This window comes from Microcaecilia unicolor, chromosome 3, assembly GCF_901765095.1.
Source record: "Microcaecilia unicolor chromosome 3, aMicUni1.1, whole genome shotgun sequence".
NCBI lineage: Eukaryota > Metazoa > Chordata > Amphibia > Gymnophiona > Siphonopidae > Microcaecilia > Microcaecilia unicolor.
The window spans coordinates 120,718,375-120,862,553 of record NC_044033.1 but is presented as its reverse complement, the minus strand read 5'-3'; the positions used below and the strand labels follow the sequence as shown (position 1 = coordinate 120,862,553).

Sequence of the window (144,179 nt, the reverse complement as noted above, 5' to 3'; positions counted from 1 at the left end):
TTAGTCTTTCTTCATAGGGAAGTCGTCCCATCCCCGCTATCATTTTTGTCGCCCTTCGCTGCACCTTTTCCAATTCTACTATATCTTTCTTGAGATGCGGGGACCAGAATTGAACACAATACTCAAGGTGCGGTCGCACCATGGAGCGATACAACGGCATTATAACATCCTCACACCTGTTTTCCATACCTTTCCTGATAATACCCAACATTCTATTCGCTTTCTTAGCCGCAGCAGCACACTGAGCAGAAGGTTTCAGTGTGTTATCGACGACGACACCCAGATCCCTTTCTTGGTTCGTAACTCCTAATGTGGAACCTTGCATGACGTAGCTATAATTCGGGTTCTTTTTTCCCACATGCATCACCTTGCACTTGCTCACATTAAACATCATCTGCCATTTAGCCGCCCAGTCTCCCAGTCTCGTAAGGTCCTCTTGTAATTTTTCACAATCCTGTCGCGATTTAACGACTTTGAATAACTTTGTGTCATCAGCAAATTTAATTACCTCGCTAGTTACTCCCATCTCTAAATCATTTATATAAGTACATAAGTAGTGCCATACTGGGAAAGACCAAAGGTCCATCTAGCCCAGCATCCTGTCACCGACAGTGGCCAATCCAGGTCAAGGGCACCTGGCACGCTCCCCAAACGTAAAAACATTCCAGACAAGTTATACCTAAAAATGCGGAATTTTTCCAAGTCCATTTAATAGCGGTCTATGGACTTGTCCTTTAGGAATCTATCTAACCCCTTTTTAAACTCCGTCAAGCTAACCGCCCGTACCACGTTCTCCGGCAACGAATTCCAGAGTCTAATTACACGTTGGGTGAAGAAAAATTTTCTCCGATTCGTTTTAAATTTACCACACTGTAGCTTCAACTCATGCCCTCTAGTCCTAGTATTTTTGGATAGCGTGAACAGTCGCTTCACATCCACCCGATCCATTCCACTCATTATTTTATACACTTCTATCATATCTCCCCTCAGCCGTCTCTTCTCCAAGCTGAAAAGCCCTAGCCTTCTCAGCCTCTCTTCATAGGAAAGTCGTCCCATCCCCACTATCATTTTCGTCGCCCTTCGCTGTACCTTTTCCAATTCTACTATATCTTTTTTGAGATACGGAGACCAGTACTGAACACAATACTCCAGGTGCGGTCGCACCATGGAGCGATACAACGGCATTATAACATCCGCACACCTGGACTCCATACCCTTCCTAATAACACCCAACATTCTATTCGCTTTCCTAGCCGCAGCAGCACACTGAGCAGAAGGTTTCAGCGTATCATCGACGACGACACCCAGATCCCTTTCTTGATCCGTAACTCCTAACGCGGAACCTTGCAAGACGTAGCTATAATTCGGGTTCCTCTTACCCACATGCATCACTTTGCACTTGTCAACATTGAACTTCATCTGCCACTTGCACGCCCATTCTCCCAGTCTCGCAAGGTCCTCCTGTAATCGTTCACATTCCTCCTGCGAATTGACGACCCTGAATAATTTTGTGTCATCGGCGAATTTAATTACCTCACTAGTTATTCCCATCTCTAGGTCATTTATAAATACATTAAAAAGCAACGGACCCAGCACAGACCTCTGCGGGACCCCACTAACTACCCTCCTCCACTGAGAATACTGGCCACGCAATCCTACTCTCTGCTTCCTATCTTTCAACCAGTTCTTAATCCATAATAATACCCTACCTCCGATTCCATGACTCTGCAATTTCTTCAGGAGTCTTTCGTGCGGCACTTTGTCAAACGCCTTCTGAAAATCCAGATATACAATATCAACCGGCTCCCCATTGTCCACATGTTTGCTTACCCCCTCAAAAAAATGCATTAGATTGGTGAGGCAAGACTTCCCTTCACTAAATCCGTGCTGACTTTGTCTCATCAGTCCATGTTTTTGTATATGCTCTGCAATTTTATTCTTAATAATAGCCTCCACCATCTTGCCCGGCACCGACGTCAGACTCACCGGTCTATAATTTCCCGGATCTCCTCTGGAACCCTTCTTAAAAAGCAGCGGTCCTAGCACGGACCCCTGAGGAACCCCACTAACTACCCTTCTCCATTGTGAATACAGCCCATTTAACCCCACTCTCTGTTTCCTATCCTTCAACCAGTTTTTAATCCACAATAGGACATTTCCTCCTATCCCATGACCCTCCAATTTCCTCTGTAGCCTTTCATGAGGTACCTTGTCAAACGCCTTTTGAAAATCCAGATACACAATATCAATCGACTCCCCTTTGTCCACATGTTTGTTCACTCCTTCAAAGAATTGAAGTAAATTGGTCAGGCAAGATTTCCCCACACAAAAGCCATGCTGACTCGGTCTCAGTAATCCATGTCCTCGGATGTGCTCTGTAATTTTGTTTTTGATAATAGCCTCTACCATTTTCCCCGGCACCGACGTCAGACTCACCGGTCTATAATTTCCCGGATCTCCCCTGGAGCCTTTTTTAAAAATGGGCGTTACATTGGCCACCCTCCAATCTTCCGGTACCACGCTCGATTTTAAGGATAAGTTGCATATCACTAGCAGTAGCTCCGCAAGCTCGTTTTTCAGTTCTATCAGTACTCTAGGATGAATACCATCCGGTCCAGGAGATTTGCTACTCTTCAGTTTGCCGAACTGCCCCATTACGTCCTCCAGGTTTACCGTGAAGTCAGTAAGTTTCTCCGACTCGTCCGCTTGAAATACCATTTTCGACACCGGTATCCCACCCAAATCTTCCTCGGTGAAGACCGAAGCAAAGAATTCATTCAGTCTCTCCGCTACGTCTTTGTCTTCCTTGATCGCCCCATTTACCCCTCGGTCATCCAGCGGCCCAACCGATTCTTTTGCCGGCTTCCTGCTTTTAATATACCGAAAAAAATTTTTACTATGTTTTTTTGCCTCTAATGCTATCTTTTTTTCATACTCCCTCTTGGCCTTCTTAATCTGCGCCTTGCATTTGCTTTGACACTCCTTATGCTGTTTCTTGTTATTTTCAGACGGTTCCTTCTTCCATTTTCTGAAGGCGTTTCTTTTAGCCCTAATAGCTTCCTTCACCTCACTTTTCAACCAGGCCGGGTGTCTTTTGGACTTCCGTCTTTCTTTTCTAATTCGCAGAATATGTATGGCCTGGGCCTCCAGGATGGTATTTTTGAACAGCGTCCACGCCTGTTGTACAGTTTTTACCCTCTCAGTTGCCCCCCTAAGTTTTTTTTTTACCGTTCTTCTCATTTTATCATAGTCTCCTTTTTTAAAGTTAAACGCTAACGTATTTGACTTTCTGTGTACAGTTACTTCAAGGTTGATGTCAAAACTGATCATATTATGGTCACTGTTATCAAGCGGCCCCAGTACCATAACGTCCCTCACCAGATCATGCGCTCCACTAAGGACCAAGTCTAGAATTTTTCCTTCTCTCGTCGGCTCCTGCACCAGTTGCTCCATAAAGCTGTCCTTGATTTCATCAAGGAATTGTATCTCTGTAGCGTGTCCCGATGTTACATTTACCCAGTCTATATTTGGATAATTGAAGTCACCCATTATTATCACATTGCCCATTTTGTTCGCGTCTCTGATTTCTTTTATCATTTCTGTGTCTACCTGCTCATCCTGGCGAGGTGGACGGTAGTACACTCCTATCACCATTTTTTTCCCTTTTATACATGGAATTTCAACCCACAGTGATTCAAAGGTATGATTTGTGTCCTGCTGAATTTGTAATCTATCTGAGTCAAGGCTCTCTTTAATATACAATGCTACCCCTCCACCAGTCCGGTCTACCCTATCATTACGATATACTTTGTACCCCGGTATGACAGTGTCCCACTGGTTATCCTCCTTCCACCAGGTCTCAGTAATGCCTATTATATCCAATTTTTCATTTAGTGCAATATATTCCAACTCTCCCATCTTATTTCTTAGACTCCTAGCATTTGCATATAGACATTTCAGAGTATGTTTGTTGTTCTTATTTGCATGATGCTTAGTACCTGACACTATTGATTTGGCATCTTTTGTCTGATCTTTAGTTGTGTTTAAGGGCACCTGGCCTACCACGGTCTATTGTGCAACCTCACTATCCAGAAACCCTATCTTCCCTGTTTGTGAGGTATCTTTGCAAGATACCTTTTCCCGAACCATGCGCTTTTGAGCGACTGTCGGCCTTCCCCCCATTTCTAGTTTAAATGCTGCTCTATCTCCTTTTTAAATGCCGACGCCAGCAGCCTGGTCCCACCCTGGTTAAGGTGGAGCCCATCCTTTCGGAATAGGCTCCCCCTTCCCCAGAATGTTGCCCAGTTCCTAACAAATCTAAAACCCTCCTCCCTGCACCATTGTCTCATCCACGCATTGAGACTCTGGAGCTCTGCCTGTCTCTTGGGCCCTGCACGAGGAACAGGTAGCATTTCAGAAAATGCTACCCTAGAGGATCTGGATTTGAGCTTTCTACCTAAGAGCCTAAATTTGGCTTCCAGAACCTCTCTCCCACATTTTCCTATGTCATTGGTACCCACATGTACCAAGACAGCGGACTCCTCCCCAGCACTATCTAAAATCCTACCTAGGTGACGCGTGAGGTCCGCCACCTTCGCACCAGGCAGGCAAGTCACCAGGCGATCCTCACGTCCACCAGCCACCCAGCTATCTATATGCCTAATGATCGAATCACCAACTACAACAGCTGTCCTAACCTTTCCCTCCCGGGCAGCACTTGGAGACATATCCTCAGTGCGAGAGGATAGTACATCCCCTGGTGGGCAGGTCCTGGCTAAAGGAGTACTTCCTACTTCACCAGGGTGATGCTCTCCTTCTAGGAGACCTCCCTCCCTCCTCCAAGGTAGCACAAGGGCTACTAGACTGGAGGTGGGACCTCTCTACAACATCCCTGTAGGTCTCCTCTATGTACCTCTCTGTCTCCCTCAGCTCCACCAAGTCTGCTACTCTAGCCTCAAGAGAACGGACATGTTCTCTAAGAGCTAGGAGCTCTTTGCATCGGGCGCAAACATATGACATCTCACCAACTGGGAGATAATCATACATGTGACACTCAATGCAAAAGACTGGATAGCACCCCTCTCGCTGCTGGACTTCTGACTCCATCTTAGTGTTTTGAGTTTTCCAATATTTTAAAACTTGCTACAGTATTAAGGATATTAGCCTAATATAAAAGTGTCTTTTACTTTATATAGTGTATTGTATGATTTTAGTATTTCCTTCTTAGATGGTAATGAAATGTATTTAAAACTCTATAAGAGCACTCCTTGCTTGTTACCCTAATTACAATAACTGACTATAAAAGAGGAGTTGTCCTAGGGGTGGGTGGGAATACTAAATTAGATCCTGCAGTGGCTGTTAAATTCTATCTGTTAATGCTGTGGTACAAGGCTTTTAAAACTAAGTGGAAAAGACTATGGAGATTAGCTGTTTTCTGTTAGCTGTTGAAATTTGCTTTTTAAGTTTGCCTAACACTAACCTACAATTCCTCCTTTAAACCCCAATCTTTAAGTTCCCAAAGCACAAGCAAAGTAGTGTTCACTTACCAGAGAAATGTCCTCTTCTCTCAAAACTTCTCAGAAAGAAAGTTCAGTGGGACTTCCCCTCTTTATATACTTTTGAATCTAAGGGGCCTCTTTTGAGCAACCTATGCAAGTATTCTACTTCCCCCACACCTTAATTATCACTTAATTGAGGTCACTGGATGAGATAACTCTCCAGCAGCCAAGGAAAAGAAAAAATAACTGCCGTTTAGAACAAAGGAGTTCCTACCTCTAGAAAAGGTTTCAGTTTAAAAACTAGGTCACTGGATGAGCTAACTCTATACATACAATATAGTGTTTTTTTTAATGACCCAACATCTGCCTGTTTCTCTCTGAACCCCTCCTCTGGTCCAACCTCAGAGCCATTGTCCATTGCAATTCCTATAGGCAACCTGCATCAGCCCTGCAGGCATCTCTCTATCACATTCCCGCCAAAAAAACAAGAAGTGACATTATTGAGGGCAGGACATGATAGAGAGAAGCCTGCAGGGCTGGCGCAGGATGCCTATAGGAACTGCTGCCGGCAGTAGCTCTGACTCGGTAGACTGGGGGGGGGGGGGGGTCCAGAGAGAGATGGGCCACAAGTGGAGAAGAGGGAAAGAGACTAGTGAGGCGCTGCCACTGAAGAGATTTGGGGGCTTCATGGGCTGCTGACTGGATGAGCCTAAGGCAAGACTTGGTGGGCCTATGCCAACCCAGGCCCACCCTTAGCTATGCCACTGATACCTGCCTCAATATTTATGTCAGTTTCTAGGGCTAATCACCATAGTCCTGCACATTTTTTTTAAAGATAAGACTATTGATGAAGTAGAACAGACGCAGTTTCATTATTATAACCACCTGAGAGTATGTGAGTTGTAATGCCTACCATGAGCAGAGCACATAATACAGTGGCATTAATATAGAATTCTGAACATCACAGGAATATTAATGTAATTAAAGTTCATATACATAATGGGTTAGAAATTCCATTTCTGAAATGCAGAATGCTTGTAGTCAGTACAGTTTACATAAATTTTAAATGCATCAGTTAATAAAAGCTTTTGCCACCAGATATAAAATAGGAGAGAAATTTTCCTAAGTGGCATTTTAACTGTCAAAAATGTTGTTGAAAGATGTTGTTTGTTAGTGGGCTTAACACAAGTGTTGGCACATATGGTGACTGGGGAGACAGTGTGAAAGAACTGCATGTTCCAGGAAGAATCTGTTATGAGAAATGTATAAACCACTTAGAATAGCTTATGAAAAAAAGACATATGCAATCTCCCCTACTAATATTTTATCAACATGAATGATTCCTGGAATTGGAGAGTAGAACACAACTTCAAAATATATTTTCATTAATACATTTTTAGGGAAGAGGGATGGGATTTGATATACCGCCTTTTTGTGGTTACAATCTAAGTGGTTTACATATTATATACAGGTACTTATTTTTTTACCTGGGGCAATGGAGGGTAAAGTAATCTATCCAGAGTCACAAGTAGCTGCAATGGGAATTGAACTTGGTCTCCTTGGTTCTTAGGCTGCAACTGCTCTAACCATTAGGCTATTCCTCTGCTTCATTTAGATATTTTTTTACTAGTGTGCACTAAAAAGCATTGGATTTTGGAGTCCTTTTACTAAGCTGTGCTACTACTACTACTACTTATCACTTCTATAGCGCTACAAGGCATACACAGCGCTGTACACCATACGTGAAAAGACAGTCCCTGCTCAAAGAGCTTACAATCTAAATAGGTCAGACAGACAACAACTAAGAGGTAAGGGAATTAAAGAGGTGGGGATAAAAGGGTACAGGGCAAGTGAGTAGTGGTTAGGAGTCAAAAGCAGCGTTAAAGAGGTGGGCTTTTAGCCTGGATTTGAAAACGGCCAAAGACGGGGCTAGACGTACAGGCTCGGGAAGTCTATTCCAGGCGTGAGGTGCAGCGAGATAAAAGGGACGGAGTCTGGAATTAGCTGTAGAGGAGAAGGGGACAGACAAGAGAGATTTATCCACACAATGGAGTACCTGAGGGGGGGGGCGTAGGGACAGGGCCGGTCTTAAGGCGAGGCGACCGAGGCAGCCGCATAGGGCCCCGCGCTCAGGGGGGCCCCGCGCGGCGTGCCTAAGGTCGCCCCGCCCCGACCGCCTGAGTTCCAGTCCTCCCTCCCTCGGATGGCGCGTGATGGCGGAGTGGTGGGGGCGGTCCGCCCCGGCTGTCAGCGGGTGGGGGTGCCCTGCACCCGCTGCTCCCACCCTGTCCTACCTTTTAAAAAAAAATTTGGAAGCGCCAGAGGGACAGGCAGCGCCTCGTGTCTGCCCTCCCTGCTACTAAAAATGTCTTCAATGTCGTCATTGGGCCTTCTCACATTGAGTCCCGCCCTTCTCTGAGGTAACTTCCAATTACCGCGAGGGTGGGCGGGACTCAATGTGAGAAGGCCCAATGACGACGTGGAAGACATTTTTAGTAGCAGGGAGGGCAGACACGAGGCGCTGCCTGTCCCTCTGGCGCTTCCAAATTCTTTTTTTAAAGCCAGTGAGGGTGGTGGGCAGCAGGAGAACAAAGCTAGTAGGTAGGTTGGGGGGGGGGGGACTCAGATGGGAGAAGGGTGTGTGGGGTGGGGGTTCTCAGGTGGGGGAAGGGTGGGGAGGGGGTTCTCAAATGGGAAGGAGACTACTACTTAACATTTCTAAAGCTGAGGTGGGGTGGGGGTTCACGGATGGGAGAAGGGGGTGGGGAGGGGGTTCTTGGATGGTTGAAGGGGACGGGTGGGGAGGGGACTGAAGTTCTTGGATGGGAGAAGGGGACTGAGGAGGGAGTTCTCGGATGTGAGAAGGGGACGGGTGGGGAGGGGACTGGGGTTCTTGGATGGGAGAAGGGGACCGAGGTGGGGAGGGGGTTCACGGATGGGAGAAGGGGGTGGGGAGGGGGTTCTTGGATGGTTAAAGGGGACGGGTGGGGAGGGGACTGGAGTTCTTGGATGGGAGAAGGGGACTGAGGAGGGAGTTCTCGGATGTGAGAAGGGGACGGGTTGGAGGGGACTGGGGTTCTCGGATGGGAGAAGGGGGCAGGCACTGGGGTCTGAGAAGGGGCCATATGGGAAAATAGGGGCCATGCCTGGGGCTGGTGGGAAAATGGGGCATGCGTGGGTCAGGTGGGAGAATGGTTCTGAAAAGGGGGCCCTAATACAAGGCATGTGGATGAAGGGGGCTGGAACTGGGGGCTGAAAAGGAGGGTAGGTGGGATAAGGGGGCTAGTACTGGGAATGGAGGCTGAAAACGGGATAGGGAGAAGTGGCTGGGGGGGCTGAAGCTCGGGACTGGTGGGAGAAAAGGGCTGGGACTGAAATGGGGGACTGGTGGGATAGTGGGGCTGGAACTGGGGACTGAAAAAGGGGCGGAGAGAGGGGCAGATCCTGGGTGGGGTAGCAAGAGGGAGGGCAAACCCTGGATGGATGGGAGAGGGAGGTCAAATTGTGGATTGAAGGGGCAGAGAGAAAGGGCAGACAGGGGCAGATGGTGGATGGATCATGGAAGGGGCAGAGATAGAGGGCAGATGTGGATGGAAGGAGCAGGGAGAGAGGGCAGACATTGGATGGAGGGGACAGCAGAGAGGGCAGACACTGGATGACAGATGCTGGATGGAAGGAAGACAGTGAAAAGAAGATGAGGAAAGCAGAAACCAGAGACAACAAACTGTAAATAAAATATATATTTTTATTTTTTTGCTTTAGGATATAGTATTGTAGCTGTGTTAATAAATGTTTATAAATAGAACATGTAAATAAGGTAATCTTTTTATTGGACTAATTTTAATACATTTCGACTTAACTTTCAGAGAAGAAAACCCCCTTCCTCAGGTCAGGATAGGATACTGTAACAGTACTATACTGTATTGACCTGAGGAAGGAGATTTTGGCCTCTGGAAGCCAAATGTATTAGTCCAATAAAATGGTATTATTTTATTTTCTGTATTTGTTTTATTTCTATTTGTTAATTTGTAAAGTGGTGATTGGTATTTGTTAGTTTTTTCAAATTTACATCTGCTGTCTTTATATTTTGCACAGTACTAGGGGTCATTTTCTGTTTCTGTGGTGTTGAATTGTCTGCAGAGTCTGGCATCTTGGGGGTTCAGTTTAATTTTTGTCTAAATAGAAAGTTTAAATATTACTACTTATTCTATAGTGGATTAGGGTGTATCTGTGTTTGTGAAAAAGACATGGCTTTCAGTTGGCATTGACTGTGCAGGATCGACGATCTGTACTATTCTGTCTGGTTTTATTTTACAATAGGTGAATTGATGTTCTAGTGCTCACTGTAGTGTTTAAGATGCTTTCCTTTTCCTTGTGTGACTAGTAGAAATGACTGCTTATGGTATGGTAGAATTGCTCAATAGGTCCTGAGTGTTTTGTATTCTCGGCATACCTAGTACTGGATTTTGGAGGGGGTGTTAAAAAATGACCGGGAGGGAGGGGGGCCTTGTAGCTGGGAGCCCTAGGGGGGGAAGCCCTGGAGCTGGGGGCCTTGGAGCTCAGAGGGAGCAGCCCGGGAGCTTGGAGGGAGGGGTAGCCGGCCCTGGAGCTAGGGTGGGGGTGGAGCTAGGTGGGGGCGGGGCTAGGGTGGGGCCCCATCAAATTGGTCTGCATAGGGCCCCATCAAATTGGTCTGCATAGTGCCCCGCACTTGCTAAGACCGGCCCTGCGTAGGGAGAGACAAGAGTGGAGAGGTACTGGGGAGTGGTAGAGTGAATGCACTTATAGGTCAGTAAGAGAAGTTTGAAATGAATGCGGAAACGGATAGGGAGCCAGTGAAGTGACTTGAGGAGAGGGCTAATGTGAGCATAGCGACTCTGGCAGAAAATGAGTCGCACAGCTAAAAATGGCCTTAGTATGTGGAGGAGTAGCCTAGTGGTTAGTGCAGTGGACCTTGATCCTGGGGAACTGAGTTCAATTTCCACTGCAGCTCCCTGTGACTCTGGGCAAGTCACTTAACCCTCCATTGCCCCTGGTATAAAATAAGTACCTGAATATATGTAAACCACTTTGAATGTAGTTGCAAAAAAAACCTCAGAAAGGCAGTATATGAAGTCCCCTTTCCCTTATGTGGGTCTGGTCACCCAGTCAAATAAATTAATCAGATTTGTCTGACAAGAATAGCCTTTAGTGTAACCATGTTGCCTCAGGTACTGTAATCCATTGGATTCCAAAAACTTTACTATTCTCTGTTTTAAAAGCATTTCCATTAATTTACTAACCACAGAGGCCAGACTTACTGGCCTGTGGTTCCCAACCTCTTCCTTACTTCCGCTTTTGTGGAGAGGAGCTACATCTGCTTTTCTCCAGTCCTCCGGGACCACTCCTGACTCTAGAGAAGCATTTAAAAGGTTAGCCAGAGAAGCCGCTAGAACCTAAGTTTTTCAGTACCCTTGGATGTATACCATCCGGTGCCATCACTTTGTCCGCCTTTAGTTTAGCCAACTCTTCACAAACACAGTCCTCTTAAACTCATTCTGGGACTACCATCCCTCCATTCCTATTTATGTTTGTCTTCTGCGGTCCTGCTTCCGGCCCTTCAGCTGTGAACACGAAACAGAAATAATTGTTAAGCAGTTATCAGCTTCTACAAATTCCTCCCCTTCACCTTTGAGTCTCATAATGTCACTTTTACACTTCTTCCTATGACTAACATATCTAAAAAAATGTCTTGTGTCCCTTTCCTGATTACTCTACCAGCTTCTCTTAGCTTTTCCACAGTGCTGTATAGTAACGAAGTAAAAGTAACACGTTACAATACTTAAATAAACATTTCATTACTTTTACTTGTTACTGAGTACATGACAAGCACAAAGTATTATCTGAACCAGTTTTAAGTACTTTTACCTCGTTAAATGATGCTTCGTTACAAGTAAAAAGCAGAAGTACTAAGTTTTCTTTCCCCTCCTACTTCCGGCATATTCCAACATATCCCCTCCCACTTCCCCTCATGGGGTCCTTAAAATTTGCCTTCAGTCTTTAGCAATGGTTAAGGCATTCTCTCTCTGGTCTGGCTTCTGTCTCTCCTTCATTCATCACTCTGTTTAGCATTGCTCTCCCTCCCCTTATCTAGTCCTTAAAACTTGCCTTCTAGAAGTTTCCGAGGTGCTGGGGTGGGGGGTGGGGGGTCCAGATTGTGTCAGGCAGCTCATTATTCACTCTTTGAACATTCACTCCATGTCCTTGATCTGCTTCCTAGAGTACTCCTTGAACTCCATGTATGGCTAGGCTGCTGTGGCATGTGGTCACTGATGCCCTCATACAGGTCACAGTGCCGCTGCAGCTTGGTGCTCAGCTCTGAGTCCACTGCCGTTGCTGCTCAGCCCACCCCAGGATCGCCATTCTGCACCCTCCATAAACTTAAGGGCTGCCTTCAACCACCACCCACTTCCTCTTTCCTCCCTCTTCCCTGCTGCTACCAGCTACCATGAGCTGCCTCTGCAGAGAGCATCCTCTGCTTTGGCAGCACATGTACCATGCCCTCTGATTGGTCAGCAGTGAAGACAGACAAACCTCTGGCAGACTATGGGACCTTCTCTCTGCCACATCCCACCCATGCGGAGGCAGAGCATGGTAGAGAAAAAGGCAGTATAACCCACTGGAGGTTGTCTGCTTGTTCACTGCTGGGACGTCGCAGCCTACCTAAGGCTGTTTTGCTGCATAAACCACTGCAGCTCCTTACTCTGCTAAAGACTGCGGCTTTGGTTTGGACCAAAAATAAAATAAAAAGAGCTTTGAGGTTAGTAAAATAAATTTATCTTTTTTTTCCCCCAGCAGCATTCAGCTTTTAAAACTTAGGGTGGACAGTCCACTTTCACATTACATTCACTGGTTAACCAATGTTTACAACAAACCCAGAAGAACAAAGGACCCTAGCACAGGTCAAAGCAAGCAGACAAACACAGCGAAGGTGACAACAAGGATGATGAAAAAACGTCCAATAGACTCAATGAGTTCACATCAGAAGTTTATTCACAAAATGCAATGGACTTGACACAAATCGTGTTTTGGCCACAGAGGCCTGCCTCAGGAGTCCCTTCGCAACTCCTTGAGTGCCTGACACAAACTTCCAAAAAACGAGACACTTCGGTCCTAACAGTATTCTCTAGTCAGTCCAGTTCCAGGAAGGAGACTTGTAGGTCAGTCCAAGTTTGCCCGTTTTATCCATCCCTGCTCTTCATTGCTAACCTCCTCCCTCCCCCCCCCCCCCTACCGAGCCATGTCATCTAACAGGTGCTGGGAACTAGAACTCTGATGCAAGTTACATTAGCACCAATGTGGAATCTTCAGACTCAACCAACACCAAGGGTGTTAATGTTGTAATGTATCCATAAAATAGCTGCTCATTTCAAATGCTTAGAATTCTTGTCTGATGGGAGTCTAGGAGTGAAAGATACAAGGTGTAAAACTGCAGTTTAAAAAATATTAGTAGGGATAGCCTAAAACCCCGACTGGCTGGTGGTCCCCCAGGACAGGTTTGAGAACCACTGTAAGAGCAAATGCTAAATGTGAGGGTGGGATAGGGACAGATTTTCAAAACAAGTTTCAGCTGCTGTCAAAACATGTTTCTGTATTTTTAGGCAATTTGGGGGGCTTCAACCTTTTCTTACTGAACCAGCACAACGTACATGATGTTCAATTGACTCTGAGCTTTGTCGTTGGCTGTCATTTGGCTATTTCCACTGGCAACTTGTGCCACAGGTGCTCAATTAGTGTTCCTTTCATTCTGTTAAGTGTTTGATTTTAATTTTAGTTGATGTTAATTTATTGTGTTCACTGCTGTGATACAACTGCCATTTGCAGTATATCATATTTAATAAACAAACACACATTTTGTAGTCACAGTACTTTTTATTTTTTTACTTAACTGTATTATATTGGGCACTTACTTTTTTACTTTTACCTGAGTACATTTTTTATGTGATTTTCATTGTACTTTTTACTGTTACTTAAGTATCAAAATATGCATTTATCTTTACTTTTACTTAAGTACTTTAACCTAGTACTTTAAACAACACTGCTTTTCCAGATATTGTCATCTGTCTTCCTCTTTCTGTGATCTCATGTAGTTTATAAAGGTTAACCTCTTTTTCTTTACCTTTTCAGCTACTACTTTTGAGAATCAGAGCGGCCTCCTTTTCCTTAGAAAAAGGCCTGTTGCCCTTACAATAGCTCCTTTCAGTTTTGCCCACTGCTTCTTAATCCCATCCAGACAGTAATTCCTTGAGGTAATCCCCCACTGTTGAATGAACCCTCTCCACACCATCTGGTGATCACTAGATGCCAGATGATCACCTACTATAACATCAGAAACACTATCCCTATTAGTAAGCACTAAGGGTCCTTTTACCAAGCTGTGGGGAAAGGGCACTGCTTTAGCAGCGGACAGTGGCGTAGCCAGAAGGCAATTTTTGGGTGGGCCAACAGGTTGGATGGGTGGGCACTAGCCAGTGGTGTGCTGGTAAAAATGTTTAACAACAGGCTCTCTCCCCGGTCCGCCTCTGCACCTCCCCTCAAAATTGCAGAGCTGGCTATAGCCATGGAGAGCGCCAGGAAAAAAAAAATTAAATGATCCCAGGTTCCAATCTAATTCATGTTTAATGTGGGATAAAATGCCATAAATAAGTAAATAAATATAAACAAATATAAACTTTTAACGTTGAGCACCAGATTCTCAAAGAGGACATATTCCAAACACTATAATGAAAATAAAATGATTTTTTTCTACCTTTGTTGTCTGGTGACTTTGTTTTTCTGATCATGCTGGCCCAGTATCCGATTCTGCTGTTATCTGTCCTCTTAACTCTATTTTCAGGGCTTCCTTTCCATTTATTTCTTTACTTTCCTCCTTTCTTCTTCATTTCTTGCCCTACATCCGTAAGTAAAAGCTGGGTCCTCCGCAGACTTGACTGTCCAGTGGATTCAGCTTCTGCCTATTTTCTACATCCATGTGTAGTTTTTCTCCTCTCTTCCTTTTCCCTCATCTCATCTCCTTCCTCTCTCTTCCCTCCCCTCCATCCATGTCCAGCATTTCTTCTCTCCATTCCTTCTTCTCCATCCATGTCCAGCATTTTTCCTCTCCCTCCTCCATCCATGTCAAGCATTTTTCCTCTCTCCCCTCCATTCATGTTCATCTCACTTCCTCTCTCTTCCCTCCCCTTCATCCATGTGCATCTCCTTCCTGTCATACCCTCCATCCACCCATGTCCAGCAACTCTCCTCTCCCCTGCCCTCCAACCACCCATGTCCAGCAACTCTCCTTCTGACACACCTCAAGAGCTTTATGTGCCTGGAAGAGCGACTCATCTGCTACCTGCACTCGGGCCTCCAGCTCCCCTGTAAGCTGCTGCTGCTGCTGCTGCTTTAAGAATTCACAAATCATGTCCTCTAACGGTCCCTGGACTTTTCTAAGTTGGTCTTCAAGATGCTGCAAATGCTTGTCCAGCAATACCTCCATCAGCGTCGCTGCTTCCGCAGCTACCTTAAAGAGACCCATGCGGAGCTGGGAGAAGGACCTGTCAGATTCGCAGGGCCGCCATCTTGTCACTGGGCGGTCGATTCCACTGCTAGTCTTACCAGCGTGTCTAGCTGCCATCTGCCCACCCACCCAACATCCCCTCGCCCGAGGTTTAAATCTCTTTTTTTACCTCCGTCGGAAGCGGCCGCATCACTGAAACGCAAGCCCTGCCCATCAAGCCTTCTCTTCGTGAGTGAGTTCCCTCCGACTCCCGCCCTTGCGGAAAGAGGAAATTACGTCTGAATGCAGGACTCGGAGGGAACTCACTCATGAAGAGAAGGCTTGATGGGCAGGGCTTGCCTTTCAGTGATGGGGCCGCTTCTGACGGAGGTAAAAAAAAAGATTTAAAACCTGGGCGAGGGGATGTTGCGTGGGTGGGAGGGCCAGGAAGGTAAGCAAGGGGGGGGCACTGCAGGGCCTGCTTCTAAAGAAAGGAGAAAAAAAGAGGCGCGTGAAATTGAGGAAGATTCCTTGTGCCGTCTCTGGCCTCAGGTAACCTCCGCGAGACTGTATTTAGCACGAGATTACATGAGGGCCAGCATCGCGCTGACTGAGGAGGAGCTGCCAGTGAGTGCTGACTGATGGGAAAAGGATGTGGGAGGTAGCTGAGTGAGCCGCAGCTCAGCCGCCGCCGTCAGGGAAGAAATTAAGGCTGTGGCAACTGTATGGCTGCTCAGCTGCTGGGTGGGCCTGAGCTGTGATTAGGTGGGCCTGGGCCCACCCAGGCCCACCCGTAGCTACGCCCCTGGCAGCGGAGGCCATTTTTCCCACACGCCAGGGCCCTTTTTACCGCAGGGGTAAAAAAATCCTCAAAACAAAATGGCAATGAGATAAGAAAACTCATCGCGTGGCCATGCGGCAGGGAGCCCTTACTGCCATCCACTGAGGTGGCGATAAGGGCTCCAGCAGTAACTGGGCAGTGCACAGCAATACCCAATTATTGCCAGGTTACTGCCATGCTAACCATTTCCAAGCTTGACCCAGAACTACATCCGGAGGCCACGTAGGGCCAGCGGTAGTCCCTGAATAGTGAGCGGTAAGCCTGCATTGGGCTTACCGCTGCTCTGTAAAAGGGCCTCTAAGTCTAGTATGGCTCCATCCTTCTTGGGTTCCATTACCAACTGCTGGAACAGTTCTCCCTGTAGAGAATCCATGATGTCCCTACTTCTAAAAGAACACTCCCCCCCATCAACATCTGGCATATTAAAATCACCTATTAGTAGTACTTCCCCTTTCACAGCTATATTTTGAATGTCTTCAATTAAATCTCTGTCCATTTCTTTTGTCTGTGAAGGAGACTTGTATATCACACCAATATAAATACATTTACCATTTCCAGATTAACCCACAGTGCCTCTTCTTTACCCTACAGGTCCTGTATTATCTTTAACATATAATGCCACTCCCTCTCCCTTTCTTCCTACCCTGTCTTTCCTGAACATATTACAGCCCCATATAACTATATCCCAGTCATGGTTCTCTGTGAACCATGTTTCTGTGATCGTCACTAAATCCAAATCAGCCTCTTCCATCACAGCCTCAAGATCTAAAACCTTGTTTCCCATACTTCCGGTATTAGTATATACTGCTTTCCAGATATTGCCCCTTTTTCCCATTTGTGTAGAGGTATTTAATGCTTCAGTTATGTGAGGGCTTTTATTTATCTGGGGGCTTTGATCACCCTGCCCCAATGATTATAACTTAAAGCCCTCTTCAGTAGGTTAGCTAGTCTGCTGCTGAAAACACTCCTTCCCTTCTTTGATAGACAGACACCATCTCTGCTCAGCAGCCCTTGGAAAAGCATCCCATGGTCTAGGAAGCCCAGATGCTCTTGAACATATATAACTTACAGTATTCTGTAAGCTACACCTGTAACTGAGTGTCCCACCAATGTTACGCTCATATTCTGTCCATATGTATATTCCATTGCAAATACATGCTACATTAATTGGCACTTAGGTGCCCTGTTGGCACTTTCACAGGAAAGTGTATACTTACAAGCATAAGAGCTATGAATGACTAGTTTATAAAATTGTCCTTCACAACAGAAATGTCAGGTGCAGTCCAGTCTAACTTTAAGGTGGGATGGTCCAGTTAAAATATTGAGAATAATAGTTGAGAAGGACGGAACATTCTCTGTAGCCTATGGAATGATCATGCTTGATAAGAATAATGGAAGACCAACATAAGAAACCTGATGAGTGATGATAAGTATCTTGAAAGGAATCTAGTAAGTAATAGGGAGTCAGTTCTAAGTTTGAAAAAGGGGAATGACTCAACTATATTTTTTCTTGCCAAAAAAGCAGTTTACTAGGTATGTTTTGAATCATTTGAAGTCTCTTAACTGAGTCAAAGTTAAGGCCTGAAATAAAAAACTGCAGTAATCCAATCAAGAAATTACCAGAGCAAGAATCAGAATCTGTAGCATGGATACATCAAGAACATATCAATCAGGACATATTTGTTTTAAAGCAAAGAAGCACTTTTTGACCACATTGGAAATTTGAGCATGGAAGTTAAGCCCTTTATCAAGAATCTTCACAGCGTCTTTTAGGGAAAGCTGCACACCACTTATGGAGAGTATAAGTGCAGCCAGTGATAAAGAGCATCAGAAAAAGAAATTGGCCTCTAAATTGTCTGTGTGTAGTTTAAGAGGGCGCGCTAACCGTTAGAGATGCCAATGCATTCCTATGGGTGTCTCTAACGTTTAGCACACCCCTAATTTTAGCGCGCGCTAAAAACATGAGCGTGCCTTAGTAAAAGATGCCCTAAGTTCATTCTTTGCTAGCCATTCTCAGATCTTATCTAGCTTAAAAGAAAGTGCTGCTATGGAACTGGGAGAGTGTGTACCCAAGGGCCAATGAAGCAGGATATCATAAGTAAAAATGAAAAAAAGGAAAGTCTAGTTAGTGACTGAATTAAGAAGGCAAAGGAAGAAAAAAAAATTATTTGAAAAATGTAATGTCCATAACAGAGCACTGGGGGACACAAAGGTAAGCACATGGGTAAGGAATTCATCTGGGACAAACATACTGAAATGTCCTATTTTCATGATTGGAAAGAAATCAAGAAAAAACCACTGCCGGAGATCTGAAGGTCAGAAAGTCACAGTAGAAGGATTTGTGGTTAACTAAATCAAAGACGGTGGAAAAATCTAAGGAGACAAGGAGAACATCTCTGCTGCTGTTTAAATTTAGCTTGATGTAGTCCCTGAGGGAAAGAGGGATTCAATGTAGTTACAGTCTTATAAAGAAGTTCACTCAAGGTGCTGTACAAAAGGTATTGCTTGATGTGGAGGGGCATAATCGAAAGAGACGTCCAAGTTTTCAGGAGGACATCCACGCAGAACGTCCCCAACCAGGGGCGGGGAAACCCGTATTTTTGAAACAAGATGGATGTCCATCTTTTGTTTCAATAATACAGTCAGGGATGTCCAAATCCTTAAATTTGGTCATCCCTAGATTTGGACAATTCTGATTTTCGGTGATAATGGAAACCAAGGACGTCCATCTCAAAAATGACCAAATGCAAGCCATTTGGTCATAGGAGGAGCCAGCATTTCTAGTGCACTGGTCCCCCTGACATGCCAAGACACCAACCGAGCACCCTAGGGGACACTACAGTAGACTTCATAAATTGCTCCCAGGTACATAGCTCCCTTATCATGTGTGCTGAGCCCCCCAACCCTCCCCCCAACCCACTATCCACAACTGTACACCTCAACCATAGCCCTTACGGGTGAAGGGGGCACCTAGATGTGGGTACAGTGGGTTTGTGGTGGGTTTTGGAGGGCTCGCTGTTTCCTCCACAAACGTAACAGGTAGGGGGGGTGGGGCTGGGTCCGCCTGCCTGAAGTGCACTGCAGTACCCACTAAAACTGCTCCAGGGACCTACATACTGCTGTGATAGACCCGAGTATGACATCTGAGACTGGCATAGAGGCTGGCACAAAATATCTTTAAAGATGTTTTTTGAGGGTGGGAGGGGGTTAGTGACCACTGGGGGAGTAATGGGAGGTCATCCCTGATTCCCTCTGGTGGTCATCTGGTCAGTTCGGGCACCTTTTTGTGGCTTGGTCATCAGAAAAACACGACCAGGTAGTTGTCCAAGTGTTTGTCAGGGTCATCCTTGTTTTTTTCATTATGGGTCGAGGACGTCCAAGTGTTAGGCACGCTCAAGTCCCGCCTTCGCCACGCCTCCGACATGCCCCATGAACTTTGGCCATCCCTGTGACGGAAAGCAGTTGGGGACATCCAAAATTAGCTTTCGATTATACCGATTTGGACGACCCTGGGAGAAGGATGCCCATCTTCCGATTTGTGTCGAAAGATGGGCGTCCTTCTCGTTAGAAAATGAGCCCAATAGGCAACTTACACTGAAGTAACAGTATAACTATAGTAAAATCCCTACGGTGAGAAGTTATCAACGTGGTCTACTGTTAAGTCGGGTTATTTTAGCGTAGGTCTCATTGTATAAAATGGGGCTCTGAGCTAAAATAACCTGACGCAGTAAAATAACTGATTTAACAGTAGCCTACATTGATAACTTCACCCTAAATGTCAGTGTAATACACAATTGGAATAGTGAGGTAAACTTTGGAAAAGTCACATTGGTAAACTTTGGAAAAGTCACATTATATTGTAGTAATAATATGATACAGTATCAGTATCATGATTTGGAGGTTATCATGTTGATTTTGAATTGTTATTTGCAAAGCAAATAGTAGCTGTACAAGGACTTCTTTCTATGCATTTATACAAGTACAATCAACTGGATCATGCTTAGATTCTAGGGATTTACAGACTGATTCATACCTATATAGATTATTGCAACTTTCTTCACAATGGCTTTAGGCTTTCTGCACTAAAAAGACCACAAATTTGATCATATTTCACCATTATTAGCAGTCAACACTGGTTACTGGTTTCCCGTAAAATATAAAAGTCAAATACTTAATCCAAGATTTTTTAAAGGAACCCCTGGGAATATGTCTGATTCTCTAATTCCATTTTTTTTTCAATCTGTACAATCACAACAAGGGAATGTTCTTGCTATGCCTTCACATTCACGCACACTGCCAGAAATCACTTATTTATTTATTTATTGTTCACTTATATCCTACATTTTCCCACTCATGCAGGCACAATGTGGCTTACTTGGATAACCTTGCTTTATTTGGCTTCTTCTCTTTGGAATTCAATGCTGCTCCATCTCAGGAAGGAATCATTTTGTGCTAAACTTAAGGCTAACTCAAAACCTTTTTTTTCATACAGGCCTTTGAGGTTGTGACTGGCTCCCAGTAGATGTGGCAGAGGTAGTGGCATGCAGTTGAGACTCCTTACAATGTTCCCTTTTACTTGTTTTATTTTTTTATTTACTTTTGTTTGACTTTCCATGATTTTTTAATTTTTTAAATATCTTTCATACTACTGCAAATCATTTTGTTGCAAATATACACATCTGTTTGTGACCCTCACTAGCCCAATATGCTCTTGGCAGCAAGACGATGCCATCTTAGTGTACTGAGAAGGTATAACCCATTTTGCTACAGCAAGCCCTGCTGAGATAGCTGCAAAAGATCTACCTAACCCCATATAAGCCAGAAATTCCTGTGGGGTTTTTTGTGTGAATTTTCTTATACCAGCTGCGCAAGAGGCAGTGCCTGTCTATGGGTTTGCAGTTTGTGTCCAATTAGTTTGTGTCAGGGTATAGCCTTCCTTGAGTTTTAAAGGTATTGTTCTGTCATGAAGTACACATGGAAGTCAGATGTTTTGCCCACTCCCCTCTCTGACTGCAAAAGAAAGGAGTGATCTCGGGGGCTTGAATTATAAGCCAAGGGAAGAGAGAGAGAGAGAGAGAGAAAGCCCAAATAAGTGTTTAACTACATGGAAGAGTAGCCTAATGGTTAGTGCAGTGGATTGAGATCCTGGGGAACTGCATTTAATTCCCACTGCAGCTCCTTCTGACCCTGGGCAAGTCACTTAACCTTCCATTGCCCCAGGTACAAAAACTTAGATTGTGAGCCCACTAGGGACAGAGAAAATACCTACATATTTTAAGCCCTGTATACTAAACCACACTACAGATGTACTAGCGTTTTTAGTGCACACCAAGCCTTAGCGCATTCTGTGTAGATGCCCATTATATACCTATAAGCATCTATATGGTTAGCATGTGCTAAAAACGCTAGCACACCTTAGTAAACAGATCTCAATGTGTACAGTGCTGCTTATATCTAGTAGAGCTATAGAAATGATTAGTAGTAGTAGGGATAGAGTTAACTGTAGTGAAAACCATAATGTTATCAGTATAAATTGATAATTTGCATTCTGTACTTTTAAAACTGAAGACCATGAATATTTGTTTCTTGTCTGAGAGCTAACGGGGGGGGGGGGGGGGGGGGGGGGATAAAGGTCAACCCTGAATAGTACCTCTAAAAAGTGAGAAGTATTTTGAAGATGCTTCTTTGATGAATAAACTTGCTTTTGGTGATGAGTAAAGAAGCTTAATCATTTGGATCAAAGAGGAACCAAAGCCAAACCATTTAAGAACATGAAATAAGCATGGCCATTTGACATGGTCTAATGCTGTTCAAGCAATTAAAGACAGTGCAATCAAAGAACAGTTTGATTTTGTTTGATTTCTTATCTATTAAGTTAATTCAATTTCACTTTGCATTTTATATTTTGCATTATTCTATAAGGTCCATGCAGACTACAATGAATCAAAATTACAAATCAGAAATTTGTAGGATAGATAATTCTCATATTAAAAATTGATATTAAACAATTTAAAAAATAACAAATTGGAGATATTTTTTAAAAAAATCAAAATAAAATAGTTTTGATGCCCACCCCTTGCTTACCATACACTGTCACACCAAAGAGAATTGACAATAAAACTTGTGGCACAAGAGGTCAAAGCTTTATTGAACTTTATAACATCCAAACAACTTTAATTAACATTTATACCATTCCCCAATTCCCGTACAACTGAAAACCCTCAACGAGTAATAATTTCAAGGTCAGTCAGTGACAAACTAACCCTCACACTTTAATAGAATGTCCACAATCCCACAGTCAGAATCAGTGGTAACAGCAAACCATCCTCTAGTACCCCAGTTCCATGGCAGTATCACACATGAACCCTTTCCAAAACTCCATCACCATGGTATTCTAGTCACTCGTAACCCAAAATATTATCTTATACCAAGGTATGGCCATTCATGACCCACTGTGACATCCTACTAACCACCCCCTTCCCCTACCATGAGTAGGATCCCAGCACCCCACTGAATTCACTCTTCCCCGTCAAAAATCCCAGAAGGGCAAGCAAAATTACCAAGGGGGGGGGGGGGGGAGGTGGGAAGGAGAAAAATGTACCTCACCATCCAGATTCCCACACGAAAAAAGACCCAGCCCACCAAAACTGTTTCTCTCAACTTCAGAACCCATTCCTGATTGGTTGGTGCTCAGATCTTAATTCCCCTGCCCAATCAAGAAGGGACCCAAATGCTATCTCCAACCTGTACCCAGATTCACAGGAGAGCTGTGGGCAGCTGAGCCAAGTTATGGCACCCCTGGCTTACTCAAGTTGCATCTTCTTATTTCCAGCAGAAGATTATTCCAGTCAAAAGCAGCCTGACACAAGAACAGTTTTACACACATTTTAGTAGAATGTACATTTGTAAATGAAGGAAACACTAAAGAAAATTGACCAGCAGCACATAAAGATTTATGATGTGTATGAAAGATCAATAAATGAAGCATGTAATTTAATGCCAAAATGTACATGATTTTAAAAACCAAACACAATCATTTAAAAACTAATTCTCACCAATTTAGCTGGAGCGCTCTGCAAACCTTGCAGAAAGGAACAATTTACATTGAGAGGTTTATAATTCAACCTGTAAGAGCAGTAATATTTTATTTATTTATTTATTTATAGTATCCTGTCTTTAGCCAAAGCAAGCAACAAAAAACATACATACAATTGATAAAAACACTCAAACATGACAAACGCTTATCAGATAAAGGTTATCTCTATAACGTTCCTTCGGAAGGCAGGATAGTCAAGTTTGTTTTTTTAGAATAATAAAAAATAATGATTAAATGTGGGTCAAATTTTTGAAAGGTATGCAAGTTATCCTTCAATGTGTAAGTCAGCTTTGCTATAGTGGAAAGTTAGCAGCTTTTTGCCAGCATCAAAAGACATGAGGATATTGGACATTTCCAATAATGGGTTATCACAGATTTTGCTGCCAAAAATAAACTAAACAGTAGTAGTTTAATATGATAGGCAGAAAGATCAGGGTGATCCAAGAAACATAGAAGGAGAAGACAACAATTGACCATAAAATCAATAACACAGCTACAAATACATTATGAATTATCATGTAAATGTTTCCAAACTGTTTGAATACTGGGGCAGTTTTACTAATATGAATAAATCTGCCCAGCTAACCACAATCTCTCCAATATTGATTTGATGGTGAATAGCCTTATTTATGTAGGAATATTGGAATATTTCTATTTATTTATTTATAAACATTTCATATACTGCAGCTCGCAATGTTGCATTGAAGCGGTTTACAAATATAAACCCGCAATGAATATTGAGGAGGAAAAAAAGTTAGAGGGGTAGACAGCAATTTCTGAAGTCCACTGCAGTGCCCCCTAGGGTGCCCAGTTGGTGTCCTGGCATATCAGGGGGACCAGTGCATTGAGAATGTTGGCTCCTCCCATGACCAAAGGGCTTGGATTTGGTTGTTTCTGAGATGGGCGTCCTCGGTTTCCATTATTGCTGAAAATCGGGGACGACCATCTCTAAGGTCGACCATCACTAAGGTCGACCTAAATGTTGAGATTTGGGTGTCCCCGACCGTATTATCGAAATGAAAGATGGCCGCCCATCTTGTTTCGATAACACGGGTTTCCCCGTCCCTTCGCCGGGACGTCCTACGAGGATGTCCTCAGGAAAACTTGGGCGCCCCGTTCAATTATGCCCCTCTTTGTCTCAATCCATGCTTTTGAATATGCTCTGTAATTTTGGTCTTTATAATAGTCCCTACCATTTTGTCTGGCATCGACGTCAGGCTCATCAGTCTATAATTTCCTTTATCGCCTCTGGAACCTTTTTAAAAAATTGGCGTTACATTGGCCACCCTCCAGTACCATGCTTGGTTTTAAAGATAAATTACCTGTTACTAAAAATAGTTCTGCAAGTTCATTTTTCAATTCTGTCAGTACTCTGGGATGAATACTATCTGGTCCAGGAGGTTTGCTACTCTTCAATTTGTCAAATTGCGCCATTACATCCTCCAGGTTTATAGAGATTTCATTCAGCTTCTCTGACTCGTCAGCTTTGAATACGAAGCAAAGAATTCATTTAATCTTTCCACTCTGGCTTTGTTCACCCTCGGTCATCTATCGGTCCAACTAATTGTTTTGCAAGCTTCTTGCTTTTTATATGTGTTTTTGCCTCCAACACTCTTTTTTTCAGAGTCCCTCTTTGCCTTCCTTATCAGCGCTTAGCATAAAGAATGGCAAGCCAAATGCAGTTTCTTATTATTTTCAGTCAGATCCTTCCATTTTCTGAAGCATTTTCTTTTAGCTTTAATAGCTTCCTTCACCTCACTTTTTAACCATGCTGGCTGTCATTTTGGTCTTCCTTCATCCTTTTTTAATACACGGAATATATTTGAACAGCATACGCCTGATATAAATTTTTAACCTTCGCAGGTGCTCCTCTCACCATTCTTCTCATTTTATTATAGTCTCCTTTTTGAAAGTAAACACGGGGAAGAGAGTTGGGGAGGGAAGGTGGGAGATGCTGTTCCCTGGAGAGTGCCGCCTCAGGCCCCTGCCTCAGTTGGCCTAATGGTAGGGCCACCACTGGTCTTTCCCACCTATAGATGTCTCAAAAAAAAAAACTTAGTTCATGAAAACTGGGCCTGATTTTATCAGCAATTGGTATATAGGGATATACTATCAGAAGATGTATGTGATGCACCTTCTTTCGATATTTTTTGTAATATTACTATGCTTAGCATGGTTTTTTATTAGCCTAGCCAGCAGCTTGGCAGTTTTATCACCACATCTGTGTAATCTATATTTAAACAACTGTATGTTGGTATCACCCCTCTGGGTCAATAAATTATTTAAATTGCTCCTGACTTTTCCCATTTCTTTTTCTCTTTCTCTGTCACAGATGCAATATGACAGTGTTTAGTCACTAGGAGAGTTTTAGCCTTTTTTTCTACTATAGTCACATAGAAAACAGTAAGTTTAATTTTCAAAATCATTTCTGCAAATAGAACAGCATTTTATCAGCAGAAATGAGGAGATGGAAAATTGCCTGCCCCCTCCCCCCCCCCCCCCCCCCCCCCCCCCCCACTGTGAGTATAAATTCCCATGCTGGTCATAGGTGTTGGATTATTCACAGGGAACACTGGAAGACCACATTGCTGTGCTGGGAGGGACCTCAAGCTGTGGGAGAGGAGAGAGAAGTGACACAAATCCTAAGACCCACAGATTCTTTGCCTAGCTTGCATAATGAAAGAGACCCATGGAAGCCACAGGTTAATTGTAGGACCCCTCCTTCCTGTCTTTAAAGTCTCACTGTGGCAATCTAAGGGGGTCTTTTACTAAGGTGTGCTCACGTTTTTAGCACATGTTAAACGTTAGAGATGCCAATGCATTCCTATGGGTGTCTCTAACGTTTAGCGTGCACCCAATTTTAGCGCACACTAAAAATGTGAGCACGCCTTAGTAAAAGACCTCCTGAATGTTTTACCATAGGAACAATTGAGGGGGGGGGGGGCAAAAAGAGATTAATGAGCAGATAGAAAATGTACAAATTAAAAATATTGACAAATTTTGTGCAATGGAAACATAGAGGGCGATATTCAGCCAACCTTTCTCAGTATTTTGATGACGGCAGCTGGCATTATTCACAGATATTCAGTGTTTGGTCCTGTCAGGGCTTTGTCATTGAATATCCAGTTTGCAGAGCCGGCTAATGCATAGCTGATTAAGCCTGATATTCAGCACTTAATTGGCTATGGGTTATTGCATAAAGATAGGATTGACTTTTATGTGGTCCCATTTATGCAATAAACTTACCGGTTAAGTTCTGAATATCAGCACTTAACCAGTCAAGTGCTGACTCTGCCCCTGGAATGCTCCCCAATAGCTGGTTTTCACTTAGGAACTAACTGCTAATTTTCAGTGGCGATAATCGATTAAATGCCACTGAAAATTAGCAGATAGCCCTAAACAGGTGATTTATCCAGCCAAGAACCATTTCTGTCCTGTTAAATCACTATTGACCCCATAATTGATTGAAGACAATAAGGTTCTGAGGAGCAAGACTGAAACTCTTGAAAATATATCTAGACAATGTGACTTCTGCTTTATTAATTTCCCTAACCCTTCAGTGATATCACCTAGAGAAATGTTTAAAAAGTACTTGATTGAGATTTTAAAAAATTCCTCCAGAAGCTTTGCCACCAGTTTCCAGGACATAGTACTTGCTTTCTTCTAAGAAATTAGACCCTGCAGTCTTGGCAGGTGGTTCTCCACCTATGAACTCCTTGGATGTCTTGGCCTTACTAAATAGTCAGATTTGGAAGTTATTTCTATGGCTTCTATGATTCATTGGCTTTGAGTTCTAATTGGGACCGGCTTTCTCAGATGTTCTTTACACATTTTGATATTCTATTTTTGAATTGGAAAGTGAGATATTTTCCTGAGCTCTCTAAGGAGACTCAGAAGAAAACAGTTTATTCTCCTTAGACCTGGGGTGCTATAGTTAGAGGCTCTCTTGTTTTTCTTGGATATCTGTGTAAATGTATCAATACATATCATTCAGCTAAGTATGTATTTTTAAAATCATGTCAGTTAACTTCATTTATTACCAATAAAACAGTCATGAGAGGTTCAATGTTAGAATCCTTTCTGGTTTAACCTGCATGTGTGCTATCCTCTTTGTGACAAAGAAACAGGTAGGGCTCCTAAAAAACCTTTAGGGGGCCCTTTAAATGTCCTACTTAGCAGTCCCTTTCTCCTCACTTTACTGAGCCCCAGAAGGGAGGGGGAGGGAAAACCAGGTCCTTAGCAGGTTCTACCAAAAAGCTGGGGTGGATCAGTAGGCCCTCAGGGGAAGGAAAGAGCCAGTTTCTCTCAGAACATGATCATTATACATTCCACCCCAGGGCTTCAGAGTGCTTCCAGCTAGCTCTTTTCTAGAAGCCTGTCTGAGACCAGGGAAGGAAAGAGAGGAGCCCATGGATTGGGACACAGCTGAGCAGAACCCTGAGTTCCCAGAAAATAGCCTCAGGGAGGACATGGACACCTCTTAACTAGGCAGCCTGATTGTGTTTCTACTGTGTGATTTTGAGTTCAAATCTTTTTTATTATTTCTTTTAAAGTAAAGTAACAAAAACATGTATACAAAATGATTTTCCATCAGCTAAGTACATTACATGCTCAAATGAATAGAACTATGAAAACAATTATGGAAAAAACAATACTAAAATACTTAAAAAAATTAGAAAAAAAAAAGAAGGGAGATGCTAGAGACAGAGAGGCCCTTTTACTAAGCCATGTAAGCATTTATGTGCACCCTACATGCACCAAAATGGAATTACCACACGGCTACCACAAGGCCCTTGCAGTAATTTCATTTTTGGTGTGCATTTGCTACATGCCTCCGAATAATATTTTTTATTTTCTGGCGTGCTTCAGCTACGCGTACCAAGTGGTATTTGGCGCACATAGGTCATTACCGCTCGGTTACTGTGTGAGACTTTACCGCTAGGTCAATGGCTCATGGTAAGGTCTCAGACCCAAAATGGATGTGCAGCAATTTTCATTTTGCCACACGTCCAATTTTGGGAACAATGTTTAAAAAGCGTTTTTTGCAGGTGCACTGAAAAATGATTCTGCACGTGCCCAAAACACGTGTCTACACTACCACAGGCCATTTTTCAGCACACCTTAGTAAAAGGACCCCATAATAAACTGATAGTTTTCTGTGAATATCAAAGGGTATGAGTAGATACAAGATGCTGGTTGCCTTGAGCCTTTATATATCCATACATAGAATGTCAATGTGATTACAAATCTTGTTTTAAATTTGTATCCTAAGGTTTCCATGTCCCAAGAATAGCCTGTAGGTTATTTGTTTTTTGTTTTTTCAGCAGATTTTAATTCAAATTTTGATATCATACATACTGTGTTCCACCAGAATGTAGTATCTAACTTGTTTACATTTTTCTACTTGTCTAGAATCATCTGCAGGGCAACAGAGATTCAAATATCAAAACGTTTTGAGATCTGATTCCTGTACATCTAATTGAGGATGTGCATTTGTTTTTGAACAAAAGCAGGAGAGAAGCACCCTGCTCTAGCTGGGACAGATGCACTGCAAAGTTGTACTCGTTTTTAGTTGTTCTGGAGACATTTGGACTTGTGGACAACCAGACTGCGACAATTTTGGGAGAATATAAAGGGTGGTTTTTTTTGCCTGGTCCAAGTTTTCTTTCTTATGCTATATTTGTTTGTATTTTTCCTCATGGTTCTTTCTACCAATTTGTGGACTTATTTTATGGGCGGGGAGTGGGACTCATTTTTTCTTGTTTAAATACATCATTGTTTCTTGATGAGGTATTCATTCCTTTTTTTGTCGCATTATGCTGCTTGTTTTAGAAGCTCTATTCATGTTTTGGACTTCTGAAAACCAACATTTAGACATCCATATTGCATGGGCATCCAAACACCAATTTTATAAAGCCAAAATATGGACCTCTAACACAGCAGTATGTCCATATGGAAAGGGGGTCTGAGCATGTTTTTGGTGGGACTAGGGAGGGGCCAAAAGATGGACATCCAGGTTTGATTGTAGAAGGGGAAGGAATGTCCATATTAAGACCTGGTACTTGGCACATCCAGGTTACAGAACAGTGTTCTGAGTAATTCTCCACTGACCCTAGAGTGCTCACAATAAAAATAAATAAATAAATAAATAAATAAATAAACGAAACAATAATTACAAAAAGCTGCACTCTGAATCTCTTCTCTGGCTCTCAGCTGACAGCTTATATCTGTGTAGCCATTGTATAATATGGTGCTTCTCTGCTGCCACAAAGACATCCACATCCCTGTTTTTGCCCCGTTCATAATTTGGATGTTTCCGTTTGTGGAAGTCCATTTCATATGTATTTTTAAAACAGGCTGTATCCTGTTCTATAATATGTTGAGATGGACATCCACATTCTGAGTTGGACCTCCTTTCTAAAATGCCCCTCTATGTTTCTTTACAGCTCTATTGCTTGTTTCTTTAAATATTTGTACTTAAAAATATAAAGTGCAATATGGAGACAGTGGTGATAAGCATTTCGTTAAATGCTGGCTGTCATCATTTAATTAGATCCAGATATTCAGGGTCAGTCTCCATCTGGGTTTCAGCATTGAATATTCGAGTCTGGGATAGGCATTGGAAGTTATCCAATCACTGGAGATTCTCAGCAGCAGTACCCAAAAAGCTATCCAGTCAATTTAGGACAGCCTTTGTCCTGTCCTGTCCTGTCCTAAGTTAACTAGGTAGTTTTCCGAGTACCGCCAGTGAATATCACTAGTGCCTGGACAACTGCCTGCTTCACCCCAGCACTAACTGAATAGAGCTGCAGTGTTCTACCCAGATATCCAGCGGCATTATCCAAGAATGTTAATAATGGCCCCATTATTTTATAAAAGGATCTGCCGAGTATGGAGCATTTTGTAAAATATGTATACACATACTAGGAAATACATGTGAATTTCCCTATACTTGCAGCAAGAACAACCATTCTATAAAACTATGGATTCAGGAAAAGAGCTATCACTACATAAGTGCCAATTTTTGCTGTTTCCACATATGTAAATTCAAGTAATTATGTAGATGAGCCATATCCCACAAAGTTATACATAGAAATGCAGCCAATTATGGAGCAAAGCCCTCAAGTCAAATTTTAGATTTTAAAAGTGATATAAAGTACCAGGGGGTCTAAGCAAAATTATTCCCTTAATCTCTCATTTCAAACCCTGGCCAAAATGAGAACTTTGCTAAAATTTATGCAAAAAAAGAAGAAGGTGCAAAAAGAGACAGACATTTTTTTAAAATATATTTAAAATACATTTGTAAAATGGGAAATACACATACTCATCAAGATTTAGCCTGTTGTAAACAGCATTTTTTTTAAAAACACTGACTGCTCTAGGCAGAATTAATCCTGGATATCCTTGTGACTCTAGGCAAGTCACTTAACCCTCCATTACTACTTTGATTGTAACCACAGAAAGGTGGTATATCAAATCCGATCCACTTTCCCTTTACCAATGCCGGTTCATGTCCAGGCACCAGCATTGAAATCCAGAGCCATGCAGTACGTGCTGGCTGCCAGACCTTATGCAGGTCCCATCCAATATTTAGCAGGGACTCACATGGAAGTTAACTGGACACCGTTTTGCTGCTTAACCAATCAGCAGTCTGAATATGACCACTAACTGGTTCAGTACTGACTCCACCCAGGCTCAGCCCAAGCTCCAATCATGGACCACTCTGGCAGTAACTGGACAGTGCAAGGATGTTTAATGCTGATATTCAGTGTCACTGTCTGGTTAAGTGCTGCTAAATATTTGTGGTGTGACAGGTGCTTTGATTTAACTGAGCAGGGAAATTCCACTATTTACACATGTAGATGCTGTACAAAGCTTCTAAAAAGTTCTCAGTGTTACAAATTTCGAAAAGTGGTCAGCTGCATGCAGTAGTTTCTTGTATAACTTTATTTATTTATTGGATTTTGCTCAAAGTGAGTTACATGCAAGTTCTGTTACATGCAAGTTCTGTAGGTATTTCTCTGTCCTTAGTGGGCTTGCAATCTAAGGGACCCTTTTACTAAAGGGTTGCTGCATGACGGGCTTGCTGTGTGGCAACCTGGAACTACTGCTGGCCTAACACGGGTGCGGGTGGTAGTTCCACCCCCAGCATGTGTCATTTCCGGCGCTAGCGGAAATACTGAAAAAATATTTCCACAGGGTGTTACCGCTGGGTTAGTACAGGAGTCCTTACAGCCACCTCAATGGGTGGTGGTAACTGTTCCCCCCCCCCCCCTCAAAAATAATGGCCACATGGCGGGTACCAACTTACCACACGGTCATTTCATTTTTGGCTATTTTCACCCAGTGTAGTAAAAGGGGCCCTGGTGCTCAGCAAAAATGGCTGCCACCGCTAGCGCAGGGCCCCTTTTACTGCAAATTACTAAAAGGGCCCCTAAGTTTGTACTTGAAGCAATGAAGGTTAAGTGACTTGCTGAAGATGACAAGGAGCAACTGTGGAATTTGAACTGGGCTTACCCTGGTTATTAATGTGGTACTCTAACCATAAAGCTACTTCTCCACTCTAATTAGATGCCAACCAGAAAACCCTTAAAACACAACATTTCATGAATAAGTAAAGGTTCCAGTTGCGGTACAGAAACTCTTCAGTCCTATAACTCTTCAGCTAGTTACATCATGGCTTCATGATACATCTCCTTTCATTCATGTCCAGTGGTCATTCAAGCAAAAGGGGCAAATGGCAAACTGCTATATCCAGGGTATTCCAACCAACATAATATCAAAAAGTCAGAGTCCCTCGTAATTCATACCAATTTCCTTTCTATTTTCTCCTCTTGAAGCACTTGTTCCAGCTATACCTCAACAATGTTAGATCATTGATATCTTCATGTCGAAACAAATTCAGTACTTTATCTTGGTAGGCACCTACTTTCTCCTATGTATCAGTGAGTGCTTAAATTAATATTCCTTGATATGATACATAATTACAAGCTGTTGTATGCAGAAAGAGTTCAGTAGGGACTCATAAAAAGGAAAAAAAATACCCACCACTGAAAGAAACATATGGCAACATACTAGCAATAAAACAACTTGCAAAATTTCAATCACAGCATGAAAAGCAATAATGCACTCAAGTACCCGCTGTAAGAAGCGTAATAGGGATTTAGACCATAAATAAACTCAATTTCACTACCAGAGGATGTGTCATCTCTCAATTGTTATAAGACAGAATGCAAACTTTTATTGTATTTGTGGCATGCATTCCATGGCAGAGTAAAAGTTAAACAGGTGGAGAATATCATGTGTGTATAGATTAAAATATTAGCAGCTAGCATTAAAAATAAAGTCTCTGCTTCCTTTTCTTCAAATGACAAAAAAAAAATCTTTCATGTGTAACCCAACAAAGAAGCAGCAAGACAACGAACCAGCATGAGAAAAGCAAATGTGAAAGACATGTTCTCATGTAATACGACATGGATTCCCCAGCACATAGCTTTCTTAAACCATTTTGGGATATCAAGCTACATCATTCACTATAGAACATGCATCTTTTATTCATGGGCAAAGCCACCGGTAGGTTGGGCTGTCCTGGGTCCTGAAGAAGGCTGAGAGAGGATCTGCTCAGGAAAGGAAAACTTCACTGGTGTATCTTATCTGCTGGAAATTGCATTCAAACTTGGGAAAAGGTAAATGTGTAATTTTTTTTTGTTACAAAACTGTGGGCCCATTTTACCAAGCTGCGGCAAAAGGGGGCTTGTGCTGGCATTGGCGCATGTTTTTCATGTCTGCCGAGGCCCCCTTTTACTGCAGCGGGTAAAAGGGAAATCTCTCTTTCCTGCAGGAAATGGCTGAACGGCAAGTAAAGCACTTGCCGCACAGCCATTTCTGGAGGTAACCCTTACCGCCACCCATTGAGATGGAGATAAGGGCTTCCGAGCTAACCTAGTGGTAACTGGGCAAAACACAGCACTGCCTGATTACTGCTGGGTACACTCCAGTGCTACAAAAATAAACATATTTTTGTAGTGCCAGATATGACGGCGTGCTAGGGGTGGGAAGTACCACAGGGCTGCTGTGGTAGCCCGGTGGTACTTCCCGTTTAATGAGCGGTAACTAAAAGGAGCTATTGTAAAGGCAACAAACCAGTATTAACCAATATGGTAAACTGAGGGGGACAAGACATTTTTTAAATATGTTAGTGATAGGAGGAAGTTCAAAAGTGGCATTGTGATACTCAAAGGTATAGGGGAGGAATGTGTTGAATCTGGTAAAGATGAGGCAGAATTGCTTAACAAATATTTCTGTTCCGTGTTCACAGCTGAAGGGCCAGGAGCAGAACCACAGAATACAAACACAAATAGGAATGGAGGGGTGGTAGTCCTTAAATAATTATCAGAGAACTGTGTTTGTGAGGAGCTGGCTAAAACTAAAGGTGGACAAAGCAATGGGGCCAGATGGCATACATCCGAGTGTACGGAAGGAACTTAGGGAAGTTCTAGTGGCTCTGCTGGCTGACCTTTTTAATGCTTCTCTAGAGTTGAGAGTGGCTCCAGAGGACTGCAGAAGAGCAGAAAAAAAGCAGAAGTAAGGAAGAGGTTGTGAACTACAGGCCAGTAAGTCTGACTTCTCCGGTAAGTGAATTAATGGAAATGCTTTTAAAACAGAGAATGATAGAGATTTTGGAATCCAATGAATTACAGGACCCAAGGCAATATGGTTTCACTAGAGGCAGGTCTTGTCAGACAAATCTGATTAATTTCTTTGACTGGGTGACCAGAGTGTTGGATCGAGGGAGAGCGCTATATGTAATGTTTTTAGATTTTAGCAAAGCCTTTGACAAATTCCGCATAGAAGACTAACAGATAAGCTGAGAGCCTTTGGTATGGGCCCTAAAGTGACTGACTGGGTTAGGAACTGGTTGAGTGGAAGGTGACAGAGAGTAATGGTAAACTGAGCTCATTCTGAGGAAAAAGATGTTACCAGTTGTATGCCACAAGGTTCAATTCTTGGACCATTTCTTTTAAATATTTTTGTAAGCGATATTGCTGAAGATCTGTCTGATAAGGTTTGCTTCTTTGCAGATTTTGGTATCATCCACGATAGTGTAGACATCCCTTATGGTGTGGATAACATGAAGAAGGATTTAGCAAAGCTACAGCAATGATCTAGAATTTGGCAGTTTAGATTTAACCAGTGCTTTTTTTGTAGGAAAAAAGGTACCAGTGCTCATTATGGGTGGCCCTGCCCCCTATGGTAGCCACACCCACCATAGCCACACCCCTTATATCAGCCGTGGCGCATATAAGCAGTATCATTAAAAATACTATACCAGTATAGGAGCAAAAAATAATGTGATTTTTTTTCATTATAAATAATCTCTATAAGCTGTTACAGCTCTAGTATACCCAGTGCAAAATAAGACAGCAGATGTAAATTCTCAAATTGGACATCTTCCAAACATTAAAATGAAAATAAGATGATTTTTTTCTACCTTTGTTGTCTGGTGACTTTGTTTTTCTGATCATGTCGGTCCCAGTCTCTGATTCTGCTGCTCTCTATCTGTTCCCTTAGCTCCGTTTCCAGGGATTCCTTTCCATTTATTTCTTTACTTTCCTCCTTTCTTCATTTCTTGCTCTACATCCATGGGTAAAAGCTGGGTCCTCCGCAGACTTGACTGGAGGACGTATAGAGTGGATCCAGTTTTTGCCTATTTTCTCCATCCATGTGCAGTTTTTCTCCTCTTTTTCCTTTCCCTCATCTCCGTCAGTATGCAGCTCCTTCCTATTCTTCCCTCCCCTCCATCCATATGCATCTCCTGTCCTTCTTTTCTCTTCCCTCTCATCCATCCATGTCCAGCATTTCTTCTTTCTCCTCCCCTCCATCCATGTTCATCTCACTTCTTCTCTCTTTCCTCCCCTCCATCCATGTCCAGCATTTCAACTCTCTCTCCTTCCCTCCATCCATGTCCAAAATTTCTCCTGTCCCCTAAATCCATGTGCATCTCCTCCTCTGTCTTCTCTCCCCTCCATCCATGTCCAGCATTTCTCCTCTCCCCCTCCACTCCATCCATGTCCAGCATTTCTCCTCTCTCCCCTCCATCCATGTGCATCTCTTTCCTGTCTTCCCTCCACTCCATCCATGTTCAGCATTTCTCCTGCCCTTCCCTCCATCCATCCATGTCCAGAAACTCTACTCTCTACCCTGCCCTCTCTTCCCATCCATGTCCAGATTCTTCTCTGCCCTCCCATCTGTGTCCAGCGATTCTCCTCTCTCCCCTGCCCTCCATGTCCAGCAAGTCTCCACTGCCCTCCCCTCCCTGTCCCGCGATTCTCCTCTGCCCTCCCCTCCCATCTATGTCCAGCGATTTTGCCTCTCTCCCCTGCCCTCCCCTCCATGTCCAGCAATTCTCCTTTGCCCCCTGTCCTCCCCTCCATGTCCAGTAACTCACCCCAGGCCTCCACCTGCCCCCCCCCTTTTAAGCCCCCGTCGAGTTCCAGCACCCCAGCCCCACCTGCCCGCCCTTAGCTTCCCGACAGCCCTACCCCCCACGACACGTTTAAATCGCAGTGCCGGCATTAGTGAGAGGACCAGGCTCGCCTCCTTCTGCCTTCCCTTCATTCCCTCTCAGTGTCCCGCCTTCCTGTGATGTAGTTTCCTGTTTCTGCGAGGGCGGGACGCTGAGAGGGAACAAAGGGAAGGCAGGAGGAGGCGAGCCTGGTCCTCTCACTAACGCCGGCGCTGCGACTTCATGTAAAAAAAATAAATAAAAGATTTAAACGAATCGCGGGGGGGGGGGGGAGCTGTTGGGAAGCTAAGGGCTGGCAGGTGGGGCTGTGGTGCTGGAACTCGATGGGGGCTTAAAAGGGGCGTCGCGGGTGGCAGGAACAGAAAGGGCTGGGGAGCTAAGGGCGGGTAGGTGAGCTTAGGAAAGAAAGGTGCCGGTACGCTGTACCGGTGCGTACCGGCACAAAAAAAGCACTGGATTTATCCCATGCAAGGTTATGCATTTGGGCTGCAAAAACCAGAGGTAATGGTACAGTTTGGTGGTGGTGGTTGGGGGGTGAATAACTTTTGTGCATGAAAGAGAATGTGTGATCATCTGTGATGATCTTAAGGTGGCCAGGCCAAGCAGGTAAAAAAAGGCGACAGTGAAAGCTAGAAGGATGCATTGTTGCATAGGGAGAGGAACGGCTAGTAGAAAAAAAGAGGTGATGATGCCCCTGTATAAGACTCTGGTGAGACCTGATTTTACAATACTGTGTACAAATCTAGAGACTGCACCTTCAAAAAGATATAAACAGGATGGAGCAGGCGCACAGGGTGGCTACTAAAATGGCAGTGGTCTTTGTCAGCAAGCAAATGGGGACAGACTTAAAGATCTCAATATGTATAGTCTGGAAGAAAGGCAGGAGAGGGGAGATATCATAGAGACTTTTAAATTCCTACATGGCATAAATGCACAAGAGGCGAGTCTCTTTCAATTGAAAGGAAGCTCTGGAACAAGGAGGATAGGATGGTGAAAGCGGATAGACTCAAAAATAACCTGAGGAAATACTTCTTCATAGAAAAGCTGGTAAATTTGTGGATCTTCCTCCTGGTGGAAGTGGTGGAGACAAAAACGATATCAGAATTCAAGAGAGCTTGGGACAAATACATAGGATCTCTAGAGGAGTGATAGGGAGAAGAGATGGCATGGATGGACAAACTGGATAGGCCATATGGTCTTTTATCTGTCTACATTTTTATGTGTTTCTCCACTTTTGTCACAGGCCCACTCAGTAGCCAGGTGCACCAATTGTGTGTCTAGAGGGGATTCCAAGCTTTGCCAGCTGCAGAAGTCTAGATCCCGCCATGATTCATCTAGAGTGTGACAGCTAGCTGTGGCACATTGAGTCACTGATACTGGCACAATGGTTCGATGTGCAGCTGCTACCTGCCATGCTTTAGCTGATTCTGGGCAGGCTCCAAATTTCTAAAGGATCCCTGCTAGCTAAGGTATTTGTAATTTTAATTTTTGTGGGTGGAAGGGGATGGGAGGAGAGGAAAGGCAGAGGCAGGGGGAAGCAGAGAAGTTGGATTTGCAGGTACTTTCTCAGTCACTTGTGGGCTCACAATCTAAATTTTTGTACTTGGAGCAATTGAGGGTTAAATGATTTGCCCAGGATCACAAGGAACCATAGTTGTAATTGAACCTGGTTCTCAGCCCAGGTTCTCAGGTTCTCCAGGTTCTCAGCCCACTGCACTAACCAGTAGGCTGCTCCTCCATTCCAATAAGTCTTGATCAACAGTGTGAATACAATTGCATTGTGTTGGAAAGCCAACACAATGCAATAACAATAGGGAGCTGATTTATCAGTTGTAGCCAATTTTCAACCAATGGTTAGTATTCCATGGATGGCAAAAATAATGGAATCATTAGTTGTGCTGCAAATTACATCATATTTTGAGTCTTTTCATTGTCTGCATAATTTTCAATTTAGATTTAAGACTATGCACAGTATAGAATCATTATTGGTATCCTTGCTTCCAAAGTTTGAGAATTTCTCAGTCAGGGAATTCAATGTGTCTTGCTCCAGTTTGACATTTCAGGAGCATTCAACACGGTGGATCATAATATCCTGATGTATAAATTAAGTTAATATGAGTTATCTGGAGCTGTTTGTAAATGGATAGAAGTTTTTCTACGAAATAGATCATACTGTGTTAAGAAGAATAACACCTTTTCATTTATTTGGAAGCCAGATTGTGCTGTTCCACAGGGCTCACCATTGTCTCTGATTCTTTTCAATGTGTTTGAGTTCTTTGGGTTTGGTTTTGGATGCATCTGGTCATTGTGGTTGTTCATATGCAGATGATATATTCGTATTGATCCCAGTAATGGCATATTTTTCAATGTTACAAAATTCTATTTCCGAGTGTATTGCTTTGATTCACTCCTGGGCTAATTCTCATCTTTTGAAACAATGCAGCTAAGACTATATTTCTGTAATGATGTTTCCTTAGTTCCTAGTCATGTAACTATAGCTTCTGGAGAGCAGCTGAAGTTTAAAAAATCTTCCAAGGTTTTCAAAATTATTCTGGACACTCAGTTGATAATGGATCTACAGTTGATAATGGATCTACAGGTGAATTATCTGAGCAAGAAGTTAGTTTTAAATTACATCAATTAAGAGCAATAAGATCTGCTTTCTTTACAGAACATTTTCATATACTGGTTCAGGCTAATATTGCCACAGATTATTGTAGTGCTTTATATGGTGGAATTCACGACTAATCAATAAATTACAATTATTGCAACATACCACAGCTAAATTGATATATGGTTCTTTACGTTATAACTATGTGACACCGCCGCTTAGAGGATTACATTGGTTACCAGTTTCTGCTTGGATAATTTTTAAGATTACCTGTATTGTGTTTAACATACTGCAGGGGGACTGTTCCTCTCTTCTTCCGCAGTTGATAGCTTATCCAGCATTGTGAAGGAGCTCTCGCTTCTGTTCTACTTTGTTGTTGGGGTTCCCAATTGTTAGGAAAATTTGTTATAAAAGAATCCATGATGATTCTTTTTCTTTTCAGGATAGTAAGTTGTGAAATTCCGTACCTGTACAAGTTTGTGTGATTTCTAGTTATTTACAATTCTGCAAAGGACTGAAAACTTATCTTTTAGATAAATAATTGAATGACTAATTTTTGTAATTTCTCCTAACTTTCCAATTTATGTTTTATACTTATGTAACCCTCTTAGACTCTTTATTGATTTTGATATAAATACCCTGAATAGAATAGAATAACATGATCTCTCTGAGCGCCAACAAGAATTATAGCTACTGTATTTTGAAGTAATTGAAAACATTTTAAAGAGTTGAATGGTCGCCATCGTACAGAATACTACAACAATCTAATCTGCTTGTGACAAAAGCATGAACCACCAATTTTAATTCATTTTTATCCAAAATGTTCTGATGGATCTAACTTTCCAAAGACCGATAAAACAAGCTTTAACTGCAGCTGCAGTCTGGTGCTTGATTCTGTGATTTCAAAGAAATTCCTAAGAAAAGTAACAGATTCCTTAAAGGTGGTAATAACACCTCTAATAATGAGATAATCTTTAGGGGAAGGGCCCTTCTTCCAAGCCACATAGTTTCACATTTAATAGGATTCAATTTAAGCCTATTATGATAAAGCTAATCAGCAACTGATTCATTGAATTCTTTCAGAGGGGCACATCAGGAACCAAAGATACATCAATGCAACAAGCTGAATATCATCAGCATAAAAAATATGGACTTACCCAATGACTAAACAAGTAGAGACAATGGAGCCAGAAAAATATTACACATGTAGGTGCTAATATAGAATCTCAAGGTATTCCACATTCAGGGAGGAAACTTGTAGAAAAAGCTGAACTTAAATCCATGATTAGAAGAGAAATAGGAAAAACAACTCAAAACTGCCGTAGAAATGCCCAGTTATACCAACTGGGCAAGCTTAATAGTATGGTCGATTAAATCAAATGCTTTGCTTAAATCTAATAAAACTGTTATGGCAATCTGGCCAGCATCCAAGCCAAGATAAATCTCATTCAAGAAGCCTATTAAAGCTGACTCCATACTAGAAAATCCTGGTACTTTGAAGTGAGGAATTCCACTGTTGTGTCTGAAGAGAACCAACACGGAAATAAAGTCACTGTGTGGTACAAGGGTTTGAACAGACTTTTGTTTTGAGTGGTTTTTTAGATGTCAAGACTCAAAAGGTTGCAGGATCTCCAACTGACACCCCTTAAAGCAGATAGAAATTTGGTGCAAGCCAGAAAGAATAATGGGCGCCTGTGGAATGCATTTTTACAGTGTAAGAAACATATATTGAAAGGAAAGGAAAAAAATACTGAATGTTCTCCTATTATTGTGAATGATTATTTTTTGTGGAACTTTGAGGGGCTGATGTTAGTAAACCACATCTAAGGGTATATTTTTCTTCTCCAGAGCAGAGATTAGAATCAGACCCTGGAAGAGGGACCAAAATGTTTAAACTACCAATAGAAAAAGTGCGTATGAAAATGGATGAAATAAACTTCCATTATTTTTATGAATATTGGATCATCTCTCTATGTTAATAAAATGCTTAAAACATCTGTTTACTTTCATCTAAGGATTGAATTTTTGGTTATTTACTGCCCTTAAATTTTAATCTGGTTATCTGTGAGACACTGTGATAGATAATCTGCTTTTTTTTTTTAGATTGTATTGTATTAGGCTGTCTGATTTGATTTATTAACTTGCACTAAAAGCATTAACATGGTTTACAATCATAAAAATAAAATTATATTATTACATAACATTGAATTATCTGGGAAACGTATTTGTATTTTTCTTTTAAATGTAATTTATATAAATTGCCCCAAGTGTTTTATGGAAATATGGAATAAAAACCAAATGGATGACTTGAAATGAAAATGGAATGATAAATAAGTCTGCTGAAAATCCAAGATGGAAGCAAGCATACCTACAGATTGGTTATACCAGGTGTTCTCAACTCAGTCCTCAAGGACACAACAAGACAGTCTGGTTTTCAAGATATCTACAATGAACATGTATGAGATAAATTTGCATGCACTACCTTTATATTCAAATCTATCTCATCCATATTCATTGTGGATATCTAAAACGCTGGCTGGCTGGGCGCACCCTGAGGACTGGGTTGAGAACCTCTGGACTAGACACATAGAAGAAAAGTCTGTGCATTTCCCTGTAAGTTGTTATTGCTGTTTTTTTTCTACACTTTAGTATGGTAGCTAGGGTGTAGCCATGGCAGTATGAGATTTGGAGAATAGTCTATGCTTGAATTGTGTTAAATCCTCTCTTTTAAAGTGATGAGTTGAAAAGAAGAAATTGTAGGGCTGGGATCACAGGCTAGAATGAGTGAGTGCCAGTGATGGACTAGCTGCCAGAAACCTAGAGATCTTTTGAGCAAGTGAAGCCTATCCAGAGGTGCAAGAGAAGGAAGAGTCCTGAGAGAGGGGAACTTGCATTAAGAATGGCATGAATAGTTGTGAGAACAAAGTGGTTATGACCAGTTCTAGAGACAGCTGGGGCTGAGAAACCTCCTTGCGGTATCAGTTTTGAAATAAGAGAGAAATGGAAGCAAAGAGAGATATCAGGTACTTGCCGTACAAATGGCACTTCAGTAAAAGGCAAACAATGAAAAGAAGGAAATGGGTTTCAGAGCAAATGACAGAGAAAGTATGGAGCAACCATAAAGCCTGGGTTCTAGTGCAGGGATGCAGGAGTTCAGGACTTCAGTGCTGCAAATAGGTCAGGTTTTCAGGATACCCCTAGATAAATCTGCATACAGAGGAGGTAGTATCCATGCAGATCTGTCTCATGCATATTCATTACGTACATCCACACTGGAGAAACCTTAATTCCAATATAGTTGTAGCATACGAACATGTACAATATATTCACAACTATGCATAATCTTAAAACGTTTATTCTACATTAGAAAATATATTAAAATATCTTACTAGCTGGAAAATGTTATAGTGCTGATTTTTCAAAACAACACTGGTTGGGTCTGATTTAAATAAAGGACTCCTGTTGTCTCAGTCTTGAAGGCCCAGTTGTGCTTTTTCTTTATTGCTACTTGTGTATACTGTTTTACCCTCTATGGTTACTTTTTTCAAAATAACATTATACCCATAATCCCATATCAGAACTCATTCATCCCATACATTTCAGAAATCCACCATACACCTCAGAACTAAATCCACTTTTATATATCTCAGAACTAAACCCACTTCTACCACATTGTGATCTTCATGAAACACATCCTTGAATACAGATATAGTTGATCCAATGTTCCGACATTGTTCATAAGCTCTTGACTCTTGGGTGTTCATCCAGGCTCGCTCCAGTTGCCTACAGGATTTTTTCATTGTTTTTAATACTTGAGTGTACCAAGGGTTTGTAACTAGTCTTGGGATCTTTCTTTCTTTCCACAGTGCTATATCATCTAGTGTTGATTAGATGGTCAGGTTCCAGCTTGCTACTTGTTCCTCTGTTGTGGGGGTCTGGTCTTTGTTTCTGTAGTTTTTCAGTTACGTCTGCCCATAGTTACAAAGCATCAATCTTACCCCTGGAAGTTATTATTCCTCTCTGATTCTTTCTTTGTTTGCTATATTTGAGGCAGAGATTGAATTCTTGTAGTTTGTGAACTGACCAGATGACTGTGGATGATTGCCATGATTTATGCATTAGTTTGTGTATAGGGGAGGGGACAAAGACTGCATCAATCAAGTAGCCATCTTTGTGTGTGGGCCCGTCACTAATTGGTTTTAAGTCAAAGTCGTTATTGAATTGAATAGTTCTAATCATATAGTTTTGCGGTAAATAACCGGCAGCCCCCCTCCTCTTCAATATGGTCTAAGAATTGAGAGGATCTGGTCCTGGGGGCAAATCATTTTTTGGATAACTGTATCCTCCATTGTCAGCCATGTTTGTACAATGCAGGTTAGGCCAAAGTTCTTGTCCTGTATAAAATCTCTGGTAACATTATATTTATTTCTGATGGATCTGTCATTGAAGTATCCTATGGATATAAGAGTTCTTAACCATTGGGTGGGACTTTGTTTGTTTGTGATATGTGGAATGTGATTGTGATTGAAGCATAATGATGCTGGTCTCTATAGCTTACTACTGTAATTATGGCCTATTTCAAGAAAGCTTGCTCTGTGGTGCCCACAGATGAGTGGCTGATAAAGGTAGGGGAAGAAATTGTGTTTGACGCACGGGATGCCTACTCTTTTCATTGACAGGTTACTTTTACAAAGAGAGGCATGGTGGATATATCGCCTCAATACATTAGAACCACAAGGCCTCAATACCTCTTTACATTGGACCTGTTTCTTTTAAGAACTGTGACGTGCAGTTGCTCTACACGTCACAATTGGGAGGCGGAGTTACTTGCATTTAAAAGTTGAACGCCAGCGCCATTTTTTTATCAGATACTGCCTATACTGAATACTGCTAAAGTAAGACCTTACGTCATAAATTTACACGGTACGTAAAATATCTAATATCTATCAACAGTCTTGTAGATTAAGCATATATTTTTTATATTTTATACAGATACATGCCTATTGCCCTTGACAAAGCAAACAATAGCGAAACAGGCTCCTGTCGGGTGGGCATTGTTCTGGGAGATCTGATCAAGTTTCTACAAGCGAAGCGCGAGGTGTACAACAATTGTTGGAATGAAAGCAACACAGTAACCCGCAGCTTCTATGAGACAATTGAGATAAGTCAAATATATACTTGTCCTTCCCATATTGCTTTGTTTGATTACAACAGGACAATAAGTTTTTTTAAGGAAAAGACACAAAACCCCGTGAGTGCACTTGAGAGAAAAAATCATACTAAAAAAGAGTGATAATCACAATAAGATATTAAAGCACATACACTTAGAGTCAAGTACAAGGAATTTCACAGAAAGCAATTCTCGTGCACCACAGGTGGTAGGGGGCAGTCCATGATTACACTTTGTCACAAATATATAGGCTCAACAAAAGCCAGACACTTACAAGTGTCTATGTGACCGTATGAGACGCTTCCTGTATGCATATATATTTATATATTTTCGATACATCCCTGTTGTGTCAATAAGCTCTCCTTTTCTAATTTGTGTATGCTACAACCATATTGAGGTAGAGCTCAGCCATTTCCTTTTCTTTTTTTGTATACTCTTTTCCCCAGCAGTAACATTAGCCACTATTTTCCAAATTCTATAAATGGCGCTAAAAATTGTACATGCAAGTTTGGGCATGTGCCCAATTTGTGCACACAATTTAATTGAATAACAAGCCAATTAATACTGATAATTAGGTCCTATCAGTTATCAGTGCTAATTGTCATTAATTAAAATTTACGTGTGGATCCAAAAAGGGAGCATTCCCACAATTTATGCACGCACTAATAGAACAAAGGGGATCTGCACCTAATTTAGACATGGGGATTTGCACCATGGTTTCATTGGTGTAAATGGTCATACCTAAAAGTAGTTACGGTACCTGGCGTTAAGCGCTATTCTATAAACGGTACCTTACTTTGAGTTCTATTTTATACAATAGAGGCAAGCACTATTTTTTTTGCATCAATTTCTTTTTAGGTGCCATTTATTGAATTTGGTTCTATATGGATAATTTAAACAATTAATTGTGGCCAGCTCAGTAGAAAGGCCTAAATGAAACAATTGTGGAGTCGCTATCTGTAGATGTAGTGGTACTGAATTAAACGCTACTGCTACAACTGAAAATTTGGCCCACAGTAAATAATATGTCTAAAAATTCCTTAATCAAATTTTACTTGGCATCAGTCAGATACAAACAAACATCATTTGTCATTCATGACCTCTGCTTTGCTCGACGGAATCTTTGTTTCTCCTTGATGGAATTACAAAAAAAAATTACAGGAAACTTCAGGTAACACAAATCCCTTTACTATTGGACTCATTTTCAAAACAGATGGACATCCAAAAAGTGACATAAATCAGCATTAGGACGTCCATCTCACAGAGACATCCAAATCGGTATAATCGAAACTGCATTTTGGACGTTTTTCTTCGAAGTTCGTCGGAAGGATGTCCAAATCTCAAGGGGGCGTACTGGAGGCATGTTTAAGGTGGGATTTGGGCGTTCCTAAGACTTGGACATCTTTGAGCCATAACGGAACAAAGCAAAGATGTCCAGGACTAAAATTTCAATGTAATTTCATTGAGTGACCCTAGTCTTTGTACTTTTTGAAAACGTGAAAAATCGATTCACTTTTACCCATTCTACACCCCTCCGGATTTTATAGACCTCAATCATATCCCTCCCCCCCCCCCCCCCCCCCCCCAGCTGTCTCTTTTCCAAGCTGAAGAGCCATAACCTCTTTATCCTTTCCTCATTTAAGAGGAGTTCCATCCCCTTTATCACTTTGCATTGCCAAGAGATGTAGTGGTGGGAGAGGGAAATTTTCATTTCAGGTCATTCCCCATGTTGTTTACTGTATTTTTCAATTAATTCAGATTTTTCTGGCCATGTTGTGTTTTTTTTCAGTTTACGATAAAAGAGCACTCTGTGTGGCGAGAGGGTCACATTTTCAGAAACAGGGCACATTCCATCCAATAGGGTGTGCATGGGCAATGACCCACATTCTCACCATCAGAAGTGAGCATTCTTTCTGAATAGTGCACCCCTCTTTCCACATAGTGCACACTGTTATTTGTAAACAAAACATGAAATGTGTGGGGGGTTTTTCTTCTTGTTTTGTGGACATATTCTATGTGATTGCAAATGACAGCGCATCACTAGTAGACAGGGAAGATTTGGACACTAGAATTTACATCTGCTCCCAGGCAAGCATAAGTGCCTGCTGTAAGGGGTCCCTCACAGATCATCACCCCAAGGGATGATTCCCTCCCCCCTGCCCTAATCATGGCTGCAAGTCACTAATGCCCCCATATCTTTCCAACAGATTATATCTTATCTCCCTTGATACCTCCCCCCTGAATAGACCCTCAACAGCAAAACTGAACCCACACCCTAGCAGACCCCACCCCCCAATCCCATCACTGGATTTACCAAGGTGCCTAGTAGAAGCAGGAGCAATGCCCACTTGATCCTGTTCTGACAGTCCTGGGTTCCATAATGGCCACCATGACACCTAGGAGTCAGCCTTCCAAATAAAGGAGGCAATGGTTGCTGGCAGCCATGATCAGGGAGAGGAGGAAATCGGAGCAACACTGAGCACCACAGCAATTATTTTAAAAGGTTGCTCCCACGCACATGGGTGTTGGTGGTGGTGGTGGTAGGGGAGGGGGTTGCACATGTGTTTCCCTTTTTCAAACTGCTGCTTCCACTGGATGTGGAGGGACATACAAATATACACATGTACTACTACTACTACTACTATTTAGCATTTCTATAGCGCTACAAGGCATACGCAGCGCTGCACAAACATAGAAGAAAGACAGTCTCTGCTCAAAGAGCTTACAATCTAATAGACAAAAAATAAATAAAGTAATCAAATCAATTAATGTGAACGGGAAGGAAGAGAGGAGGGTAGGTGGAGGCGAGTGGTTACAAGTGGTTACAAGTCAAAAGCAATGTTAAAGAGGTGGGTTTTCAGTCTAGATTTAAAGGTGGCCAAGGATGGGGCAAGACGTAGAGGCTCAGGAAGTTTATTCCAGGCGTAGGGTGCAGCGAGACAGAAGGCGCGAAGTCTGGAGTTGGCAGTAGTGGAGAAGGGAACAGATAAGAAGGATTTATCAATGGAGCGGAGTGCACGGGAAGGGGTGTAGGGAAGGACGAGTGTGGAGAGATACTGGGGAGCAGCAGAGTGAATACATTTATAGGTTAGTAGAAGAAGTTTGAACAGGATGCGAAAACGGATAGGGAGCCAGTGAAGGGTCTTGAGGAGAGGGGTAGTATGAGTGAAGCGACCCTGGCGGAAGATGAGACGGGCAGCAGAGTTTTGAACCAACTGGAGAGGGGAGAGGTGACTAAGTGGGAGGCCAGCAAGAAGCAGATTGCAGTAGTCTAAACGAGAGGTGACAAGGGTGTGGATGAGGGTTTTGGTAGCCTTGCCTCTGTTTTACAGCAGGCTTTATATTTGGTTAAAACTCTTGTAAAATACTGTCTGAATTCTCCAAATTCTTGCCTGGACATCTGAATTCCCCCCTCCGTTTCCTTTCTATAATAGGGCTCCATAAGTAAGAAAAACCTGAAGTCTGAAACTTTATGGGTAGGTAAATCACATATGCTGAAGCAGAATGCAAGAACTGAGCTTGACAGAAATAAGCTGCCTTTCTTAGATGTTTCTATTTTTGATGTATTTCTTGACAATGAAAAAGCAAATTGCTGAGGTAGCTAAGAGTGCAGCACTCACAGCACTTACTCACTCCCTGTTCCTTCTTTTCATGTCATCTGTCTTTATTCTGCCCAAAACTACCTCTTCCCTTTGAAATACCCTTCCTCTTTCTATCAGAATGGAAGCTTCTTTCCATAAATTTAAAGGCATTCTTAAGGCACATTTTTTTCACACAAGCCTTCCCACATACCTGACTCAGGGGCCCATTTACTAAAGGGTTGGCATGAGGCAACAGGCTTGCTATGCACCGATTCAGAATTACTGCTGGAGCCCAGCGGTAGTTCCCACCCCTAGAGCGTGCCATGTCTGGCGCGCAAAAGTATTTTCTTTTTTTGTAGTCCCGGTGCTTACCCAACGGTAATCTGCGCTTCCCGGTTACTTCCAGGTTAGCGCGGGAGCCCTTACCGCCACCTCAGTGGTTGGCGATAAGTGCTTCCCCCACCCAAATGGCTGCATGGCAAGTGGTTCACTTACTGCACACCCATTTCTTTTTGAGAAATAAAAGACAGCCTTTTACCTGCTGTGGTAAAAGGGAGCCTCAGTGGGCATCAAAAACTCAAGTTGACGCTAGTGCAGGCCCCTTTTTACTGCAGCTTAGTAAAAGGACCCCTCAATTTTAGCCTATCTTGCACCTCATTCATGCAGTGTTCTCCCTTATGTTTTGATAACAAACTATAGGTCTCAACTGGAGGTAATCACCCTCTTCTAAAGTATATAGTGAGATAAAAAAGAAAAACAAATCTTGAGAAAATAAATCCTAAAAAAAGAGTGAATGTATGAGAGGTTTTTGGGCCAATGATGATGAAGTCCAGCCCCTAACAGCATTATTATAGCTGGGGGCTTCTCGAGGCCTTTTCCTACTAATGAATGATAAGTTTTCATGCTTTCTAGTGTAACTCCCTTATGTTTTGCCTGTCCTTTGTTTTCCTAACTATCCCTCATGAAATTGTAAATCTCTTTTTTACCTTGTACCTTCCTCTTTTTTTGCCCATCCTTTTCCTGGTTCTTACCGCAGCTTAAAAGAGTTTACTGTAGATTAAAAGGAGTTACCATGGGGTCCACCGAGGCATTCCACAGTAAGAATCAAATGTGCAGGGGAAGGAGCCTGCACACCGAGGTGAATGGCCCACCTGTAGCTATGCCACTGCTTCATGACCATGTTCAAGGGAATCCTCGAAAGAATACGATCTTCCTGGCTTAATGACGCTCTTGGAACTAGGCAGGCTTTAGGGCAGGGGTTCTCAACTCCACCCTCAGGACACACCCAGTCAGTCAGATTTTCAGGATACCCATAATGAATATGCATGAAATAAATCTGTATGCAAATTCGCCATGCTTCTTTACTGTGGATATCTTGAAAACCTGATGGGTTTGATGTGTCTTGAGGGCTTGGTTGAGAACCCCTGCTCTAGGGGGATCTAGGTGTGCAAATAAATTGAGCTTTTACTTGAGGTAATATCAATAGTCACAGGCAGTCATTCTATGGAGAGGTTTGAAGACCTTGGAGGAAAATCAGCTATGTTCTAATAATAATCAAACACACACACACACACAAAATCAGATTAGTTTTGTTCAACACTTACCTAATTATGGCTAGAATTTTCTTAATGCAGCCTTTGAATTAAAACTTTGACAGGATCCAGCCTGGCTCAGTATGCGGTTTGTAAGCCAATAATCTGAGCCAACATCATATTCCCACTCCACACCAGCTGTTTTTTTTGTGGTCTGTGCCATCCGCTTAGTTAAGCAAGTCTCAGCTACACACTGTTCTCATGCTGCTGCAGTGCTAAGGGAACACTAGTCAGTACTGCAACAGCATGGAGCTCCCTGTACTACATAGCTCAGACTTACTTAACTTAAATCACATGGCAGGTCCACAAATTGAGATAGATTGGAGAAGACAAGATTAAAGATGGCGGGAACAAAGAGAGAAGCTGTGTTCGGAAAAAGCCAGACTGCATTAGGGAAGAAGAAACAGACAGGTGGTGGATGACAATTTGAAAGGGAGCAAAAGTTACACCAGGCAAAAGGGAAGAAAAACAATTGTTATTTTAAGGATTTCTGGCATAGTAACAACAGGCTATAAGGTAGACAAGGTCAGTAGTCATGTACAAAATGCACTTTTATGGCTATTACAAGATATTTCAGAGATGAAAGAGACAGAGAATGTCAGGTACAGACTCACAGTGGTTCTCAGGCTATCCAAAATGAACACATGAGAGAGATTTCATATAATGGAGGCAGTACTCATGCAAATCTCTGGCTGGGTCTGTCCTGAGAACTGGGTTAAGAATGCCTGCTATAGGCAGAACTGAGAAATAAAAAGACTGAGGAGGCCCATAGGAATATATGGGCATCTAGTGTTTAACACGTGCTAATCATTAGCGCACGCCAAAAACGTTACTGCAGCTTAGTAAAAGGCCCTTTGAATAAAAGAGAAAAAACAAGTGGGGAAAGCATGCAGAGCACTGCTCATGCAGTATCACATCTCTGTGTGTTTCTGATCTGGAGGGGAGAGGGGTAGGCCAGTTTGAATGGAAAAATACCCAAACATTCTGTTGTTTTGCAGCAAATACATATTATATCTAATGATTAAATATCACTGTCTACAGATTTCAAAGGATGGCTTTTACAGAGGGAGCCACTGTCCAGAGGAAACAATTATTGTCATGCTTCTCTACCACTAATTGGCAATGCATATAGCAACCAGCAGCAAATTGCATAGTCTCAACACTAGGTGTTATTTATTTATTTGTTTGTTTGTTTGTTTATTGGGATTTATTAACTGCCTTTATGAAGAGATTCACCCAAAGACAGTATACAGCAGGTACAGTTTAACATAAAACTTACAATTTTGTTTACAGCATAACAATAGTAAAATAACCAAGAATAAACATCCTATATAATAAAACGCACCTCCAACATTCTGAAGCTGACTGCAGGGCTGAGGCATTCCTGCTCTCTGTATCCATCTCCTGAATTGACATCACGTACTTCCGGGTTCGTCACAAGCAGAAGTGACCAACCACACGAGGTTTCTCGGCTTCAGAATGTTGGAGGTGCATTCTATTAAATAGGATTGGTCAGTTCCTTGAAGCACAGCCAGAGCTCAGCGTCCTGCACAGTAATGCTCAGACACCAGAGAGAGGGAGGGAGGGGGGCCTGACACCAGAGAGGGGGGAGGTATCTCTGTCACACACACACTCTCTCTCTCTCTCTCACAGTCAATGTCTTTCTCTCTCTCACTCTCACACACTGTCTCTCACACAATCTATGTGTCACACTGTATCACATTCACTCTCTATGTGTCACACAGTCACTCACACACTCTCTTGGTCTCATACACTCAGTCTCACAGAGAGTCTGTGTCTCACACGCAGTCTCTCTCTTGCACACACTGTATCTATGTGAAACACACTCTCTCTCTCTCACACTGTCTCACATATGCACTTGCACACACTCATTCTCACACACACACTCGCACCCAGACTCACTCTCTCTCTCACACACACACTCACACATTCACTCTCTCACACACACAGTCACTCTCACATACACTCTCTCAAACATACACACTCCGAGGAAAACCTTGCTAGCGCCCGTTTCATTTGTGTCAGAAACGGACCTTTTTTACTAGTAAATACAATAAATGAGGTAAACTTGAAAACAGTAAATAAAAACCTAATAATAGAACTACTGTGAAACAGTATCAAAAACATACACATTTAACAGCACTGGAATTCAAATACCAGAGATATCTATATATATAAAAGGCAAGACCAACGTTCTGAAGCCTCTAGCCGGAAGTGTGAAGCGCCAGAGATATCCGGTTTCCCCATGAGTGAAGGAAAACAGCACAGCACGAAATCCCTCTCTCTGTAACAGTGAAGGACTCAGAGGGGGAGAGGAGAGAGATGCCCTCACTCTCTCTCTGTAACACAGAACAGCAGGAAACTTAACACTGAAGGACTGGACTCCAAGGGGGGAGGGGGAAGGAGAGAGGGCAGAGGGCAGGGACACACACTCCCACATGCACACTCTGAAGAAAACCTTGCTAGCCCCCGTTTCATTTGCATCAGAAACGGGGCTTTTTTACTAGTAATACAATATTAGCGTAATACTAATGATATATCTAATAAGCATGTGCTAGAACATTCAACTAACATAGATATGATGCTAAAGATTTTCTACAATACGGCTTACCATATAGCTGAGTGTACATAACACCATTAAGAAATCTATATGTTCCAGTCACTAGTTTTCACAGAATTTACAACATAGAAAATGAAATAGACAACTTAATACTAAGAATTAGTCCAGCAGTGATGATATGAAGGTATGCATGGGGGGAAAACCATGTAGAGCATGTTTCTCAGAATATTTCCAAGCCATGCACATCTCTCTTTGTTTATGGATATACCTGTGTAACTCTGTAGCACATGCACATCTGTGGCCCAAAGTGTAAAAAAGAGGAATGAGATGCAATTCCGTAATTGTTATGTTTGTGTACAAATGTTTCTGTGCTACAGAAGTTGAATTGCTTCTTTCTTGGAAATTCATTGAGGCATTATTTTTGGGATGGGGGAGGTGATTACTTCTAGGCATATTGTTTTTGGAGAGTATATTTTGTGGGCTGATTTTCAAATACAATGGGGGTAATTCTACAACAGGACACCTATGAGCTCAGCTGTTTGTACAGAATGCAGGTTTATACAGTTTGATATAGGTGCCACTAAAATTGAGAGGTCCTTTTGTTCCAGCAGTTTGAACCCACTAGGGACAGAGAAAGTACCTGTATATAATGGGATGGGTCGGGAATGGGACTTAATATACCACCTTTCTGTGGTTTTTCCAACTACATTCAAAGTGGTTTACATTATATACAGGTACTCATTTGTACCTGGGACAATGGAGGGTTAAGTGACTTGCCCAGAGTCACAAGGAGCTGCAGTGGGAATTGAACCCAGTTCCCCAGGATCAAAGTCTACTGCACTAACCACTAGGCTACTCCTTCACTATATAATATGTAATCTGCTTGGGTTGCACCATAGAAAGATGGTATATTAAATGCCTACTTTATAGAATAGTAGCGTAACTGGTATATAGCCACATATGCTGTTAAATGCGGGCACTTTCACCAGCCATATAGCAGGCATAAGTACTCAAACCTAAATGCTGGAGATAAAAGCATAACTTATAGGGTTCCTTTTACTAAACTGTGGTAAGCACTGGAGTGCACTTATTGCAGCTTAAAAAGGTTTACCACAGGACACGCTGAGACATCCTGTGGTAAAAACCCAATATGCACCACAGATTTTTCTTAATTTTTCTCTGAGCGTTGTGTATGGGAGCAGAGAGTAAGCGTGACAGTGCAAATCAGTAAGCACAATTACATTTTTATTTATTTGTTGCATTTGCATCCCACATTTCCCCACCTTTTTGCAGGCTCAATGTGGCTTACATATTACCGTTATCGACTTTAGCCAATTTTGGTCTGAACAAATACATGGTTTGAATGAATACAAAGTGAAATGTGGTAGAATGAGGTACAAGTGAGATATGTACAAATGGGGAACTTAGAGAGGGAGAGGGGAGGAAGAGTCAGGTAATGTCCAATTACGGTCCTTGGTTACATTGTGTCGCAAGTGTCCGGTATTTTATGTTGGGTCGGTGGGGTAAGCCCTTCTGAACAGTTATGTCTTTAGTACTTTCCGGAAATTAAGGTGGTTGGGCGTAGTTTTTACCACTTGCTGATTAGCATGGGATTAGTGCATGAGCCCTTTCCACCTACAAAATAGAAGGCGGACCCTGAAGTAAGAACTTTTAAATTCTGGGCGGCACGCAGAAAGGAGAGGAGCAAGTGGAGGATTGGGAGAAGAGGGCAGGCAGCGCAGGTCGGGCTGCCACTCGGAGAAGAGGGAGGGAGGCAGGGGGCCTGGAACTCAGAGGAGAGGGGGGCCTGGAACTCAGAGGGAAGGAGAGGGGGGCCTGGAACTCGGAGGGAAAGAGAGGGAGGGAGGGGGCATGGAACTCGGAACCCGTACGCTGTACGCATTAATGAGCGCTGTGTCAAATTCAGAATGGCCATGAGGCAGGCACTCGCGCCACAACTGGCCATTTACGTCGACTCCTGCGCCACTCAAACTCCATCGTAACCAGCAGGGTGGCGGGAAGCGGGCAAGTGCAGAACTCGCCTCCTAACAGTTCCCTTAAAAACATAATCGCCATTGCATGATAACCTTGCTAGCGCCCGTTCAATTTGTGTGAGAAACGGGCCTTTTTTTACTAGTTTATTTATATATTCTGTAATTTTGTTCTAAGTCTCTAACATTTTGCCTGGCCCTGACATCAGGTTCACCGGTCTATAATTTCCCAGATCACCTCTGGAACCCTTTGAAAAAACTGGCATTACATTGACCATTCTCCAATATTCCGGTACCATGCTTGATTTTAAAATTAAGTTTCATATTACTAACAATAGCTCTGCAAGTTCATTTTTCAATTCTTTCAGTACTCTGGGATTTATACCATCCGGTTAAGGCAATTTGCTATGCAGTTTGTCAAATTGTCCCATTACATCTTTCAGGTTTACAGAGATTTTTTTCAATTTCTCTTTGCCAGGTACTGGTGACCTGGATTGGCCACTGTTGGAAACAGGATACCGTGTTTGACATACCTTCGGTATGTCCAAGTATGGCAACACTTATGTTCTTATGTACATATGGGAATAATTTTTCTTGTTGTAAGCATACTGAGCTTTACTAGTGAATATCACTTTTAAAAGAATGTTTTCTTTCCCTACTGGATGACAAACAACTTTAGAAGGGCAAGTCTACATACACAACATGTTTTAAAACTTTCACAAAACCACATAATTCTGTTCACCGAGATTCAATGTTGGTTGTCAAATCTTTGCACATGGAACACAGACAACGCTGAATAATACAAGAAACACCGTATTTCGCAACCAGTTTTATTTATATACTTAGGCATTCATGTGTCCAACAGTATCTGCACTTTTACAGGAAGGATACAGTACAACAGTCAACATGAGGTACTTCATATTAACGCTTTCATAAATACTGCAGACCTGCTAAACTCAAGTACGTTTCAAGCCGACTGATGGCCGCTGTGACATTCGAGCTGCCTGCTCACAACACTAAAAACCAATTCAGTGCAATACGTACTGCATATAAAAATTAGAACATTTACTTAAATACTATTTCTGATATGCTTTAGGTATAGTACATTAAAAAAATAAGCAGTGGTTGTGATCAACACAGAGAAAACGTCTGGCACACTGTAAAACCATGTACAACAATGTATTCTAGTTACTGAAGCTCTGTTTATAGTCCAGTCTCGTGTCCAATGCCTTCGAAATATAAAAAAATTATATTTAATTGTAAAGTATGATGACATGTTTACTTTTATTACTGCAGCGATGCACTGTCTGGACATGCCATCTAGAAACCGCCGTTTAGATTAAAACAGCCCTTGATTTTAAAAAATCAGTTTTTACTGCAGGAATGCAATGAAGAACTTACTCCATAAAACAAAGATGATTTTGTAACACCTACCAAAGTATACATGTGAGAGGTTCATTTTGTCCAAAAATGTAATATACTTAATGGTTAAAACATAAGTTTTCTGTCTCCTAAATGAGTAAAATATACTATCTAGTTAATTAGAAGCATTTCATTTTACGCTGTGTAGAAATCTAGTACTTTAGTAATAAACTCATTAATCGGGCCTGCTTTAGGCTATCTGCATACACCCTTTAATGGCAAATTTACATAAGTTATGAAATGGTAATGCAGCTCCAAACTTGAGAAAAGTGTAGTTTCTTTTCTATTAAAAAGGATTCAAATATTTCACATGAGAAGGGGGGGGGGGGGGGGGTCACAAACATTTTTTCTGATATTTCATGAAGAAGATGGGGAAGCTTTAACTTTTGTCTTACACCAAACCAACACTAAAGGGTCCTTTTACTAAAGGGCATAAAAATTTGCAATTATCGTACCTTAAAACAAAAAAATTAACATGAAGTGCACATTTAACATGACACCTATTAAAGGGCATGCCCAGGATTTCTTCTGGAGTTCACACATTAAAATGTTCATTATCTTGCAATATACTTTTCATGCTCTCTCTCTCTGCCCATGCCCCCACTTAGTTACATTCCGTAATACAAAATGCCCTTGAGCACAAATTGCAAAAACACAAAAAGGCAGTTCCCGTGTTCGAGCAGTAGCAGTTAATGCACACCAATTTGTGCATTAAGGGGGGAATTCTATTAACGGTGCCAAAATTTAGGCATTGATAAAAATTGGCACTCAATATATATTAGTCTATAAAGGGCACTCCAGGATGAGCACTCTTTATAGAATAGAGTTGCATACCAAATTCCATACAACCTTGGGCATGAGGACTGATGCCAGCTGAAACCTGGTATAAATACTGGCAAGAAGTTCCCAGCCAGTCCGACCTGGTTGGGAGCAGATCTCTACTATTCTGTAACTGCATGCATCATTTGTGAATGCCCCTGACCCGGCCATGTCCACTTTTGAGTTACACGCAATCCGATTTACAAGCCGTTCGTTACAGAATAGCCTGCAGGCAGATCTGCGTACAATTCATAATTCATGCCAATTAAGTACTTGTTAACTCCAATAATTATATCATTGGGGCTCATTAACTAATTATTTTGCGTGTGGATCTGGGATCCTTGCCCAATTTTGAGCACCTTTCATAGAATCCGGGGGAAGTGCCTAATGTACTTTAATGAAAGGGCTCCTAAGTCATAGCTAGCTGGCTTGCTCCAAAATAGGAAACCTTTCATATTTTAAGATGGCCAAATGCCAAACTCCAATTGTGTAGTTTCCTGTATGCAGCATATCATTACTGCATTAAAAAAACACACATATGCACACAAAAAAGGTTAGGTAGGTGAGTCTGTAAGTCACAGGTGGGAAACAAAAGTGTAGAGGACAGTATAGTCACAAAGAAAAGAGGCAAATTCCCTGCACAATATATAATCCAGAGAGAATAGCAGCGTAGAACGCACAACATGGAAGAACTGTCTTTATTCACATCACATGTTTTTGGCATTCATCCTGCATATGGGATCACTGGTACATAAATTTAAAATTTGAAGTATCTGGTCTTCTGGTCACTCACACAGAGCAAACATCTCAAATACAGACATCACCACTCACTTTTCCAAAAGATACAAAGCAGTTTTCACTCCTAAACATAGTTTCACACCAAACTCTAGCACACCCATCTGTTAAACACTGAAATACTCTGGGCTGTAAACCACTTGTATCACAAAGGGCCACTGGACGGTGGCCTTTTCAACTTGTTTTTTAATATTGATTTTTTGATGTGAATGAAGATGGTGCTTTTGTGCTGCTGTTCCTTCTGGATGTAGAGGACAGTATGCCAAGCTATTACATGTATACATGTATTCCTGGAAAATCTCAAATTTGTATACAATGCTGACTCACTTAAATCAGAGATTTTCATCCCAGTGCTTGGAGCACATCCACCTGGTCAGGTTTTCAGGATATCCACAAAGAATATACAAGAGGTAGATCTGCAAGCATTACCTCATACATATTCATTGAGGATATCCTGAAAACCTGGAAGATAAAACAAGGAGGCAGACTTTGTGAGAAAGAACACAATCCTAAAAGCTCCCAGGAATTCAAACATCTGTGCCCGACATGGCCATGTTCCGCCTGAGATGATGGCTATGTCACGGGCAAGATTACTAGAAGGACAAACATAAAAACATCCAGATTTTATTGTAAAAAACAAAATAAAACAAAACATGTAAATAATCTTAAAATAGAACCTCCTTCATATAAGAGTTACATATAACAATACATACACTTTAAAATTAAATAACACTACATCTATATCAAAATTAAAACTCATACATACTTGAGGACAACTAAAAAGTAAAGTATAAAAACCACTAAAACCTTGGCTGGTCCAACTGATAAAATGAAGCAAGCACTTGCATTATAGAAATAAAAAAGTCCACCATGGTGTTAAAAACAATCGGTAACTAAAAAGGTATTAAAAAAAGAAAACCCAGCAACAACAAAACAAATCTACTCACATGCTCCTGTTCCTGGATGCGTTTGTACAAATAGTGAAACAACAAAATCTAAATGTTTTATCTTCCATATTGGATTTGGTGTACTGCTTGCCTTGATGTTTTCTGGATAGATATGCCTCTAGAACTGAGTTGAGAACCATTAAATTTAAATACATGTATGCACTATTTTTTTGGGGGGGCGGGGGGGGGGGGGGCAATTTTTAAGAGCTCGGTTTGTAAACTGCCCAACCTATGTGTGAGCAAAGGTTTATGCATTACCCCACAGTGCTCACACTTTTACAAGCACCAAGTGGAGATGTTCATAGTAGTGGAATTAGTGTGGCGACTGCTGAAAAATTTTTTTTTTTTAAATTCACACAATTATTTGTGCTTTAGTTTGAAAAGATACCTGGAGAACAAGTAGGTGCAATCCTCTATGAATACGTAAATTTCTAAGTTTAATATGCATGAATTTTCACTTTCAAAAATGAGGCAAATGCGACAATTTAAAAAGTGCTCTTTTACTTCATAGCATGCTATTCAGACTAGTTCGTAGTTACATGAAAAACTCAGATATATAGGTCATCTATGCTGGAAAGCAAAGGTTGAAGTATGTGCCTTCCAAAAACAAAAAACCCACACCGCCACCCTCACATTTTGGGAAGACTCAGTGAACATGGAACTTTTTCTACGGTACGAATAGTGCCACCAGAAATGCACTATCCACAACAGAATGTGTGTGTGTGGGGGGGGGGGGGGGGGGGGGGGGGAAGCACCATCACTAGGGAGTTTCCAGGTGTAAGCAGTACTACTCACACATGTAAGTAGCAGATTCTGGAAATCTGCATGTCCGCGGAGTTCTGATTAAGGACCTGTCTTCCAAAACTCACATTTCTGGCAATTTAAGGTGGTTTTGAAGACCAAAGAGGTAAGTACAATTCCACTCCCCCCCCCCAATTCTCCACCAAACCCCAAGTTTAAATTAAAATATGAGACTTGAAGCAGGTGTAAAAATTTTCTAAGACTTATACTGTGTACAGCAATTCTAAAATACACAAAACACATATAGGGCTAGATTCTATATATCATGCCTAAAAAAAAATTGGTGCCGAAAAAATACACCTAGGCGTATTCTATAATGTATGCTTAAATTTAGGCATAATTTTTAGAACACACCTAAATTTCCACGCGGTTTATAAACCACGACGAGTACCCATCCACACGACTAAATTTAGTCGGGGGCAGTTGTGACAAGTTAAAAAAAACTTGGTGTAAATGCTGACGCCTAAATTAGGCACGAACCGGGTGTATTCTATAATGCGCATAGATTTTAGATATGCTCACGACATGGCCATGCCCCCTTTTCAACTATGCAACTCAGAATTTACATGCATCAGAATACACTTAGACAGCTGTGCAAGTAAATTCTAATGAAAGCCAATTAGTGTCAATAACTGCTTGTTAATTGACAATTATCAGTGCAAATTGGCTTAACTAATTAAGTTGTGAGTGCAAATCCAGAATACACCTTGTACACGCAGCATAAGTCGTGCTATATAGAATCTGGGGGATACTGGCTGTTCAAACTTTACCCTACTAAAACCTCTACATGCTACATGCCTAATTAGAACTTTTTCCAAAAATCACTAATTATATATGCATGTCAGTTTCTACATGTATGTATACTTTATACATGTGCAAACAATACATAACTTGTAAAACTGCTTCCTTGGTTTATAATATATATTTTTTTTAATTCTTACAAATATCAATATTTACCTTATAAAATTATTTTTGGCCAATATGCTTTGCATGCAGATAAATAAAAACAATCAATTGGTTGGATGATGGTCACTTTGCCAGCAATTATAAACCACATCTGACATCCCATTTCTAACTGAAGAAATATTTAGGGGCCCTTTTAGTCCAGTGTGTTAAGCACAACGCCCTGGTTCTATAACAGTTGCCAAAAATTGCACCCGTAAATTTAGACATGGTCCCAATTTGTGAATGCAATTTAATGAGCCAATTAATGCTAATTGGCTTTTTAACAAGCAATTATTGGCACTAATTAGATTTAATTGGGACTAATGTGCACAAAGTTAGGCATGGGATCCTTACTTAAAATTTTTCACATGATCTAAGAAAAGGGGGTGTGAAAATGGGCAAGTCATGGGCTTTTTGGGGTAGATCGGGCGCACAGTTTTGAGTCATGTAATTACAGAATAATCGTGCTCAGTATGTAAATTTAGGCACAGGCATTTGCACATTTTTATTAGTGGAAATGGTGATGTCTAAATTTATACGCGACCTGTCCATTTAAGCGTTAATTCTATAAACCACACCAAGATTTAGAAGAATATCAGTCAAGCGGGGATTTTTTGTCGCCAATTTTTGCGGCGCCATATATAGAATCTAGCTCTTAGCGTGTGGATTAGTATGCAGTAACTGTTATAGGATAAGGGTGGCAAAAGCTACAAGAGTGGAGTGACAGCACACACTTATTTGCTTGTTAACTGCTTGCTGAATTAGGGGGTCAGGACCTAGGCAGGTCATGGGTGGAAAATGGCTATGGACTGCATACTGCTGTTAGCACATGGCCCTTACCTCACATGATCACTTAACTGACTCCTTAACAGAAGGCACTAATAGCACTTGGTGTTAAAATGAGTACTACTGCACATTGCCGAGTGGTAACTGCAGAGGCCATGCTGGCTATGCTCCCACTAATAACCAAGTACTCGCTGCCCTTACTGAGCGATCATTTGTGCTGTTCAGGCACAGTAATTTAATGTGCTTTAGTAAAGATGCCCCCATAGGAGGAGATTCTATATTTGGTGCCTAAAAAAAAAAAAATCAGTGCTAAGGATATTCAATAATCCGCACCTAGATTTAGGCGCCAATTATAGAATATGCTTAGTTGATATTTCAGTGCCAATATCTGCGTGCATCCATTTACGCCAAGGAAAACCTGGTGTAAATTTCGGTGCAGATTTAGGTGCACTGGGCCATATTCTTTAACTAGGTGTCTAAATTTTGGAACACCCACGAGATACTCATTTCCACGCCCATAACCACACCCCTTTTTACCTCCATGCATTAGAAGTTTGGCGCACATCAATACAGAATACGCTTAGCGAGTTGTGTGCCTAAATTTTAATCAGTGCCAATTAATGCTCATTATGGTCTATTAAGTGGTTATCGGTGTTCATTACCTTGTTAAGTCACTTAAATTACATACGGTGTTATAGAATCCACACTGATTTCAATGCCTATATTTAAGCACACTCTACAGAATCATTAGTGATTTAATGCTATTTGAATCATGGACTTAGCCTGGATTTTGGTTAAATCTAAATCGTGTCGAGTAATGATTATAAAACCTTTTCAGTAAGACCAATATAAAAAAAATAAATTAGTGTTCTTTTCAAAGGTACTCTGAAAAAAAAGTCTGCTTATTACAAACTGTGTTGCTATTTCAACAATTTTAGTAACCAGAAAGTGCCAGCACGTACCCTTGATATGTTTGACCATATATGGCATATCGTTTTGGCCCTGGTACTTATCTTCCCAATATAATTGAAAGCATAAACTCAATTGGTCAGTGCATCCCTTGCTTAGCAAGGTCAAAATAGCTTTCTGGCAGTGAGAGACCATTCAAGAATGTACATTTGCCAAAAACTTATGAAAAGAGGTTATGAGGCTCACTTTCTAAGGAGAAAAATGTCTCAAAACCGGCATAAAATAGCATTTGGACATTTTTCTCTGAAACATCCAAATAGTGGTTCACGAAACTCAGATTTGATACGTTTTTCTCTGCAGTGCATCCAAATCACAAGGGGGCATGTTGGGGCGAGATATAGGCATTTCCAAAGTTTGGACTTTTTTTCTGCATAACGGAACAAAGCAAAAATGTCCAGGGCTAAAAGTTAGACATTTCAATCACACCTAAGTCGCAAAAAAGGTGTTCTAATGACGACCACTGAGGCATGACCCCCCTCCCTTACTCCCCCAGTGGTTACTGATCCCCTCCCACCCCCAAAGATGTGGGAAAAAACAGTACATACCAGCCTCTATGACAGCTTCAGATGTTATGGCCAGTCCTATTAGAGTAGCAAGAATGTCCCTGGAGTAGTCTAGTGGTTGGTGAAGTGGATTGTAGAGAAAGGGACCCAGACCATATCCCAATGTAACTGGTATAGTTGTGGTAGAAGATGTGAGCCCTTCAAAAACCCTGTACCTATATTATATATATATATATATATATATATATATATATATATATATATATATATATATATATATGACACCTGCAGCCATAAGGGCTATTGTTGTGAACAGTTGGGTACAGGAGGTTTTTGGAGGGCTCACCATACATTATAAGGGGATAACGGTGAGATGTGTACCTGAGACCTTTTATGTGAAGTCCACTGCCGTGCCCCCTAGGGTGCCCCACTGCTACTTAGAATCCTGCCCCCCCCCCTCCCCCCCCCATCATCCCAATTGCTTACTTTTGTGCGTTTTCCCCTTGGACTTTTTTTTCCTTGAAAATGATCTTAAAAGTCCAACTTTTTGTTTTGAAAATGGCTGGGGTTTTTGGACTAGGACTGAATTTTATGGGACTTATATAGATAACAGTAGTGGGGAGTGGTAAAGTAGAAGAAATGGGGGGAGGAGGGGGAGCACTCTGAAATAAAGGTTAACAAGCAATTTAATTTGGGGATTTTTAGCCCGCTTTTCCAAATAATGCTCAAAGGGAGTTTACAGTATTTTTCTTAATTTATTTTAAAATCCAGTGGGTGACTATAGAAAGGATCTTATAAACCAGGTGGGTAACTGAGGATATAAAAACAAATTATGCTAAGGTTTTCAGTCCATTGCTCTACTCACCAGGTAAACTACCTTATTGACCTGATGAAGGCAAGATTAATTTTCAAAAGCTACTCAAGACATATTAAACTACCACTATAAAATATCATCTACAACTTGCTCATCAATCTTAATTTCCACAAATGTAAGAGCACCCCTCAAACTCACAAGGGAAACAAAGTCCAACGAACATGAGGCGGTGGTAGGGTTTTTGGTACATTCTTAGACCTAGAAACAGTGAACTTGCAAATAATCTAAAATGGAGGATAAGGTGACTTGGCTGCTGTTCCCAGCTAAGGACAAAATGAGAAGACACAGTTGCTTGATAGAGATCATGCTTAGACAGATACTGTAGTGCAGGGGATGGCAATTAGAGCAAGAAACGATAATGACAAGAAATAGAGGAGTAGTGGGAACAAGTCTATACACCTCAAGGCAACCTTAGCTATCTACTGTATGGCTTTAAATGAAAATATAACCGGCTGATTTTCCTCTGCCTACCTCCACATCACTCAAACATATGGCCAACATGAGAATTACACTCGCCATTATCAAGCTATATTTTCTCAGCCTGATATGAGTAGTAATAATGAGAGTTGTGCAAGAAACACGTTATGTCTAAGCTGCACACTCTGGTAGAACAATTACACCTAAACTCTTTAAGGAAAAGGTCTTGTAGCTTACTTGTAACCACAGGTGCCAACATTTCAAAATGAATGAGAGTGCCAAACCATACAAAATTGCCACTCCCAGGACACAATGAAGGAGCTTGTTCAATATCGGGGGTGCTCAGCATCCACGGAGCTGGCTCCTATGCTTGTAACAAACTGGAGGATTAGCCTAATCATTAGTGCAGTGGGTTCAATTCCCAATGAGCCTAGTGGTTAGGGTGGTGGACTTTGGTCCTGGGGAACTGAGGAACTGAGTTCGATTCCCGGCACAGGCAGATCCTTGTGACTCTGGGCAAGTCACTTAACCCTCCATTGCCCCATGTAAGCCGCATTGAGCCTGCCATGAGTGGGAAAGCGCGGGGTACAAATGTAACAAAAATGAAGCTCATTTTGACTGGGGACAGGTCACTTAACCCTCCATTGTCCCAGATACTAATAAGCACTTGTATATAATATGTAAACTGCAGAAAGACAGTACAGTAAAGTCTTGATTATCCAACGTAAACGGGACTGACCCATTGTCGGATGAGTGAAAACAATGGTAACCCCACAAACAATGCATAAACAAAGGCATAGAGTTCCCAATTTTCAAAAATTGTTTATTAACAATTAAAGTAGAGCCCCAGGTTCTAAAGTAATTGTCTCAGGTGCAAAACTTCCCTCTGTGCTATGATGGAAAATGTAAACAGAAGCTGTGTGCTTCTCAAAAGCAATGTCACTGGCATTCTCTCAGATAGGCTAGTTCAGCAAAGTCTGATAATTGATACTGTACTGTATATCATATCCTATCCCCTTTCCCTTAACAGGTCAGCCAATGTAAAGGCAAGTCACTCACCTCCCTCATTCTATAATCTTGCATGAACATTTTCATGCTTAGTACACAAAATTGCATGTGGTTATAGAAGCATGCCAGTTACAGGTGTAAGTTAATTGCCTAATTAGATGTGAATTGACACTAACAACCAATAAATCAGCAATTACTGCAGCAGTTAAGAGGTCCTAATTTGCAGTTACGCACCTAACTGCTCATCTACAACGTTAGTGCTTAAAGTCTATAGTATGTAACTGTGAGAGAGGAGTGGATGTAGACATTTGGGAGGTGGGGGGGGGGGGCTGACAGTGCTATGGACAATTATATTTATACTCATTACGGGGATGATTTGATAAGAACTCCTCTGTACAAATACCAAAAAAGGTGCCTTTTTTTAAAACAGGCTATGCAACTTTCTAAAATAGGCTTCCAGAAGCAATCCTAATAGCACGTAAATGCGGATGTGCATATTTATATTTGCTGCAAAGTTGGTGTAAATGTGTATGCGTACCCATATATTTTATAACATATGCACATCTGTGGCAACTTCAAAGTTACCCACTGGCAGAAGGAAGATTTTTTGGCCAGTCCCGGTTTTGACCTTATACACTAACGCAGTGCGATATTTATAATCCTTGATTATATCCACTCAGATCAGTGTGGTACGTCCATAATGCAGAGTAGAGCCATCATAAATCCAGGACTAGCCTAACCCCTCCCCCCCCCCCCCGAACTGAGTAACTTGGCAACTCTGTAATGCCACCTCAATTCTGCCCAAATTAGGCCCCCCCGGGGAATGCCTACCCTTGATCTTGTAGGCATGCATAGAAACATGCAAGTAAATGGTCACACAATGTTATAAAAAAGGTTTTTTCGACACGTAAAATTGGCTTTTTTAGTCACTGTAATCTGCTTTGATGTATACATTTGAAAGGTGGCCAAGAAAAGCTCTATAAATTTTATGCACTAAAAAACTGTCATAAAATGATCTTCTATATGTCCATCATGCAAATTTCTCAGAAAGGGGAAAATGACTCATGTTTAATTTAACCTTTTAAAATTACTTTCTAATTTAACAAAATGCTAACTATGCAGAGGGACCTTACCAAAGATCAAAAACTTTAGAATTATAAAGAATGATGGGGCAAACCAGGTTTGCTTATTGCCTGCACTTAGCATGGGTGACTTTTGCTCACAGGGGGAAAAAGGGACACGGTGAGGACACATGGATTCTGCATTTTCAAGTCATTGTGAGGCTGCGAAGTAGGTAGACAGAAAAAAGTATTCTTGTGCGGTGACATTTACATTTTCTAAAGAGACTGAACGGAAGTTTCTGTTTGAAAACCTGCTTGCAGGTCCACAGGTCCTTTACTACCTCCCTAGGATGTGTGATCGTTACTTTCAAAATGTTACTTGGTTTTCAGTGAGGACAGAACTACAATTTTATTCCTTAAAATACTACTGACATATTTTTTTGCACAGTCTCAGATGTTGCATGTGATAGCTTCAGCTATAAGAAGCAATTAAGAAAAAATTTTTCCACTTAAGTTTGATATTGTAGGTTCAAATCCTTAAGAAGAAAACGGCATTAAAATGGCTCTCAAATATGATATCCTGTAACTTTTGTTGTTAGCTCTGAAGACACCTTCATCTTTTTATTTTCTGTACAAGTTACAAATTTGGTATAGCAGAAAAATCTCTCTCTCTCAAACAGCCAAAGTTTTGGGAAGAAGTATATGCAACTGTTCAGTATGTTGCCTGAGGTTTACTATGTTTTTTGCTCAAGCCTTGTGGCTCTTGGTGTTCTACGTGAGAGCTTCTCACCCAGGCCTCAGGGCACATTCAGCCAGTCAGGTCTTCAGGATAACTGGAATGAACATAAGTTTGGCTGCACTGCCTCCACGGTATGTAAATCTCCCTTAAGCATATTCATTATGGATATTCTGAAAACCCTACTAGCTGGGGGGTGGTTTGAGGACTGGGTTGAGATGCAGTGCCTTGAATGGAAACATTCTGTAAACCTGCTTTAAAGACATTCATTTAGAGCTGAACTGTAATTTTCTTCCCATGGTTTAAAAGTCTTGTAGTAAGAAAAAAACAACTACCACAACATCATTAGTTATGCATTTGCAGAGAAGCTCATTTCCTAAGAGAAATGTGACTGTGGTCCAGATATGAACTTCACTACTGGGGGTAGTCTGGTCAGGCATAGAATATAAGTTCAGGAATCTGTCCCCCCTGAACTCCCGTACCATTAGTACTGTCTGAAGAGCACTGGAACTGGACAGTCACCTTGCCACACTGAACTTCCGTCATACCCTCCTGACCAAAATAGCTCAGTTCATTGCCATCCAGAATCACGCTGGCCGTGTAAAAGGTATCGGGCTCGATCTGAACTGGATACTCAAACCACACGGGGAAAGTGTTGCTAGAGCCATCTGAGAAATACTTGCTTAAGTTCTGTCCCAGGATAACACCCTGGCGTTTCAGTTCTATTTTTGCACTGTACTCTGTTGATCCGCAGCTGGAGCCATAAAGCCCAAAACCAGCTATGAACACTCGCTTATCGACAGCAAACTGAATGCTGTCACAACGGCCCCTGTAACGCCATTGGTTGCTGCGATAAGCGCAGGACTGGAAGCGGTGACATCGCTGGGGCACGAGACCTTTCCTGGCCTTGCTCACAAACTGCAACTCAGGCTTTTTAGCTGCCGTATACCAAAGAAAGATGTCGTTTGTTTCGCTGAGAGTCAGAACTCCAGACTGAGCAGCACCATTTGCAAAATCATCCAGTGCCATGGTAGGGATACGGATCAGATAAAGCGCTTTCCCTAACACTTTGCGCTTATTTTCTATATTCACAGGCAAATCTTGTCGCTGGCACTCAACTTCTGCCCAGCTGAGAGCAGCCTCAAACACAACAATTTCTTTGGCATTCAGCGTCTCCCTTCTGAGAATGCTCTCTAACGTCTGGAAATCAATGTCGCAGAATCCCTCCGATTTTAGAGCCAGCTCTGCCTGCGCATCAATGACTTCCCAGCACCGCTGGGTCAGATCAGGTTCCTCAAACAAGCAGCTCTGGGAAAGCAGGACACAGGCGTTCTTTGCGCTGAGGCTGGTCTCTAGGAAGTTGACGCACGCTCTAGCAAGATGAGGCACGATGTACTTCTTTGCAGCATAGAGCGTGGCCAGTACGGTATCAGCAGCCAGGTCAATTTCATCACAATATATGTATCTGCAAGAGAACATATATACTTACAAACTGGGCTGATATTAAAAGAAGTGACCCCCCAAACACAACAAACAAGAAAACAAGAAAAACAAAAGCAAGAAAGGGGGAAGACCAATCAGATTCCAACACAAGAGCAATGTTTAATCAAATTAAGACAATGTTTTAATGAGTCCATTGGTTTAATTGCATTAAATGTTGCCCTTGTGTTGGAATCCGATTCGTCTTCCCCCTTATTTGCTTTCGGTTTTTCCTGCTTGTTAAAAGAAGACACATTGCACTTTTCACACCGCCAGTAAAAGTCCATCTCATGATGTGGCATTAACACTAAAAACAGTACAACTAAAAAAAAGAGAAGAGGTATGTCTGTAAAGAAGGTGCACAGCAGCAAAGTAATTAAAACTATATACATTTTAGCACTGAAATCTAAACGATCCCCATTCTAACTCTTTCACCCAGCTAATGTAATACACAAACTGACAACATAAATACAGCAGCAAAAGGCACAAATCTTATCTCCTGTTTAAACACCTGATCATCTTGGCGATATCACAGGGGGAAAAAAACAAACAAACACAAAAACCAAAGGCAGCATCGGCTACTGCAAGAATTGCATAAGAAGTCATGCTATGCCAAGTTTGTCTTTTGGGAGAATATCATCACTTGTCTGTGGTAGGCCCAACACAGGGGACAGACTTGTGACTAAGCAAGCACACACTGTACGGAGAAGCATGGTGAATTATTCTCATGTGTACTGGAGAAGCTCAAACTATGGGGCAGGGTGGGGGGGGGGGGGGGGGGGGGGCTGTTAAACTTATTTAAGTTTCAGCTTTCAGTGCTACAATCGAAGTAAAACGATGACTAATCACAACATGGAGATGAACACACACACAAGGGACAGCCTGAAAAACAAAACAAAAAGCTGAAGTGAAACAAGAGACTGCCACAAAAAAAAAAAAAATTGAAACACTAATTAGACAAGAATTAGCATAAGATGTATTTCCCCCCCCCCCCACCCCCGGTTTACTAAAGCTTAGCTCAAGTTATCTGCAGCAAGGCCCATTTTATTCCCATGGGGCCTGCTGCAGATAACTCAAGTTAAGCTTTCCTAAACAAGCCCCTTAGTTTGTTGCACTGTCAATTTAGGGCCAACATCCAGTTCCAAGATCCAGAATGAATGTAAGCCACAAAAGGCTCAAGAGAGATTGCTAGGCATTTGCAAGGTGAGCAAACAGATAACAGATCTGCCTCAGAATATTTTCTTCCAGAAGTGGTGCAAAGTGGTCTGGCAGAGGCCAGCTGGAAAGCGGTGGGACAACAGCGTCAACCTGAAGAAATGGTTTAGGCGGCCTGGCAAGCGCAGACACGTCAGCAGTTTATTAAGCCCATTTTGCTCCCTGCTTTGTGCAACAAAGCTGATAAAGCAGCAGCTTGCAAGGGTGTTAGGAGACAGCTTTGAATATCATCTAAACAGAAGAGTAATAAAGGAAGGAAAAAAAATCTGTCCATGACATGCATGCAGCTACAGATACAGCAGTTTCATTCTGGAGTAAAAGCATACTGATATGGATGCAGAACAAGAGAGAAATCAACAGAAAAAGTCGGAATGAAAGTCTTCTCCAATGATGTGTTTCTCAGTAAGGGCAAATCTTGTCCATCTGCTTCAAGTAAAGCCCACTAATATCATTTAGCAAACAGCTTCCAAGAACCAACTCCAGCTCATCATCCCTTTCTTTTCTCTATGCTGCCACTTATCACTTCCTAAAAACCTCCAACAAACCGAAGTCTTCTCCTTTAACTGCAATTTTGTGTGGCAGAGACACTAATTGTCTGACCGTGCTAATGAAGGACAGAAAGTGACTTGCTATCATAAAAACAAAAGAAGGCAGATGGCTTTAGCATCTGTGGAAGAAAATCTAGAATCTATTTCTGTGCTGGCTGGATATAGAAAGGTGAGAATAATAATAATAATAATAAAAAAGTTAGTGCATAGAAAGATGATGATGAAGGTTTAGGAAGGGAAGAAGAAAGATGAGACATGGAAAAATCGGAGCCAAGTGTACTGATGGGCAAATTCACAAAGAATGTAAAATGAAAAAGTTGTAAAAATTTTGGAAGGGTAAAAGAAAGAAAAAAAAAAGTTTAAAAAAAAAAGCCTATAGCCAAACCCACAGAGAAATGATTAAGCATGAAATACTGTAAGACTGAGCTGAAGAGAAGAAACAAAGCCAACAAGATGCGGGAAAAATAAATATCGGATCAAAAAATCAGAACAAATTATATTTTTGACTGGGACATTTAGTGCTGTATAGATAACATTAAGCTAGAAAGCTGAGCTCTTACTTCAAATTGTCTCTTATACCCCCTATCTATCAATCTGCAGTACACACCCTAAAAACGAGGTTTCACATACAGCCCTGGTCACTGCATAGAAAATAACACAGGATAACTGCTCAAGAAGGTGCCAGGAATTACGAACTGGGATGCTGCCATGCTAAAGAGGATACTGCTCGCCAGTGCTCTAACTTGTCTACCAAACACAGCAAATACATTCAGAATGAAAAAATAATAAGAGTCATGTTTTTAGATTTCAGAAAATGTGTCATAAATATCGGATATTTTTTTTCCATTGTCCATGTCTCTAGCAAAGTACGCCCAAGACAAACCCAAAGTTTAAAATGACAACTAAACAAAGAAAGTGGGCTTGAAAATTACGAGTACGATCACATCACATGGTAGGAAACTAAAATCAAAGGAATAACTTAATTGCCCTCTGTTTATGGGGCTAAAGTAAAATTATAGAAAGCCTGCATTTCTGAAAGCATTGAGTAATTTGGCATAAACAATAAAATATTTACAACACTGATTAGAGTACACATATACATACTTTACTGCTTGCTCCTTTTCTTTCCCCATTTTCTGAAGAGAGCTCCATTCAAATCCAAAAAAGGGGAAGACTGTAAAATACATACATTGCACTAGCCAATTTGTTCCTAAAGATACAGCCACTAGAATGTAAAAAAAAATGCTGAACCGAGTCAAAAGCAAAAGGTCCATCTAGCACAGCAGGAAGCAAGTGGGTATGAATCAAGGAATATTAAAAACAAAATCCAATAGCACGGTGCAAACCATCCTAACACACAACTTCATGCATGTGCATCTCAGAACAGTTTGGATACATGCAGGCAAAACAGTTGCACATACAGACACTGTTGTAGAACACTGAATCTATTAAATTTTCCCTGTTGCATGACTGCTCTGTCCGTACACCGTAAATTCAGTTTCTCAAGATGAAGGATGCTTACTTCAGCATGGCGAGGAAAGCAGCAGGCTCCACATCTGGGATACGGATTTCATCTTTATCTTCTGCAAGCTCTCCATAAAACATTGCATGGAATACAGAGCTCCCAACGGCCAAGACATACTGCCAAGAAAGAGAATATTTTTTAACCTATGCTGAGAAGGTGTTTAGATCATGCAACATTTAAACAAAATGCAGACAGAGACCAAAATATCTATATCTATACAGGCTAAGTACAGAACAATTCACTGTGCCAGCTCTGAAATGAAATTACTGCAGCCAGTAGACAAGATTTCCCACAGAATATTACTGGCTGGCAAGAACATGGTTTTCAGAGCCTGCTTTATAGCATTTTTCATTACACAAGCATATAACAATCGCAAATACAGAAGAAAGGGTCTGACTTTTGCTGTGCAGTACGACACTTCCACTAACTTTTGCACATAACAATGAAAAAAAATAAAAGTTTCTCTTTATCACTATTGCCTCTGAATCCACAGGGCAGCTGTTGCTTACTTTGTGTCCTGGCAACCGCTGGGTCCCACCTGGTGGCCCCACCACAAAATGAACATCTGCCATCAATTCATTGTTGAACATCATAGAATTTCTATAGAGAGAGAAACAATAAATTATTTGAGACTCCCCCCCTTCCCAATTCCCGTAACACATCACTTGCTTCAGAAAAAAAAAGCACCACTTAAACCATTGCATGCTTTACCTTAAAAATATAAGCATAGAAAAGAAAATCAACAGGGAAATCGAGACCTTTCTCCCAACAGCATGCCTCTATCCCCAACTCCCCTCCTAGAAGAGAAACCAATAAAAGTGGCAATATTTTAAGATTAGTGTTAGATTTCAGAGGGAGGGGGGATTTCTTAAAAATGCCAACAGCCCAGTAGAACTGTTTTCCTTTACCACATTATCAAGGTTTGCCACATTACGACAACACAAGTTTGATTTTGTTAGCCATATAAGTGAACAAAGTATTGTTTTTTTGTGTGTTCTGTTCTGTCATACAAAAAGTGCAGAAAACGCACTGCATTTTGTGCCCAACTTTGCCCCCACAGGTAAACGATAAACGAAGTGGGCCCCAGCTTACCTTTCTCGGATGGTAGGATAAAGTCCCTGCCAGTTGGGGGCATGAATAGTGTTGTTGTTGTTCAGGTTTTGCTGGTGAAACTGTTGCACAGTGTTGGAGTTTGGGCTGGCTAATTTCTTAGCAGGAAAGATTTCAGCAGCCATCTTCTTCTTCTTCTTGCTCTTTAAGGTAATTATTTCATAGCAAACTGGGGGCAACTTGCTTGTGCTGGCGCCCCCTTTCTTAGGGCCTTTCTTGGACCTGTTCTTCACGGTCTCTGGAAGCATCAAAAAGAAAGTGAGACATTTCATATTCTTTCCTTTGGCATCTACCATGAGTAGGCTTATATGTACCGCTAGATAGCCTTCCCTGCCAAAAAATAAACACAAAATCGAAGCTGTGTCCAAACTGCTAATAAAACCCCAGCAGATGTTGAGACCTGGCTCTTTCTCCAGCAATGCAAGGTGACCTTTTCCACGTGCTGAATCAGAAACTAGCTTCAAGTTTGATCCAGCACCTCGTTTGATAAACACATCCCCAGCATGATTGCAGACATTTCCTGCTTGGAAAATCCTTTCCCAAAGTTCCTGGAACTGAAAAGCCTGACAGTGCTACGCAGTATGGAGGGCACACGTCTTGCTGCTGCTCTCGGTTTGAATTAGGTTAGCAGGAGGTGCATGTAAGCACTGCTAGTTCGTTCAGCTGCCTGAAGTTGTGTGTTGAATGAATCTGAAGCAAGAAGGTATTGCAGCCCCGCAGACAGTCAATCAGCCAGCCACAGGCTTTGGAGCCAATAGCTTAAGTCACCAATAACGATTGGACCAAGCGGCACAGTGACACCTATTATAATGTGCACGGCTCTAATTTTAAAGGGACAGCCATTGCACCGTTCTGCTTAATGGGTAATATACTGAACGAAAAAAGGAGCACTCTGCATATCCAGCATGCACTAAATATAAAAACACTGCCATGCATAGTCTTTTGCAAATGAAAGCAGACTTTTTACATGCTCCTTCTGAAATCATTCCATTGTTTAAGCTCTGGCTGAAACACTCACTTAAAGCTACTCCGTGAGATTCCTTCCCCTAGTAATAGAAGCATGCATAAGAATCTCATTTCCAACAGTCTAAAATAAAGCACTCTGGTTTGGAAAGGATTACTGCAGAGCTAAACGTAAATTTTGCAGGCACGATTCTTTTAAAAACCACCTGGCAGGTTCCTTCCAGGCCAGTTTCTCTGCACTGAAAACGGAAGAGAGATGAGGTCACAGCATTTAGATTTAATGCATTCTCTTTCTGACTAGCATAACAGCCCCTGACAGCAGTCCCAAATAACTAACCAGCACTAATTAAACCAACAGTTTTCCCAAATATGGCTACATTTTCAAGCACACTCAACTGTGCAACTGAAATACAAGGATATTTGTACAGCATTCTACAAATTACATATGGTGCAGGTTTCTTCCCCAAAGAACTTATAATCTACATGGACATCTAAAGCAATGGCAGTGATTCGTCTCTAGTCGCAAGAGACGGAAGAAGGATTTGAACCCTGAACCTCATGGTTCCTATCCTGCTACAAGGAAACAAAATCGAGCAACAACAAATGTATAAATTCAACATACAAAAGACTTTTTCCAGAAAAAAACAGGGCTTTTTTTGAGGAGGTACTGAGTACTGGCTCCTTTTCCATTGTTTGCTAAAATTGACCCATGGTCTTCAAATGTTAATGGAAGAGCTCAGGCTCTACATACCAATTCTGCCTTCTCATAGAGTCTGTGACTGGTTGCAGGGGGCCTGGCTATTGTGGGGTGGGTCCCTCAGTGATCACCCCACTCCTGAAGGGTGACCTGGCATTTGAGTACCAGCACCTTTTTTGCTAGGAAAAAATGCACTGAGAAAAACTATATATTTGGAAAAAGGACATAATAAATGGATGAGAAAAGATCTCAGAAAAAAAAAACAACAACAACAACCCTGTACTGAAAATATAAGGAGCTCTTTCAATCCCGCATTGCCATTGTGGATTTGATTGAATGTGAGCCCCTGATGCAGCAAATAGAATTTTTGAAAATACGCTTTTTTTATTTGAAAAAAGGTTTTTGGAAGTTTAATCCTTGGAACTGGTCTATGGAAGGTGATGTGCAATCGAGAATTTGAGAAATCAAGAAATTCAGGATTTATTTTTAAAGGACTAATGATTGAAAAAGCTCCTTGATATGTGTTTATGATCAGTACGGGGTGGTTTTTTTAATGAAGTCCTTTCTCCTTCTATTATTATATTTGCTGTTTCCAAATATATTTTGTTTCTGGCAGCAGGTTTTTTTTTGTGTCCTTATCATATTACTCCAACTACCACACCCCTACTCTTCGCATACACATGGAGGGACATTTTTTATATGTCTAAATCCAACTTTGAACATTTTGCTTAAAATGTTCAAAATCAAGGGGCGAGCATAGCAATTCTCGAACCAGAAAAATGTCTCTCTTTTTGTTCTGAAAATGGCCATTTCCTAGATGTTTTGTACTCTGTGCGTTTTTCTTTTGTGACCACTGTTGGGGGGGGGGGGGGGGGGGGAGGCAGGGAGGGGGGAACGTCCAAGAGAAAGATGCACAAAAACAAGCCATTGGGACATCTGAGGGGTCAGCATTCTTAGTAGACTGACCACACAGTCATTCCAGCAGAGCAGTGGGACACCCTAAAGGGCACTGCAGTGAACTTCACATAAAAGGTCCCAGGGTACACATCTCACTGTTACCCCGTCTTATATTGTATGGTGAGCCCTCCAAATACCTACTGTACCCAACTGTGCACCACTACAATAGCTCATTCTACTTGCAGGTTTCACCTATGTGTGGTACAGTAGGTTTTTGGTGGGTTTTGAATGACTCACACTTTCCACCACAAGTGTAATAGAGTGAGATAGAGGTCTGGGTCCCCTTCTACTGTGCACTACACTGACCACTAGGCTACTCCAGGGACCTGCTTTCTGCTCTAATAGGACTGGCCATAACATCTGACAGTGTCATAGAGGCTGGTATATACTGTTTCTTTCACATCTTTGGGGGTGGGGGTGGGGTCTTATCTTAATCCATCCAGTAGTCATTTGGTCATTTAGGGCACTTTTTTGTGACTTAGTCATGATTGAAACAGGTCTAGACTGAAAACATTTAACTTTTAGCCCTGGGCGTTTTTGCTTTGCTCCATTATGGAAGAAAAATGTCCAAATCCCGCCCCCAACACACTCCCTTGTGATTTGAATGCAATGCAGAGTCCTGCATAGAAAAACATCTTTAAAATGTGTTCCAAAAATAGTGATTTGGACGTTTTGGCAAAAAAAAAAAAAAAACAACAGTCTGCCACTTTTTGGATGTTTTTCTGTTTTGAAAATGAGCCCCTTAATGGGGGTAGAATTGTTTCTAAGTTTGTAGGAAGTGTGGTAGCCGTGTTAGTCCACTCTTAAGATCCATCATTTACAGCCAAGCCACAAGATACCACCGTATCTGCTCTGACCCAGGGGACAGAGACAGACACCTTAAAAGCCTGACTGAATCCTTCAAACAGAAAGGCTACAACCCCAAAATAATCTCCAAGAATATTGCCTCCTCCCTCAAAACACCCAGGGAGAATCTGCTACAGTACAAGGAGAAAAAATCCACAGACAGAATTCCCCTTGTAGTGACATACAATCCAGAGCTAGAAAAACTGAGGAAAATCATAAGAGATCTACAACCTATACTCCAGGAGGATGAATTACTGAAAGAGATATTCCCATCCTCACCAGTACTGGCCTTCCGACAGCCACCCAATTTAAAACACAAGCTAATCAGAAGTAAACTTCCATCACAGACTGAAAAGGAACAGAAGGGCACACTTCCCTGTAATTTATCCAGTTGCAAACTATGCCAAAATATTTCACAGGACCCCAAAGTCATCCACAAAGGAAAGATATTCAACATAAAGGGATCTTTCACTTGCTCATCTTCCAATGTGGTATATATCATTCAGTGTAAAAAATGTAACGAAGGATGCTATATTGGAGAAACAGGCCAGATGCTTAAGACAAGATTCAATTTACATAGACATCATATGAACAATACTGGTGCCAGCAGGGTTCCCACGCCTGTTAGTCAACATTTTACAGGACCAGGACACTGTACCAGTGACTTCACAGTGAGAATCCTGAAAGGTAACTTTAAAACCATACAAGAACGTAAGACCTTTGAAGTCAGAATGATTGAATATTTTAACACCCAACAGAAAGGACTTAACAAGGATCTGGGGTTCCTAGCCCATTATAAACCATAAAGCTGTATGTCTCTGTTGATCACCCTCCCCTCACCTATCCACACCCATCCTGTTAGAATATCAATGATATGCTTTGATGTCCCCATGCATACCTCCTACCCACCCCCATCCTCCCACCCTGTCAGACTGTCATAGTAATGCTTGAATGTTTTCACTTATATACACTGTCAGCTAGCACATTTGCTTATTTCCGATCTGAGGAAGAAGGGCAACCTTCGAAAGCTAATCAAGAAATGTATTAAGTTATGTCCAATAAAAAAGGTATCATCTTATTTTCTTTTCCATGTTTTATTTTGTTTGATTTCTATTGATAAGTTTGTAGGACAAATACTCAGAGATCGTTAATAAACTGGAACAGGTATACCACTAGCTATATTGAAGTCAGTGCTGCGGAGTCAGTACACCAAACCTTCGACTGACTCCTCTACTGTAGAGTAAATCTAAGAGAAATTTGATTACAGAAATATAGGATATTTCTTTATGTACAAAATTAGGACTAACCAAATATATTTGAAGTTTGAACAAAGAACATGAACAAAAAGAAATACTGTCAAATGAAAAAAAAATACAATAAAGGGAAAGGGAATGGGACGTGATATACCACCTTTCTGTGGTTACAATCAAAGTGGTTTATATACTATATACAGGTTCTTATTTTGTGCCTGGGGCAATGGAGTGTTAAGTGACTTGCCCAGAGTCACAGGGAGCTGCAGTGGGAATCGAACCCAGTTCCCTAGGATCAAAGTTCATTGTTACTGATTCCTGGCACAGCAAATGCAACCAAGCCCATTCAATTCTTATGAGCTTTGACGCATGTGCTGCGCGGGAATCACTACCGTGGCTTTAGAAAAGTAGTCCTTAATATCTGTAATAAATCTTAAGAATTTGTCCTCAGAAAAAGAATTGCCTCAATCAGATATTCCCTTCATGGATACCCTCTATCTAATTGTTCTCAGAGCAGAGAGCAACCTCTTAGCACTAACTTGGGTCAGCAGCAAAGCAGTAACCACGAGGCAACACCTGTAACAATTTCTGGATATATCTTATATTTACCAGTAGTTTAATCCAGTACAAATATATATATATATATATATATATATATAGATATATATATATATAAGTATGAAATTATTAATTTAGCATACATTATAATTTTTTGTATTTTGAAGCTGGAGTTGGTACATTTTTACCGACTCTGGTGACTCCAACTCCACAGCCTTATGTACAATCAAAACGGTTTATAAATTTTGTATCAGTAGCCTCCAAATAAAAGTTAGACCAGGTCCCTTTCAGGGGATATTTGCTTATAATTTCATTTATTAAAACATACATCCCACTGATCATAGGTTTATTTGTAGAACATGGACATGTCAGATATATCAACATCAAACAAAGAAATTAAAAACATCAACAGTACAGACAACTAATACCAAGTAAAACTTAAAAGGGGATAATTTTATCAAGTTTTTCCCCAAGCATACACACAAAGGTAAAATTATGTATCATACCTGATAATTTTCTTTCCCTAAATCATAGCCGATCAATCCATAGACTGGTGGGTTGTGTCCATCTACCAGCAGGTGGAGATAGAGAGCAATCTTTTGCCTCCCTATATGTGGTCATGTGCTGCCGGAAATTCCCCAGTATGTCGATATCAAAGCTCCATCCGCAGGACTCAGCACTTAGAGAATTACACCCACAAAGGGACAATCTGCCCAGCTCACCACCGTCGAAGCAGGGGAGGGGAAATATTCCAGCGCACCACCGCCGGGAAACCACACCCGCTGACGCGGGGGAACTGGCTTATCCTGCTACCGCAACCGCGGGAGGAGCTGGCTTACCCTAACACCGCCGAAGCGGGAGGGATACAAAGCTACCCTACAGCCGCACGAAGCGGGAGGGAGCGCCGGCATAATTTAGTTATCAATCCAGCCACCGCCGAAACGGGGGGAGAGGAAGCAGCAGCTCACTGTAACACAAAATCGTCTCAACTCGAAGAGACTTCAATTGAAAGAACTTGAACACGAAGTCCTCGTGAACAGGAAATGAAGACTGAACTTGAACCTGAAATATAACCAGAACACAAACAATACAGATATCTGGGAGGGGCTATGGATTGATCGGCTATGATTAAGGGAAAGAAAATTATCAGGTATGATACATAATTTTACCTTCTCTATCATCAAGCCGATCAATCCATAGACTGGTGGGATGTACCGAAGCAGTACTCACCCAGGGCGGGACATGGAAATCCCTGAACGCAACACTGAAGCCCCAAACGGGGCCTCGGCCCGAGCAGCCACATCCAAGCGGTAATGTCGTGAGAAGGTATGAGCCAACAACCAAGTAGCCGCTCTGCAAATCTCTTCCAAGGAGACAGATCTGGACTCTGCCATCGAGGCTGCTTGTGCTCTACTACAGTGTGCCTTCAGCTGAATAGGCGGAATCTTTCCTGCCGCCACATAAGCTGACGCGATCGTCTCCTTGACCCAACGTGCCACCGTAGGCTTAGATGCCTGCAGACCCTTACGAGGGCCTGCGAACAGCACGAACAGATGATCCGACTTCCGGAAATCATTGGTCACTTCCAAGTATCTGATGATGACCCGTCTAACATCCAGGTATTTGAGCGCAGGGTACTCCTCTGGGTAATCCTCCCTACGAAAGGAGGGTAGGTAAAGCTGCTGATTCACATGGAATCGAGAAACAATCTTGGGCAGGAAGGAAGGCACTGGGCGAATCGATACTCCTACCTCAGTGAATCGCAGGAACGGTTCTCTACACGAGAGCGCCTGGAGCTCGGAAACTCTTCTGGCTGATGTGATAGCCACCAGGAAGACTGCTTTCAACGTCAGGTCCTTCAGCGATGCCCTTGGCAAGGGCTCGAAGGGCGGCTTCTGCAAGGTCCGTAGCACCAGATTGAGATTCCACGTAGGCACTATCGAGTGCAGAGGGGGGCGCAGGTGATTAACTCCTTTGAGAAAGCGTACCACATCCGGCTGTGAAGCCAGGGAAGCCCCCTTCAGACGACCCCTGAAGCAAGCAAGAGCTGCCACCTAGACTTTCAGCGAACTGAGCCACAGGCCTTTCTCCAGCCCCTCTTGCAGAAACGCCAACACTGAAGATATTGGAGCAGTGAAGGGCGATACAGAGCCTGCCTTGCACCACGACGCAAAGGTACGCCAAACCCTGGCGTAAGTGGTGGAAGTAGAGCGCTTCCTCGCTCTCAGCATAGTGGCGTTGACCTTGTCTGAGAAGCCCTTCTTCCTCAGCCGCTTCCGCTCAAGAGCCAGGCCGTAAGACCAAAGGGGGAGGGATCCTCCATCACCACGGGACCCTGATGTAAGTGGCCCCGCTCTGCTGGCAGCCGCAGAGGGCCGTCCACCGAGAGTCTGACTAAGTCCGCATACCAGGGACGTCTGGGCCAATCTGGACCCACCAGGATCACCCGGCCCGGATGCTTTGCCACCCGGCCTAGCACCCTGCCCATCATGGGCCAGGGCGGGAACATGTAGAGAAGCTCCTGTGAAGAAGAGCATCGACTCCCAGAGATCGAGGGTCCCGTCCTCTGCTGAAAAAACGTGGTACTTGGCAATTGGCCGAGGACGCCATCAGATCCAGGCTCGGCCGGCCCCAGCATTTCGTGATGTCCAAGAAAGCCCGAGCAGACAGTTGCCACTCTCCGGGATCCAAGGTATGGCGACTGAGAAAGTCCGCCTTGACATTCATGACTCCTGCAATGTGGGCCGCCGACAGCTGTTCCAGATTCGCTTCCGCCCACAGGCATAGCTTCATGGCCTCCTTGGCTAGAGGGGCGCTCCTGGTACCTCCCTGGCGATTGACATAGGCCACAGCCGTGGCATTGTCCGACAGGACCCGTACAGGCCTCAGCACCAGTACCGGGAGAAACTCTAGAAGCGCCAACCGAATGGCTCGGAGTTCCAGGAGGTTGATGGACCATTTCGTCTCTGCAGGAGACCAGAGCCCTTGCGCTGTCCGTCCCAGGCAGTGGGCTCCCCAGCCCGTCAAGCAGGCGTCCGTCGTGACGACCACCCACTCCGGGGTCGTAAGAGGCATCCCTGCGGACAGCTTGCCTGGCCTCAGCCACCAGCTTAGCGCCTTTCGCACCGCTGGATCCAAAGGAAGGCGTACGGCGTAATCCTCCGAGACTGGAGTCCACCGCTGCAGAAGAGAGTGCTGTAGTGGTCTCATATGAGCCCTGGCCCAGGGCACTACCTCCATCGTGGCCGTCATTGAGCCCAACAGCTGCACATAGTCCCAAGCTCGAAGAGTAGAGGAGGCTAGGCCCACCTGGGTCCGAAGCTTGACGCTCCGGTTGTCCGGCAGGAACACTCTGCCCACTTGGGTGTCAAATCGAACTCCCAGATACTCCAGGGACTGAGTCGGGCGCAGCTGGCTTTTCTCCCAGTTGATGATCCATCCCAGGGAGCTCAGAAGAGCAATGACCCTGTCTGTAGCTCTCCGCACTCCGCATAGGAAGGGGCTCGGATCAGCCAGTCGTCCAGATAGGGATGGACTTGCACTCCCCTCCTTGCGGAGGAAGGCCGCGATGACCACCATTACTTTGGAGAAGGTCCGCGGAGCCGTAGCCAACCCGAACGGGAGGGCTCTGAACTGGAAGTGTCAGCCCAGCACTGCAAAGCGCAGAAAGTGCTGATGAGGCGGCCAGATGGGAATATGTAGGTAAGCTTCCTTGACGTCCAGAGAGACCAGGAATTCTCCCTTTTTCACCGCAGCTATTACGGAGTGCCGAACTTTCAAGGCCCGATTGACCCCCTTGAGGTCGAGAATAGGCCGAGCAGATCCCTCTTTCTTTGGCACCACAAAGTAAATGGAGTAGTGCCCCTTGCCAAGCTGATCTACTGGCACCGGGACCACCGCGCCCAGGCGGATCAGGTTGTTCAAAGTCTGCTGCACTGCAGCTGCTTTGACCTGAGACTTGCAAGGAGAGTTTACAAACCCGTCTCTTAGGGGTCGGCAGAACTCTAGCTTGTAGCCGTCTCTGATGACTTCCAGAACCCAAGCGTCTGAAGTTACCCTGGTCCACTCGCCCAGAAACGAGGACAACCTTCCTCCTATGTGCGCTGGGCCATGGACCAGGTCCCCGTCATTGGGTACGCGACCCTGGGGGCGGGCCGGAGGACGAACCTCCGGGACGGCGGTCCCTACGAAAGGAATGCTGCTTGGGGGAGAAGTTCCGTTTGAAGGAAGCGGAGGCAGAGGAGGCCGACTTGCCCGGGCGATACCGACGGGCTTCCTGGAATCGGCCCTTAGAGGAACCAGAACGGGCACTGCCAGCCCGAGTCCTGACCTCTGGCAACCTCTTGCCCTTGGACGTGCCGAGCTCCGTCACGATCTTGTCCAGCTCGTCCCCAAAGAGCAGCTTGCCTTTAAAAGGCAACTTGGCTAGGCGAGATTTAGAGGCATGGTCAGCAGACCAGTGCTTAAGCCAGAGCCACTGCCGCGCAGAGACTGTCTGAGCCATGCCTTTGGCTGAGGCTCTCAAAACATCATACAGCAAGTCTGGCAAGTAGGCCAAACCCGACTCCAGGGTCGGCCATTCCGCCCTCCAGGAAGGGTCCGAGGGGGAAGCCCGCTGCAAAACAGTCAGGCACGCCCTAGCCACATAGGAGCCGCAAACCGAGGCTTGCAAACTCAGAGCAGCCGCCTCAAAGGACGACTTTAAGGCCGCCTCCATTCTCCTGTCCTGGGTGTCCTTCAGGGCAGTGCCACCTTCCACCGGCAGCGCCGTTTTCTTAGTCACGGCAGTGATTAAGGAATCTACCGTGGGCCAGACAAAGGCTTCCCGTTCCTCCTCAGGTAAGGGGTACAGACGGGACATAGCCCTGGCTACTTTCAGGCTCGCCTCAGGGGCATCCCATTGCGCTGAAATTAAGGTCTGATTGGCTTCATGAACGTGGAAGGTTCTAGGCGGGCGCTTCGTTCCAAGCATAATGGCGGAGCCAGAAGAGGCTGAGACACACAGCCTTCCTCCGGAGAGGCAATCTTCAAAATGCTCATGGCCTACACAAGCAGGTTGGGCAAGTCCTCTGAGTGAAAAAGCCGCGCTGCAGAGGGGTCATCCGCTCCATCCGAGCGAGGATCAGTCTCTTCCATAGAGTCCGCTAAGGATCTCTGGGAAAACTCAGACACGCTGCCGTCATCCACATCAGAGGAGACTGAGTCCCCCGAGGGTGCAAGATCCACCAGAGGGCGCTTAAGCATAGAGGCCTCATCACCCCGATCAGAGGGGTGAGCACGGGCAGTGTTCTGCATAAGAAAGGCCTGATGCAGCAGCAAAATGAACTCAGGAGAGAAACCCCCCAGTCTGTGCATTTCTGCAGCCTGTGCCGCGGCCCTAGAGGCGAACTCCAGCTGCGCTCCCAGGAGCGGGGGAGAGGTGTGTTGCGCGTCCAAAATGGCGTCCGGCGGGAAACTCCGAGAAGGAGCTGCGCGGGAAGAAGGGCGTTTTAATTTCGACGACTTCTTACTGTCGCCCGATTCAAGGGCGACCAAACTGTTAATGTCTCCCATCTCGAGGGCGGCCCAAGAAGAAGCCGACCGAACCGCGTGGCCGTTCACGACCAGGAGGGCGGCCAGCGGGGGATGGGCGCCTAAGACGGGAAAGGCCGCCGCGCCGGAGGAAAAACCCGGTGAACTCTCCCGGCTCCGAAAGGGCGCCCAAAAAGGGCGACTCTATCTTCAATCCCCCCCGCTTCCCCGCTAGGCGCACGAACGCGTTCCGGGGAGTGTCTTTTCGCGCCCTTGCCATCCGAGGCCATAGCCACGTGGAGACCGTACGGGGAACCCCCTGCCCGCTAGTAAAAGGTAAAAATTACCTGCTTCTTGCTCCGAGCAGCGACGACTTGTTCCAGTGAGCAGCTGCAAATGACGTCCTTTTTGAACGTTTAATTTTTTTTTTTTTTTTAACAGAGCCAGCGCAAGGGGGCAGAAAAGGAGGGACCTGGCACCACCAGGTTTGCACTTGCTCACGAAGAGCCCTCAACCCCAGGTACTCAACAAAACCTAAACAATTAGGCTTGGAGACCTAGCCAGAGCTGCTGCTGTGTGACCACATACCTGCTGAGATAGAGAACATACTGGGGAATTTCTGGCAGCACATGACCACATATAGGGAGGCAAAAGATTGCTCTCTATCTCCACCTGCTGGTAGATGGACACAACCCACCAGTCTATGGATTGATCGGCTTGATGATAGGGAAAGGGCTGTTATAAAATTGTGCAGCCATATGTGCACATAAAACGTACATGCATGGAAAGCATGGGCCTACTTTTATGCGACTTGCTCATAGGTGTTCCTGGGGGAGAGGTGCGGGTGGAGAGATTATGGAGTTGCCTAGTGCATGCACACATTTACACTTTCTCAGAGCACAACTTGGTGGCATTTATGTATTTATAAAATAGTCACCTGCCTGGACATTTTACATAGGCATCCTGTTATAAAATCAAGCTCCATGTGCCCAGAATTCATACAACTTGAATAAACATATTGATTACTGGTAATCTTTATCAGGCATACTGCTTGATTTTATTACAAAAAATCTTCATCAGACCTCTCTCTGATCTTATTTCCAACATATGACAAAACAGCAACTGCCAAGTGTATTCAGCCACCTACGAGAAATGTGTTGGACAAGAAAATATGTCCTTTGGTATTTTGTTTGTGGGTCACAGTACAAGAATCTTAGAGCCGGAATCCTGTTCCACAATGCAACAACCAAAGTATGAGGGAAAGACCAGAAACCCCTAGATTCTTGGTCTTCATTCAAAGCCCTGGAGGGCTGCCCAAAGGGTCAGGTCTGCAGGACAGCCCTAATTAATATGCAAGAGAAACATCTGCAGGACCATTACATCCATTGCATACAAATCTCTCTCATGCATATTTATTAGGGGGTATCCTGAAAACCTGACCTGCTGGTGGCCCTTGAGGACTGGGAGTGAAGACCAAGGTTCTAGACTCTGTTTCACCAGAGGTGAGGTGACATCATTTCCACATACTCATGCAAGGCTAGCAACATAACATGTCAGTTATCTAAACCTGTGCTATACAGCCTGGAGCTGGTAATAGTTTAGTGCACAGGGAAAACAATATTCTTATCTTCACTGATAATCATTTAATATCAGTGTGGCTACTGATCAGCTCCAGTTAAACAAAGCCTATGGTGGGTTCATATACAAAGTTCTTGAACATATAAGGCTAACCCAATGAGAAATACCATATCAAAGTCAAAGAGACATTATAATCATTATAGCACCATGGATCCTGACTGTTCCACATTTCTTAAGCTGAAATAAAGTCCATCGTGTCAAGTACGCTGAATAAAATTAAAATGCTTAGCACTTGGCAATTACCTAACCTTGACCATGGAGAATCTGAGCCGCATAGCTGAAGTGGAGGGAGAGAGGAGACAGTTTTCTCTCTTTGCTAATTTAAAATGGCATTTAAAAAATTAAGAAAATGTAAACCTCTAAGTGCTCGCTTAGACTACTTTTTAAACCCAAAGGTGAATCCTAAAGGTAGTTTAGGTATAAACTGACTTTACTTATTTTGGACTGCTTTGGGTCCTATCTGCTGTCTAGAATTTTGGAAGATGGAAATGTGAAAATAAAAATTAAAGTTCTGGATGTACTCTGAGTCTGTAGAAGTTGTTGTTTACTTTTGCCATGTTTATTTCAGTTGCTGGTTGGAATTAGATCATTTCTGTTTGCTGTGGCTGTGCTTGGAAAAGCTAGCTCACACACTTTCTGGCACCTTTGTAAGTGGGGCAGGGAGGGGAGGGGATGTTTGTGAAAGGGAAGGAGGGAGGGAAGCTGGGGGGATGTATCTTCTATTTTTGATTTATAAATGACAATTGAGAATATTGTTCCTTTTTATACTGTAATAAAAAGATTTAAATATAAAATCAACTGTATAAGGCTTCTGTGGACAGGGACAAAGTCCGCATGGACAGGGCGGGGACAATGTCCGCAAGGGCAGGGGCAAATTTTGTCCCAGTGTCATTCTCTAGTGCTGCTATTTTTTCGTTCTCTCCAACCCCAAGGGTGTTAGAAATTATACATAAGATGTTGACAATGTCTACAGACAAAACTCCGCCAAAATTTAATATAATGAGACCAAATCTGGCTTGAGAGAAAATCTGGGCAAAAGGGACACAGTGACAGGCATTTTCGAAAGGGACGTCCATGTTTTGATTTGGACGTCCTCACAAAATGTCCCGATCTAGGGACGACTTCCCTATGAAGAAAGACTAAGGGAGGCTAGGGCTTTTCAGCTTGGAGAAGAGACGGCTGAGGGGAGACACGATAGAGGTATATAAAATAATGAGTGGAGTGGAACAGGTGGATGTGAAGCGTCTGTTCACGCTTTCCAAAAATACTAGGACTAGGGGGCATGCGATGAAACTACAGTGTAGTAAATTTAAAACAAATCGGAGAAAATGTTTCTTCACTCAATGCATAATTAAACTCTGGAATTCATTGCCGGAGAACGTGGTGAAGGCGGTTAGCTTAGCAGAGTTTAAAAAGGGGTTAGACGGTTTCCTAAAGGACAAGTCCATAAACCACTACTAAATGGTACTACAATTCCAGGAATAACATGTATAGAACGTTTGTATGTTTGGGAAGCTTGCCAGGTGCCCTTGGCCTGGATTGGCCGCTGTTGTGGACAGGATGCTGGGCTTGATGGACCTTTGATCTTTTCCCAGTGTGGCATTACTTATGTACTTAACAAGATGGATGTCTATCTTTCGTTTTCGAAAATACCGTCAGGGACATCCAAATCCTTAAATTTGGTTGACCCTAGACTTGGTTGTTTCTGATTTTCGGCAACCATTTGGTCAAGGGAGGAGCCAGCATTTGTAGTGCACTGATCCCCCTGACATGCCAGGACACCAACTGGGCACCCTAGGGGGCACTGCAGTGGACTGCACAAATTGCTCAAAGGTACATAGCTCCCTTACCTTGTGTGCTGAGTCCCCAAAACCCACTACCCACAACTGTATACCTTAGCCCTTACGGGTGAAGGGGGGGCACCTAGATGTGGGTACAGTGGGTTTGTGGTGGGTTTTGGAGGGCTCGCTGTTTCCTCCCCAAACGTAACAGGTGGGGGGGGGGGAGGTATGGGCCTGGGTCCGCTGCCTGAAGTGCACTGCACCCACTAAAACTGCTCCAGGGACCTGCATACTGCTGTCATGGACCTCAGTATGACATCTGAGGCTGGCATAGAGGATGGCAATCAATATTTTGAAAGATATTTTTTGAGGGTGGGAGGGGGTTAATGACCACTGGGGGAGTATGGGGTGTTCATCCTCGATTCTCTCCGGTGGTCATCTGATCATTTTGGGCACCTTTTTGTGCCTTGGTTGTAAGAAAAACATGACCAGGTAAAGTCGTCCAAGTGTTCGTCAGGGACGTCCTTGTTTCTTTCAATTATGGGTCAAGGACGTCCAAGTGTTAGGCATGCCCAAGTCCCGTCTTCGCTACGCCTCCGACACGCCCCCTTGAACTTTGGCCATCCCTGTGACGGAGTGCAGTTGGGGACGTCCAAAATCGGCTTTCGATTATACCGATTTGGACGACCCTGGGAGAAGGACGTACATCTTCCGATTTATGTCAAAAGATGGCTGTCCTTCTGTTTCGAAAATGAGCCCGACTGAATTAAAAAAATGGACCAGATTAAAAGGGGTCCAAAAAAGGAAGTGCCCCCTCCAAAAAAATGGAACAGTATTTTTATGGAAGCAGTTCAGTAATTAACACACTGATACCCAACAATTAAGGGACCTGTTTCTTTCAAACTGCCTTTCTGATGTTCTCTAGTCTCCAGGTCACCATATACACAAAAACAAAACATGGAAATACACAGATACATATACACAAAACACAGGGAAAATTCCCCACCATGCAATCTCCTCCCAGTATTGCCATATCCCTATCCTTGATGGGCTGCCACTTAGTCATTCAGATGTTTATTTCATTTGGTCTGTCATCACTAGGCTTCACAGAAGAATTTATAACAATATATACTCCTGCCAGAATTCTGCACAAAAATATTAAAATTCTGTTGAAAAAATTTCAAAATTCTGCACACAAAATTTGCAAACTCTGCAAAATTCTGTGCATAATAATTTTTTTGCAGCCCCTCCCATCCCACCCACAGCACCCCCTTTTTTTGCAGTCCCCTCCCATCCATAGCATCCCTTTTTTAACATCCACCCACAGCTTGTTCCCCCCTTTTTTTATATCCACTCCCCTCCCTCCCTCCCTCCCTAGCTGCAGCAGGATTACTCTTTGGGGGGGCAGGAAAGAACCCCACTTTGTCCTGCCCCACTACCGCCGCTCTCCTGCTGGTGCCGTGCTTTTTCAAAATGGCCACCGAGACTTCAAATGGTAGTCTCACGAGATTACCATTTGAAGTCTCGGTGGCCATTTTGAAAAAGCACAGCACTAGCAAGAGAGCAGTGGCAGCGGGGCAGGAAAGAGTGGGGTTCTTTCTTGCCCCCAAAGAGGCCACTAGACCACAAGGGAATGCACAGGTTGGCCGGGCAGCAGCGGGAGAAGAGTCGGGCGAGCTGGTGGGGTGGTCCGTCCTTTCGCAGGATATGTTGAATTCTGCGTGACTGGGGAATTCTGCACAAATTCTGCGCTCCACAGTAGCATAGAATTCTGGCAGGAGTAAATATAGTTTTCTTAATGCATTCTATACTTCTAGGGGCATTCTGAACTACTATGCAATGTAGAATTTGAGCAGAATTCCTCACCTCTGCAGACTCTGTGGAATCTGCTTTCTAGCTGCCTCCCTCCCTCCTTGAACTTTAATCACTCCAGTGCAGCAAGAGAAAAAGCTGCCTTTAAGCAACATGGCTGTACGGAGGCCCCCAAGGCTCAATGGAACAGTTGGGTCCAGGAAGGCAGAGGAGCAAGAAACAGCCCCTCCCTCCTCTTATCACACTGGAGCGGCGAGTGTGGAGGGAGGTGGGTTGGAATAAAGATGGAGTGTTAGGAGAGGGAGCCAGGAAAAAGATGGAGTGTTGGTGGGGCTGGAAAAAGGGAACAGGGTAGAGGTCAGCAGGAAGGGGCATGAGAAACTGCTGTGGTGGTGGTGGTGATGGGGTTATTTTATGCTTGAAGGGAGATGCTTGCCAGCCCTTAAAATGTGGGAATTCTGCACAAGAAAATTACAAATAAACTGTGCAGAATTCTGGAGAATTTTCGATTTTTTTTTTTTTTTTTTGGGGGGGGGGAGCAGAATTCTCCTAGGAGTAACTCTATCTGTGCTGCCAACCTACAACTGCTGCTGTGTGAGGCACCCTGCGGTTAAATTGCATTCTTTAAAGTCTGTTGACAGTAATATCTAATAGCTTGGATTATTTTCACATTTGGTTTCATAGTGATGTTGTTTCCAAAATATGATGTTGGGTACCACAGTATTCACATTATCCCTTCCCTCTCCCTTTGAGGTCAAAGATATACACAGAGATAACCAAGGAGGCTAGACAAGACGAGGCGGGATGACTTCAAAAAGTTGAAACCAATTAGGTTAATCTCCCTTTCCCCTCTCCTCCACACATCTGTCATTCCCATTCAGCAAAACAAGGCAAGCAAATCTATGAGCTACTCTATCCACACTGTTGTTCTTTAATGTTGGCAGCATTTTATTTGATCTCACTTATATTTTTAACAAGCCGGCTTGTGCAGCATACGGATTGTACACAGTGGAAGTATTGGTTCATGGTTAAAGTAGCAATTAGTTCTAAATTTTTAAATTATTGTGTCATTTGTAGGGGATGGTTACAGTGACTCCTATATTCGTGCAGATGTTTCACCTAGTAAAGGGTCACCAAAACAGACATCATGCTATGAAAATCAGGTGCTTAACAATCAGACTTACTATAACTACAATTAAAAAAAAAAAGGGCATTTAACATCTTTTTTTCCCTGTGCCTACACCAAAAGAAAAGGATGGCATGTGGGAACTTGCTCCTTTTGTTTTGTGGAATGCAGTATATATTATAAAAATGCACTTTCCTTTTTTTTATTACTGCTATTTCAAAGAGAGGTATTGAATAATAAGGGATGGGTTTCCTTAATGCAGACGTTCAGTCAAGTCAGTCTAAATGTGCCAATGTTGTCCAATTTAGTATACTATTAGCCACCAAGTTCATACAAAGTTAATTATGTTCAATGGAAAATAAATCCGTTGGCTCAGGCTGCTTGCTATGTGAATATTCCATCACAGTTTCATTATTGCTACTAAGTATTACATATTAAGGGCATTTGCTTTAAACTTTGTTTTAATTTGGTGAATCCTAAGGGTGGTTGAACAATTAGGTATAAACTGTGTTGTTTCTGACTTTACTTGTTTTAGACTGCTTTGGGTCCTACTGATCTAAACATCTGCTGTCTGGAATTTTGGAAGGAGGAAATGAGAAAATAAAAATTAAGTTTTGTATGTACTCTGTAGAAGTTGTTTACTTTTGCAATGTGTGTATGGATGCCTGTTCTGGTATATGCATGTGATAATATTTCAATAATTGACTATACTTGCGGCTTTAATTTCTGAACATGCAGCAACATTAAAGCACAGATTTCTAAATGCCCAGTTGGGTAAATATGCTACTCTCAACTTTGTTAAATGTTTCAAACATATCCATCTACTTGCTCCCATGATATAACTGAATTCTATTATTCTGTCTCATTGTATTTTCAAATGTAATACAAATTGAACCTGAGTTTGCTTGTGTAATATAAATGTAAAAAAAAAAAATCCTTTACCCTCCGCTTTTTAAGACACTGCCTATTCAGCTGGATGGTGATGGCACAAGGAAAGCATGCTTGATCAATGAAGGTTAACTCAAAAGTAACCTAGTTATGTTCCACTAATAAGTTAAACTATTAAATGGCTTTCTTGAAAGGATTATACAACCTTTGAATGCATGACTAGGAACAAAAATATATACTTATTTATTCTATATCACAGTTTCTCATCTACAGACACAAACAACCTTTTAGATGGATAGTGTTCACAATGAGCTCCTTTTATTATCGACCACATAGAACAAATGTGATTTCAGTTTTGGCACAGTATAAGTCATTTGAAACTCCAAAACCACACCTTCACACTTACTGTGTAAAACAATGGATACAGGAGCAAGTGTCACCTTGAATTAGATAAGAATCAACGAATATCTAAAGTGGAGAAAAAAGGGGGTTCAGTAACGTCACCCAGCCAGCCCAAGATGATCGGACTATAAGGCGTGGGCCCGGCGCAACATCATATAGCCCAAAAAAACTCCACACTACTACTACTACTACTATTTAACACTTCTAAAGCGCTACTAGGGTTACGCAGCGCTGTACAGTTTAACAAAGAAGGACAGTCCCTGCTTAAAGGAGCTTACAATCTAATGGACAAAATGTGCAGTCAAACAAATTGGGGCAGTCTAGATTTCCTGAATAGAGGTATAATGGTTAGGTGCCGAAGGCGACATTGAAGAGGTGGGCTTTGAGCAAAGATTTGAAGATGGGCAGGGAGGGGGCTTGGCGTATGGGCTCAGGAAGTTTATTCCAAGCATAGGGAGAGGCGAGGCAGAAAGGGCAGAGCCTGGAATTGGCGGTGATGGAGAAGGGTACAGAGAGGAGGGATTTGTCCTATAAGTGGAGGTTTTGGGTAGGAGTTGAATGTCCGAAAAATCAAAGGTAGACAAATGCCTATATCCAGAGTAGTGAGATCACAGAGTGGATCTATATCACAGAATGTATCTATGTTTTATACTTTACAATTTAGTGCTCTTATGATGCTACCAATTACTTATCTTAAATCCAACCACAATGGTGTTGCACTCTCGGTCTGTAGCTTCAGTCATAAACCAACAGGGAGTCCCCGTTTCGCTATTGCTGCTTCAGGGGTTTCATTCGCTTGTAAAATCTCAATTCCAATAATCTCATCTGCTACCGTTATAAGACATCTACATACTTCTGTGTCTCGTTTGCTGAACTCCAAAGACGAGCCTGTAACTGACTGTCATGTGCCCTCAATTTACAGTTACAGGCTCGCCTTTGGAGTTCAGCAAATGAGACACAGAAGTATGTAGATATAACGGCAGCAGACGAGATTATTGGAAAGAGTGACACGATTTGTGTCGGAAGATGGCCGGCGATCACTTTCAAAAATGAGCTGGATAGTAACATAGTAGATGACGGCAGAAAAAGACCTGCACGGTCCATCCAGTCTGCCCAACAAGATAAACTCATATGTGCTACTTTTTGGGTATACCTTACCTTGATTTGTATGTGCCATTTTCAGGGCACAGACCGTAGAAGTCTTGCCCAGCACTAGCCCCGCCTCCCAAACACCATCCCCGCCTCCCCCCACCGCCTCTGCCACCCAATCTCGGCTAAGCTTCTGAGGATCCATTTCTTCCGAACAGGATTCCTTTATGTTTATCCCACACATTTTTGAATTCCGTTACCGTTTTCATCTCCACCACCTCTCGCGGGAGGACATTCCAAGTATCCACCACTCTCTCCGTGAAAAAATACTTCCTAACATTTTTCTTGAGCCTGCCCCCCTTCAATCTCATTTCATGCCCTCTAGTTCTACCGCCTTCCCATCTCCGGAAAAGGTTCGTTTGCGGATTTATACCTTTCAAATATTTGAACAGCTGTATCATATCACCCGTTTCTCCTTTCCTCCAGGGTATATATGTTCAGGTCTGCAAGTTTCTCCTCATACATCTCCTCATATTTCTACAACTTCACTTAAAGAGACAAATTGATTCCAGTACAGAACATACATACATCACACCTACATACTAGCAAAATAGCCACCCAATCCAATTGTGTCTTTCAATAATCCCTAAGGGGTCCTTTTACCAAGGTGCGGTAGCTTTTTTGGCGTGTGTGTTAAATATGCATGCGCTAAATGCTAGAGATGCCCATACATTCCTATGGGCATCTCTAGCGTTTAGCGCACACTAATCATTAGCGCATGCTAAAAATGCTAGCTTGCCTTTGTAAAGGGACCTTTAAGTGAGCAGAAGCTGATACAACCTCTACATGCCGCAAAACTTACATAATAGACTTCTTCCTGCAATTTTTAATGCAAAATTACTACTTGCTGATTTTACTACACTACTACAGTCACGAAACGCCTAGACACCCACCTGGGGTTACCCCGCAGCCACTTAGAGGGTTTATCCCCAGCACAGCTCAGGTCTACCTCCACTTGCCGCCCGTACTCTATACTAGCACCCTCCTTCCACCGACTAGGTCACAACTGCCTCTGGGCGAGTCTCCTGCTCTTCAATTTCCCCAGTGATTTCTAGGTTCCTGGAGCCACACTCCTAGTGGGCCCACAGTTCTCAGAAAGCACTCACAGAAACAACACACAAACCACCAGGATTCTTTATTCAGTCCAGACAGGCAGAACGAACAAACAATTGTGTTTATTCTCAGAACTTGGAACAGTGGTCAAAAATGTGCAATTGGCAAACAATAACAGGTAACTGAAATATGGATTAATTATACCACTAAACATCTATCAAAGAATATAAATGGCAAGAGGCGTACTCACTCGCAAATGCGCAGTAGAGACCCTCTCTGTCCCGCCCCCGCGTCAATACGTGATGACGGGGGCGTGACAGAGCAGGAACCTGCGCACCTGCGAGTGAGGGAACCGCCGTCGCTACCGCTCCCCCCACCCACCCGGAGTTGCCGCCGCCACCACCCACCCTCCACCCGGCCCGGGTACCTGGCTTCACTTTTCAAACCGCAGGACAGTGTTGCCAGGTACTCGGCCCCAAAACCCGCCCAAAAAGTTCACACCCCCACCCCCGCCGTCATCAACACCGTCCCCGCCATCATCAACCCCGCCCCCGCCGTCATTGGCCCTGCCCCCTACGTCATCGGCCCCGCCCATGCCATCTAACCCTGCCTAAACCATCACTAACCCCACCCCCAGCGGCCCGAAAAACCGCACAAAAACCACCGAAAAACCCCAAAAACCAGCCCAAAAAAACTGCGTCCCGCAGCAGGTCGCGGAAAACCGCCCACTTGGCAACCTTGCCGCCGGAACGCAGCACACAGCTCATCTGAGCTGCCGTTGGCCTTCCTTACCTGCCTGTGTCCCGCCCTCGCTGACGTTACGTCACACGAGGGCGGAACACACGCAGAGAAGAAAGAAGGCCGACAGCAGCTCAGATGAGCTGTGTGCTGCGTTCCGGCGGTTTGAATAGTGAAGCCAGGTACCCGGCCCAGGTGGAGGGGTGGCGGAGGGGACTCCGGGGGGGTGGGGGTGGCGGGCGACTCCAGGGGGGAGGGGTGGCGGTGAACCCGGGGGGAGGGGCGGCGGCAACGACCCTAACCGGGGGGGGGGCTTTCAACCCCCCCCCCCTTTCCTTTACTAGCCCATTTTCACGGGCTCAACGGCTAGTATACTGTTTAAACAGTACCTGGGAAGATCAGGACATATAATTCACTGAGCCTCAGCAAAGAGATCTGTCTCTCTTTTTTCCTGGCTAAGACTGAAGAAACAACCAGCATCTGCTGGGTAATTTTCAAAACTCCAGGCCAGTCAAGTTTCAAATAAAAATTGGTTACATCACTACAGGCCCTTCCTATTATCTATGTACCAAATAAAGAAAGAGAAGTCAGTCCTCTGTAACAGCTTTAAGCATAAACATGCACCGTCTGCTGGCCAAACTGGAAAAATACACTTCAGAACATAACGCAGGAAAATATTCAATATATTTTACATGCTTAAAACACACTGTCTCTTCACAACTACTTAAAAGAAAAAAAGTTGTTAAATAAGACCCCAAGACGTGATTGACTCATTAAGCCTTGCATTAGTCATATGAAGACAATTTCATCCCATTTATTCATATGAACATAAGAACAGCCACACTGGGTCAAGATCAACCATCCATGTAGCCCAGTACCCTGTTGTACTCCTTCTCTGTCTTATTTTGGGGGTGGACTATGGGAGTCATGAGCCAGATTCTTTGGAGCTAGCCTCTGTCACCTGTTGGGGAAGCAGAACCACAGACATGGGTATCTACTGGCTGGTATGGTAACCTTGTGGAGGTGGGGTAATGGCTGTGGGTTCTGGGGGCATTTAGAAAGAGGGAGTGTGTGTTGACGGTTAGGAGGGAGAGGGGGAGGGGATGTGGGGTTTGGGAATCCCTGAACTGCTTACCTAGGACCCACCAGTTAACTCCCCTCTGTCTGCAGTAGATTCCTGAATTCTGGAGAATGTAGGCATCGTGGTTGGAGCCTGGGCAGTGGGCACACACATCCTCAATCTCCCCCAGTGCATCACACACAATCTGCATGCTCATAGAGTGTAATGATTTTCTATTCCTGTAGGTCTCCTCATGTGCCTGGTGGTGGTGGTGGTGGGGGGGGGGGGGTGTCTGAGTATGAAGTGTGTGCAGTCGATGACACCTATGACCGTGGTGGGGAGGTGTCTGAGTATGAAGTGTGTGCAGTCGATGACACCTATGACCGAGGCGAAGCGATCTATGGCGTACAACTGAGCCATGTTGTTCTGGAGTGTTTGGGAAGTAGTGGGGAAGGTAATATAGTTTGAGTTGTGGGTGAGGAAGATAGTAAGGAACTGGGCAAGACAGTTGGAAATGGCAGGCTGGATGAAGCTTACATTGGCAGCTAGCACTGACTGGAAGGGGCCAGTGGCCAGAAAGACCTTCTGGTGGACTGGCACAGAATTATTCCTGTGTGTCCTGGGCTGAACGAGGGGTTCTAGCTGGTCACAGAAGTGCTATATATATGGCAGCTCTGTCAAAGCAGTGAGGTCCAGTGAAGACTCTCTGACAGGGATCTCTCCTCTGGGGCCTCTTCTCCAAACTCTCATTCGTCTTAGCAAGGTATGAGCCACTAACACATGCAGTGCATCCATGATTGCCGTAGTGTTCCACCATCACAGGTGCAATCCACCGACCCCTGAAACACCACTGTGCATACCTCCATCTACTGTACCTTGTGAGATCCGGCACCAGCACCGGCACCAGCACACAGTTGTGAGACACACACCAGCTGCCCGAGACACACACCAGCTGCCCAAAACACTCACTCTCCCACCACCATCAAACAGTCCTCACACACACACTAGAGAATGACACGGGGATGGGGACCCGTGGTAACCGCGGGGTTGGGGATGGGAAGAGTGCTTGCGGTGATAGGGCAGGGATGGGGACAGATCCCACATGGACGGGGACAAACTTAGTCCCCATGTCATTTTCTACTTTGAAGCCTGTTAATGAACTAGACTGTTATTTAAGTTTGAGTGATGCCTACAACAATAGTTTGATATTTTGGAAAAACAAGAAATCATGCTGGCCACAAGTAGCAAAATTTACATGGAGGATCCTGTACATCCTGCTACAACATATCTTCTAAGAAGACATCTTCTATTGCAGGAAGGACTGTGGAAGACAGGAGAGCTAGATTGAATTCTGAGATTGTAAATGACTTCTTATTCATCCACAGATTAAAAAATCATAACAGTGATTCATAGGGTATATTTCTCCCCTCTAGGGCATACAGAATGGGTTGTATTTTCTACCCCTGGACATTTTAACAGGGCGGATTAGGATTCCTTGGGGTAGTAGAAATGGGAAAATTAGGTTCTTACCTTGGTAATTTTCTTTCCTTTAGTCATAGCAGATGAAGCCATTACGTATGGGTTGTATCCATCAAACAGCAGGGGGAGATAGAGAGCACTCAACTTTTCACAGTGCCTCATGGCCAGCCAGCTCCACTGCCTCTTCAGTATTTGAAGCTTCCAAAGCAGTATGGCAAACCGCAATGGGAATAACATGAACTTTCCTCACAGCGAACGATGGCCCCTTAACAAGGGCATGAACTCAAAAGGAGGGAATGAACACATCCTCCTGGAGGGAATAAACTCATCCTCCTTATTGTATAACTGGAGGGGATACACGCAACCTCCTGGAGGGAATAAACTCATCCTCCAAAACAAACTGGAGGGAATGGACTCATCCTCCTATAAGTGAACATGAATCCTGAAGACTGTTTTCCAACTTTCTCCCAAGGAAGGAACTTCAGGAAACAAGAACAGAACCTGAAACAGATTCACAGCATACAGACAATCATACAGGGAGGGCTCATGGCTTCATCTGCTATGACTAAAGGAAAGAAAATTACCAAGGTAAGAACCTAATTTTCCCTTCCTTGTCATCAAGCAGATGAAGCCATTACGTATGGGATGTAACAAAGCAATCCCTATATAGGGTGGGAACAGGTCACACCACGCGCTAGCACTTGTGCTCCAAAACGCGCATCCCTCCTAGCAGCCACATCCAGCCTGTAATGTCGGGCAAAAGAGAGCTTAGAAGCCCATGTTGCTGCACTGCATATCTCTTGAAGAGAGAGTGCTCCAGTTTCAGCCCAAGAGGAAGAAATCACTCTAGTAGAATGCGCCTTAAAGGCTACAGGCCGCCAAAAACGCCCCGATCGCGGGCCCACCCCGGAGGAGTTAGAAAACACTTACCTCACCAGACCAAGTATCACAGCTCCGGTCCCATAGAAGAATCAAAGGAAAACCTCTGTTCCATTTTTTTTTTTTAACGCTGTGAGGAAAGCAGAGGTAATAAGAACTCCGGAGGCTCAGATGAGTGGGAAAGGCAGGGAAAGGCAAACCAATGTGCCTGCATCCACTGAGTGGGAAAGGACAGGGAAAAGCAAGCTAATATGTCCACATCCACGGGGGCATGGGTAAGGCAGGGAAAGGGCTAACCTATGCGCTTTCAAAGTGAAGCTGCTATAGCCTCTAACACCCCGGCTAACAACTGGCTAGCCAGGAGCCACCCCCAGGAAGATTTCTGATGGAGCTCGAAGAAGCTGCAGCCACCCAGCTTGGGGAGATAGAGAATACTGAAGAGGCAGTGGAGCTGGCTGGCCATGAGGCACTATGAAAATTTGAGTGTTCTTTATCTCCCCCTGCTGGTTGATGGACACAACCCATACGTAATGGCTTCATCTGCTTGATGACAAGGAACAGCTATTGTTGGGGCTGGAAGGGTAGAGGGTGGTGGTGAGGAGAAGGGTTATTATAGCTGATCATTGTTATTATTATTTTCTATTTGTAATTTATACACAACAGTTGCATAGCATATCTTTACTTTTTATAGTTTAATAAAAAGATATAAAATCATAAGTGTTCAAGGCTTCTGTAGATGAGGACAGAACTCACAGGGACGGGGTGGGAATGGGGACAGAACCCACGGGGACAGGGAGGGTTGGGGACAAACTTTGTCCCCGTGTTATTCTCTAACACAGCTGCAGCACTAGGCACTCTCTCTCCCAGGAATAGCACACAGCCCTCACACACAGCAGCAGCACAGAGCACAGTGACAAACTGGGGCTGGACCAACAGAGGAACAATGAAAGACAGAAGACAAGCAGGTAGGGATATAATGGCAGGTGTGGGGGTTTGGAGCCAGTGAGGGTTTCGTGGGGGAAGGGGGCGAGATACAGAGGAAGTAATAGGTGTGGCTGGGGGCTTAAGCATGTGTGGTCAAGGACTTGAGGTGAGACACAGAGGAGGCGAGTCAGGAATGTAAGGGTCACAAGGTTCAGACTGGGGCAAATACACAAAGGTAACAAAGAACTCAGCAACTCTCCGCTATTTCTCACAACCAACCACTTCCACATTTCTACTGTCCAACTCAGGAAAATCACAAATGAGTCTAAGACAGGTTTAGCCTTACCCTAGACACTTTTAAAGCAGGTCTAATTTTGAGAGTTTTTCTTTCCGCTGCCATGGAAGTCATTCTGCTATCTGTTCTTGGCAATAAATGTTCATCACGTAACACCGCCCATGTCACGCCCCCTCTGAGAACATCTTATTTTCAGTGGCTAGTGGACTTGGGTGGGGGGTTTTTTGGGGGGTTGGTTTGATTATATGCTTTAGATGTTTTTCTGCGAGAAATACGTTTATCTGCCTGTTATGCCATTTTTTGGACATTTTTGTGTTTCAAAAATGAGCCCTTTAATGTAACAGGGAAGTAAGTGCAAGGTATGAAATCTTTCATTAACTAACTGCTGATAGTAGTAAAATATACAGAAAATGAAAAATCACCCAAAATATGCTGTACAAACAAGTGCAGGCCAACAGACAAAGCAATTTCATTAGCACACATCTCAATGTGCACTGACTTTCTAGACAAATGATCTTGCCTTTTAGGGCTTGTTTAAGCTATTTTGCTCTACATTGCTGGACTTTTTATTGCTTGTAAACATTTTATTTTTACAGTTTACTATCTAAACTTAATTGTGTCGTCTCTCTTTCAACTCCATTAAATGAAGCAAGCGAGAGCATAATTTTTTTCACTGACTGAATTTGTCTACATGGGTGGAGGGTATGGAGGGGGGAATTTGGCCTGGCAATTTCATCCTGTTCTTTTAGGCTTCCAGCTCAATCAAAATCAGGACTGTAATTCGTGCTAGAAGCCTTCAATTACAACTACTTAGGGGTTCCCCCCACCCCCTTTTTTATATTCTCTTCCAAGCCACATAACTTAATCATGCAGCAACATTCTATGGCCAGGTACCATGCACTCAGGTTCATTCCTAAACTAGAGGTGTAAACAGGGACTATCTGGTCTCCATTCCCACTCACCCCAGTCAGTTTGGATCCATCTCACCCCATTCCCAGTTAATTCTTTTCCATCCCCACCTCACCTCTGGCATAAATGGATCTTGTCAACAATGGTCCCTACCCTCATGCACACCGCTATGCCAGAACCTTGCCATTTGGATACTAGGTATTGCTATTGTACAATGACTAGGACTGCAGAAGAGGTGCCTTGAGAGACTCCAGACAGGGAGAGATCTTCACTGGTAAGAATTGATGAATGTGTTTTTAAACTTGGGGAAAGGTAGACAGAATATAATAGGTAACATCAAGGACTTTATTTGAGTTACTCTGCTCACTTAGCAAAGATGTTTAAGAAACAGCTTTTTCTTAGTCTATAAACAGGCTTATTTGAAAAGAGAAGGGCGCAAATCGGAGATGGGCGACCTTATCTCAGGGTCGCCCAAATCGGCATAATCGAAAGCCGATTTTGGGCGTCCCCAACTGCTTCCCGTCGCAGGGACGACCAAAATTCCCAGGGGCATGTCGGAGGCGTAACAAAGGCAGGACTGGGGCGTGCCTAACAGATGGGCATCCTCGAGCGATAATGGAAAAAAGAAGGGCATCCCTGAGGAGCACTTGGGCGACTTTACTTGGTCCATTTTTTCTTACAACCAAGCCTCAAAAAGGTGCCCAAATTGACCAGATGACCACTGGAGGGAATCGGGGATGAAGTCCCCTGACTCCCCCAGTGATCACTAACCACCTCCCACCCCGAAAAAAAACAACTTCAAAAACTTTTTTTTGCCAGCCTGAAATGTCATACTCAGGTCCATTGCAGCAGTATGCAGGTCCCTGGGAGGGGAGGTATGTGTGTGTCAGCGGAGACATAGCGAAGGCGTGGACGTCCTTCTTTCAAACATTTTGGACATCCTGAACTGCCCCCCCACCCCCACAAGGACGGCCAAATTTCAAGGGAGTGGAGTGGAGGAGTGGCCTAGTGGTCTTGCAATCCAGAGGTGGCTGGTTCAAATCCCACTGCTGCTACTTGTGATCCAAAATCCAAAAAAATAAAGGGGGTGTCGGAGGCACAGCAAGGCATGGACGTCCTTCTCACAGAAACATCCACATTTTGAACTGCCATCGCAGGGACGGAGGCATAGTGAAGGACGTCCTTCACCCATACTCTTAAAAAAAAAAAAAAAACGTCCCTGACGAGCACTTGGACGTTTTCACCTGGGCTTGTATTTTCTAAGGTTGTAGAAAGGTTGTATTTTCTAAGGTTGTAGACGGCTATTATACACGCAGCTTGTCTGCATGTATGAAGCCGTCTTTGACATGCGCAGAGCAGCCACGCATAATGCTTGGCTGCTCTGCACTGGCTTCCCCTCCTTAGAAAGGAAATCATGTGCAAATGAGCTAACAGTGAGCAGCTCATTTGCATGCGATTTCCTTCATGCATGCCAGTTCCTTTCCGAATCGCTAAGGGAAGGGCTTTTTCCGTTCAGTTAGTGCATCAGTTAGTCCACTGCAGTGCCCCCTAGGGTGCCCGGTTGGTGTCCTGGCATGTCAGGGGGACCAGTGCACTATGAATGCTGCCTCCTCCCACGACCAAATGAGTTGGATTTGGTCGTTTTTGAGATGGGCGTCCTCGGTTTCCATTATCGCCGAAAACTGGGGATGACCATCTCTAAGGTCGACCTAAATGTTGAGATTTGGGCGTCCCCGACGTATTATCAAAACGAAATATGACGCCCATTTGTTTCGATAATACGGGTTCCCGCCCCTTGTAGGGACGTCCTGCAAGGACGCCCTCAGGAAAACTTGGGAGCCCCATTCGATTATGCCCCTCAAAGTCTCTGTTAGAGTTCCATAGGCTAGAATTTAAAGGGGTTATTTTACAGTTACTACAGTATCAGTATAAAGCACAGTTAATAGGCACCGGAAGCCTCTGTTTAGATTTTAATTCCCACCCACCCACGGTCTGCTCTCTGATTTATAGGCCTTCAACCAATTAAGAGGCTACAAATTCAAACTGAATTAGGGCATCTCTAATCAACCAGTAATTAGCTCTTAGAAAATACAGTCTACTTAGATCCATGGAGGGGAACCTACTAATAACATTAAGATAATAATATAATGACTAAATATTAGCATAGCCTAGCATATACTAACATCTTAGGAGACTTTAGTTTACATATTCCTTCTCCATTAGCAACTTAATTAAGAAATCACCAATAAGATGCAGGCAGCAGTCCAGTTGCGAGATTGGGGCTATCCAGTCTTTTGTACCAAGTATCACATGTTTGATTATCTCCCAGTTGGTGAGAAGTTGTATGTGTGTATTCGGCACAAAGAGCTCCTAGTACTCATCTCTGAAGCTAGAATAGATAGCAGACTTGGAGAAGCCGAGGCAGACAAAGATTTAAAGAGGAGGCCTACAGAGACATATCAGAGATGTCCGATCTCGAGTCTGGCAACCTCTATGCTGCCATGGAGGAGAAAGGTCACATGAAGGGACAGCATCACTGTGGAGAGACAGGAAGTGATCCTGTAGTAGGACTTGTCCTCCAGGGGATGCAATATCCTCTCGCAGCAAGGATGTGTCTCCAGGGGCTTCTGCCCAGGAGGGAAGGGTTAGGACAGTTGCTGTAGTTGGAGATGTGATCATTAGGCATGTAGATAGCTAAGTGGCAGACCTCATGTGTCACCTAGATAAGATTTTAGACAGTGCTGAGGAGGAAATGTGAGAGGGAGGTTCTGGGAGCCAAATATATACTCTTAGGTAGAAAGCTAAAATCCAGAACCGGTTCCACGTGTAGCGCCCAAGAGATGGGCAGAGCTCCAGAGTCTCAATGCATGGATGAAGTGATGATGCAGGGAGGAGGGTTTTAGATTGGTTAGGAATTTGGCTACATTCTGGGAAACGGGGAGCTTATTTTGGAAAGATGGGCTCCACCTTAACCAGGGTGGAATCAGGCTGCTGGCATCAACATTTAAAAAGGAGATGGAGCAACTTTTAATTTTAAAATAGAAACTGGGGGAAGGCCAACAGTTGCTCAAAAGGGTATGGTTCGGAACAAGGTATCTTTAAAAAATACCACCAAAACAGGGAAGATAGGGCATCCCAACAGCAAGGTTGCAACAGAGACCATAGTAGACCAGATGCCTAAATAAACTGCAGACAGATTTTCAAGATTGCAAAACTGACTACCTATCTAACATCAATTCAAGAATGGGCTAACAACAACAAACTTTGCCTGAACCCAAGTAAAACTGAGCTTCTATGGGTCCTTAACACAAGTGGGGACATACCTACATCAAATCTCTTTTAGGAAATATGAACTCCTCCTCAAATCACAAGTCAGGAACCTTAGAATACAGCTCGATTCAATGCTTACTCTGATCCCCCAAATCCAAGCAACCTTCAAGAGCAGCTTCTATCACTTGAGACAACTACACTATCCGTCTCCTTACATTGAGAAGGCAAGCCTCGTCTCAATTGTGCATGCCGTGATAACATCGAGACTGGATTATTGTCATGCACTCTACACTGGTCTGACTACAAAGGGTTTGCACCAGCTCCGACTGATTCAGAATGCTGCAGCAAGACTAATAGAAGGTTGTAAGCAATGTGACCACATGACACCATTTTGCATAAACTTCACTGGCTACCAGTACAATACAGAGCCAAATTTAAAACTCTCTGTCTGACTTTCAAGGCCCTTAAAGGAAATGGCCCAGAGTACTTGAAGAACAGGATCTCCCCTCTACACAACTTCAGGTCACTAAGGTCCTCCCAAGAAGTTTCCCTAACCACACCCTCTCCAAAAGACATCACACGATGTGATACCCGCAAGACAGCCTTCTCCGGAGTAGACCCTACACTCTGGAATGCACTCCCTAAAAGGCTTTGCTTAACACAAGACTGTCTCTACTTCAGGAAGCAAGTGAAAGCTTGGCTCTTCAACTAGCCCTTTAACGGAAGAAGTAAATGACACCGGCTGCACATATTATAGCAGGGCATGTTTATCCACTCCTGCCCTAGCCAAGAATGTTCAAGCACCTTTCTGACCTAATTTGAAACTCTCTTTAACTAGTCCCTTACTTTCTTACTCCTGTCTATCTATATGTTCCATCTTTGCTTACACCCTATGTTGTCTATTAAAATGTTTTATTGTATATTATGTTGGCACTGTAATGTAGCATACTATGCCATACTTTGTATTGTTTGAATATTTTTACTGCTGTAATTGTGTATTGCTTATGTTAACTTATTCTTGCTGTAGACCACCTTGAGTAAATTCTTTCAAAAAGGCGGTGAATAAATCCTAATAAATAAAATAAATAGGAACAACAAACACCATTTGAAATGTCTGTATGCAAATGCCATAAGCCTAAGAAATAAGATGGGAGAGTTAGAATAGATTGTAAGCTCTTTGAGCAGGGACCGTCCCTCTATGTTAAATTGTACAGCGCTGCGTAAACCTAGTAGCGCTATAGAAATGTTAAGTAGTAGTAGTAGTATTGCACTAAATAAAAAGATAGATTATAATAGGCATCTCTGAGACCTGATGATAAGGAAGTCAAAGAGAGACTTAAAAAAAAGTTTTTACTATGTGTTTTTGCCTCCAACACAATCTTCTTTTCAAACATATATTAGAAGCAAGAAGCCAGCAAAAGAATCAGTTGGACCGCTAGATGACAGAGGGGTAAGGGCACTCAGGGAAGACAAGGCCATAGCAGAGAGAATAAATGAATTCTTTGCTTAGGTCTTCACCGAGGAAGATGTGGAAGAGATACCTATGCCAGAAATGATATTCAATGCTAATGAGTCAGAGAAACTGAATCAAATCTCTGTAAACCTGGAAGATGTAATGGGGCAATTTGACAAATTGAAGAGTAGTAAATCTTCTGGATCAAATGGTATACATCCCAGAGGATTGATAGAATTGAAAAATGAACTTGCAGAACTATTGTTAGCAATACACAATTTATCTTTAAAATCAAGCATGGTACCAGAAGACTGGAGGGTGGACAGTGTAACGCCAATTTTTAAAAAGGGTTCCAGAGGTAATACGGGAAATTATAGACTGGTGAGCCCGACATCGGTGCCGGGCAAAATGGTAGAGACTATTATAAAGAACAAAATTACAGAGAATATTCAAAAGCATGGAGTAATGAGACAAAGCCAACATGAATTAGTGAAGGAAAATCTTGCTTTACCAATCTACACTTCTTTGAAGGGGTGAACAAACATGTGGATTAAAAGTGAGCCGGTTGATATCGTGTATCTGGATTTTCAGAAGGAATCTGACAAAGTACCTCATGAAAGACTCCTGAGGAAATTAGAAAATCAAGGTATAGGAGGTAATGTCCTATTCTGGATTAAAAGTTAGAAAACAGAGAGTAGGGTTAAATGGTCAGTATTCTCAATGGAGAAGGGTAGATAGTGAGGTTCCGCAGGGGTCTGTGCTGGGATCGCTGCTTTTTAACATATTTATAAATGACCTAGAGGTGTGAGTAACTAGTGAGGTAATTAAATTTGCTGATGACAAAAGTTATTCAAAGTTGTTAAATTGCAAGAGGACCTTACGAGACTGGGCATCCAAATGGCAGATGACATTTAATGTGAGCAAGTGCAAAGTGATGCACATGGGAAAGAGGAACCTGAACTATAGTTACGTGATGCAAGGTTCCACATTAGGAGTCACCGACTATGAAATGATCTAGGTGTCATCGTTGAAACCCACTGCTCAGTGTGTGGTGTCCAAGACAACAAATAGAATGTTAGGCATTATTAGGAAAGGAATAAAAAGCAAAAATGAAAATGTTATAATGCCTTTCTATCACGTCATGGTGTGTGTGCAATTCTGGTTAAAAGATGGAAAACAGTGCAATGGAGACGGTTAAATAGTGGGGTTCCCCAGGCATCTGTGCTTGGACCGCTGCTTTAACATTTATAAATGACCTGGAAACAGCAAAATAATTCAAAGGACCTGACAAGATTTATTTATTTGTTGCATTTGTATCCCACATTTTCCCACCTATTTGCAGGCTCAATGTGGCTTACATTGTTCCGTCATGATCGCCATTTCCGCAGTGAGAGATACAATTGGTGTTACATTAGAGATCATGATTGGCATAGTAGATTAAACAGTCAAGTATAAAGAGTTTATATTCGGGATTAGAGATAGAGTGGTGTTGTGTTAAAGTTCATTCGTGGTAGGGTAAACTTTGGTAGTCAAGTATAGTGAATTGGGTTTTATCTAGTTCGGGCTTGAGATTCATTGTCTAGTAGTTGGGCTATATCATTGTGGTATTCCTTTTTGAACAGGTTGGTCTTCAGTGATCTCCGAAAGTTAAGTTAGGTCGCGGATTTTTCTCACGGCAAGTGGTAGGGCATTCCATAGCTGCGTGCTTATGTAGGGGAAGCTGGATGCATATGTTAATTTATATTTTAGCCCTTTGCAGCTAGGATAGTGGAGATTCAGGAATGTGCGTGTTGATCTATTAGTGTTCCTGGGTCTATGAGGTCTGACGTGTAGACTGGGGCCTCTCCATAAATGATTTTATGGACCAGAGTGCAGACCCTGAACGTTCTTTTAGTGGGAGCCAGTGAAATTTTTCTCTTAGGGGTTTGGCACTTTCGTATTTTGTTTTTCCAACTATGAGTCTGGCTGCTGTGTTTTGGCCTGTTTGGAGTTTCTTGATGATTTGTTCTTTACATCCAGCATACAGTGAATTGCAGTAGTCTAGGTGATTTAGAACCATTGATTGTACCAGGTTGCAAAATATTTTCCTTGGGAAGAAAGGTTTTACTCTTTTGAGTTTCCACATTGCTTGGAACATTTTCTTTGTTGTATTTTTCGCATGGCTTTCTAGTGTGAGATTTCGGTCAATTGTGACTCCGAGTATTTTCAGGCTGTGGTGGGTTTGCTCGTGTTGTGTTGTGATGAGAGGATGAGGCATTGTGTTTTTTCTGCGTTAAGTTTAGAATCCAAATAGTAGATGAAATTTAATGTGAGCAAGTGTAAAGTGATGCGTACAGGGAAGCGAAACTCGAACTAAAGTCACATGATACAAGGTCCCCACATTAGGAGTCAGTGCCCAGGAAAAAGATCTAGGTGTCATTGTTGATGATACATTGAAATTCTCGGCTCAGTGTGAGCAGTGGCTAAGAAAGCAAATAAAATGTTAGGATTTATTAGGAAATGGGGCGGGGAATAAAAGAGAGAAATTTTAATGCCTTTATATCACCCCCAAGGTCTGATCACACTTTGAATACTGAGCATAATTCTGGTCACCGCAACTAAAAAAAAGATATATCATAATTAGAAAAGGTACAGAGAAGTGCAATCAAATGATTAAGGAGTGGAACAACTTTCACTTGAGCAAAGGCTAAAGTGCTCTTCATTTTGGAAGACAGACAGCTGAGGAGAGATATGACAGAGTGGAGTGGAGTGGAGTGGAATAGGTCAATGTGAATCGCTTGTTTGTGCTTTTCAAAAGTGCAAGGACTAGAGGGCATGCAGTGTATCTATTTAGTACATTTAAAAGAAATCTGAGAAAATATTATTTCATTCAATATATAAAAAAACCTCTGGAATTCATTGCCAGAGAATGTGGTAAAAGAAGTTAGCATAAAAGGTTTAAAAAAAAAAGTTTGGACATGTCTATAAACCATTAAGGACAAAGTGACCCATCTGATAAAAGCATCAAGGCACAAAGGTCTCAAAAAGGAACAATGGCAGAACAAAGTCTACATCTACAAGGCATCACAGAAGTGACAACAGATTGTAGCACGGGCCAGGCACCCTATGACAGCATTGTAACATCTGTTAATGGAAGCTGTTAACAGAGCAGATAGGAGTTTTGAGTGATCTACTTTTTTTTTTTTTTTAAGAAAGGGGAGTCACTATAGTCCTAATACACTAAGCATTTTCCCACCAACACAAAAATGAAAAAAAAAAAAAAAAACAACCCCTTAAAGTACATCAGATCCAATGTTAGAAATTTCAACTACTTGTCTCAGGCAGAAAGACAGTTGCTCATAAATATTCTGAGAACAAGGGCACTAAGGAATGCTCTAATCTTGCAGAATTTCAGCCAAGATATCAGTGCATGAATATCAAACAGTTCTGTAATATTAATGTAGTTAAACAAGTGGGAACAAGAAAATCAAATATGTTAAATCAAGAAGATTCTATCTAGGGTAAAGAGAATCAGTTTATCAGTAGTTCACAAAGCAGGGAAATGAATTCACATGCAGACTAGCTGAGCAGACAGCCTATAATCAATAGAATGCAATTAACCCAAGAGTCTTCCTATCCATCTGCAGGTGGTGGACTGACCCTCATGTGTATTCTGGCAAACATTTTCTGATTTTTTTTCAGTAGACTCAGATCTGTGGGCAGTGGCTAAGAATGCACTGTGTCAAAAGTGAATCAACTTGCTGCTGCACATTTTTTTCTATAGTTTTTGAGTAGAAAGATGGGATGGGGGGGGGATGACCCCCCCCCCCCCAAAAAAAACCCCAAAATAATCTTGATAGTACCTCTCTTAACCAAGAATACGATGGCTTCCAGTATTGTGAAAATACTGAATGGTGACACTTTTTAAAGTTCCTCACTCAAGGGCCAGTCTATCAGCGACCTGGATCTCTATCTGCAAGTTTGGAAGTTAAGAGGCTCTCTCTAAATACGAATGGCTATTTGGACAGCGTAATGGAAGAAAACCTTCCACAAAACAATTTTGAGGTTTAGTTCATCAGAGGATACTGGCCAAAATTCAGGTTTATCCAAACATATACTGACTTAAGTAAATTTTGTCAATTTTGTCACAATTTATTTCACATCATCCATCTGTCTGTACGCACAGACACAAAGACACACCCCATGCCTCATACAGCCCCTGTCAACCTAACAAGGTGCACTTTACTCACGTCTTTTCACACCCAGTCCCTAAACAGACATACACGAGTCTGCAACTGGAGGAAGGGGAAACGAGCGATTTTGTCATAGCATAAGTGAACACTTTTCAACTTGTTTAATCTGATGTTTAATGGCACCAAGTTCCAAAAGTGCAGGAAGTGACCTTGAGAATGCAGAATATGAGAATGCATGTAATGTAATTCAGCAAGGGGCTCATTTCAAAGCACTTAGACTTACAAAGTTCCATAGGTTACTATCAGGCTTATTTTCGAAAGAAAAGGACGCCCATCTTTCGACACAAATTGGAAGATGGGCGTTCTTTTTACAGGGTCGCCCAAATTGGCATAATCGAAAGCTGATTTTGGGCGTCCCCAACTGCTTTCCGTCGCGGGGAAGACCAAAGTTAACGGGGGCATGTCAGGGGCGTAGTGGAGTTAAGGGGGATATTCTGCTCGGCATTAAGAACAGGGGCTGCTGCTTAAATCAAAGGAGGGGCATTTCTGCTCAGGAGCAGAGATTGAAGTGTGGAGACTCCAGGGAGAAAGAGAGAAATCCCAGCAAATGAAATAGAGACACAACCTGTCTGGCCCGGAGGTGGGTGAAGGGAACCACACTTCTGGGAGAGGAAGGACAGGGAGATCTGGTCCTCGGTTTGGTTCGAAAGCTGGGGAAAAGCCCAGCAGGATGTCTGTCTAGAAAGGGATAAGGCAGACTGCAGCCCTGATTGTTCTGCCAGGTGGAATGGATCAGAGCTGCTGGGCACCAAAGTCCAAGTGGCAGGAAACTGAAGGGAGGACTATAGATGGAGTTACAGCACAGAGCTAATCCTACAGGGTTATGACCGTAGTCCACATTTGGTTATCTGGATTCATGTATTCTCTATTAACTACATTCAACATTTTTAGTAAAATTCAACATTTTTAAAAACAATCCCAGTGTGTGTGTGGCTTTTGTGGTTCGGCTATTTTGGAAGCTGAAAGGTGATGGCAGAACCCCTGGCCTACCAGGAATTGGCCCAGTCGGCGCCGAGCTCAGGCACACCTTTTGTAAATCCTGGTCTGGGTGCCTAATCCGAAGAGCTTAATCAGCACCAAGGACTGTGAATAGGACTAGGGTTACAAAAATGGCACCCAACATGAGGTGAAGGGGTTAAGCCCTACTATGGAGACTGTCAGAGACTGCATTTTTGTCTTTTACACACCAGAGAGACTGTAGGCTTTCCTTCCATGCCTGAAGGCAGCACTGGGGCACAGAAAGAGCAGGGAGGTGTCCAGTGCACCCAAGAGGAACCCAGGAGGACCAGACCCGGTTCGGAGGGACAGAGTGGAGTCACCATATAATTATGAGTAACCTGGATATGCTTGGCAGAAAAGCCACACGGACAACTTGGCCTCTGTTCTCACCATCGCAGTGAGGAGGCGAAAGAGAAGGACATGAACACTCAACAGGCACAATGAGTCTGGGGAGCACATTGACATCAGAAAACGCGGGCACGACACGCCTCACACCACGTACAAGGAAGGAAGGGCTAAAGACTGAGTTGGTGCAGCGAACTGCATGGGACCCGAATGAAAAGAGTGTGAGCAGCTGCAGCAGATGACAGCCACCATGTCTTAAGTTTTATTATAGTATTTATTCCCACTCATTTCTTGAATCTCTTTCCCAGAATGTATGTAACATGTTTTTTTAAAGGGACTGAATTTTCACTTCTTTTTTCTTATTATGATACAATGTGATTTCAGATGTTATGATCTGCCTAATATGTAGTTTTGAAAATGCATAAATTAAAAAAAAAAAAAATCGCTTAAGTGACAATTATCAGCACCAATTGGCTTGTTAAGGTAATTAAATTGTGCGCACAAATCCAGAATATGACTGATTTGCAAGCGCTATATAGAATCCGATGGTAAATACATTACAATGGTAGGAGGAAGGGGGGGGGGGAGGGGAAAGATTGTAACTTGTGAGTATTCAGTCGTTATTTGCTTTGTTCATTCCATTTTGACCTAATGAATTGAGTCTATAGCTTCCATGAGTTTGGCAAAAAATGCATTGTTAGTCCAAAAGATAGGTCGTCACTGTATGGTGCGTATTTTATAGCATGTAAATGTTAGAGGGTGGCAGATGAATGGGGGTGCATATGGGGTTAGGTTGTGAATTTTTGTTGAACTTCACTTCTGTGCACATCAAATGGACTAACATAGTAGTCACACAACAGTTCTTAAAATTCTTATACTCTCTGTAAACAGTACCTCTTGATAATAACTTTGTGTGCATTCTTGTTTCAAATTCATAATTCTTTGCAGGAACTAATGTGCTGATTCTTCTACGACTTTGCTGTTGACGTACTGTAACTAAATTTATCTAACATTATATCAACTTGACCTTTCTTACAGGCTCTTTGGTAAAGAAACGGAAATTTGTAATCTAACCTTTCCTTAGTATTAGTCACTATATTTCATAGCACCTAACAAAGCAGGATCCTCTAAAACAGCCCAGGCATGCAAAGGGCCGATACAGAGAGTTATAGCAAGAAGAAGAACACGGTAAACGAGCATTCTGCATCATGTGACCAGTAACATGCTGTTAGCGCATGCAGTGGCATGGACACGCTCTCATTACCTCTCGCCTTGACTACTGCAACTTACTCCTCACCGACCTCCCACTTAGCCATCTATCCCCCCTTCAATCTGTTCAGAACTCTGCTGCACGTTTCATATTCCGCCAGAACCGATATACTCATATCACCCCTCTCCTCAGGTCACTGCACTGGCTTCCGATCAGATACCGCATTCAATTCAAGCTTCTCCTTCTTACCTACAAATGCACTCAGTCTGCTGCCCCTCACTATCTTTCTACCCTCATCTCCCCTTACGTTCCCGCCCGTAACCTCCGTTCACAGGATAAATCCCTCCTCTCAGTACCCTTCTCCACCACCGCCAACTCCAGGCTCCGCTCATTCTGCCTCGCCTCACCCTATGCTTGGAACAACCTTCCTGAGCCCTTATGCCAAGCCTCCTCCCTGCCCGTCTTCAAGTCTTTGCTTAAAGCCCACCTCTTCAATGCTGCGTTCGGCACCTAACCCTTACCGTTCAGTGAATCCAGACTGCCCCAATTTGACTGCCCCTATCGGACCGACCGTTCACTTGTCTATTAGATTGTAAGCTCTTTGAGCAGGGACTGTCTCTCTTTGTTAAATTGTACAGCGCTGCGTAACCCTAGTAGCACTCTAGAAATGTTAAGTAGTAGTAGTAGTATATTAAAACTAACGGTAATGAAGCCAAACAGGGTTTTTAATACGTGCGTACCAAGAGAACATTTTCACCAGGTTCAGGGTAGCGTAAAAGGGGTTGCTTGACAGAATTTAATTGCCTTGCTCTTTTTTCTGCAACTTGATCAGTGCCTGCAACTTAAAAAAAAAAATTTTGTTCTGCATATATCAGCCTCACAAAAATGGTATGTGCAAGAAATTTTTGTAAGGCTAACATTTTTGGTGCAGAACAACTTTCTGGTTCATCCACAGATGTGTGCTGGCATGTTTCACTTTTGCTTGGACATGTGCACAGGGTATTTACCTGCCTCCTGTCTTCTATGTTTCTATGTGCTAGGTAGGATTTCCCTGATTAGCGCATAAGTTCTGCATGTACTGAATTTTCATAGCATTAGCTTACAGCATCACCGCAGAATACCTTCTCCTTAATCTCATAGTAGAAGCCACACACCTGCCATCGGGGTGCAGGTGTACCACAGGGCTTTCTGCATTGGCCCCAGAGTGCCTAACTGAAGGCAAATGTTGCACCTATTTTACTAAAGAGACTATTGCTTTCACCAAAGCCAATGCACAAAACTACACCTACTTCAGCACAGGTGTAAGTATGTGTTATTTGTTGGTAAGAGTAGGTGCTAATGTTGGTTTTATTAGCTGAGGCCTCGAAGCTCAAAAGTAAACATGGGTGCTAGAGGCCATTAGTGCTGGACTAGCGCCTGCTTTTACCAGTGCAGGATGTTCGGAGACCCAGAGCGTAGGAAGGAATAGTGCAATGAATATGCCGATGAGCTCATTCGCCATTCCTCCCCAATGTTTAGCGAGCATTGTGCCAAAAAGGGCACTCCTCCGGCTGCAAGCCCATTGCCAATACTGTGCTGGTGTTAGGGTGTATGAGGCTCATTTTTCCCTTACACTGTGCTCCCCTTTCATGCCTAAAAGATGTGCGCTTGTACTAAACTAATAAACCTGCTCCTCTTCCCTCCACCCCTTCTTTTTTTGTTGTTTTTTTTAAAGGGACCATTGCTGAAGTCAATTGAGTCTTCTGCCCCTCTTGCTAAGAAAGCACCACAGCAGTCCACTTACTTGTGCCCGCCACCCGGGCTTCACTGGGGTGGCCTGGCTGACAGCCCCGCGGAGCAGGAGCAGAGAGATCGCCTGACAGAGGAGCAAGAGCAACGGAGTCTGCAACCTCATCTTGCACCTATCACACAGCCAGGTGATTGGTACCTCTTCCTTCCCTCCTCCCCCCTCTGACGTTCCAGGACATGCGCTCAAGAGCTGTGCTTAACACACAATTCTTGAGTGCACACGCCTGGAACAACCCTCCCTCTGAATTCCCTAATGCTCAACGCCAACAACATGCCCAAATTTGCATGTCATTAGCATTGAGCATTACACAGCTGTGTTGCCGTTTTGTTGTGGCAGTATTGTTCGGCGCTGTTCAGTACAGTGCTGGCGTTTTGAGTATCTGGATGTGAGTGGTAAGTGATGTTCCCTTACCCTGCAGTTCTCATTCTCCACTCTGGGAATGCCTAGTTTAGTTTAATTTTTTAAAGGGTAAAGGGTCATGGATTTGATATATTGTTTTTCTGTGGCTACAACCAAAGCGGTTTACATATATTATATGCAGGTACTTTCTCTGTCCCCAGTGGGCTTACAGTCTAAGTTTCTTGTGCCTTGGGGAATGGAAGGTTAAGTGACTTGCCCAGGGTCACAAGGAGCTGTAGTGGAAATCAAACCCAATTCTCCACGTTCTCAACCCACTGCACTAACCATAAGGCTACTCCTCCACTTATACATGATAATACCACCTTTGCAGGTGTACAGATCAAAGGTTCCAATGAAATAAATAAAGGTTCCAAGTAAAATAAAATTGGTAAAAGAAATGAACTAAAACTTCGATAGGAAAGCATTCTATTCACACAAAAAAGACAACTACAGTGGGGGAAATAAGTATTTGATCCCTTGCTGATTTTGTAAGTTTGCCCACTGACAAAGACATGAGCAGCCCATAATTGAAGGGTAGGTTATTGGTAACAGTGAGAGATAGCACATCACTAATTAAATCCGGAAAATCACATTGTGGAAAGTATATGAATTTATTTGCATTCTGCAGAGGGAAATAAGTATTTAATCCCTCTGGCAAACAAGACCTAATACTTGGTGGCAAAACCCTTGTTGGCAAGCACAGCGGTCAGACATCTTCTGTAGTTGATGATGAGGTTTGCACACATGTCAGGAGGAATTTTGGTCCACTCCTCTTTGCAGATCATCTCTAAATCATTAAGAGTTCTGGGCTGTCGCTTGGCAACTCGCAGCTTCAGCTCCCTCCATAAGTTTTCAATGGGATTAAGGTCTGGTGACTGGCTAGGCCACTCCATGACCCTAATGTGCTTCTTCCTGAGCCACTCCTTTGTTGCCTTGGCTGTATGTTTTGGGTCATTGTCGTGCTGGAAGACCCAGCCACGACCCATTTTAAGGCCCTGGCGGAGGGAAGGAGGTTGTCACTCAGAATTGTACGGTACATGGCCCCATCCATTCTCCCATTGATGCGGTGAAGTAGTCCTGTGCCCTTAGCAGAGAAACACCCCCAAAACATAACATTTCCACCTCCATGCTTGACAGTGGGGACGGTGTTCTTTGGGTCATAGGCAGCATTTCTCTTCCTCCAAACACGGCGAGTTGAGTTCATGCCAAAGAGCTCAATTTTTGTCTCATCTGACCACAGCACCTTCTCCCAATCACTCTCGGCATCATCCAGGTGTTCACTGGCAAACTTCAGACGGGCCGTCACATGTGCCTTCCGGAGCAGGGGGACCTTGCGGGCACTGCAGGATTGCAATCCGTTATGTCGTAATGTGTTACCAATGGTTTTCGTGGTGACAGTGGTCCCAGCTGCCTTGAGATCATTGTCAAGTTCCCCCCTTGTAGTTGTAGGCTGATTTCTAACCTTCCTCATGATCAAGGATACCCCACGAGGTGAGATTTTGCGTGGAGCCCCAGATCTTTGTCGATTGACAGTCATTTTGTACTTCTTCCATTTTCTTACTATGGCACCAACAGTTGTCTCCTTCTCGCCCAGCGTCTTACTGATGGTTTTGTAGCCCATTCCAGCCTTGTGCAGGTGTATGATCTTGTCCCTGACATCCTTAGACAGCTCCTTGCTCTTGGCCATTTTGTAGAGGTTAGAGTCTGACTGATTCACTGAGTCTGTGGACAGGTGTCTTTCATACAGGTGACCATTGCCGACAGCTGTCTGTCAAGCAGGTAACGAGTTGATTTGGAGCATCTACCTGGTCTGTAGGGGCCAGATCTCTTACTGGTTGGTGGGGGATCAAATACTTATTTCCCTCTGCAGAATGCAAATAAATTCATATACTTTCCACAATGTGATTTCCGGATTTAATTTGTGATGTGCTATCTCTCACTGTTACCAATAACCTACCCTTCAATTATGGGCTGCTCATGTCTTTGTCAGTGGGCAAACTTACAAAATCAGCAAGGGATCAAATACTTATTTCCCCCACTGTAAATGACTACAGAGTTATAGACAGAGCAATAGGTAATTAATTCACTCTATGGCCCTAAGCCTATGTCCTCAAAGGCTAAACAAAACAGATGGGTCTTAATCAGCAGCATTACTTTCTAACTGTTGTATTTCCCTCTTTAAAATGCTTTTCTACAAGGGTAGACTGCCTATGGAATTTCATCTCCATTAAACCTTAGCAACTCATTAGCATTATTAACATTATACATGTGGAGGCGTATTTTCAAAGCACTTAGACTTACAAAATTACAGAGAGGCTCAATTTCAAAGGACTTAGTAACCTATGGAATACTGTAAGTCTAAGTGCTTTGAAAATGAGCCTCATAATCACACAAAAGTCAGTGCTCTCTTCCTACTATCTAGGTTTGTGTGTGTATACCCTGAAACAATGTCATACCCTGTACGTTACCCTGTTCTACAAGAATGGTGGTACATTAAGAGCCATAATAAACAAAATTTACCCTCAAAATTATCTAACTCCACACAGCAGGGGGTAAAGGGAAAATGGTCATTAAAAGAAAAGGAGGCACTACAACCTCTCACAGAAAAGCCAAACTAATAGGCAACAGAACTAACCATTTGCTATATGTCACATACCAAGTTCTGCATGTATTCTGCTCAGCATTTTGCTATGCCTTGCTCATTTAACAAACGTTGCTACTGCAACAACTTCTGAACTCTGAAGTCAATGTTCACTGGGTGGCCACCACTTCAATTATTTGGCTTAACCACGTGTTTATTTGCAGCCATACTACGGAAGTCATTTTAGAAGCATCTACACAGGTAAACAGCATTTGCATGTGTAAAATTCCTATACACAGACATGACAATTTCAGAAAGCTGTCCTTTACCCATGTAGAGAACCAGAACACAGAGATTTCAAGGGGGCGTAGTCTGGGCACGGACTGAGCGGACTGAAAAAGTAAATGCATAAAACAAGAACAAACGGAGGAAGTGACGTCGGCGAACAGAGATGGCCGCTTGATAGCGAAGCTCTGTACAGGCTACAGCAATTTAGCGGTTTTTCCCCTCGGAAAAAGCAGTGCTATATGAGCATTTAAACGGAAAAATAAAGGCGAGAGAATGGCAGCAAGGAAGAGACTCGCAAAACTTAAATTCACCGCGGAGAACCCGGGGACAGGGAAAAGTGCAGGAACAAAGATGGCGCCCGGAGACTTGGACTCGGCGCTGGATCCTGAGGAGCTTAATGTCCCCGAAGGTGAAACCGGCAAGCTGGATGTGGCTCGGTGGTTCAAAGAACTGAAAGCTGAGATGATAGCCACCAGATGAAGTATTGAAACGGCGGTAGGAGAACTGCACGAGGAGATGAAGGAGATTGGCAACCGCATGGCGGAAACGGAGGAGAAGGTTGACAACATGGAGATGGATGTGCGGAGCTTGCAGGTGGCGCTTAAAAAAGAAAAACAGTTGAGAACAGACCTGGAAACGCAGATGGAAGATCTAGAAAACAGGTCTCGCCGCTGCAACTTACGCTTTAAAGGGATCCCCGAAGAAGAGAAGTTTAAAGATGCAACTAAGGTCGCACAAGAACTGTGAGAGTTTCTTTTGGGGCCAAACAATGAAGGAAAAGACAACCCAAATCTGACAAGAATAAAAGTGGACAGAGCACATCGAAGTCTGGGCCCACAGAGGGGAGGGCCAACCCAGAGACATTATAGCTTGCTTCCACGATTACAACATTAAGGAAGAGATTTGGAGAAAAGCCAGAACCAAGGGTGAGTGGTCCTGGAATAATTGCCAACCAAAGGTTTTCCAGGACCTAGCAGGAAAGACACTACAGAGACGGAGAGAGTTTAAAGAGGTCACGCAGTACCTCCAAAAGGCTGGCCTGAGATACCGATGGTTATTTCCGTTTGGACTACTGATCACAGTGGGAGACAAGTCTCGACGACTCCAGACGCCCGAGGGAGCCTGGAATATACTGAAAGAGATGGGGTGCTCAGATCTACCGAATGAGGAAGTTACAAGACACTCACAGAGGAATGGAGGGTCCCCCAGAGAGAGATCCGGCTGGCAAAGAGTGGAAAGAGAGAGGAGAGGGTCCCAGTCGACAGTGACCTGATCTGGACATGGAACTGGAGAACGGGTTGCTCTTGTGTAATTTCATATGATTTCAACACTGCATGAGGGTTGTATTTAGAGGGAAAATGTGAGGTTTGGGGATAAAGATATCAGACCTAAATAAGGAAATGTGAGGGTAATCACAGGAGGGGGGGGGGAGGGAAAGTGGAAGGGGTGATACTTAAAGAGGAGATCTCTGGCGGGGCGCACTTCCGCAGGGATTTAACTGGCTGGGAGGGATCAAGGCCGGTTGGAAAGGATTAATAGGGGGGGTTCAGGTTGGGGTTTGGAATGTTAATGGCTTAAATAACCCAGGGAAACGGAGTATTGTTTTCAGGGAACTTCGTAAATTGAATTGGGATGTAATTATGCTACAGAAGACCCACATAAGAAAGCAGGAGGAACTGTTAATTAAAAGCAAGGGGCTAGGTGAATGCTGGTTATTGGCAGATACCAAAGGTAGTAAAACAGGGGGACTGGCAATTTATATTAAAGAAAGATTGCAATTTAAGGTGCAAGAAGTGTGTAATGGTCGGGAGGGACGGTGGTTGGCAGTTAAGGGCATGATAAATAATAAAGCTATTACAATCATTAATGTGTATGCACCCAACGTGGGGCAGGGGGCCTTTTTTGAATCACTGAGTTCAGACTTGCAACGGTTTGGAGGGACCCAAATAGTGCTGGGAGGGGACTTTAACTTCCCGGCAAGTAAGTTGGATCACTCCAAAGGAAGGGAAAGAGACACACAGTATATAAGAGGAAAGTTTTCTAAACTAATGAAAGAGCTAGACTTGGTGGACGTCTGGAGGTTGCAACATCCAGAGCAAAAAGCATTTTCGTTTTTCTCCTATGCCCAGCAGACCTATACTAGAATCGACGCGATTTGGTGCAGTCGCTCAATGTGGGGAGACATGAGGGATTCAGATATTGACATTATGCACATTTCAGATCACGCTCCGGTGTGGGTGTCCTTGAGGGGGTGGGGAAGAACTCCAAGGAAAGCAGTATGGAGACTTAATGAATCGTTGCTGGATACTGAGGAGGAGTGTCAGGGGGTGAGAGATATAATTACGGAATATTTAAAATATAATGATAATGGAACAGTTACGGATGGGATTTTGTGGGACGCTCTTAAAACAGTGATTAGGGGGCATCTTATAAAGAGGGGAGCCCAGCGCAAGCGAGAAAGGGCAGCACAGGAGATGAATATTAGACAGAACTTGGTAAGACTGGAAACAGCTCATCAGGAGAAGGGGGATGCACAATCACTACAGGAATTGCAGAAAAGTAGAGCAGAATTGAGCAAAATACAAGTGAGAAAGATGGAATACGCTAGAAGCATGATGCAACAAAATTTTTTTTGAATTCAGTAATAAAGCAGGGACCCTGTTAGCCAGAGGGTTAAGGCAAAGGCAAATCAAGACGACAATAACAAAACTTAAGGGTACGGGAGATAGGGAGGTCTACTAAGATGACGAGATAAGGGCCCAATTTGTACAATTTTATAGGACGCTGTACACTAAAGGAGTTCAGGCCCCCCAGAGGGTGGTACGGGACTACCTGGAAGAATTGGATCTAAAGAAAGTAACAGAGGCTCAAAGGAGGGATTTAGAAGATGTAATAATGGTAAAGGAAGTAGTTGGGGTCATCAAAGGGTTAAAAGGAGGGAAGACGCCAGGATTAGACGGGTATACGGGGAAGTTTTATAAGATATTTGGGAATGCCCTAGCCCCACTGCTGGTGAGGGTGGGAAATGCATGTTTTGGGGGGAATGGAGTACCGCCAAGCATGCATGCGGCGGGAATCACGGTAATATTAAAACCAGGGAAAGACCCAGCAAATTGTGGGTCTTATAGACCTATTTCGCTGCTTAATATAGATATTAAAATTCTGGGTAAAGTTATGGCCAACCGATTGAGCAAAGTTCTGCCACACCTTATTCATGAGGACCAGTCAGGCTTTATCACTAATAGACAGGTAGCGGATAACATATGTAGGACCTTGAACATAATGTGGGGGGCTCAAAGAAGGGGGGACTCATCGGCGCTCCTCACCATAGACGCCGAGAATGCGTTTGATCGGGTGGAGTGGGACTATCTATGGGAGGTGATGAGAGCAATGGGGATAGGCGGGGTCTTTGTTGAGTGGATAAAGGGGCTATATGCGGCACCGGTGGCACAGATTATAGTTAATGGGGGGTACTCGGAACAGTTTGGTATTCAGAGGGGCACGCGCCAAGGCTGCCCTCTCTCACCCCTACTATTCGCGATATCCATTGAACCACTAGCCCAGAAGATTCGTCTCTCAAGGGATATTAAGGGAATTCGGTTAGGGGGGCATGAACATAAAATCGCATTATTTGCGGATGATATACTGTTTTACATTTCTTCCCCAACATTGACGATGCCCAACCTAGTAAAAGAATTGAATTTGTATGGACAGATATCAGGCTTTTCGGTAAACTATGGTAAGTCTGAATTTATGGGCATTACTATTTCGGAAAAAGAATTAGAATGTGTAAAAGAGGCATTTCCCTTCAGAGTGACGACCACGAGTTTTAGGTACTTGGGTATCTTAATCACCAAGAACTTAAATCAATTATATGCATTCAACTATACACCATTACTCCAAGAGGTGCGGAGAGATTTGCACAGATGGCAGGCGGTGGCTGTCATGGTGGGGGCGGATCGCAGCAATAAAAATGAACATTCTACCTAGGCTGCTCTTCTTGTTCCAAACATTACCGATAGATGTCCCAAGGGGGGAGCTATCTAGGTTACAATCAGATCTGGGAAGGTTTGTTTGGGAGGGGCGTCAGGCCCGGCTGTCTAAACAGATTATGTGGCGGTCGGTAGAGGATGGGGGGAGAAATATGCCAAATATCTTGTGGTATTATTGGGCGGCTCAGATTCGGCAAATAGCAGTATGGTGCAAGGTAGACTTGTCCCCGGTGACCAGACTGGAATAAGTTTTTGTCCTTGAGGGGACACTGGAGGGGCTGCTGTGGGCATCCCATTCGATTCAAACATACAGAGGTTTAACGCTAAATCCGTTTGTTTCTCACCTCCTGACACTGTGGGGACAATTAAAATTAAAACTGAGGGGGACAAGGAATAGGTCAACGTATGCCTGGCTGACCCAAGACCCAGGATTCCCGGGGGGGGGGGGGGGGGGGGAAGCAGGGTATATGGAGATTGGTTCCAAAGGGGGCTAATTAGATTCCGGGACCTAATAACTGAAGGGAGGTTGAAGACATTCCCGGAATTACAAGAGTACTATGGGATTTCGGAGAAAGATGGGTATGCTTACATACAGGTTAAACATTATATATTGAAAGAAAAATGGACAAAGATAGACCTTACGAGTGAGGAGCAGTTTGAAGATATTTGGGGGGCCATAGATAGAGAAGGTAACGGAATTTCGAAGATATATGGCCATTTAAGAGGGAGGAGGTCAAATAAATTTCAATACATGTTGGCATGGGAGAAGGACATGGGGCAGAGCCTCGCAGACTCGGAATGGAAGAGGGTTGGGATAGAAGCTAAGAAGGCATCGGTATGTGTGCTGGTGAAAGAAAATGCATACGAGGTTCTGAGTAGGTGGTACTACACGGCAGACAGAATGAAAAGTATGTATCCGGGGGCTTCAGACATATGTTGGAGGTGTGGGAAAGGGAAAGGCACTTTTTACCACACATGATGGGAGTGCGCAAGAATACAGATCTTTTGGAGGACATTAACAGGGGACTTGACCCAAGCTTTGGAAGATCCATTCCCTTATGACCCGAAATGGTGCCTGTTGGGCTGGGGTAACCAAAAGGGGCAGAAATGGCAACGCAGGCTCAAGAGGATGAGCCTGGCAGCAGCGAAGTCCACAATTGCAAAGCACTGGAAAAAGGCATTGGGACCTTCAAAGTTAGATTGGCAGACAAAATTGAGGGTTCTCGCTATATTAGAACAATTAACAGATAAAAGGCAGGGAAAATATAAGCAAGAAGCAAAGGAGTGGTCTCAATTGAAGATACTCCTGGGGGATGACACGAGCTGAGGGAGTGGGGAGGGGAGGGGAAGGGGGGATTAATTCACAAAGTTTGAGATGGTTCAATGTTAGTGAAAATTGGTGTGTGAAGCGGACGGGGCCTCAGGCCTCGGGATGGAGAAGTTGTGTATTTCTTGTGTTGGTTGATTTCTAATAAAGACAATAAATTAAAAAAACAAGAACAAACACGTAGTTTAATAAACTTCCATGCTCACTTCTGCGCTTGCCCCGAGGAATGCACGAATGCCTGTGACCTGACCAACTGGACATGTACAGCAACACCGCTTCAAAAATTCTGTGAACACTTATTTCACCGGGCCCCTCTTATATCTGCAGCTTTTAAAAATACAGCATACGCATGTGTAAGTACTGCTAAGTACAAGCGTATGATCTGGAATTAGCTGCAGAAAAAAAGAGCAACAAAAAAAACCCCTCCAAAACCGGAGAAAAAAGTTGCTCACCAAAAAAAGTGGAGAAACAATTAGCCAAAACCCACGCAGTCTGTTTTAGTTATCAAAAAAAACCACACAGAAATGTCCATGTCAAATCCCCAAAGTTCCAACAAACACTGCTGGTAGTTCATCAAAATAAAGTCCCACAAGTACTTAGCTTAACTGGATGGCATCCTTTCCTAATACCAGATCATCAAATTGCTACTGTTCCAGTGCATAAATGGGTTGCAATGGATGAACAAATTCCAGCTGTCCAAAACCCCGACAAAGGCCACTTGTTTCGTGAACCGGTTGCTTCAGGAGGAGGCACTAGAACTTAGAAATTAGCACCTACATGTGCAAAGCCCCAAGTGATACAAATCTACACATGCACAAAGGGAGAGGCAAAATGCATATTCCAGCTGTGTGTGCTGACAAATGTACAATCCTGCCCTTACGCAAAATGTTTTAAACTGAAAATGCAGTTCTACTCTTAGAATATACAGGATGTGTGATGACTGCAAGGGATGGAGCCTTTTCCCAGAACAGTTTTGTTAGTCTCAATTGAGTTTATGACCAAGCTCAAGATTTATTGGTGCAACAGAAAACCACACACACAGGATTCCATATAAGACCTCTTGTGTGCAATAATTTTTTAGATGCCAACAAAGATAATCTTATAAAGAATTTGTGTGGAAAGCCTGTTTTATATGCAGAAAAGGATCTAATATAATAAAACGCACCGTGAACGTTCTAATGAGGACAACGTTCTGAAGTCAGTAAAACACTCACTGAAGGGTTCGTGGGGTTCGTGGCGTTCATGTTGTGAAGCCAGCAAGCCAGGCAGCCAACCACGTCTCTGCCCCGCCCCTGCCCCGCCCTCACGTCAAACGTTATGACGTGCTGAAGGAAGGGATATGTTGCCAAGCAATGGTAAAACACATAAGAGGCATGACGAACCAATCAGAAAAAGCAAACTCTACCAACGTTACCAAGCAACGAAACGCGACGTTACTAGGACCAATCAGAGACAACAACAAGGTAATAAGGGAGGAGCACTCACCACGAACACAACGACTCATTATCAGAAAAAAAAATAAAAAAGAACAAAGGACCGAACGGCTGATTATCTGTCCAGGAAGGAAAGCAGACGACCACCGCAACCTACGGGTATGTGTGAAAATATGTACTTTGCACGAGGCACGACAAAAACAGCCCCTCACCATCTGGAACGTGCCAGCCCTGAAGAAGGTGCCGCCCAACTGGTAGGCTTACCCGACAGCCAACTAGAACGAATAAGCGACCGAAGCACGTAAAACAGTAGGGAAACACGCGGAGCGTGTTTCCCTACTCCTAACCTGCCTACAAATTGTTGAACACTGGCTGGAAAACACCAGCCGCACACCCAGAAACCCCCGTTCAACACAAACCGACACCCTCCCCCCCCCCTCCCTCCTCTGGCTCCTTTACCGAACCGGCTGAGAACGTGCCCAACCATCCTCAGACAATCTCCCGATGTCGGGGATTCCCCGAAAACACAGTACACTACGGCGCTACTCCCCTTACCGCATTCCTCTTCAAAATCACTCTGCCCCCTTTAACGAACCGGCTGAGGATGTGCCCAACCATCCTCAGAAAATCTCCCGACCTCGGGGATTCCCCGAAAACACACTACAATACGGCGCTGCTCCCCCGTGGCGCATTACTCTGGAAAAAAAAAAAATCAATCCCCCGACGGGGATAATCTGCTCCTCTCAAGCTTACCACCATAAAAAAAAAAAAAAAACCAGCTTCAGCACAAAAAAAAAAAAACCAGCAAGGGCTAACCCCCTTGCAAACACATTTACAATAAAAGTCCCCCTCCACAAACCTCCCCTCCACAAAAAACCACACAAACAAACAAACAAAAAAAAAAACCCAAGAAACAATAACCACCCTCAAAGCAACACAACAAACCATCACAGTTTACCAGCAGAGCACATACCCCAACCCCCTACCCCCCCCCCCCAAAAAAAAAAAAAAAAAAAAAACCTTACTGACACATTGTAACCACATCAAACAGAAAAAATAACTTTAAGAAAACCACATGCTAGCGCCCGTTTCTTTTGTTTCGGAAACGGGCCTTTTTTACTAGTTTTTTATAAAACTGTGCTACCACATACACATGTAAAAACTACACACATGAAAAGTGTGTGCCATTAGGTGATCTGCATGTAGGCAGTCCTAGGGGGTGTAATTTGGAGAAGTAGAGATGAAGTTGTGAAGTACTTGCATATTACAGTGGGGGAAATAAGTATTTGATCCCTTGCTGATTTTGTAAGTTTGCCCACTGACAAAGACATGAGCAGCCCATAATTGAAGGGTAGGTTATTGGTAACAGTGAGAGATAGCACATCACAAATTAAATCCGGAAAATCACATTGTGGAAAGTATATGAATTTATTTGCATTCTGCAGAGGGAAATAAGTATTTGATCCCCCACCAACCAGTAAGAGATCTGGCCCCTACAGACCAGGTAGATGCTCCAAATCAACTCGTTACCTGCATGACAGACAGCTGTCGGCAATGGTCACCTGTATGAAAGACACCTATCCACAGACTCAGTGAATCAGTCAGACTCTAACCTCTACAAAATGGCCAAGAGCAAGGAGCTGTCTAAGGATGTCAGGGACAAGATCATACACCTGCACAAGGCTGGAATGGGCTACAAAACCATCAGTAAGACGCTGGGCGAGAAGGAGACAACTGTTGGTGCCATAGTAAGAAAATGGAAGAAGTACAAAATGACTGTCAATCGACAAAGATCTGGGGCTCCACGCAAAATCTCACCTCGTGGGGTATCCTTGATCATGAGGAAGGTTAGAAATCAGCCTACAACTACAAGGGGGGAACTTGTCAATGATCTCAAGGCAGCTGGGACCACTGTCACCACGAAAACCATTGGTAACACATTACGACATAACGGATTGCAATCCTGCAGTGCCCGCAAGGTCCCCCTGCTCCGGAAGGCACATGTGACGGCCCGTCTGAAGTTTGCCAGTGAACACCTGGATGATGCTGAGAGTGATTGGGAGAAGGTGCTGTGGTCAGATGAGACAAAAATTGAGCTCTTTGGCATGAACTCAACTCGCCGTGTTTGGAGGAAGAGAAATGCTGCCTATGACCCAAAGAACACCGTCCCCACTGTCAAGCATGGAGGTGGAAATGTTATGTTTTGGGGGTGTTTCTCTGCTAAGGGCACAGGACTACTTCACCGCATCAATGGGAGAATGGATGGGGCCATGTACCGTACAATTCTGAGTGACAACCTCCTTCCCTCCGCCAGGGCCTTAAAAATGGGTCGTGGCTGGGTCTTCCAGCACGACAATGACCCAAAACATACAGCCAAGGCAACAAAGGAGTGGCTCAGGAAGAAGCACATTAGGGTCATGGAGTGGCCTAGCCAGTCACCAGACCTTAATCCCATTGAAAACTTATGGAGGGAGCTGAAGCTGCGAGTTGCCAAGCGACAGCCCAGAACTCTTAATGATTTAGAGATGATCTGCAAAGAGGAGTGGACCAAAATTCCTCCTGACATGTGTGCAAACCTCATCATCAACTACAGAAGACGTCTGACCGCTGTGCTTGCCAACAAGGGTTTTGCCACCAAGTATTAGGTCTTGTTTGCCAGAGGGATTAAATACTTATTTCCCTCTGCAGAATGCAAATAAATTCATATACTTTCCACAATGTGATTTTCCGGATTTAATTTGTGATGTGCTATCTCTCACTGTTACCAATAACCTACCCTTCAATTATGGGCTGCTCATGTCTTTGTCAGTGGGCAAACTTACAAAATCAGCAAGGGATCAAATACTTATTTCCCCCACTGTATATAAAAATACACCAGGTACACACTTGAGTTTACACTCTCTTTGGGGCAGAGGTAAAATTTGTGGGGCTCGATCTGGGAGCCTATTTTATTGATAATCCTCTAAGTGCGCTGGTACTCATCTTTCGGTTACTTATTGTTGTGCAATTCATTTCCCTTTCTATTGCACTCCATCATATTGGATGTGTGTTATTGTGGAAACACTCAAAGTCTTTCCTTTATGTATATAGCTACAAATACCATCTCTGTAAACTGTAATGAAGGGCTGTATAACAAATACATTGAAATAAAATCAATAGACAATTTTTACTTACCATGTTGTCTTAACTTTTCACGTGTCTATTTAAATAGCGAAACAGCAAGGTACATAATAGCTCTGTGCGATTCCCACTCCCAAGCACATTCTTTGATTTAGAGTCTGTTAAGCCAATTAAGAGAAAAGGAAGTTAATTTTTCATTACAAGGCTTAATTGAGGATTTTGAACAACTAACTGTAACTTAGCAATCGATTACCGTATATACTTGAATATAAACACTGATTTTTTTTTTTAGCCACAAAAAGCATAAAAAAATTACATCTCTGTTTATATGCAGGCCTACCCTCCGTCCCCAATGTCCAGTATTCCTCCCGTGGGAGGAATCCCCAAATGGCTGCTGCAACCTCCAGAGGCAACTTCATGAGACTGCCACTAGAAATAAATTTATTTGTACATTATAAAACTTATATTCTGCATTATCCATCATTCTAAGAAGATTATGTAAAACAGAACACAAAATACAATGTAGGAAAATCACAGGAATGTGTTAGAACAAGATGTGATTCCATGTATCTTACATTAAACATTTAGTGACAGATACTCAGGTATTGTTATGCTATTAACAAAATTGTAAGTTTGATGTTACACTGTACCTCCTGTACACCAACTTGGGTGAATCTTTAATAAATCTAAATAAATAAATACACCAGCTCTGGTAACTGGTGCAAATATATGGATACAATCTACCTGACCGTGCATACTTTGCACCATTGATTTGCCTAAACTCCATCCCAGCATATACTTACATGTGTCATTCAAGGAGATGCTATTTTGTCATTGTGTACACTTTTAAATGCATAACCCCTCCAGCCAGCCATACCCAGCTGTTCTCTTCTCTCCCCTGCCTTCCATACCCAGCGATTCTCCTCGCTCCCCTGATTATCTCCGTCGAAGCGGCCACGTCATTGAAAACCCTGCCCGTCTCTAGCCTTCTCTTCGTGAGTTCGTTCCCTCAGAGTCCCACCCTCGCGGAAAGAGGAAATGACGTCAGAAGGCGGGACTCTGAGGAAACGAACTCACGAAGAGAAGGCTAGAGACGGGCAGGGTTTCAATGACGTGGCCGCTTTGACGGAGGTAATCAGGGGAGAGAGGAGAATCGCTGGGTGGCGCAGGCAAACGAGGGCAGTAGTGGGAGGTGAGGTAAATGGGGTAAGCATGGCTTGTGGCGCCCTCCTGCCATGCTTACCTCGTTTACCGGAGCCAGCTCGCCGTGCTGAACAAACGGCTCGCAAGATCTTTAAAAAATTAACAACCGGCTCTTACGGCAAGAGCTGTGCGTGGTTTAAAATGGCTGCAAGCTCCGCCTACTGGCTTCAGATTTAAGCCAGTAGGCGGAGCTTGCAGCCATTTTAGCTCACCCAAAACAAAGAACACTATTGAAAACAATAGCAAATTATAATTAGAAATAAGGGGCTGCCTACGCGTGGTCCATCTGTAAAAAGTGTAAAGTTGTTCCAGCTGGATAGGCAGTGCCTAAAAAGGTGGAGGATAAAAGGTTTGTTGTTTTTTTTTTTTTTTTACTTGACAGCTTTTTTATTTTCCTGAAAGCTTTCCATATCTAGATATATATATCATGAAATAAAATTCAATATCACTAAACCAGCTTAAAACATTATTGCCACTGGTAGAAACAGCAGTAATAAACTCTGTATTTTGGAATATATTGTAATTAAATGGAAGTAAAAGTTAAACTCTCCTTTCATTTGGGGCACATGGAATCACTTTGCAGAAGTTTACATTTTAGATACACAAATGGATTATTCTGTTTTAAGCATGTTTCAGTGACAAGTGGTTTTATAAGTCAAAATAATAAATAATAAAAATATTTAGTGTCATGCAGATCTCTCATTTGTTTAAACATACAATCTTTTTCGTTTGATGTACACAATTTTATTTTGGTTGAATGTTGACTCAGTATGATTTGACATGACTACCAGCATGTAAATGGCATGCTTCTATCCATATAGTATTTATTTATTCATGACATTTATATCCCACATTAGACTCAAGTTCAATGTGGCTTACAAACAAAGTGAATAAAACATAATAATGTACAGAATATAACACAAATTACAAAAACTTAAAGAAGCGAATTACTAGTTAAAAATATACAGCCAAGTGAGTTATGTGTTTGCTTTGAATATCAGGGCTATTATTAGTATTATATATGGATTATTTAAATTATACTGGGGTCAATTTTCAAAGCTTTTGAACGGGGAATTATATTAAGACTGTGGGGATGGTGAGGGGACGGGAAAATATTTGGTTGCGGGGAGGAAATGGGGACAAATTTTTGACCTTGTATCACTCTATAGTGAGAAGCCTCAGCAGCTGGCTCCTATATTGAAAGAAAATTCATCAAGGTCTGAAGTAGGTGATGGCACAACAGTAAGTCCACAGCATCAGCAAGCGGTCATGTTGAGACACAGAACCGCAACACTTGCAACAGCTAAAAGAGGAGCTGAGCACAAAGAAACCTTAGCAAGCAGTCATAAAGAGACAGTGGAAGTACATAGAGAGTAAACACAGTGATACATGGAGGAGTGAAGTCTGCAGAGAAAGAGAGAGATTGAGGATAAGCATGACGCCAATTAGTAATGCACGCAGTCAACTCAAATCTCATCACAAACATCTGCTGATGCCATGCTGGAAAATGGATTTGACAGTCACCAAAGAGAGCAAGCACATATGCAGCATTAACAGCAAACCAAGAGGCAGAAAGGCACATGACCAAGCTTCATTGTTAGATGACATCTCTTCCCCCCTCACTGAGGACTCAGAAGCAGTATTAAAACAATAAACAATTAACTGCTCTCTAAGGCTTATTTCACTTGCCTTTGCTTAAATAACAATGCAGTGTTCAATATGCAAATTTATAAATGAATTATTGTTAGTCACTTTTGACCCAATTCACCCTCTAACCTGGTTTCCATCAGATGTTTTATTACCTGGTACTTTAGTAAAGACTAGTAAGAAAGGCCCGTTTCTGAGGCCAATGAAACGGGCGCTAGCAAGGCGCTTTCATTACCATCCCCCTCCCCTTGTTGCTGAACTTACCCTCCGTGCTTGAGGGTGGTCGTGGGCGCTGCGCCCCGCGACGTAGAGAGTGGCTGGCTGGCTCCCTCGCTGCGTGTGACCTATAGCCTACCTGCCTCACACTCCCTCCGTTCATCCTCACGTAGTAGATCGATGTATGCCCCGCCCTCGCGTCAAACGTGATGACGTTGAGGGCACAGCAACGCGATTGGTCGTGTCATTGCTCCGCCCTCGACGTCATCACGTTTGACGCGAGGGCGGGGCAAACAGTAATGGGGATAAATTCCGATTTCTGCCAGCTCACAAACCGGAAGTTGCAGCTTCATTAGAACGTTGAGGTAGCGAATTATGTGCGGAAGGGGCGTGGCTGCAGGCGGGTCTATCAGTGAGAGTGAGTGGTGCCTAACTGACAGTGAGTAGCGACAGCCTAAATGCAGGGCTCCAGTGTTTCCCTGCCACAGAGTGAGCTTCAGAATGTTTGAGGTGAGAATTATTTATATGGATATCATACTATGTATGAAACCTGGGGATCCTTCTAGATTCCTGTTCGGCTCCTAAATCATAGGTACAATTGGCAATTAGGAACTCCTATTTCAAACTACATTTGCTAAGCAAATTACTTCCTTCATTACCAAGATGCAACTTCCAGAAAATTTTGCAAGCCATGAAATTAAGCAGATTAGATTATTGCAACATTACTTATTTGAGCCCACCAGCCTCTTGTAGCCAACCACTACAAACTGTGCAGAATTCCGCTGCACAGCTTTTATACGGGTTGACTAAATATGAACATATCACACCTTATCTTATGCAGTTGCCTGCTGCTTACGGCATTAAGTTTAAATTAACTCTGTTGGCTCATTTGGGGCTTTATCAGGACTCATTTTATTTCCATAATAACTTACAAACACTATGTACCATCCCCAGCCCTGCACTCTGCAAACACATGTGGACTTGTAGTACCTGATTTTTGGCATTTACAACTTGAGCAAACAAGGAAAGGGGTTTGCTCAGTGGCTGGAGCATACGAATGCAATAAATTGCCATTAGACAGCAAGGCAACTTGAACTCTTACGTGTTCACTGAAGCACCATTTGCTTTGCCTGGCTTATAATTTACCTCGACGTTTTAGCAGACCTGAACATTTTTTATATACCATTTTTCTTGGTTTTGAGCTGTTTGTATTTTGTTAGTTTTTATGATTATGTATGTACTTTTGTTCTCTGCCTTGGATAAAGGCGATTATAAATAACAGATCTAAATAAAACTAGGAAAAGAATGCAAGTTGTGATAGAAAAGTGAAGGGGAGGAGAGGAGAGCAGAGGTCAGGGAGAGACAGTGAAGGGACTGTACATAACAGAGGGAATTAAGCCAAAGTGACACAGAGGGCTGATGTGTTGCAAGTGGTGGCTACTGAGCAGAACAGGAAAGAAACCAGCAGCAGTAAACAATATGCATTCATGGCTGGAAGTTACTGAAAAAAGAAATACAATGAGACACCAATTGCTGGGGCAAGGGACAGAGGCACAGCATATAAATGAGAAAAGCAGGCAGCTGTTTTGGGTACTCAGTACAATGGCTCAATCACTGACTGCCTCACCTTGCAGGTTATTACAGTAAGACTATCATTGCTGACTAAGTGTCCTGTCCGCCTGTCCTTTTCAGGAAACATTGCTGCTGACCTAGTGCTAGTTCCTGGAACTTGTGGATATCTAACTGATTGGTGTAGGAAAATGATTGAGTTAATCATTTTAACATATACTAAACAAGTGTAGATAAGAAAAGAAACGGCTTCTGACCTTGTGTGTTACAACTGAATATTCTTAGATATGTTTTTTGGCTAGCTTGTAAAAACCTCCTAATGGTCTAAAACTGTAACATGTTCATTCAAGCTTAAAAGACATGCTTCATGTACAGCTGCACGTAGATGAGAGTCTAAAAAGGTATATAAGAAACGGGAAGGTATGGGGAGAGCAGACAACTTCATGAGGGTATGCTGGATTTGTCTCCTTGCAAGAAATAAAACTGCTTTAAGCCTGACTTGGTCTCGTGGTGTTCGTATCATTGGTAAAATTCTTTTAACAATTGGGCAGTTCTTCTTTCTAATGGTGTTAATAGCAGGACTCATAACCAAATGTTACTTTGGTTTTCCATCACCTAAACAGGTTAAAAGATTTAAAATGTTTAATTTTGTGTGGAACTCACTACCAAAGCCGATTCGTTTTCTATCAAACTATTTGAATTTTCATAAGAATCTCAAGATTCATTTATTGGAGAATATTTCTGATATTGGTCTTATAACTAAATTTGTATTGTAATTCACAGATTATTGGTCTGGTTAGCTTGATTATGTGATCCGCATAGAACTATTTTGGTTATTGCAGAATAGAAAAGTTGTATAATATAATATAACATAACATAACGACAAGAGCAGCCAACAGCCCTTACAGAGTATCTTGAATTGCAATGTAATTACTTGCCTTCCCAAATCAGAGCTCAAGGTGAGCCATGCCTCAGGTAAAATAAGTAGCTCCCTGATTATAGGAGGCAACAGAGGATAAACTGACTTGAATGAATGGGAGAGGTGGGATTTGAACTCTGGCTTCCTAGCTTTCCACCTACTGCTCTAACCTACCAGCGAGTTCTCCAGTGATGATATTTAAGCTGCGTCTGGAAGATCTTTAACTATAACGAAAAGGTACTGCTCGGCAGTTTATAGTTATGTTCTGAGTTTTATTTTCACTGCAGAAAGAATTTTAAAAAAATTCTACCTTTTAAAATTGTAGTACCTACAGATCATATGTTATACAAGAGGTGAAATGTATCACAGATTGTGGTTATTCAACATCTGCTATTACAGAGTGGGATGTATGCTGGGAAAAGGGGAGGGGGAGGAAAGAAAACTGAGAACAAAAGTTGCAAGCTCTTTTCTGCTCCATTCCAAAAGACTCACATTGCTGGTTTTTCTTTTTTTTCCTTGATCCTTTTGCAAGATTGAGGACGTTCTGCTTAGCCTCTCTTCCTTAGCAGTGATACTAGCTTGGACTAAACTGATGCTTCAGCTCCAGCACGTTTTTGCATTTCTGTTCTGAATGCAGCTAGGGTTAAGGAACTGAACGGAGAGTTGCCAGATCTGAAATACAAAATCATGTCAAAACTAAATATTAGAAAAAGTTACAGAATGTTATTAAATAAAATTATGTACATTGCAAACACAGAAATGTGGAAGTTGATTAAAATACATTTTAAAAACAATCCTGTGCTTTGTGAGCAACAGATCTGAAACACGAGATTATCGTGTAGTCATCTCAAAAGTGTACAGTGCAAAAGATACCAAAACATACTCACTCGGCTGTCCTCATACGCCTTGCAACCCTCCTCACATACATTCTAGGATCGGGAGATCATTCTCCCCTCCTCATGATCACTCCCTGTACCTTACACTCTCCTCCTTGTTAGCGATCCGGCACCTCCCACCATCCACGGTCAAGCTCATACCTGAGATCGCCCACGGCCAATCCCACAGCTTTTCTTCTCTTGTGTGCACCGTCCCATCCGCTATGACACAAGTGACAGTCTTCTCTTCTTCTGAGGCATCCTTACGGCGGAAGCAGGAAGTTGCATCAGAGGAGAGCACGGCGCTCGAGGAGTTTAGATTGAGAACAGGATCTGGCATGACGTCAAAAAGCTGAAGCCAATTAGATCATTTTCCCCTCTTCCCTTCGTAGCCGTCATCCCCGTACATCGAAAACAAAGCAAACAAACCTACGTGCTGCTTCATCCACGTTGTCGTTCTTTATTGTTGGTAGCATTTTTATTTGATCTCACTTATATTTTCAAAGATGCCGGCTTGTGCATCATACGGATATACACAAATGAAGTATTGGTTTAATCGGTTACAGTAGTAATTAGTTTTAAATCATGATCATTGTGCAATTTGGAGGGGCTGGTTATATGGACTTCCTCTATTTGTGCAGAGATGTTTCACCTAGTAAAAGACCACCAAAGCAGACGTGCTCAACCATCAGAGTTACTATTTATAATTATTTTTGGTTTTTTTTTAAACATTACTTGGGTTGAAACCTTGGAGCATTTAACATATGTGCATTATAACTTGTACCTTTTGTGGAATGCAGTGGTAGATTATAAACACACACTTGCTTTTTTTTTTTTAATTACTACGTTATTTATTACAACATGCACATCACTAGTATCCTTCCAATGATTTACAACAACTTTTAGTACCACTGTAATTAAAAAAAATCAAAAATACACTTTGTAGACTGTGGAATGGTAGCTGGAAGAATTAAGAACTTCCAAATAATGACCTTCAGTGACAAATTAATTATTCCTAAAATAGCTGTTATCCTTTGCCTTACATCCTTCCAATAGACTTGCAAATTGGACACTCTTGTATGAAATAAGTCAAAATTCCAACTGAACCCTTACAAAACCAGCAAGAGTTATTAGTTTCCTTTCTACATTTTTTTGTTTGTTTTAATGGGTGTTCATAGAGAACAAGGAAAAAGGAAAAAAAGTGACTGTGTGATTGATAATGAAAAAATGAAATGTGCACCATATAACCAAAAGGACACCCACTGAGCTTCTGTTAGGCTGTCTTGCAAATCTTTATTCCCACATGTGCTGCGTCCCAATACAAACTTTCTTGGTCATACACTGTATCCATTTATAAATTGCAGATGCTACATCAGATGAAGCCATAAGCTTCCCAAATAAAGCTGGAAGCCACCATTAAATTATCAACCTTTCCCAAATCCAGCTTGGAAGCATGAACAGCACTTTGCAACTGCAGCCAAGCAAAATACTGGGAGTCTGGCAGACCAAACTCCTCCTGCAGCATTTGAAAGGTTTTTAAATTCCCGTCATGTAACAGCTGCCCCCAAGAGCCATATCTGCTGCCTCTGCCAAACCAGCCAATGAACTGGATTACCTGCTAGCTGTATCTTTGGATTATAACAAATAACCAACACAGAAATCCCATTGGCATTCCCTCCACCTTCCTCCAGCTCCTCAAGCCTCTGGAAAGCAATCATAGTAGTCATTATAACAGGAAATCACTTTCCTTTAGAGTAGGTGCTTATCCCTGCCAGACAGGACAAGTTGGCTTATTATGCAAGCAGTGCTCTAGAAACCAATAACCACCCTGCCTTAGCTTGAAGGCATCATGATAATGATCAAAATTAGGTAAATTCCCCCCTCCCTCAATTCCCTAACATACTACATCTTCCACAGTGCAATCCTTGAAGAACAATTTAGCCAGAGAAATTTAAAAAAATAATGATTTCCAGATTCTTGTAAAAAGCTGCCGGGAAAAGTAATGGCAACATACTTAAAACATAATTAATTTTTGGCATTGACACCATCTTGATAGTCTCCATTCTACTCCACCAGGACAAATACAGTGGAAACCATGCCCCCACCAGTCCTTTCAATGAAGTTAGCAAGCAAGCTTATAATATTTTTGTTGGCAGTACCCTCCAAAGTGTTGCCATACCAAATTCTTAGATATTTAAAATAAAATGGCCTCCATTGAAATGGATACTTCATAATATCAATTTTAACAAGTAACCCCCCCCCCCTTGTTTACTAAGCCGCTCTAGCAACTGCTGTGTGCTAATGCTTCACTTTGAATGGGTTGTGTTGGCATTGCAGTGCGGCCGCTGCTAGCACAGCTTAGTAAACAGGGGGTAAGTTTGATAAGGGGAAACACTCCGCTTTATCCCAATTCACCCTCCAACCTGAAAATTTGCCAAACTGATCTATAATTACCAGCAACGAGGAAATAGATGCCACTGTAAGATCTACTAACAAATCATCAGCATATAATGATAATTTAATCTCAACTCTGGATTCAAACACTGACCCAAAACCAAACCATTCCATAAGAACTCTACAAACTAATCCACACATTACCATCAAACCCGCAGAAAAAGGAGGCTCGATGGTGGTTATGGACACAGAAAAATACATTGAAGAAGGGCACAGACAGCTCTCAGACAATACATACTACAGGAAACTAAGTGAGGATCCCACACAGGATTATACAAAGCAACTGAAAGACCTGATCAGAACATTTCCTAAACAAGTACAGCCACATCTGAAGAAACTCACACCAAACCAGCCTTCTGTGGGCACATTCTACATGCTACCCAAAATCCACAAACCTGGAAACCCTGGCAGACCAATCATATCGGGTATTGGCACACTCACGGAGGAAATATCTGGACTCATAGAGGGAATTCTAAAACCCCTCGTGCACAAAACAAACAGCTTCATACACAGACTTTCTGAATAAATTGAAAAACATCAAGCAATTACCACCAAGCATCCTTCTGGTCACGATGGATGTAGAATCACTATACAGCAACATTCCCCATGCAGATGGCATAGCTGCATGTGAGAAACTCCTAAAAACATCCACACTGGACCATCAATACTCACCAGAAACCATTACAAAACTAATCAAATTGACTTACCTACCTACCTCCTAGCCCATCAGCCATTGACTTACCTAATCACCAACCCAAAACCTAGCGTCAAGCCCTATCTATCTGCTTAATATCTCATTCATTACATAGGCACCCATTAACACTTGTTAACTGCTTAACACCTCATTCACTATACAGTCACCTGTTACACCTCAGTCACCACCTATGGCCCCTGTCCATGTTCTCTTCCTTGCCCTGTCCCTTCCTAATCTTCTTTCCCCCCCCACTCCCACTGTCTACCATTAGAACTACCTGCTGCCCTCCCACCCTGCCCGCCACCGCAATACCCTATTCACCTCCATCCCTCACCTCACCATCCCTCTTGTCCCCATCCTCCTTTCTAGCTCTCAACCTTCGGCACTTCCTTCCTGCCATTAACCCATCCCCTTTCCTCCTAAGTACACCCCGTCTTCGTCGCCTCTGTCGCCCGACCTCCCCACCCTCCTCCGCACTCTCTTGCTCCTCCTCCTGCTATCCGCGGGAGACATTAACCCTAATCCAGGTCCCCCTCACCTGTCCCCGTCCTATCCCTGCGAACGATCCCGGGACGTCTCCAATCTCGTCTCTATTCCCCTCCTTCCCCCCTTCTCATGCGCTTTGTGGAATGCCCACTCAGTCTGCAACAAACTGCCTCTCACCCACGATCTCTTTATCTCTCGCTCCCTTCAACTACTCGCCCTAACCGAAACCTGGATCTCCCCGGAAGACTCTGCCTCAGTTGCAGCCCTCTGCCATGGGGGCTATCTCTTCTCCCACACGCCCCGCCCAGTTGGCCGCGGCGGAGGTGTTGGGCTATTACTCTCTCCCTCCTGTAGTTTCCAACCCCTCCACCTTCCGCAGTCTCACTGCTTCTCATCCTTTGAAGCCCATTCCACCTATTACCACTCAGAGTGGCAGTCATTTACCGCCCCCCTGATAAATCCTTCCCTTCCTTCCTTACCGACTTCGATGCTTGGCTCTCTGTCTTTCTTGACCCCTCATCTCCGTCCCTCATTCTCGGAGACTTTAACGTACATGCTGATGACCTATCTGACCCCCATGCTTCTAAGTTCCTCACCCTAACATCCTCCTTCAACCTCCAGCTGTGCTCCACCACCCCTACTCACCGTGACGGCCATTGTCTTGACCTCGTCCTCTCCTCCTCCGGCTCACCCTCCAATTTCCACGTCTCAGCTCTTCCTCTCTCCGACCATCACCTGATCACATTCACACTTCTTCAACCTCCCCCCTTCACCCAGTCCAACTTTAACCACCACCTCCAGGAACCTCCAGGCTATTGACCCCTCCACCTTATCATCTACTATCTCTAATCTCCTCCCCTCCATCACATCCTCCGCAACTGTCGACAAAGCGGTCTCCGCTTACAATACCGCTCTCTCCTCTGCATTGAATACCCACGCACCTTCAATCTCCCGTCCCACAAAACGCACCAATCCCCAGCCCTGGCTGACTCCTTGCATCCGTCACCTTCGCTCCTGCACCCGATCCGCTGAGCGCCTCTGGAGGAAATCTCGTACCCTTTCAGACTTCCTCCACTACAAATTCATGCTATCCTCCCTCCACTCCTCCCTATTCCGTGCAAAACAGGACTATTACACCCAATTGACCAATTCTCTCAGCTCCAACCCTCGTCGTCTCTTCACCACCCTTAACTCCCTCCTAAAAGTGCCCCCCGCTCCTACTCCCCCCTCTCTCTCTCCTCAATCACTGGCCGACTATTTCCGCGACAAAGTGCAAAAGATCAACCTTGAGTTCACGACCAAGCCACCACCTCCTCTTCACCCTTTAACCCTCTCCCCCATCCAACCTACCCAGGTCTCTTTCTCCTCCTTCCCTGAGATCACCGAGGATGAAACTTCCCGCCTTCTTTCCTCCTCGAAATGCACCACCTGTTCCTCTGATCCCATCCCCACCAACCTACTCAACACCATCTCCCATACCGTCACCCCCGCCATCTGTCGCATCCTCAACCTCTCTCTCTCCACCGCAACTGTCCCCGACACCTTCAAGCACGCCGTTGTCACACCTCTCCTCAAAAAACCTTCACTTGACCCTACCTGCCCCTCCAACTACCGCCCCATTTCTCTTTTACCCTTCCTTTCCAAAATACTTGAGCGCGCCGTTCATAGCCGCTGCCTTGATTTTCTCTCCTCTCACGCCATCCTCGATCCACTTCAATCCGGTTTTCGCCCTCTGCACTCGACTGAAACGGCACTCTCTAAAGTTTGCAATGACCTGCTCCTGGCCAAATCCAGAGGTCACTACTCCATCCTCATCCTCCTCGATCTTTCCGCCGCGTTTGACACTGTCAATCATGACTTACTTCTTGCCACGCTGTCCTCTTTTGGGTTCCAAGGCCCTGTCCTCTCATGGTTCTCCTCTTATCTCTCCCACCGCACCTTCAGGGTACACTCCCATGGATCTTCCTCCACTCCCATCCCACTATCTGTTGGAGTTCCCCAGGGTTCTGTCCTTGGACCCCTTCTCTTCTCAATCTACACCTCTTCCCTGGGCTCGCTGATCTCGTCTCATGGTTTTCAGTATCATCTTTATGCTGATGACACCCAGCTATACCTCTCCACACCTGACATCACGGCGGAGACTCAGGCCAAGGTATCGGCCTGTTTATCCGACATTGCGGCATGGATGTCCAACCGCCACCTGAAGCTGAACATGTCCAAGACTGAGCTCCTTGTCTTTCCTCCTAAACCCACTTCTCCTCTTCCTCCACTCTCTTTCTCTGTTGATAACACCCTCATCCTCCCCGTCCCATCTGCCTGCAACCTCGGAGTCACCTTCGACTCCTCCCTCTCCTTCTCTGCGCATATCCAACAGACTGCAAAGACCTGTCGCTTCTTCCTCCTCAATATCAGCAATATTCGCCCTTTCCTCTCTGAGCATACCACCAGAACTCTCGTCCACGCTCTCATTACCTCTTGCCTCGATTACTGCAACTTACTCCTCACCGGCCTCCCACTCTGCCATCTATCCCCCCTTCAATCTGTTCAGAACGCTGCTGCACGTCTTATATTCCGCCAAAACCGTTATACTCACACCACCCCTCTCCTCAAATCACTTCATTGGCTTCCGATCAGATATCGCATACAATTCAAGCTCCTCCTCCTTACCTACAAATGCACTCAGGCCGCGGCTCCTCACTACCTCTCCACCCTCATCTCCCCCTATGTTCCCACCCGCAACCTCCGCTCACAGGACAAAGCCCTTCTCTCAGTACCCTTCTCCACTACTGCCAACTCCAGGCTCCGCTCATTCTGCCTTGCCTCACCCTATGCCTGGAATAATCTTCCTTTACCCATACGCCAGGCCCCCTCCCTACCCATCTTCAAATCTCTGCTTAAAACTCACCTCTTCAATGCTGCCTTCGGCGCCTAACCGCTCGAGAAATATAAAATACCCCAATCTAACCACCCTATCAGATTAACTGTTCACTCGTCCTCTAGATTGTTCACTTGTCCTTAGTTTGTTCTCTTGTCTTTTAGATTGTAAGCTCTTTGAGCAGGGACTGTCCTTCTATGTTTGAATTGTACAGCGCTGTGTAACCCTAGTAGCGCTTTAGAAATGATTGTTGTTGTTGTTGATTTTAACTCACAACTATTTCCGCTTCAACAATTATATCTATCTACAAATCATGGGTACTGCAATGGGCACCAGGACAGCACCCTAATATGCCAACCTCTTTACGGCTGAGCTGGAAGAGACATTTCTGAAAACATACCAGACCAAACCCCTAAAATACTGCTGGTACATCGATTACATTTTTATGATTTGGACTGAGGGGGAAGAAACTTTGAAACAATTTTACAATTCCTTCAATACATACCATCCTACAATCAGATTCAAAATTGACTACTCCCCAGAAAAAGTTGATTTTTTGGACACCACAGTCTCAATCAGCGATGGCTATATACAAACATCCAAATACAAGAAACCCACAGACAAGTGCAGCTACCTCCACAACTCCAGCTTCCACCCTTCACATACAAAAAGATCCATTATTTACAGCCAAGCCACAAGATACCACCATATCTGCTCTGACCCAGGGGACAGAGACAGACACCTTAAAAGCCTGAGTGCATCCTTCAAACAGAAAGGCTACAACCCCAAAATAATCTTCAAGAATATTGCCTCCTCCCTCAAAACACCCAGGGAAAATCTGCTACAGTACAAAGAAAAAAAGCCACAGACAGAATCCCCCTTATAGTGACATACAACCCAGAGCTGGAAAAATTAAGAAAAATCATAAAAGATCTGCAGCTTCTACTCCAGGAGGATGAATTACTGAAAGAGATATTCCCATGCCCACCATGCTGGCCTTCCGACAGCCACCCAACTTAAAACACAAGCTAATTAGAAGTAAGCTCCCAACACAGACTCAAAAAGAAAAAAATGGCACACATCCTTGCAATATATCCAGCTGCAAACTATGCCAAAATATTTCACAGGACCCCACGGTCATTCACAAAGGAAAAATATTCAACATTAAGGAATCTTTCACATACTCATCTTCCAATGTGGTATATACAGTATCATTCAGTGTAAAAAATGCGACGAAGGCTGCTACATTGGAGAAACAAGTCAGATGCTAAAGAACAGATTTAATTTACATAGACACCATATGAATAATGCTAGTACCAATAAAGATGCCACGTCTGTGGGGCAGCACTTTACAAAACCAGAACACTGAACCAGTGATTTCATGGTAAGAATCCTAAAAGGGAACTTTAAAACAATACAGGAACGTAAGACCTTTGAAGTCAGAATGATTAAATATTTTGACACCCACCAGACAGGACTTAACAAAGATCTGGGTTTTCTAGCCCATTATAAACCATTCTACAAGCAGATTGAAAGGTTTATGACCACTTTTCTTTGGAACTCCAAAACTCCCAGAATCACACTAAAAAAGCTCAAAGCCCCAAAAGAAAAGCTTGGAGTATCTTTTCTAGATTTTCTGCTATATCATAAAGCATTTATCTCTTAAAAAGGTTGTCACTGGTATTCCTCTGAAGAAGAATATTCCCCTTTATGGCTTCAACTAGAATAATCCATACTTTCTCCAATACCTTTGTGCATACTTCAAAGCATGCCTATTGCCCCCTCTAAAATAGACAACCTTATCCTATATAATAATTCTCACCACCAATGTTCTAATGTGGGACTGCTTGTGTCCTTGGCTCCTGGAGTTGCTGAGCTAGGCTCCGTAGCCAGGATGACATCACTAACAGCTGATTTCCAGGCAGGCCTGCCTGGGAATCAGCTGTCAGTGCGCTGCTCCCTGCCACTTCGGAGCAAGTGGCAGGGAGCGGCACATCAAAAAAATACAAGCGCGGCACCACAGAACCCCCCCCCCCCCGGCACATCAAACACCCCCCCGGCACATCAACACCCCCCCCCCCCCCCCCGGTGCAAACCCCCTCACAATCCGCAGCTGCCAGTAGTAATGCTGTCCGGCCGCTGCTGCTTCTCATGTTGAGCAGCAGCGGCTGCTACAAAAAGAAAAGAATCAATAAATGTTTTTAAACCCAGCCCAAATCATTCGCAAAAGCCAGAGTCTTAAAATGCAGTCCTTGCAGCCGCTCCTCATCTCGCCTCCATGTCACTGCCCCTGGAGTAAGACCCTGGAGGAGCGCAGTGAAGTGACAGGCGAGAGGAGAAGCGGCTGAAGGGGAGAGGGAGGTGGGGAGGGGGGTCCTGAGACCAGAGAGGTGGGGGTGGGGCTCACACTCACTTACTGTCTCTCACATACACTCTCTGTGACACACTCCATCTCTCTGTCACACACACACAGTCTCACACACACAGACACTCTGTCTCTCACACACTCTCACACAAACACACACACACACACACGCTGTCTCTGTCTCTCTCTCATTCTCTCTATGACACACACACCCCATCTCTCACACACACTCTCTCTCTCAAACATACACACTCCGAGGAAACCCTTAATAGCGCCCGTTTCATTTGTGTCAGAAACGAGCCTTTTTTACTAGTAATTAATAATACCAAAATTTGTTTGCAGAACTTAGACAAACTCTCTGAACTACCTATCACCTCCTCATCACAAATAACTATATGGAACAACCCCAAATTCTTAATTAATAAGAGCATCTTTTTTGGAATATTTCGGCGAATTGTGGTATTTGGACTATTAAAAATTTTTGTCACCAAGACCAGAATAGCTTACTTTCTTTCCGGGACCTTCAAGCACAATTCAATCTTCCTGCCACACACTACTTTCATTGGTTGCAACTATCTCATTGTATTAAAAAAACAGGTATACTGACAACTATCTCCTCTCAAGAACCATCTATATTTCAGTTTGCTGAACTATTAGTGAACAATGGCCACATGGCCTCAACCATATATAAGAAACTTTTGGCATCTCATTACAAAGACAGTTACACATTACAAGAAATATGGGGAAAAGATGCTAATCATCAAATCCCTGAATTACTGCAATCTAAACTTTGACTATCTTTAATTAGACCACTCTCCTCTGCAAATATAATTCAATCAATGTTCTTCCTATATCATAGAGCTGTATGGACCCCACATATAATGCATAATGCTAATTTATTAACATCAAACTCATGCTGGCATTGTAAAACTCGCACTGGTACATTAGTGCACATGATCTTCGAATGTGAGAGAGTTAAACCTTTTTGGCAGACCATATGGGAAATTATTTGTGCTATATTTAAGCTCAACATACAACTAATTGTATCATTAATAATATTCAAGTCTTGTTCATCTGATATCTGTTTACCAGACAAGCACAGAACATTGTTTGACATATTAATTACTGTTGGTCAGCATATGATACTAGCAAATTGGAAAAACTCGACTCACCTTAATGAACATTTTTGGTGGCAAACTGTTTTGTCATATCACAAGTTTCAGTCAACATCTGCACAACTGATGGGAACTCTCAATAAGAAGAATTCAGTATGGACACCTCTCAAGGACTATATTCACACATTATAGTGCTAGATGTTAGTAGTCTGATATGGACATTATCATCATACTACGATATCCTTTCCTCTGCATAATTTTTGTATAACTTTTGTATTGTTAACCATGCTATATGGAAAACAAATAAAATCTCTTGGAAAAAAATAAACCATAAAATTGTATTGCTTTGACACCCTCCTGTCTCCATGCATATCTCCCTGTCTCTCACCTACCCACCCCCATCCTATTAGACTGTCACTAAAATGCTTTGATGTTTCACTTATATATACTGTCATCTACCAACATTTGCTTATTTCCAATCTGACGAAGAAGGGCAACATTTGAAAGCTAATCAAGGAATGTATTATGTCCAATAAAAAAGGTATCATCTTAATTTCTTTTACATGTTTTATTTTGTTTTATTTCTATTGATAATCTTAAACAGATAGTTCTATTCAGCTCTGTAAAATGCCTTCTCAGCATCAAAGGACACCGCGACTAACGGTTGAGCAATGGCACCTGACATGGAATTAAGATGACACAACAAACAAGAGGTATCTGAAGGTGACCTTCCCTTCATGAAACCATTCTGATCCCAATGAATCAATACATCCATTACGCTTGACCACCTTGTGGCCTATTGTTTGGGTTGGCTCTGATCCTCACTTTCACTCTTTCTCCCTCCAAGCTTTCTGTCACCTTCTCTTCCATGACAATACTTCTCACCATCCTGTTGCTTCTGCCATGACCATGCTAGCTCTGTGCATTTCCAGATAGCAGGGTCCTGATTTCACTCTGCTTCTGTCCACCTGATTTTTGGATGGTGAGAATTTTTATCCCTGCCATGCTGCAGTTCACTGTTTGTGCCTCCTCTTCAGCAGGGGTATAGCCAGACAGCCAAATTTGGGTGGACCTGAGCCCAAAATGGATAGGCACAGAATTCAGTCCCTCTTGGCCCCCCTCCACTCTGCTCTCTGCATTCTGCCTCTCCCCCTACCCTCAAACACAAAATGTTAAATACCTGAGCTGATGGGGATGCCCAAACTGCACTAGCTGAAGATTTCCTCCTCCTCAGGCAGCCTGTGCTCTTCCAAACAGCAGCTGGCAGCATTTGACTTGAACTGACACTGCTGCCAGCAGTCCGTACATGCTCAGTGATTCTGCATAGGTGAAAACTGAGCATGTGCAGAGAGGCCTATATGTGGTGCCAGCTGCTGTTTGGAAGAGCATTGGCTGCTTGAGGAGGAGGAAATCTTTAGGCTTTGCAGATTCCCACCAGCCACATCAAGAGTACCACAAATTTGGGTGGGCCTGAGTCCAAATTGAGTGGGCTGTGGCCCACCCAGGCCCACCTGTAACTACGCCACTGCTCTTCAGGCTTAGTCATACATATGCACAAATACATGCATACCTCAACAGACAAACAGTCAGACAGATATTTAATAGTGGTATGCTTACTCATTTTGCAAAATGTACCTAGTAAAATGGCTTTCTGGGGGCAGCAAAATGCAACTGCAGTCAAAGCAAATAATGCTTTCCAAAAAAAAAATCATTTTTGTTTTTTTAATTTTTGTTGTAGAGTAATTTCACACGTGGAGGAGCATTTTCGAATGGGGACGCCCATCTGTAAGGGTGGCGGGGCGCCCATCTCTAAGGACGTCCCCACGAAGGGGCGGGGCATCCCGTATTATCGAAACAAGATGGGCGTCCATCTTTCATTTCGATAATACGGTCGGGGACGCCCAAATCTCAACATTTATAATATGTAAGCCACTCATAGCAGGCTCAATGTGGCTTACATATTATATACAGGTACTTATTTGTACCTGGGGCAATGGAGGATTAAGTGACTTGCCCAGAGTCACAAGGAACTGCCTGTGCCTGCAGTGGGAATCAAACCTAGTTCCCCAGGACCAAAGTCCACCACTCTAACCACTAGGCCACTCCTCCCTTGCTTGCCACGATCTCACATTTTCTCCACCTTGCTTTCTCCCCATCTTTCCACATTGCACTATCCCCCATCTTTCCCAAAGACACCAAGGTTTGGCCCATCCCAAAGCTGGAGATTTATCACCGCAATGCTGGAGATTTGTCAATGAGTGAGATTTCTTTCATAAGCTCCTTCCATGGCTTGAACCAGCTCTAACATATATACTTTCCAAAAACTGACATACTATAATAAATATAGAAATTAAAAAAAAAATTTCTACCTTTGTTGCATAGTAATTTTACTTTTCTAATTGTGTTGGTCCCAGTCTCTGCTTTCTGCTTTCCTCTGTCTTCTCTTAACTGTCTTTCCAGGGTCTCCTTTTCCATATGGCATTTTTTTCTCTTCATGCCCATCATCCATCTTCTTGCCCACCCCCCAAAATGTCAGCACCTCTCCCTCTCCCTCCTGTCCTACATCAGGTCAGCATCTCTCCCTCTCTTCCCTCCTTCTATCCCTCCTCCCCAGGGGCACAGCAAGTGTTCCTCTCTCTTTTCCCTCGCTCCTATTCTGGCTCCCCTTTGGAGGTCGAGCAGATCTCCCTCTTCCTTCTTTCCTCACCATCTTGGCATATCTTTCTCTCCCCCTCCCTCCACCATCCTGGCATCTCTTTCCTTCCCCCTCCTTCTACCATCCTGCCATCTCTTTTTGTCTCCCTCCCCCTACCATCCTGGCATCTTTTTCTCTTTCCCTCCCCTCCCACAATCCTGGAATCTTTTCCTCTCTTACACCCCCCTCCACCATCCTGGTATCACTTTCTCTCACCTTCCCCTGACATTTTTTCCCTTTCCTTTCCCTGCTCCCCAGTGGTCTGGCCGGCGTGTCTGACTTTTCTGGCTCCTGTGGTCCGCTGAACTCGCTTAAGACTGCTGCCCATAGTGCTGAACAGAAGCTGCTTCTGGCCAATACAGCACCTTTCTTCTGCCTCTCTTGCCTCCAGAAAGTGGAAATATTGTCAGAGGAGGTGGGAGCAGCAGACGAAAGGCCCCACATTGGCCAGAAGCAGCATCTGTTCAGCGTTATGGGCAGCGGCTTGAAGCGAGTTCGGCAGACCATGGGAGCAATTGGCAATGTGTGAGATTCTAAAGGTTAAGTGTGTGAGCTGGAGAAAGGGTCTGGATACATGTGTCACACGCCAAATGAGTGTGACTTGGCATGTCTGCCTTTTATGACATGCCTTGCAAAATCTCTCTTCTCCTCTACCCCTCCCGTCTCTTTGCCCCTAGCATTCTCTCCCTTCTTTTCTTCCCTTGTATTCTTCTCTCCTTTTCCACAGCTTCACTGCAGCTTCATCTTCA

General features: G+C 43.3%; 1 protein-coding gene across 2 annotated transcripts; it reads right to left on the bottom strand.

Moving 5' to 3' along the window:
• Positions 1–64,035: 64,035 nt before the first annotated feature.
• Positions 64,036–131,008, bottom strand: BTBD3 (BTB domain containing 3). 2 transcript variants are annotated; one of them, XM_030196333.1, is made up of 7 exons: positions 130,909–131,008; positions 130,364–130,543; positions 124,372–124,475; positions 70,947–71,202; positions 70,364–70,454; positions 69,852–69,970; positions 64,036–66,552 (listed from the first exon to the last, which is right to left on the bottom strand). In XM_030196333.1, the coding sequence occupies exons 4-7, from the start codon at positions 71,087–71,089 to the stop codon at positions 65,520–65,522; spliced, it is 1,386 nt and encodes a 461-aa protein (XP_030052193.1). In that variant the 5' UTR covers positions 71,090–71,202; positions 124,372–124,475; positions 130,364–130,543; positions 130,909–131,008; the 3' UTR covers positions 64,036–65,519. The 2 variants fall into 2 exon arrangements, with proteins under 2 accessions (XP_030052193.1, XP_030052192.1); XM_030196332.1 differs by lacking the exons at positions 124,372–124,475; positions 130,364–130,543; positions 130,909–131,008 and having other exon boundaries at positions 70,947–71,260.
• Between the last annotated feature and the right edge of the window lie 13,171 nt (positions 131,009–144,179).

Excerpts from the sequence above, each read along its gene's own strand:
- BTBD3 (XM_030196332.1), bottom strand. The coding sequence starts at position 71,260 with ATGGTAGATGCCAAAGGAAAGAATATGAAATGTCTCACTTTCTTTTTG. Across the intron at positions 70,455-70,946 it reads TATCCTACCATCCGAGAAAG|AAATTCTATGATGTTCAACA; the intron begins GTAAGCTGGGGC and ends CTCTCTCTATAG. Across the intron at positions 69,971-70,363 it reads AGCGGTTGCCAGGACACAAA|TATGTCTTGGCCGTTGGGAG; the intron begins GTAAGCAACAGC and ends CTTTCTTGGCAG.